At 42.5% G+C, this 125,002-nt stretch overlaps 4 protein-coding genes across 12 annotated transcripts; 1 reads left to right on the forward strand and 3 right to left on the reverse strand.

Moving 5' to 3' along the window:
* The first annotated feature begins 1,794 nt into the window (after nucleotides 1-1,794).
* GNE (glucosamine (UDP-N-acetyl)-2-epimerase/N-acetylmannosamine kinase) lies at nucleotides 1,795-39,103 on the forward strand. Of its 6 annotated transcripts, none has more exons than XM_010587837.3 (12): nucleotides 1,795-1,937; nucleotides 9,717-9,922; nucleotides 14,156-14,607; nucleotides 18,284-18,436; nucleotides 20,882-21,094; nucleotides 27,333-27,420; nucleotides 28,183-28,393; nucleotides 31,032-31,161; nucleotides 31,538-31,759; nucleotides 34,707-34,889; nucleotides 37,580-37,696; nucleotides 38,414-39,103. In XM_010587837.3, the coding sequence occupies exons 2-12, from the start codon at nucleotides 9,759-9,761 to the stop codon at nucleotides 38,647-38,649; spliced, it is 2,169 nt and encodes a 722-aa protein (XP_010586139.1). In that variant the 5' UTR covers nucleotides 1,795-1,937; nucleotides 9,717-9,758; the 3' UTR covers nucleotides 38,650-39,103. The 6 variants fall into 6 exon arrangements, with proteins under 6 accessions (XP_010586139.1, XP_064147804.1, XP_064147806.1 ...); XM_010587836.3 differs by lacking the exon at nucleotides 1,795-1,937 and adding an exon at nucleotides 1,975-2,093; XM_064291734.1 differs by lacking the exon at nucleotides 9,717-9,922 and having other exon boundaries at nucleotides 1,814-1,937.
* CLTA (clathrin light chain A) lies at nucleotides 34,865-68,525 on the reverse strand. 4 transcript variants are annotated; one of them, XM_023545140.2, is made up of 5 exons: nucleotides 68,176-68,521; nucleotides 63,154-63,191; nucleotides 60,988-61,105; nucleotides 52,787-52,898; nucleotides 34,865-34,904 (listed from the first exon to the last, which is right to left on the reverse strand). In XM_023545140.2, the coding sequence occupies exons 1-5, from the start codon at nucleotides 68,390-68,392 to the stop codon at nucleotides 34,880-34,882; spliced, it is 510 nt and encodes a 169-aa protein (XP_023400908.1). In that variant the 5' UTR covers nucleotides 68,393-68,521; the 3' UTR covers nucleotides 34,865-34,879. The 4 variants fall into 4 exon arrangements, with proteins under 4 accessions (XP_023400908.1, XP_003407909.1, XP_023400907.1 ...); XM_003407861.4 differs by lacking the exon at nucleotides 34,865-34,904 and adding an exon at nucleotides 41,552-45,201 and having other exon boundaries at nucleotides 68,176-68,514; XM_023545139.2 differs by lacking the exon at nucleotides 34,865-34,904 and adding an exon at nucleotides 45,147-46,191 and having other exon boundaries at nucleotides 68,176-68,525.
* Nucleotides 68,526-89,864: 21,339 nt separating this feature from the next.
* Nucleotides 89,865-96,113, reverse strand: CCIN (calicin). The gene has a single exon (XM_003407866.4). The coding sequence runs from the start codon at nucleotides 93,302-93,304 to the stop codon at nucleotides 91,538-91,540; it is 1,767 nt and encodes a 588-aa protein (XP_003407914.1). The 5' UTR covers nucleotides 93,305-96,113; the 3' UTR covers nucleotides 89,865-91,537.
* Nucleotides 96,114-97,642: 1,529 nt separating this feature from the next.
* GLIPR2 (GLI pathogenesis related 2) lies at nucleotides 97,643-121,296 on the reverse strand. The gene is made up of 5 exons (XM_010587839.3): nucleotides 121,195-121,296; nucleotides 109,155-109,263; nucleotides 108,691-108,794; nucleotides 106,641-106,718; nucleotides 97,643-99,199 (listed from the first exon to the last, which is right to left on the reverse strand). The coding sequence occupies exons 1-5, from the start codon at nucleotides 121,205-121,207 to the stop codon at nucleotides 99,039-99,041; spliced, it is 465 nt and encodes a 154-aa protein (XP_010586141.1). The 5' UTR covers nucleotides 121,208-121,296; the 3' UTR covers nucleotides 97,643-99,038.
* Nucleotides 121,297-125,002: the final 3,706 nt, after the last annotated feature.

Consider the following 125,002-nt stretch of genomic DNA (forward strand, 5'->3'; position numbering starts at 1 on the left):
CGTTGGGGAAGAATATTGAATATACCATGGACTGCCAGAAGAACAAACAAATCTATCTTGGAAGAAGTACAGAACGCTCCTTACAAACAAGGATTGTGAGACTTCGTCTCATGTACTTCGGACATGTTCTCAGCAGGGACCAGTCCCTGGAGAAGGACATCATGTTTGGTAAAGTAGAGTGTCAGCAAAAAAGAGGAAGACCCTCAGTGAGATGGATTGATACAGTGGCTGCAAGTATGGGCTCAAGCACAACAACGATTGTGAGGACAGCGCAGGACCCGGCAGTTTTTCGTTCTGTTGTACATAGGATCGCTATAAGGCACCTAACAAGAAGACTCATTTTGGACTTCTGACCTCCAGAAGTGTAAGATAATAATTTGTGTTGTTTTAAGGTATTACATTTGTGGTAGTTTGTTACAGCAGCAACAGGAAACTAGTACACTATCCATAATCTGGTGAGTCTGTATATATATTCATCTAATATTATAGCCTATTTAATAGTTTCATGTGACTATTCACATGCATCTCAAACATTACATGTCCCAAATTTAAACTTTACTTTTTTCTCCCCCAAAACTGGTCACTTCCCCAGCCTTTCTCACCTCAGTAAATGGCACCACTGTCCACTCAATTACTAAAGACAGAAACCTGGAAGTCTTCCCTAGTTCCTTTTCTCTGTCATTCAGTCATATCTAACCCATAAGCAAGTCTCATCAATTCTACTACTAAAATAAATCTCATATCCACCCACTTCAAATGAGTTTTACTGCCACCGTTCTTGACACCCATCCAATCCATTCTCCACAAAGCAGCCAAAGTGACATTAAAAAAAAAAAAAATCCAATAGCACTTCCTTGCACAAACCTCTTTAATTTTTCCTTTTGTGGCTGATGTGACCTTTTAGTGGCTCCAAGCTAGCTGCAGGGTGACTGCTGATAAGTGTTCTGGAAATTGGAGCTTCATCATTAATTAAAATCACTAAGTGAAAAAGTTTGATTGGATTTGAAACCAAGTTGCTTTATTGCAAGGAATCTCAACGTGCCGTTAGATTGTTTAGTTTCGCCTGTGGAAAATTTTTGAATGGTTGTAAAAAATAGTTTTCCTATTTTGGATCACCAACTCATTCAAAATTTCTTGTCAATGGTGAAAAGATCACTAAAGAGTCTTCATCGGGAACTTTGCGAGCCGTTCCCGCTGCTTTTTCTGCGCAGCCGCTATGTTTCCCTCTGGATGTCCCTGGACCGCTGCACTGCCTGTGGGTTCCCTGCAGTAGAGGCCAAGGCTGAGCTAATTGTATCTCCCTTGCTGTGGTCATCGTTCAGCACTTCATCAGCGCCTTTAGCTGACACGGTCCTGGAGTGCAAAGGTTAAGTCAAGAGACAGCTCTGGGATGTACTGCCTACACGACTGTATGGACTGAGTCAAGAGCTATGACGTGACTGAGGGAGTGGAAGATGTAGTAAGTTTCACCTTGGAGACAAGGCCAAAACAACTACCGCGTTAGAAAACTCGAGTTTCAGATGAGCTTGCGTAGCCAGCGGAGGAGAATGTTTCAGGGCGGGGACAAAGGCCAGCTGCACTGCAAACGAGCCGCCGCCACGACGACGGAAGCCTCCACGCCTTCACCGCATCCGGCTTTCTCTAAAAACCGTTGGGAAAGGGGTGGGGCGGGTGGGGACGGGCAGCAGCCAATCACGGAATTTCTCTCAGGTGACGTAAGGGAGCGTTTGTTGATTCGGTACTCGGAGTAGGTGTGGAGGGGTGTACCAGGAGCCCGGGCCAGGGTAGAACGACGAATCATCGACCCGCGTGGTCGAACTGCGGAAGCAGAGGGGTGGCTCGCGCCCGGCCTGCTTTCTGGCGCTCGGCTTGGCTTTGGGCGCCGAAGCGCGGCGGCAGCGGCGGCGGCGAGGAAGGGAGCCTTTGACCACCCTCTGGTGAGAGTCCCGCGTCAGCCGAGGGCTCGTGGGCGGGCTCGGGGAGAGCATCCCCTCGGCCCCCAGGACTTCCTTCTCTGGCCCCCAGTCTCAAGATAGCTCCCTGGCTGGCGGCTTCCCGCTGCATCGCGTCCCCTGGCGCGCATTCCACCGCGGGTAAGCCCTGTCTTCCGCAGGCCTGCACGCTACGCCTCCCTCTTTAGCCCTGTTAAAGACTGCCTTGTGGCCCACGGAGCAGACAGGTTCAATGTGAGCCCCGCGTGAATAACCGGGAAGTTGAGGTGGGGCGTGTTAGAAGGAGGCCTAACTTGACTCGGCTTTTGCGGGCAGTGCCATGCGGCAAGGAAACGGGCTGTCAGGAAGGATAGTGTCCCATTACAGAGGCGAGCAAGAAAGGCTGGACAGCTACTTGTTAGACAAGTTGCACTGGAGTGTAAAAAAAAAAAAAAGGAGGGACTAAAAGATGATCTTGAAAGCCCCCGCCCAATCCTGAGTCTGTATGTCTGTATTCTGAGGCTGGGCTCCCTTGGAAGATTGATAAGCATTTATCCACTCCTCATCCCCCAGCTATGAGCAGATTAGTAAGATTGTTAGAACACAAAAAGTATTCTCTGTTCCTCTGCTAGAGAGAAGTGGTGGGGTACAGTTCCGCAGTATAAATAATTGGTTAGCACAACTATAGGAGCTCTGGAAGGACAAGAAGCTTAACCGAATTAAATTTCAGGAATAGAGTTCTGAGTTCCAGACCACTTTATCCTTCACAGTCTTTCCTTCTTATTCCTATGTCTCCTCTTCTCTGCACCTCTTAACCCCCATGGTTTCTAGTAGGACTAGGCACTCATGGGTGTTTATGGAATGAACAGACAAAAGGCAAACACTGGGTGTGGGGCAGTATCCTAAGTGCTGGAATCATTCACAAGTGGGTTTGTTTTTTGGTTCTGTAAATTGTTAACTGTGATTTGGGGCAACTAAATTATTTTCTCTGTACCCCAGTGTCCCTGTCTGTAACATGGGACTAACAGGAGGAGTGCAGATGAAATGAAATAATGCTTGTAACAGACATGCTTGGCACCTTAGCAAATGTTTACTATTATTATTATTTGCTCAGTGACTGCCTGAGCCAAGTGTTCATCATTTCAAGTTAATTACCAAAAAAAAAAAAAAAACATATATATCTTCATCAAGAGGAACTATCTTTTTCCACAGTTGAGTGGGATGTTCTTTATTTTCTTGGGACGGGTTGATCACCTTTTGGTCAGTATTTATAATAGACAGTCTTGAGTTGAGAGAATGCAGGAAGTGGTCTTGAAGAATTGGGCTTCTTAGATAGAGATTGCCAGTGAGTTCAAGAGGAAAGCATACTTTTCTGGGAGTTGGGAGAATACATACACACACTCACACATACTTGTTGGTCTCTCTCTAGGCCACAATTATGGAACTGAGGAGTGAAGTGGAAAAATGGATGCAAATATCCAATTCCTCTTTCTGACTTTCTGAGTTTTAGAGCTTGAGGAAACTATGGACAACACCTACTGCACAGTGTCCATTTAAAAGATTTCTTGCTTTTAATTATGAAATATTTCAGATATGCTAAAAAAAAAAAAAAAAAGAAGATACCCTCCCAACCATCAAGATTTAACACATTAACATGTTGCCATGTTTCCTTCAGATCTCTGCTGTGGTATCATTTTTAAACATAAAAGTTTATTTAGACAGCTAAAGCGCTTTCACCCCCATTTTCCTTTCCCTTCTATCCCTCTCCAGAGATAACTACTGTTCTGAGTTTGTGTGTATCATTCCCATACAAGTATTTATAATTTTAATGTATGTCAGTAAATAACATACAATAATGCTGTTGTTGTTAGGTGCCGTTGAGTTGGTTTCCACACGTAGCAACCTCATGTACAACAGACGAAACACTGCCCGGTCCTGCGCCATCCTCGTGATGATTGTTACGCTTGAGCCCATTTTTGCAGCCACTGTGTCAATCCATCTCATTGAGAATCTTCTTTTTTGCTGACCCTCTACTTTACCAAGCATGAGATCCTTTTCCAGAGACTGATCCCTCCTGATAACATGTCCAAAGTATGTGAGACGAAATCTCACCATCCTTGCTTCTAAGGAGCATTCTGACTATACTTCTTCCAAGGCAGGTTTGTTTGTTCTTTTGCCAGTCCATGGTATATTCAGTATTCTTCACCAACATTATACGTCAAAGGTGTCAGTTTTTCTTCTATCTTCCTCATTCATTGTCCACCTTTCATATGCATATAAGGCTATTGAAAACACCATGGCTTGAATCAGGTGTACCTGAGTCCTTAAAGTGACAACTTTGCTTTTTAACACATTAAAGAGGTCTTTTGCAGCAGATTTGCCCAATGCAATGTGTCTTTTGATTTCTTGACTGTTGCTGCTATGGGTGTTGACTGTGGATCCAAGAAAAATGAAATCCTTGACAACTTCAGCCTTTTCTCCATTTATCATGATGTTGCTTATTGGTCTAGTTGTGAGGATTTTTTTCTTTATGTTGAGGTGTAGTCTATACTGAAGGCTGTGGTCTTTGATCTTTATCAGCAAGTGCTTCAAGTCCTCTTCACTTTCAGCAAGCAAGGTTGTGTCATCTGCATAAAGCAGGTTGTTAATGAGCCTTCCCTTCAATCCTGATGCCCCGTTCTTCTTCCGATAGTTCAGCTTCTTGAATTATTTGCTGTGTATACAGATTGACTAGGTATGGTGAAAGGATACAACCCTGACACACACCTTTCCTAACTTTAAACCATGCAGAATCCTCTTGTTTTGTTTGAATGACTGCCTCTTGATCTATGTACAGGTTTCTCGTGAGCACAATTAGGTGTTCTAGAATTCCCATTCTTCTCAATGTCATCCATAATTTGTTATGATCCACAGAGTCAAGTGCCTTTGCATAGTCAATAAAACACAGGTAAACATCTTTCTGGTATTCTCTGTTTTCAGCCAAGATCCATCTGACATGAGCTTGCCTTTCTGGCAGTTTCCTGTCGACGTACTGCTGGAACCATTTTGGAATGATCTTCAGCAAAATTTTACCTATGTGTGATATTAATGATATTGTTTAATAATAATAATTTCCACATTCAGTTGGATCATCTTTCTTGGGAATAGGCATAAATATGGATCTTTTCCAGTCGGTTGGCCAGGTAGCTGTCTTCCAAACTTCTTGACATAGGCGGGTGAGCATTTGCAGCACTACATCTGTTTGTTGAAACACCTCAGCTGGTATTCAGTCAATTCCTGGAACCTTGTTTTTCACCAATGCCTTCAGTGCACCTTGGACTTCTTCTTTCAGTACCATAGGTTCTTGATCATATGCTGCTTCCTGAAATGGTTGATCATCGACCAGTTCTTTTTAGTACAGTGGCTTGTGTATTCCTTCCATCTTCTTTTGATGTTTCCTATGTCATTCAATATTTTGCCCATAGAATCCTTCACTATTGCAACTCAGGGCTTGAGAAATGCTGAATGTGTTCTTCCCTTTTGGTTTTCTAACTCCAGGTCTTTGCACATGTCATTATAATACTTTGTCTTCTTGAGCCGCCCTTTGAAATCTTCTGTTCAGCTCTTTTACTTCATCATTTCTTCCATTTGCCTTAGCTACTCTACATTCAAGAGCAACTTTCAGAGTTTCTTTTGACATCGCTTTTGGTCTTTCTTTCCTGTCTAAAAAGACCTTTTGCTTTCTTCGTGTATGATGTCCTTGATGTCACTCCACATTTGATCTGGTCTTGGGTCATTAATGTTAAACATGCCAAATCTGTTCTTGAGATGGTCTTTAAATTCAGGTGTGATATATTCAAGGTCGTACGTTGGCTCTCGTGGACTTGTTCTAATTTTCCTCAGCTTCAACTTGAACTTGCATATGAGGAACTGATAGTGTGTTCCACAGTTGGCCCCTGGCCTTGTTCTGACTGATGATATTGAGCTTTTCCGTCAGATTTAGTCAATTTGACTTCTGTGTATTCCATCCGGTGTGGTCCATGTATATAGTCGCCATTTATGTTGTTGAAAAAGGTATATGTAGTGGAGAAGTTGTTGGTCTTGCAAAATTCTATCATGCAACCTCCAGCATCATTTCTATCATGAAGGCCATATTTTCCAACTACTGATCCTTCTTTGTTTCCAACTTTTGCATTCTGGTCACCAGTAATTATCAATGCATCCTGATTTCATGTTCCATCAATTTCAGACTGCAGAAGTTGGTAAAAATCCTTAATTTCTTCATCTTTGGCCTTAGTGGTTGGTGCATAAATTTGAATGATAGTCATATTAACTGGCCTTCCTTGTGGGTGTGTGGCTATTATCCTATCACTGACAGCGTTGTACTTCAGGATAGATCTTGAAATGTTCTTTTTGACCATAAATGCAAAGCCATTCCCCTTCAATTTGTCATTCCTGACATAGTAGATTATATGACTTTTTGATTAGGAATGGCCAATACCAGTTTGGTTCTGCTCACTGATGCCTAGAATATCGATGTTTATGTGTTCCATTTTATTTTTGACTATTTCTGATTTTCATAGATTCATACTTTGTACATTCTACATTCCTATTATTAATGAATATTTGCAGCTGTTTCCTTTTATTCTGAGTCTCACCACATCAGCAAATGAAAGTCCCAAAAGTTTGACTCCATCCACATCATTAAGGTTGACTTTACTTTGAGGACACACCTCTTCCCCAGCCATCTTTTGAGTGCCTTCCAATCTGAGGTGCTCATCTTCCAGCACTCTATCAGACTGTGTTCCATTGCTATTCATAAGGTTTTCACTGGCTAATTTTTTTCAGAAGTAGACTGCCACGTCTTTGTTCCTAGTCTGTCTTAATCTGGAAGTTCAGCTGAAACCGGCCCATCATGGGTGACCCTGCTGGTATATGAATACCAGTGACATAGCTTCCAGCATCACAGCAACACACAAGCCCCCACAGTACGACAAACTGACAACTTTTTGCATATTCTTATAAATTTACAAAAATGGTTCCCTATTGTCTTTAACTTATTAGACTTTCCTTTTTTCTTTTCATGTTATGTTTTTGAGAGTTAGCAGTGTTAACAAATAATAGACATAATCCATTCATTGTAATGGCAATTTTAATTTGAATTGCAGAATTCCACTGTGTAAATAAACTAGTTTTATCTTGCTTGTTCTACATCGAACTTCATGCAGCCTAAATTCACCTATTGCAGTTTAAGTCCATTTCATCACACATTATCCATTTGATACTAGTAATGGCGACGCTGGTCACCAGTCACAGTTCCCAGTCTAAAAGTGTATCTTTGGGCATGACATCTGATCCAAAACAAATAAATAATGTATACTGGGCAAAGAAAAAAAATTAATTTTATTTCTCATTTTTCTGTTTGAGAAAGTAAACTTGTTAAAATCTCTTGTGTAGCCTTGTGTAATGTACTAGATTGTAAGTTCCGAAAAATCAGGGATTAGGTCCTTCTCAGCACACGTCTCTTAGTTTTCTTTACAGTGTTTTGAACAGAGTATATATTCAATAAATGTTTGTGACATTGAATATTTTTGCTTTCAGAGCTCTCGTAATGCTTCATATATTTGAAAAGTTGATGGTCAGCAATCTTCAAAACTTTTCACTTTTAGGTTCCCAGTACATTTAAACTCCCATTTTAAATTTAAATTAAATATAACAATTGATTCAGCTCAAATTTAATGATCAGTAGAAGAATAATAATGTACAAGAACACTTAAGACAGCCATTTTTGGAAGAATATGAATATTTTTGACTCTTTAATAATTAGATAGTGTTTAGGCCTTAGGAATACAACTCTCTGGGCAGAATGCTTACTTCTGTTTCTTAAAAGTGGTTTTCATTGGATGGAATTAGCTTTTGTTTGAGGTTGAAAGTTTAGAGTGGGCCTAATGATGGGGTAGATGAGGTACCAAGAGCAGAGGGCTATTGATGGGACTTCCACTAAGCATCAGAGTTTACCCTGATGTAAAGGGGATTCCTTTTTTATTGGCATCCTTACTCAAGCTTCTCTGGATTCCTGATTACAAATTCTAAGTATTGGTACACTTCCTGAAACATAAGCATTGGAATCAGAGTCTATGAAAAAGTTTTACATTGAAGTAGAGAAGTTTAAAATGCTCCATAAGATATATCTTTTATCCCTTAGCTCTGATTTCTACTTTTTGAATGAAGAGTAGAGTATGGGGGGCAGGGCACATGAGTGAAGCAGTAGTATATTGGATGGTAGGGCATAGTGTTAAGAGGGAGAAAGCAACTAAGTGAGGTGGGGTGAAGAGGAACAGGTTTACATGAAGGCTTCCAAGAGAGCGTGACACTTGGAATGAGTTTTGAAGGATGAGGAGGAGTCCAGGCAAGACAGAAAGGAAGTTTTAGGCAGAGATACTTGGATCTGTAAAGGTACAGAGGTATGGAGATGACTCACTGAACTGCAGGTAATTTGGTATGGCTGGTGCTGTGGCACAGAGTAAGAGTAATTGTAGATATGAGAGAAGAGGTTGGAAAGATGGGTTAGGCCCAGATAAGCAATTTGGACTTTATCCTGTGGATGGTGTATCCTGGTTAGTATGATATAATCAGATTTATGAACTGTGGAAAGATCATTCTGAAAGTTTGTGCCAGACAGGCCAAGTCCAGAGACAAGCAAGCCGCTCCCATTAAATAGTTTAGACCTAAGATGAGAGCTTGGACTAGAAGAAGTCCTGGTGGGATGAAGAAGAGGGACTGTATTTGAAAGATATTCAGGAGGCAGAATTGCCAGGGCTTACAAGAAATGGGGTAAGGAACAGAGGAGACAAAGATGTCAAAGCATTTGAGTGAATGGAAGTGCATAACTGAGTTAGAGAATAAGGAAGGAGGAACAAGCTTGGGAAAGAAAATGAGCTTAGTTTGGGGCAGTGACTTTAAGGTGCCTGTGGGACACACGGAAACCCTGGTGGCATAGTGCTTAAGAGCAACAGCTGCTAAGCAAAAGGTCAGCAGTTCAATCCATGAGGCACTCCTTGGAAACCCTATGGGACAGTTCTACTCTGTCTTATATGGTCACTGTGAGTTGGAATCAACTTGATGGCAGCAGGTTTTTACAGGTATGGGACGCATAACAGGTTTTTACAGGTATGGGACGCACAATAGGAGATATCTGTTAGGCATTTGGATTTGTCACTTTGGTAGGCACTGGTGTATAGGTGTTAATGAAGCCTTGAAGGTAGGGCTTTTGTCTTATTCGTCTTCCTCTTCCCCAGCACCAATCATCGTGCTTTGTTTATAGGGAGCATATAATATGAGGGTGAATAGATCTTGTGTCTTACAAGACGTGACATCGAATCTTGAGGAAGTTATTTCCCCTCTCAAGGCCTGTGTTTCCCTTTTTGCAAATGAGAGAGTTGAACTAGGTCAATGGTTCTCAGCCAGAGTTTTGCAGCATTCTGGTATGTTGGGATCAATTGTGAAGTGTCGCAAGTAATTTTTAACTAATATTAAACAGCTGATGTTTGCTTGCATTTATAAATTAGAGGTAATTATGTCACTCTCAATTGCATCCCAGTGTGCTTTCTTGAGCGTGGGAGAAAGAGCTGGAGCTATAGTCTGCTGGGATTTCATAGCTCTGGCTACACCAGTGGGAGTGGAGGGGTGGGAAAAAAAAAGGTTAAGAATAACTAATAGTGATTAAATAACAACTGCAAAATTCTGTTTATACCTGGGACCTATCATTCTGATTATATACAATCATTTTTATTTTCGCAACTTCAGGAACTCTATTTTAAGACCGTGTCAAAACAAAAAAAAAAAGTCATGGAGAAGAATGGGAATAACCGAAAGCTTCGGGTTTGTGTTGCTACTTGCAACCGTGCTGATTATTCCAAACTTGCCCCGATTATGTTTGGCATTAAAACAGAGCCTGAGTTCTTTGAACTTGATGTGGTGGTACTTGGCTCTCACCTGATAGATGACTATGGGTAAGATAAAAGCATTTTCTTATGATATTCTTCATTGTAACATGATGTACTGGAGAAAGCTTGGATTTTGAAGCCTTTTGGACCTAGGTTCACATCCCCAGTTCTACCACTTAGTTTTTATGTGGCCTTGGAGAACTCACTTAGCATCTCTGAGCCTGCTTCCTCAATTATAAAATGGAGTGAAAACCTATATCGTGGGTTATTGTGAAGAATGGAGAGAGTGATATAAATACCCATTACAGTGATGGTGCTTAGTAGATGCTTGATAAATGATACCTATAAATGTTACTATTGTGTGTTACTACATTCAAGAGAAATGCCACTTGTAAATATGTGTCGTGTAACCATAGTAATATGACTAATTCCCCATGATCTGTTTTGTGAGTTCTAATGGCCGTTATACTTTAATACCGGTACACAGATCAACAGAATATATAGTAGTGGATATAGAACAAGATTTTAAAAATCTAGGAGCCCTGGTAGCGCAGTGGTTAAGTGCTCAGCTGCTAACCGAAAAGTTGGTGGTTCAAACCCACCAGTGGCTCTGTGGGAGAAGAGACCTAGCAATCTGTTCCCATAAAGATTGCAGCCTAGAAAGCCCTGTGGGGCAGTTTTACGCTGTCCTATGAGTCGTAATCAACTCGAGGGTACACAACAATTATCTACAAGATAAAGTAGAATGCTATTTACCATTATCATTGATATTTATTATGATGTCATTAGGTTTGTTATTGATCACAATCTAAATTTTAAAAATGAAAGCTGGAAAATCTTTGAGGAAGCAGAATGTGTAAACTAGAATTGAACATTCATTTTTGCTCTATGTACTTGAACTAAGAAAGTAATACAGTGGCATTTAGCGCACCCTTGTGGCATGAAAATGTTAATGTGGCTTCCAAAGGTTGTTAAAAATATTTTTTTTTAGTGGTGCATTGGTTAAGCATTTGGCTATTAATGAAAAGGTCAGCAGTTTGAATACACTAGCTGCTCCTTGGAAATCCTATGGGGCAGTTCTATTCTGTCCTGTAGGGTCACTGTGAGTTGGAATCAACTCGGCGGCAATGGGTTTTTATATATAAACAAACCATGTGTTAAATTAAAATTGTCTTTGTCAGGCTATTCTTTAAAAACAAGACAACAGCAACAGCAAAAACAAACCAAAACCTGCCTTCAAACATCAATTTGACAATTTTCTTTAAGAAAACACATAAAGACCAGAGAAGAAACTTAAGGATAGCTCAAAGATCCATAGGTTATTTTTAACATGAACTGAATTCTCACTAAGAAAATCAACGTTGGGTAATAAGACAAGGTAGAAAACAAATTTTAGCTATCACTTGAGATGGAAGTCTCAGTGGGTTCTTTTACTTCTATGAGAAAGGTTTTATAGGAAGACTAGGGGAAAAGAGGCTCCCAGGGAAATTGTAGTAGGTTTCTTATCTGCTACTACAATAACTAAGGGTGCAAAAGTAGTATAAACAGGAAACTTGACCAATACTTAATGGGAATGTATGTGTCAAGTGCATTCTAAGGTAAGAAATTGGTTACCTCTTCTTGGAGGGGAAATGGAAGAGGGGGAGACAAAAGTGACAAGTAGACTTTTCACTGTATAATCTTTTGTACCTTCTGGATTTTAAACCATGTGAATAGATTTCCTGTATTAAAAAGACATTAAAGCAAAGAACTTCACTACTTTAGAAATTCAACTACTTAGAAATTTAAAAAATGACAGCATTTTTATACTCATAAAAATGAGGTAAAAGAGGAAATTAAATAGATAACAACAGACTATTTAGAAATGTGTTCATTTATTCATTCAATAAATGTTTATTAAACATCTAGAATGTACTAGGTGGCAAATAAGACAGAAACAAAGTTTCTACTCTCATAGAACTTATATCCTGGTGGGGGAGACAGATGATATACTGATAAATAATAAAAATAAGAGATAATAAAATGATAAAGGGAAACCTGTAATTAGAGGTAAATTCATGGTCTTAATGGCTTTCATTATGAGACAGAAAATAAACTTTACAAAGTATACAGCTGAAGAAAATATAAAACAGTTATTTAAGAAAAAGGAGTTCCAATTCTAGTAATGGCACCATAGCTTGTATCTGACTAACCTTCCCAGAGCTAACCTTTTTGAACTCTGGACAAAATACTTTAAAAATTATTTGAAGGCACTAGAGAGTGACTAACAGCAGGCAAAAACTGGAGGGGACTTGATCTTCAAAAGAAGGGAACTGTAGGAGGTGAGATCCATGTTTAATATGACTTTTCTCCTGAGAGTACCCTCCAGTCCACAGAGTATAGGTTGGCTAGAACTCAAGCAGAAAGCCACAGACTTTTAGGTTGCGATGCCAGAAAATGGAATTTAGTCTCTCATAGCATTTGGAAATTGAGGGGTGGGGGGATTTCTGGAAATGAAGGAGACACAGAGGGGAAGCCCCAAATTATATATATATATATATATATATATATATATATATATTAATTCTTCAAATTTTTGGCTGACAACTGAACTGCACATGAATGGGGGACTCCAAGAAACCCAGCAGAAAGCAACAGCTAGAGGCTGAAAAAACTGAGCAGAAATTTCATTTGCTGCCCACCTCAAACAAAAACCAACTGCCTTCTCGTACAGAATCCAGAGGAAAAATCAACTGCCTGCTCAAACAAAAATTAACTGCCTGCTCAAACAAAAAATCTTAAGAGGAAGATACAGAATAGAGAGTCTGTATAGTGTCATCCACATGTTTAGTATGTAATTATAAATTATGCAAAGAAACAGGAAAATTTGGCCCAACATCGAGAAAAAGCAGTCAGTTAGAAACAGACCTTGAAATGGCTCAGATGTTGAAATTAGCGGCAGAGATTTTAAAGCAACTACTCAACAGAGAAATAGAAACTATAAAAAAAAAGAAAAGCCTAGAACTGAAAAGTACAATATAGGAAATGAAAAATCTGCTTGATGTAGATGCTGAAGAGAAGAAAGGATCAGTGAACTTGAAGACAGATTGATAGGCATTATCCAGGTGAAGAACAGAAAAGAAAAAAAGTAAAAAGAACAGAAATTCAGAGACCTCTGAGGCAATATCAAAAGCAATCTCATATACATTTAATTGGGGTCTCAGAAAGAGAGGAGGGAAAAAAATTGGGCAGAAAAATGTTAGAAGAAATAATGAGCAGAATTTTTCACATTTGGTAAAAACATCAATGTACGTATCCAGGAAGGTTAACCCTAAAAAAGGATAAGTACAAAGAAAACAGGTTTCAGCAGAGCTTCCAGACTAAGACAGACTAGGAGGAAAGACCTGGTAATCTGCTTCTGAAAAATCAACCACCGAAAACCCTGTGGATCACAGTGGTCCAATCCCATTGAATGTGGGGTTGCCATGAGTTGGGGGATGACTCAGTGGCAGCTGAAAACAACAACAATGGTACTATGTATAGAGAATTCAGGAGATAATTTTCATCATTCAGAAGTTTATAATATTATAATGTTAGGCATCCTGGTTCCCACGTTTGTATATGTGTGTGTAAAAAAATTAGCTTTGTTTTTATAAATAAAACTTTTTTATTATTAAAGCAGCATATATTTTTTAAAATTGCTAAATACAAAAAAAAAGGAAAGAAAGAAGAAAAGTCATGTCTACTGTTAGAAGTATGGTCTCTTTCTTCCTAATAAAAAAAACCCTCCCTCACATGTTTCTCCCTCTAAAAAAGAAGTACTGAATAGGAAGTGGTACCAGTGAGTCTTCCAAGGTGCTAACCAAAAACCAAACGCATTGCTGCTGAGTCAATTCCAACTCATAGGACCCCACAGCACAGAGTAGAACTGCCTCCGTAGAGTTTCCAAGGAGCAGCTGTTGGATTCAAACCGCCAACCTTTTGATTAGCAGCCATAGCTTGCCGTAGCTCTTAACCACTGTGTCACCAGGGCTCCTCCAGGGTGCTAGAAATGTTCTATATCTTGATCTAGGTGGTAAATACAGGGTATTCATATAGAAAAATTAAACTGTATACTTACGATCTGTACTGTTCAATATTGTATGTAAAGGGAGTGTTTGTTAAGTTGTTGTAATTATTGTATTGTACTTCATTTTATTTAACAAGTAAATAAAAAAAATGTTTCTCCTTTCAGGGTTGGTGTTAGATTGCTTTTCCTGCTCTTAAATGACCCTGCATTTAAGAACATACTCTCACATCTTTACTTCTCTCCTGCTTTAGAAATACATATCGCATGATTGAACAAGATGACTTTGACATTAACACCAGGCTACACACGATCGTTAGGGGGGAAGATGAGGCAGCCATGGTGGAGTCAGTAGGCCTGGCCCTGGTGAAGTTACCAGATGTCCTTAATCGCCTGAAGCCTGATATCATGATTGTTCATGGAGACAGGTTTGATGCCCTGGCTCTGGCTACGTCTGCTGCTTTGATGAACATCCGAATCCTTCACATTGAAGGTGGGGAAGTCAGTGGGACCATTGATGACTCTATCAGACATGCCATAACAAAACTGGCTCATTATCACGTGTGCTGCACCCGAAGTGCAGAGCAACACTTAATATCCATGTGTGAGGACCATGATCGCATCCTTTTGGCAGGCTGTCCTTCCTATGACAAACTTCTTTCAGCCAAGAACAAGGACTATATGAGCATCATTCGGATGTGGCTAGGTATGTATCAGACTTTAGTCAGTCTAATGGTTGTTTTTGTCAGAAAATATTGGGTTTATTTCAATTCTTTTGGAAACTATTGTGGATAGAATATAGTAGTAATCAGAAGACTAAAGTTTTAGTTCATATCTCTTATGCTTTGGTATGACTTGATCTCTCAGAGACTCATTACCTTTTCTGTAAAATAGGTATAGTGGATTGATTTTTTTAAATCTTTCCTATATTTATACAATGGAATGCTTTTAATCCATTAAATATAATGTGGGACTATTTAGTGACAAGGACAGATCCTGATATATCAAAAAGAAAAAAAAAGCAAGCTATAAAATTATATGTATAATATGATGCCATTAAAAAGCTGTAATATAGTGGAAATGTCAAGAAGTATGTACACCAAGTAATTTATAATATTTATTTTCTGGTTTATGGGATTATCGGTATTTTTGTTTGGTTTTCCTATTTTTTTTTTTTTGCTACAATAAAAATATCATTATGCTTAATTTTAATGACTTTCTTATGGAGTTGTTGAAATATGCCAATGAGATAATGAATGTGAAAGCAGCAAGTCATAAGTACTTGTTAATGTAAGGGATTATGATTATTAAAAAGCAGAAGTCATAGTTATACCAAACATTAGAGTTCATTATCTCTATATCTAAATAAGCCCTAAGGTCTGAAATCATCAATAACTGGCTGATTTAGCTTCCTGGAAACTGCCTTTTGCTAATCATAAGCAAGGAAAACAGATTTATAAACCAGAATGTCAAGTGATTGATTTATAGTGAGAATACTATTGAGGGGTAAAATCAGGACTCATCATCTGTTTAGGACCCCCCTTTCTAAGAGGCAGGTCTGTTGAATAATGAACTGAATGAATAGAAAACTGATTTTGTTATGATTTTGTAATCAAAGTGATTGTATGTATTTTTAATCCAGTTCACATTAGAACAGGAAAAGAATTGGGCTTTCCTACTATGAGTCAGAATTGACTCACTGGCAATGGGTTTTATGGTTTACTATATAAATTAATCTATGTATTTTTTTATCCTTGTACAGATTTGTAATTATCAGGTAGCCTATTATGAGTCGGAATTGACTCGACGGCACTGGGGTTTTTATCTAGGTAATGCTGGTGGAACAAACTTTGGTCTTTTTAGTCTCTCCTTTTTGTACTCTTCTAAGTAAACACTCTTAAATTCTTTGCTGATTATACTGTTAGCTCTGTATATGTTCTGAAAAATTATACTTTTGAAAAGTTGTAACTGTTATAAAGCAGAATGCAGCAAGACTGCACTTTGAGTTTAAGGTTGTGTTTGGAACCATTTATACAGTTTTTTTTTATGAAAAGAATGATGACAAAACAGCAAAAACTTGATTTTTATTTTATTTTTTAGTACCAGTGAAAAAAACACAAGCCCATGAGCCAGAGTCATTCACCTCTGGCAATAGTACATTTTGTGAAAATCCTGTACCTGCTTCTCCACCTGCAACTTCTGATGTTATCACTCTGCTTATAAGAAAAGTAGGGCTGGGTAGGGCATAGGCCACTCAAAACTGCAACTTTGTAACCAGAACATTAATCAAAAACAATCCTAATAAAAATACTAACAAAGTTAAAAGGAATATGTTAAATTCCTAATAATGAAAGAAATACTGCAGTAAAAAAATATGGGACTGTTACAAAACAAAAACAAAATCATGGTACCATAAATGAAAGGCTTGCATGAAGGGGCTGAGGCTGCAGAGTTACGGAGGCAAGGGCAGAGTGATATGTCAGAGCTTGCAGGTCGAGAAGCAGGTGCAGGCTTTGCATAAAATGTATTCTTTCTAGGAGCGCATGGCTCTGGATCATTGTCTTGTGTTTTCTTTTCACTGGTCAAGAAAGACATCTAAGTTTGGTCATTTTGCTATCCTTCTTTCATAAAGAAACTGCTTAAATGTCTCCACATAAGACCTTAAGTTACAAAGTGCAATCTGCATTATAGTTGTTATTTTCTATCCACTATAAACGTTTCTCAATCACACTTAAAGTAGAAGATGAATGAGAAGTGGAAACATCTCATAGAATAAACTGCTGGAATTTTTCTTCCTCTTCACCTTTCACTGTCCCTTAGCAATAAGCGGTGCAGCTCTTGTGTAGAATGATTGTCTGCATGGGACCATAACATCCTCACTCTCAAAGAAGTCCCCACTGCCCCCACTCCAGTGCACAAAGATCAGAGTGACTTCCCCTATAAGTGCTTTCAAGACAGAGTACATGGGCAGACTGAACCAAGAGAAAAGAATGTGGGGTGAAATGGCCCCATGATGGGTACTGTATTTCTCCATAGCTCCTTACATATATTTACAGTAGGGTTCTTTGCCTTCAGGTGTGGGCAGTCATATGTAGATAACTTCTGTGTTAAAGGCTGACATTCTTCTATTTACCAGTCAGGAGTGAGCTAATTCACGTTACAGAAACGTGCGTTATAGCAGAACAGACTTGTACCTGTAGTCAGATTACAGCCTATACATAGTAGCTCCATATCCTTTACAGTGAAGACACTTCTTTTGTTGCCACTCCGCCCATGCCATTTTTAATTCTCTTTGAAATAGTTTCTTCCTAATGGCCCTAAGGCCCTAATCTATACCTAGTAAATTATCTGAAATTTTCTTGATCTCGTCTTTCTGGACTTCTGTTAACTGTAACCAGACATGCTGTTTTGTTTTTAATATTTGAACCTCTCATGTTTTATCAAGTTTCTGATAGATTCATTTAGGTCTTTTTTCTACTTTGTACAGAAATTTAATAATATTTCCTCCTCAGTTTAGAAACTAATATGGGACCAATAAAAATTTGGAACCAACACGGTCTTTTAAATCAAATACTACTGAAGATTCTTACTTAGCAAAAATCCTCTGTTACTATTAAATCATAAAAAATGACTGCTGCTGGTTGAGTTTAGAAATTAGTGATGAATTAGATAGTTAATGATAAAATTGGACATGAAAATTAATAGCACAGGGAAAGATAACACTTTCATTAAAAATAAGCAAGTGGAGCCTATTTTCAGTTTTATGGTATAATTTAGACCCCGTTGATAAATGTCTTGTGTGGTTTGGCATAGCACTGTCCATGTGAACCTTTTACACTTTAGGTTTTTGCTGAAGAACTGTCCTTAGGATCCCAGCCAAGGGATGCATTAAGCCTTTCTAGTCCTTTAAACAGAGTTAGACGTACTCGGCATTTGTTGAATCTGGGCAGGTAGCAGTATGGGGAAGCTCCTGTGCATCACGTGAGATACGTTTAATGCTCAGTCAAACCCTAAATGCTCTGATGCTGGTTACGTTTTAGAAACATCAGGAGAATTTGGGAAGATTCGCAATTTTCTAATGATTTGAAATACTTTGGATTTTAAAACATAATGAATCTCTGGTGCTTGCTATTTGAAGTTATATTTATGTTTGTGGTAGCAAGCACCTTTGTAAAATGTGAAATTTGGTGTATCCTTGGGCTTGTTGCTCTGAATTCTTACCATTTTGTTCTAATCTGGATGCCCTGCTTAGAATGTGACAAACTATTTTACCTTAGTATTTTTTAAAGCACAGACTTTGGGGTCTTGCTTTTAGAATTTGCTTCTTCCTCTTTTAATATTCTTAACTAATGAAGCAATGTGGTTTGATTTTCTTTAAACAGGTGATGATGTAAAATCTAAAGATTACATTGTTGCACTACAGCACCCTGTGACCACTGACATTAAGCATTCCATAAAAATGTTTGAATTAACATTGGATGCCCTTATCTCATTTAACAAGCGGACCCTAGTTCTGTTTCCAAATATTGATGCAGGTAATTGAACTTGAAAATGAAATTATGTCACCTACCTTTACAAATTTTGTTTCTCTTACATCTTCTTTTGATTCTTCTTCCTATTTTTCTTATCACTGAAAGCCACTCTTCTGAAATGCATTCAGATTTTCAAAGAGTCACCAATTATGCTATAGGTTGGAGAATTTGATGTTTTTGTAAAGTCTAATAGAAGCTTAATAGGAAAGAAATGAACACTGAAAAAAGGTCTCTCCAACCTTCACTTTAACCAAGAGACATAAACCTTAGAGTGAAGGAGTTTCTCTAAGAAAGTAATAATCCTATTGACTGCAGTAAAATAGCAATTATTTTTATTTCCTGTTCCCTTTCTTATTTATGTTAGTGATATCTTAAAGTCATCTTGAGCTTAAATAATTTAGATCTGGGGTCTCCAACCAGTGGATCCTCAAACCTTACCTGGTTGATTACCTACTAGAGGATAACACTGTAAGTTTCAGTGCTAGAGAGACCTTGGGGAAGTTGATGGGGATATAATATAATAAACAAGAAATGCCAGAGCAGAGCCTGACACTAGGAATTTTCAAATACTGGTTATTGTTAGCTGACATCAGTCATTACTGAGCTCTTAGGCTTTTTTTTTTTTTTTTTTGTAGAGGAGGTAGCACCTTTCCTTGCAATGCCATGATATTACCATCTTACTGGGAAAGAATTCTGCTTATAGTGTCCCTTGAATAATCTTTTCTGTTAAGGAAAGCAAAGTAGAGTGGTAGTTGAAAAAAAGTTTTTTCTAAGAACCCCTAACCCAGATTTCTGCCTGGGTAATGCAAACAGTTAATACACTCAGCTGCTAACTGAAAGGTTGGAGGGTCAAGTCTACCCAGAGGCACCTTGGAAGAAAGGCCTGGTGATCTACTTCCAAAAAATCAACCTTGAAAACCCTGTGGAGCATAGTTCTACTCTGACATATATGGGGTTGCCATGAGTTAGGATCATCTCAATAGCAACTGGTAACTAATAATCCAGATTTCATTCAGGTAATGTATTAATATTTCAAAAACCTTAACATTTATTCTTTTCTAATCCTTTAACTTTTTATATAAATATTTGTAAAGTAATTGTATATCTTTCTTGTTCAGTATTCATTGTCAGTGATATTCCAATTGTAATATGCTTTCCTGATTGTATACACTTTAGAATTAGAGATATTTTTCCCCTATGAAAATTGTTAAAGTAAAGGATTTCAGGAATACCTAAATCATGTCTGTCACTCTTCCTTCTCCCGTTGGAGTTTTTGATGAGATATACACAGGGAACAATAGTGAAATAAGAAAGCATTGCTTTATCATTATTATTTGACTTGTGCCCAGACCCCAGTACAGCTCAACTGTTGGGGAAACTGGATTACTGCATATGTGGTTTAGGCTTAGGGCCAAAGAGGAACCCAAATCTGAATCTTGGAAGAGTAGCATCTTCTGTCGTACCACATACTACAATAATTGTAGGTGATGACTAGCATGCTCTAGCAAGATTGGATATACAGAGAAGTGGCCAGGCCTGCTCCGAGGAGTTAAACCCTGACACGGAGAACACATGCAAGTGCAGCTTCTGTTAACACAGTGGCTCCTGTGCACTAGTGAACATGACGTGTTTGCTGTCAAGCCTTCTAACTAATCAGACGAGCAACTTTTCCTCACTTGGTAGGGGGTGGCTAGGAAGAGGGTGAATCAGAGAGGCAATGTTTAAAATATGCCTCTCTAATTCACCCTAATTCCGTATACATTTTGGAAACCCTGGTGGCATCGTGGCTAACCACCAAAGGGTCAGCAGTTTGAATCTGCCAGGTGCTCCTTGGAAACCCTATGGGGCAGTTCTGCTCTATCCTATAGGGTTGCTATGAGTCAGAATCGACTCGACGACAGTGGGTACAGGTATACATCTTACTTTTTTTTTTTAATCTTGCATTTAAAATAAGTTACCAACCACAGTATCAGAATCTATCTGTATTTTTACATAAGTGGGAGTGCTACCCAGTTGAGGTATTTCTAGTGCAAGTGAGCACAGCTGAGGCAGAGGCTCTCTCATCAGCTTGGTGTGTAGAGCCTGAGACCTTTCCATGTAGGAACTCTCAGCTTAAGAGATATAAAGTGTTGGCCTGTTTTTAGCCTCTGTACTGTTGCTTAAGGTAAAGGTTCTTACTGGGATATTAATTAAAAGGTATTTGTTTTGCTAAGTGCTGTCCAAAAAGTTCCACCTGGTGCTGTTTGAGTTCCTAGTTGAGGCAGTGAGCTGGCTAGGCATTTTAGATATTCATCATTCAAGAAAAATCAGTAATCAAAATTACTATTTCCCCAATAACCAGTGTGGGTTTTCATAAGAAGATTTCTTTAAGTGGGGCTGTACTTGGCAATGATAATTGTTTCTTTATCTCATAAGCCATTTAACAATTAGTTCTTTGCATTTTCACAGGGAGCAAAGAGATGGTTCGAGTGATGCGGAAGAAGGGCATTGAGCATCATCCCAATTTCCGTGCAGTTAAACATGTCCCGTTTGACCAGTTTATACAATTGGTTGCCCACGCTGGTTGTATGATTGGAAACAGCAGCTGCGGGGTTCGAGAGGTTGGAGCTTTTGGAACACCTGTGATCAACCTGGGGACACGTCAGATCGGAAGAGAAACAGGTATTTACCTTTGCTTATGTTTCAACTGACTAGGCTTTATACATGCATATGAATTACTATAAGGCATGGATATATCAGTGCCAGGCATGTATATTTATGAACAAGTGTGTGAATGATGTTAATGACCAATTATAGCCTAAAATGTATAAATAGTCTATAAATAGCACACAGTGATTACCAAATCTTTTAAGGCTCTACTTAACATTTTTATTGCCTTTGTAATATCTGTTACAGCTAAGAGCTTCATTATGGTCTTTGATAGCTGTGTTTAAGAAAGAATGTGGTTGAATGTGTTAGGAGTAGAGGAGTGCCAGTCCTTCATTTTCTGGGTCCAGGAGAGACTCCTTTTAGTCAGTACTTGAGAGCATGGCATTGTAAGGTGTCCCTTAATATCTAAGTAAGGTGCCCCCTTAATACCAAATTATCTGTAGGATTATTATTATTCATTTAGATCCTGTTATTAACATTAGTCTGAGTTCTAATATTATCTACATGCAACTATATGTGTGTAGGTAATAGAAAAAAGAATGGAGTTAATGGAAAAGAATTGGACCAGAACCAAGGAGATTAGTCCCAGCTCTGCTCTTCTTCCCCTTCTTCCTGATTGCCAGCCTGGCTTTTTCCATTATCTTTAGACTTTCTTCCCCTCTCTTTCTCAGCATATTATTTTATTCCCTACTTCACAGAAAAAAATGAAAGCCATCAAATGGAAATTCTTTCACCTTGATTAAGAAAGTATTTTATAAGCACCTACTATGTGCTAGGCACTGCAATTTGGCACTAAACTAGACTTGCAAGGGCTGAGTTCTCATGTAATTTATGGTCTAGAGGGAGAGGAGACAGATAAAATACAAAGAAAAATAACAAAAATATCAGGAGTTTTGTGTGCTGTGCCAATTGTAACACAAGTTAATGTGATGGACAGGTGACTGGATAGCTATTAGTAGTATAAAGGAAGTCTCTTTGAGGAGGTGACATTTAACTGAATAACAAAGAATCAGCCATGTGAGGATTAGGGAGCAGCACAGGGAATAGCCAGTGTGAAGACCCTAAGATGAGAGCAAGCTTAATGTATTTAAGAAACAGAAGGGTCAGTGTAGCTGTAGAGTAGTGGGCAAGAGGAAGAGTGATACAACAGTTGTTAGAGAAGAAGGCAGGCCTTTGTCAGCCAGGGTAAACAATTTGGAGTTTTTTTTCCTGAGTATGATGGGAAGCCATTTGAGGGAGAGAAAGACATGATTTGACTTGCATTTGAAACAATTTTTCTGCTATTTGGAAAACAGAATGTGATGGGGCAAGAGTGGAAGCTGAGAGACCAGTTAATTAAGGGGCTATTTCAGCTCTTCAGATAAAAGATGTTAATAGTTTAGACTAAGTGGTGGTATTAGAGATGGAGGAAACTTAGAAAGATTTGGGTTATGTTATAGGGCTTGCTGATGCTTAGATGTGGGAGATGAAAGGAAGAAGCGAATCAATAATAACTCCTAGATTTTGGGATTGAACAGTGGGGGTGCTCTTTCTTCATATGGAAGACATTGAGGGAGACAGGTTTTGGGAGGGAGTGGAATTAAGAGTCCTTTTATGGCCGTGTTAAATCTGAGATTTAGTTATCAAAGAGGAGGTGGCAAGTAAGCAGCTAGATAGTTCCAGGGAGAGTTAGAGTTGGAGATACAAATATGAGTCATTGCCATATAGATGGTGTATAGTTAGGGTATCAGTTCAGCTACAGTAATAGAGGGAACCAAAATAATAGTGGCTTAGATAAGTTAGATTTTCTTTCTTTCTTTCTCACGGTTAGCCTTCAGGAGCTAATATGGCAGCTCCACAATCAGAGACTTAGCTGCCATCTATCTTGTGGATGGCTGCTCCAGCTCCTAGCCAATGGGAAGGAGGAAAGGGGAAGAGGCTCTTCCCTATAAGGGGATGATCTGGAAGTTGCAAATATTTTTTCTCACATCCCATCAGAACTTAGTTACATGGCTACCTCTAGCTGCAAGGGAAGCTGAAGAATATAGTCTTTAGCTGGGTGATCAGGTACCCATGTAAAAATTCTTCTACTACTATAGAGGAATGATGCTGAAGACAACTTAGAGCCCTGGTGGAACAGTGGTTAAGCATTTGGCTGCTAACCAAAGGGTCAGCAGTTTGAATCCACCAGCTGCTCCTTGGAAACCCTATGTGGCACTTGTACTCTGTCCCATAAGGTCACCATGAGTCGGAATCAACTCAACAGCAGTGGTTTTGGTTTTTTGGTTTGGTATTCTCTGCCATAGATGGCATTTAAAACCAAGGGACTAAATGAGATTACCCAGGGAGAACATGTAAACAGGGAAGAGAATGGAGCCCAGGACCAATCTCTGGAGCTCTTCAACGTTTAGAGTTCTGGTGAAGGGGGAAGAGCCAGCAAGGAAGACTGAAAAGAATTGCTAATGAGGCCAGAGGAAAACCAAGAGAATGTGGTATTGTTAAAGCCAAGAAAAGAACCTGTTTCAAGGAATGCTGCTGAGAGTTCAAGTCAGATGCAAACACAGAATTGAATGCTGAATTTAGCATCATGATCTTTTGTCAAAAGCAGTGTCTGTTTTCTGCCACCACACTGTCATAAACTTACATACCCAGCCATTCTTTCCTTCTTTCCAGCAGTGGAGGGTCTGTCCTACCTGTCCACTGCTCATCCTTCTACCTGTGTTCTAATTCCCATCCCTCTAGCCTTCGCAGGAACCTCACTCCATCAGTCATCCTTTCTGTTCCATGTATCTTTAATTTCCTCATCATTTAAACATGTCTAGGCCTCTCACATCTTAAAGCACCCCCCCCCCTTTCCAGATACCACCCTTCTGCTCTCCTCTTCTTAGGCTAGCCTATCGAAAAACATGGCCATTGTCACTTACAGCATACCTCGTTTTATTGCACTTCATTTTATTCCAGTTCGCAGATACTGCGTTTTTAACAAATTGAAGGTTTGTGGCAATTCTGCATCCAGCAAATCTATCAACGCCATTTTTCCAACAGCATGTGCTTGCTTCGTGTCTCTGTGTCACATTTTGATAATCTCTCAATATTTCAAACTTTTTCATTATAACTGTATCTGTTATGGTGATCTGTGATCAGTGATCTTTGATGTTACTATTGTAATTGTTTTGGGGCACCAAACCATGCCCATATAAGATGGCAAAATGTTGTGTGTGTTCTGACCGCTCCACCAACAGGTTATTCCCTGTTTGTCTCCCTCTCCTCTGGCCTCTCTATTCTCTGAGACACGACAATATTGAAATTAAGCCAACTAATAACCCTACAGTGGCCTCTAAGTGTTCAAGTGAAAGAAAAAGTTGCATGTCTCTCACTTTACATCAGAAGCTAGAAATGATTAAGCTGAGTGAAGAAGGCATGTTGAAAGCCGAGACAGGCTGAAAGCTAGGCCTCTTGTGCCAAACAGTGAATGCAAAGGAAAAGTCCTTGAAGGAAATTAAAAGTGCTACTCCAGTGAACACACAAATGATAATAAAGTGAAACAGCTTTATTGATGATAATGGAGAAAGTTTTAGTGGTCTGGGTAGAAGATCAAACCAGCCACAACATTCCCTTAACCCAAAGCCTAATCCAGGGGAAGGCCCTAACTCCCTTCAATTCTCTGAAGGGTGAGAGAAGTGAGGAAGCTGCAGAAGAAAAGGTTGAAGCTAGCAGAGACTGGTTTATGAGATTTAAGGAAATAAGCTCTCTCCATAACGTAAAAGTGCAAGGTGAAGCAGCAAGTGTTAATGTAGCAGCTGCAGCAAGTTATCCAGAAGCTCCAGCTGAGATAATCGATGAAGGGGCTGCACTGAACAACAGATTTTCAACAGATGAAACAGCCTTATACTGGAAGAAGACGCCATCTAGGACTTCCATAGCTAGAAAAGAGTAGTCAATGCCTGGCTTCAAAGCTTCAAAGGACAGGCTGACTCTCTTGTTAGGGCTTAATGCAGCTGGTGACTTTAAGTTGAAGCCAATGCTCATTTACCATTCTGAAAATTCTAAGGTACTTAAGAATTATGCTAAATCTACTCTGCCTGTGCTCTATAAATGATAACAACAAAGCCTGGATGATAGCACATCTCTTTACAACGTGGTTTACCAAATATTTTAAGCCCACTGTTGAGACCCACTGCTCAGAAAAAAAGATTCCTTTCAAAACATTACTGCTCATTGACAATGTACCTGGTCACCCAGGAGCTCTGATGGAGATGTACAAGGAGATTAATGTTGTTTTCATGCCTGTTAACACAATATCCATTCCAGAGCCCACGGATCAAGGATTAATTTTGACTTTCAAGTCTTATTATTTAAGAAATATATTTCATAAGGCTATAGCTGCCATAGATAGAGATTCCACTGATGGATCTGGGCAAAGTAAATTGAAAACCTCCTAGAAAGGATTCACCATTCTGGATACCATTAAGAACATTCATGATTAATGGGAGAAGGTCAAAATATCAACATTAACAGGAGTTTGGAAGTTGATTCCAACCCTCAGGGATGACTTTGAGGGGTTCAAGACTTCAGTGGAGGAAGTAACTGCACATGTGGTAGAAATAGCAAGAGAACTAGAAGTGGAACCTGAAGATGTGACTGAATTGCTGCCATCTCATGATAAAACTTAACTTTAATGGATGAGGAGTTGCTTCTTATGAATGAGAAAGAAAATGGTTTCTTGAGATGGAATATACTCCTGGTGAAGATGTTGTGAACATTGTTGAAATGACAAAAAAGGATTTAGAGTATTGCATAAGCTTATTCGATAAAGCTGCGGCAGGGTTTCAGAGGGTTGACTCCAATTTTGAAAGAAGTTCTGTTGTGTGGGTAAATGCTATCAAACAGCATCGCCTGCTACAGAGAAGTCTTTCATGAAAGGAAGAGTCAATTGATGTGGCAGACTTCCTTGTTGTATTATTTTAAGACACTGCCACAGCCACCCCAGCCTTCAGCAACCAGCACCCTGATAAGTCAGCAGAGATCAACATCAAGGCAAGCAAGACCCTGCACGAGCAAAAAGATGATGACTCACTGAGGGTTAGATGATGGTTAGCATATTTTAGCAATACAGTGTTTTTAAATTAAGGTATGTACATTGTTTTTTTAGACATAATGCTGTTGGACACTTAATAGACTATAGTATAGTGTAAACATATATAGTGGGAAACCAAAAAAATTCGTGTGACTTGCTTTATTGCAATATTCAATTTATTGCGGTGGTCTGAAACCTCAACCCCCAGTATATCCGAGGTATGCCTGTATTTACTTCCTCACATTGGTTAGAAAATGTATAGCTTGATACAACGGAGAAAGCAACTGCCTGAACAGTGGACTGACTGATGACCTGACAAACCTTGCCTGACCAACTGAATGACTGGCTGAGGAGATGGAAGGCAGGTGTCAGAAACCTAAACTGCTTAGAGAAACACCAAAAATTAGTGCAACAGAATATATTTATTGTGAGTAGGTATGATTCCAATCAGACAGCGTCACCCGAAAAAGGGACAGTGAAAGCAAGTTATATCGGTCATTGTTATGTTAATTTCCCAGAAGATAATATCAAAGCACTGGCAGGGTTTCAGGGTTCACCAGTTACAGAAACAGAATCACCAGGGACACGCCATACATCCCAAAGCACAACCTCTAGGCAGGCCCTGGGGCTCCTACTTCTGGAAGCTGGCTGCCCATAGATGATTTAAAAAAAAAACCCAATGCCTAAGGCAAAACATTCTCTATTAAGCTGCTTACTAAGCTATTGTTTGACCTGAAGGTAATTCCAGGGAACCAGGTCCTTCAAGATTCAAAAGGACACAAAAGGGCAGATGGCCTGGGTGGGTCACCCCAATTCCATGAACTCAGAAATCTGGATTCCTGGAGAATCAAAACAATTTTGTCACAGGGCAGGTTGGAAGAATGGACTTATTAGGTGACTAGAAGAGTTGTGAGTGCATACTAGATTAATCCATTTATTCAATAAGCAACAAAAACTTGATTTATTTTCTTTAGGAATAAAGAATACTAGTGCCTTTAAGTGTTTTATATTTGGAAATCTTGCCAAGAGTGCTTTAAAAGGTAGAAAGTGAAAAGTTGATGTTTCATTAATAGAAGACTTACATTTGAAGGCTCCTAGTTTCAGGGATAATTAAGCACAAGACACTGCTAATTTGTGCATTCTTTGGATATTCTCACTTCCAAATCTTTGTAATGTGTCGCTGGATTTACCCAGGGGAGAATGTTCTTCATGTCCGGGATGCTGACACCCAAGACAAAATATTGCAAGCTCTGCACCTTCAGTTTGGTAAACAGTACCCTTGGTGAGTACAGAATTGTTTTGGCGGGGTGACTTAAAAGCGCAGCTGCCTCAGGCACCATTTTAAAGCTATGATCACTGTTTAATCATCCTAACACAGTTCTCATTCTACATGCCCGGGGACCCCTACCTGCTGGTTAGACAGAGTTTGCTAATATATCCCCTGTTACTCTACCAAGGGTTCCAATATGGAATAATTTTTTACCTTTCTCAGCTAATTAATATAGCACTTTTGCTAGGAAATACTTCTTTAGCCTAATTTGAATTTCTATAAATATTAGTAATGTCATTGATTTTCTTTAAAAATAGTCTAGTTTACTTAATTCAGACTGCCTTGCTTTTTATTTCAAATTAATGAGAGTTTTTCTGTATTGGAATGTCATTTCTGAATGCCATTTTGTTTTCCCGGGGATGTAAAGATAAAAACTAAAAAAAAAAAAAAAAAAAAATCACTATTCAAAACTGTTATATTCTTTAATTGGCTTAACAAAGATAATGTTTCTTTGATGATATAGGCATTTTGTTAATGGTATCTCATGTTGGAAATAGTTGTATTTCAGTCAACAAAGAAATTAGACATTGTATTGGCAATACGTGGGTACTTAGTTACTGTGTTGCTGAAGAGATCCAGATGTTATTGTTTTAAAATGAAGAAGTGTGACCCATTTTTTATCTGAAGTCTCAGATTCCATTAATAATCATGTTTTCAATATTATTTGACATGTATGGTAGAAGCATTTAATTTAATTAACTTTGCATATTGCAGTTCAAAGATATATGGAGATGGGAATGCTGTTCCCAGGATTTTGAAATTTCTCAAATCTATTGATCTTCAAGAGCCACTACAAAAGAAATTCTGCTTTCCTCCTGTGAAGGAGAATATCTCTCAAGATATTGACCATATTCTTGAAACTCTAAGTGCCTTGGCTGTTGATCTGGGTGGGACAAACCTCCGAGTTGCAATAGTCAGCATGAAGGTAAAATAACTCCTAAACTTTTAATTTTATATCCCATGTGAGTAATTGATTTTAAAAGTATAGCTGGAAAGTAGGACTGGAAACACATACAAGTGCTTGTGATTGTAGAATTGACCCATAGAATTGACTTTTGGATCCATTACAACGTTTGTCTCATCATTTTACTAATCATTAAAATTTCAAAGAAGTAAATTCTTAGGGAGTCCAAGGTAGCTGACTTGAGTTGGCAATGGGGAGACCCCTTAGTCACCAGAGAAGGCTTTTGCCACTCAGGAGGTCAAAAATTCTGTATTTGGTAACAGCTGGAGCATGGAGTATGCTGGTTACTATAACTGCCCAGGTTGAGGGCATCTGCATATGGTGAAGGGAATTATATCTCCTCTAGAACATGATCAGTTGTATCGGTTCTCCATTTTGCATTTTTGCAATTCTACTCTTTACTGAGTACAATACACCTTCAATCTGTTAACCAAACCATCACCACAGTGTTGACAGTAGTTGAGAAAGTCTTCATAAAAATACCAAATTGTCCATGTTAAAATGCTGTAATGACTTAACGAGGGAGAATAAGCCTCAAAGAAAAGTCTTTGTTTAAACTATTGTCAATGTATAAAGTTTCAGGAACCCGTGAGAAATACTGAGTATTTTAAACATAAAGTTAAAAGAAATCTGTTAATATAAAATCATTATGTCAAATAAGAAAAAACAAAACAAAACATGACATTCTCAAGAGAAGCTGAAAGGTCTCCCCTATAAATACTCTTTAAAAAGTATTAATAGAGGAATATTTTCTTAGCATAAAGATGATCTATTCCATATCAACAGCCAAAATCCTTTGTAGTTCTTTGAAACTCTAGAGGCATTCTCATTAAAATCCAGAAGAAAAGAAGGGCATTTTCTGCAACATTATTTAACATAATCCTGGAAGTTATGAAGGGAATAAATAAAGCAAGGAACAGTAAAAAGGGATATTATATGGAAAGGGTAAAACGAAAAATATATATATTTATAGACAATATGAATAAATCAACAAATTTATAAACCAAAAAACCAAACTCATTGCCATCTAGTCAATATCGACTCATAGCGACTCTATGGGACAGAGTAGAACTGCCCCATAGAGTTTCTAAGGAACAGCTGTTGGATTCGAACTGCCAGCCTTTTGGTTAGCAGCCAGACTGTTAACTACTGAGCCATGAGGGCTCCAACAAGCTTATAGAAGTGATAAAGTAAAATGGCTGAATACTATGATAAATAAGTAAATATCAATAACTGTCTAATATGAAATTGTAGGCAAAGATTTGAGCTTTTCTCTAAGTGTCAACTCTGCCTGCACAATAATATTACCTGGAAGGTTTTAAAAGAAATACAGAAGCCTGGATCCCACCCAGGCTAATTAAATCTGACCCTCTGGGGGTGTGAGCCAGGCATCAATAGTTGCTAAAAGCTGCCCAGGTGATTCTGATGCTCAGTGGTAGTTGAGAAGTACTTCTTTAGGTTTATTTTTTAATGACAGTCATTAATGGCAGCTTTAACCTTCATATTTGATATATAAAAGGCATTTATAACCAGAGAACATAATGGAAGAAGAGATCCCATTCAGAACAGCAAAGAAACTCCTAAGAAGAAACTAGAAAACCATGTGATCTACATAAAGGAAACTATACAACTTTATTGTAAAATATAAAGGCTTAAAAAAATGTCCTAGATGAGAGTCTTTACCGTTTTTAAAATGTCAGCACTTTCCTAATTAATTTATAAATTTAATATAGTCAACATTTCAATGGAATTTTTTTACTTAATAAAATAACCCTAAATCAGTGGGATTTAAGAAAAGTTTAACAACATTATTTTGAAAATTACTTAAAATAATATACAAATGAGAAAAGAAAACAATTTTTTTTTTTTTAAAAAACAGGAGAATTAGGAGGGACTATTCTGGTCTGATAAGGTCCCTGGGTGGTGCAAACAGTTTATGTTCGACTACTAACCTAAGTGCCAGCAGTTCGAACCCACCCAGTGGCACCACTGAAGAAAGACCTGGCAATCTCCTTCTATAAAGATTACAGCCAAGAAAACCTGGAGTATTTCTATCGCGTAACACATGGGGTGGCCACGAGTTGGAATCGACTCAATGGCAGTGGGTAATGGGTATCCCTGTCAGATATTAAAACAGATCACAAAGCACAGTAATTTAAACTGTGGTATTTGTGCCAGCCAACATGGAAAAAGCTGAGTAAATAGGATATACATACCATTACTGGCTTAAGTTATTAGAGCTGACTAGAAATCAACTACCTAGGGTATCTATTTACTTAGGTATTTAAGCAATTTTCAACCTGAAAGGAAGAAGTAAAATACGACCTTCGAATGAACTAGATTTAGATTAACTTAAGACGGGGACTCATCTGGTTGACTGTGAAGTTTTCATTGCTTTAACAGCCATGTGCCAATATGGCTTCACGGGACATGACTTGGGCTTATCTTGGAACCAGCCCAAGCCAGACTCTGGCTTTCTCCTGTATAGTCATCTCAATCTACAGCAATGTCTGACTTATCATGAAAAAGATTGGAAGATTTATGGTATGCTCCTTAGCTAAGACCAGTGAGACAGACTTTGTTGCTTTTCCTCTTTTAGGGTGAAGTAGTTAAGAAGTATACTCAGTTCAATCCTAAAACCTATGAAGAAAGGATTAATTTAATCCTACAGATGTGTGTGGAAGCTGCAGCAGAAGCTGTAAAACTGAACTGCAGGATTTTGGGAGTCGGTGAGATTATCTATTACATATCCAAGCAATGTCCATTTTAATGTACAAAGTTTACTAAGTTCTGATGGAAGGCTGAACATCGAGTCAGTGTTGGCCCTGTGTATAGATGGCTCCAGGTCCTGTCTATGGGCCCCAGCATGGGAACTGCCTGGAACATAACAAGCATTATGGGGAAAACACTGGTGGTATAAATCTATGAGGAACTACAGCGTTCCATCAGACCTGCCTTATATTTCCTTGTAGTCCTTGGATGGTGTTTGCGTTAGGAGATTTTGAGTGAATTGATTTGTGTTCTGAGCCAAGAAAGTTAGTGTACTCTTCTACTTCTACAATTGCTAATCGGAATTATTTTCCTTGGGTTTGTGGTGGAGCTTAGGTATTTCCACGGGTGGCCGTGTAAATCCTCGGGAAGGAATTGTGCTACATTCAACAAAACTTATCCAGGAATGGAACTCTGTGGACCTCAGGACCCCCTTGTCTGACACTTTGCATCTCCCTGTGTGGGTAGACAATGATGGCAACTGTGCTGCCCTGGCAGAAAGGAAATTTGGCCAAGGAAAGGGACTGGAAAACTTTGTAACACTTATCACAGGCACAGGTAAGCAGAGTAAAAGAGGAGGTTGCTTCAGGAGCTAGAAAGGTAAATTTGGGTTAAGTTGGTCCTTCCTATTATGCCTTATAATTTATTGCTGGAAAAATACTGGTTTATCCATCTTTTTGAGGAAAATGTACATAGTAGTTAGGAGTCTAGGCTTTGAAGGAAGTTGAACTTGAGTATGAATCCCAGCTCTGCATGACTTTGGGAATAGTACTTAACCTTTCGTCCTTAGTTTCCTCATCTGTCAAGTAGGGATTATAGTAACACTTACTTGTTAATACTGAGGGAAAATCAGTGTTCACTCTAATAATAGGTGCCATCTATTAACCACTCAGGAAGTAGGTTTTATCATTTGTTTCTTTTTTATTGAAATAAAATTCACTATTTTAATCATTTAAAAATGTATGTATAATTCAGTGGTTTTTAATATCTTCACAATGTTGCTCAACCATCACCACCATTCCAGAACATTTTCATCACCCAAAAAGAAACCCAATATCCATTAAGCAGTTAATCCCAATTCCTCCTCCTCCTCAGTCCCTAGCACCACTAATGTTGGTACACTTGATGGTGTCCCACAGGTCTTTTCTTTATTCTTTCTGTTCCTCATACTGGATAATCTCCATTGACCTATCTTGAAATTTGCCGATTCTTTTTTTCTGCCTGCTCAAATCTGCTGTTGAGCCCCTCTAGTGAAAAAGTACAATAACTTGCATTTTAGTTATTGTAAGTTTCAACCCCAGAATTTGTCTTTGGTCCCTTTTTATAATTTCCAACTCTTTATCGATATTCTCGATTTGCGTGTCAAATAGAGACATGGTTCTCACCTTATTATTTTTCTCATGGTTTCCTCTAGCCCTTTTGGTCTTTAGTTTTTTCCTTGAATCCTTAGTTCTTTGGTTTCCTTTGGCTCTTTTAATATATTTAAAATACTTGATTTAAAGTCTTTGTCTAGTAAGGCCAGTGTCAGGGTTCATCCATGTCATAGTATGTATCAGAACTTCTTTTTTCTTTATGGCTGAATAATATTTCATTGTATATATATACTACATTTTGTTTATCTGTTAACTGTTGATGGATATTTGGATTATTTCCACCTTTTAACTATTGTAAATAGTGCCACAGCGCACACTGGTGTACAAGTATCTGTTTGTGTCCCTCTGCCCCCTGAGTAACTCCCCTCAGCACTGAGTTAGGTGAGATAAAAGCAAGCCCTTTGAGCCAGGTCTCCAAGGAGCCACCAGACAGGTCAAAAGAAACTACCACAATTCTTTTGAGAATCAGGCTCATTCTTCTCTCTGGTACTGGTACCTATACTGGAATATGGGTTGTTGTCCCACCAACCTGGGAGCCACAAAGCTCTCTTATAGAAATTCAGCTGTTCTTTCTTGTAAGCTTTTGGCTAGTTTTTGAGGTCCTGAAAAAGTTTGTTCTGACGGTTTTTGCCAGTTTATTTGTGGCTTTTGTGAAGGGATAGTCTTTTGGAATGCCCACTCCACCATTTTCTCTGACTTTCCCATTTGATTTTAAATGAGGAAACAGAAGGAGCTCTGGTGGCACAGTGGTTAAGCACTTGGCTATTAACCAAAAGGTTGGTGGTTCAAACCCACCAGCCGCTCTGTGGGAGAAAAGACCTGGTGATCTGCTCCCGTAAAGATTACAGCCTAGGAAACCCTATGGGGCAGTTCTGTTCTGTCCTATAGGGTCACTATGAATTGGAATCAACTTGACAGCGCGTAACAACTCCTCTTAGTAGAATTGTTCAGTCATTTTCTCTAGAAAAAAATTTCATTAATATCCACACCTCCAAAATGAGGAAACAGATTCAGCTAGAAAGAGCTTGAACCGCATTTGATCCCAGACATGTCTAATTTCCAAATTTGTGTGCTCTTAAGTTCCATATTACACTGCTTGGCTTTTAAGCTCATGCACTTTAGCTGATGTACTTCTCCTCTCAGTCTTGAATACAGTTCTAGCAAATTTGGATGCCATTTTCTATCTTACAGCAGTAAGTAGCTGCAAATCAAAGGGATGGAAGCTAAAGAATAGGCACAACAGGAAGTTAACAAATGGCAGAACAACTCAGAAAGCAGAGCCCTCTGGGGCAAAAATGCTTTTTAATCCTCGTTGTTGTTGTTATGTGCCATCTAGTCAGTTCCGACTCATAGCGACCTATAGGACAGAAGCCCCCATAGGATTTCCAGGGAGTTGCTGATGGATTCTAACTGCCAACCTTTTGGTTAGGAGCCAAGTTCTTAACCATTGCGCCACCAGGTTTAATCCTTAGTAACTCCTAAACTCCATCATAACAAAAGATAGCCATTTCTCCAAAAACAGAGCCTGAGACAAGGATTTAGGTACAGGTATTTTATCTTGGAGAAAGTCCTAAGAAGCAGAAGTGAGGGAGTGGGAAGAGTGAGACAGAGCAGGAAGAAAGCCATTAATGGATGCATTATAGAAGTTGCCTTAGATCAGTGGGGGCTGAAATCTGCTGGAACCTCCCAAGAAGCCTGCAGAATACCACCCAGAATTGTCTGCTTGAATCCACTGGCTCCTGTCCCTCCTTGGTTGAGGGTAGCCTCTGGACTTTGGAAAAAACCTTTGTGCAGAAAGCAGAGTGGACTGGCAGTGTGTGCTTGAGGTGGTGTACGATCAATGCAGGGTGAGTCTGAGACACTAACCTGGCTGCCATAGCTGTGGCTGATGTCCGAGTGCACCAAGCAGATGTGATACAAGGCACCAGAAGAACTGCTAAACAGATTTCCATCCAAAATTCTTCAAATAAAGCTTTGGTACTTCGTAATTAAGTAAGTTTCAACTGTCTAGAAAAATGGGCATTGTATAGAACCTCACATTCCAAAGCAATGCTAAACAGATGAACCATTGCCATATTATATTTTCTGTTGCAGGTGAAGAGCTGCCTTGATGATTTTGTCTCTCATTGTAGGAATTGGTGGTGGCATCATCCATCAGCATGAGTTGATCCATGGAAGCTCCTACTGTGCTGCAGAACTTGGTCACCTTGTTGTGTCTTTGGATGGGCCTGATTGTTCGTGTGGAAGCCATGGGTGTATTGAAGCATATGCTTCTGGGATGGCCTTGCAGAGGGAAGCAAAAAAGCTACATGATGGTTGGTTTCTTTTCCCTAAGGAATTAAATATCCAAATGGTAAACAGGTACTTCAAAGTAGAAATCCCAAACAGAGCTGAAAAGCTTATGCCTTTCACTTCCTAAGGAAAAGCTGGGCTTCCTGGTACTCTAGAGTGTCCCTGATCTTGACCCATATTAACACCCCTCCTTTCCAGGGGTGGAGGTGGACAGGGATCTTGACCACTAAGAAAGTGGGAAGATTTCTTTAATCTTTGTTTTCTTGGCCTCTTGCAGAGGGTAGGTACTTAATACACACTTTAATGAAGAAATAAATGGATGGACATGTTACATTTTTGAACCCTGAAGAGCTATTTGAATTAAAGCTATTTGAATTAATGGACATGTTATAAAAGTCAGCATGGTTTCTTAGTCTAATGCAAGAGAAAGTCAATTAACATGATTATAATAGTGTGCCCAGTGTAATAACAAAAATGGCCAAGGAATGTAGTGCGTGTAAGAATGACACCAAGTTCCCTCCCCGCCCTCTCCATACAGGGATGGGATTATTAGGGCACTGTCCTGGGGGCTGAGAGTCAGAGCAGAAATAGAATCAGCCAAGCAAGTTTGGATGGCTAAGGGAGCTCTTCAGTGGTGTTGGTGCAGGAAGGGCGAGGCAGAGTGTAGTGGAGCAACAGCTAAGCCAGGACTAGCAGGTCACGGAGAAGCCCTTGAAAACTTTTAGAAGAAAGACATATCAGATCTAAATTTTAGATTCTTCACTATACTAACTTTTGGAGGATGGCTTTGAGTGGAACAGTTCTAGAGTGACTTCCAGGTTTCTGGTTGAATAAATTGGGGTTGGGGATATAAGAGAAGAACAGGAAGATGATGACTGGGTACCTGTGGGACATGCAGGAGGAAATGCCTAGGAGGCAGCTGGATAAGCGTTCTGTGGTTCAGGAGAGATGACACCACTGAAGAGCTCCCTTAGCCATCCTAACTTCCCTGGGCTAGAGATGGGAATTTTGGAATTGTCGGCATCAAGGTGGTAGTTAAACCTATGAATGAGACCCAGGGAATGAGTCAAAAGACTGGGAGGGTGGAATCCTGAGAAATATCAACATTTGAGGGGCAGGGAAAGAGATGGAGGAAAACCAGGAAAGGGTGATGCCACACAAGCCAGAAAGGGAGAATGTTTCAAGGAGGAGGGAGTGGTCAGTAGTAATAAGTGCTACAATTAAGAGACAGTCAGAGAAGTTCTTTAGATTTGGCTACAAGGACATCATTTGAAGCCCTTAAAACAGCATTCTTCAAGCTTTTTTTCATTATCACTCCCCTAAGCAGCCTGTTTTTTCCTAATGACCCCCCTCCATGAAATGTTAATAACGTAGATATACTGTGTATCTGTTATGTTTGTATGTCTATCTGTTTCATACATAAAAAAAGATTTTTTTTGCCCCAAGGACCAATTTTTGCCCGCTTTGGGGTAAATACATGTTTTAAAGTTCCAGTCAAATAGCAGGAGCAGAAGCTGCCTGCACTATCTGTATAAGTGGAGAAGAAATGCTTTAAGTATCTGCATCAGCACACACTGATGAAAAGAAACAGTGTGGATGGAAGTGAAGGCTGAGGAGAAGGGTCTTACGGTCTTTAGAGTACAGTCCCCAAAGAGGTGAGAAGAGAGAAACTCCAAAGCCCAGGGAGATGGGGATATCTTGGACAAGAGAGGGAAAGAAGGAGGGGAGATGAACAAATACAGATAGGAGGTGAGGGGCAGAAAAGGGGATCTGTGAGAAGTCAGGAGTACAGAAATCTAGCAATGGTTGTGGTGGTGGAGGGGAAGGTTAGATCCAAGCAAGTGGTGAAGGTTTAGTAGAGCAGTGAGAGAGGGTGGGAGGGAAAACTGGCCAGGCCATCCTCGAGGGCCCAGGGAAGATAAGAGACCTCCAATTGGTGTCGAGGTAGCAGTCTCTCTGGTTGGGGGGTTTCTCCCATCAGCGCCCAAGTGTAACAGCAGATTAGGGAGGTAGATTGATTTGGGTTGGTGAGTGGCAGAGTGAGGGTGACAGACAGACAGACTATAAATAGCAACAGAAATACCTATGATTTATTGATCATTTACTCTGGTCAGAATTTAACTAAGTACTTCATGTCCATTATCTCATTTAGTCCTTACAATAATCCTACAGGTTTAGGTATTATTAGTTTAATTTCATAGAAAAGAGAAAGTATAGAAGTTAAGTGACCTGGACAGGGTCATGCAGCTAGTAGTGGCAGAGCTGACCTGAACCCAGGTCTGTGCGTGTCATTCCTCAGCTGCTGTACCACACTGCGTAGAATGTGGGGTGCTGGCAAGTGGTGCAGCAATGCACTTAGGATGGCTAAAGAAGGCAGTAAGTGTGGGAGGAGTCTGGTAACCCAGAGGGGCTGGGAGGGGAGGGGAGGAAAGCGCATTTCAAGGACTCTTTCTAATATTGGAAGTGGAAAGCAAAGGAGCCAGAGGGGTAGGAGGCTATGGTCAGAGGGGAGGACTTTTGAGTTAGGGAGATTCTGGATTATGTATAACCAGGTAGAAGAGGGCAGCAAAAGTCTTTAAGGCAATTACATGGACATCTGTGCATGATAAAAAGCTCTGCAAATATGACAGTCTTTCTACTTGGGGTCTTGCTGCCCACACACTGCTCACAGTTTATTAGCTACTGCTTGCCCTTCTCACCTCCTCTCAAACAGAAGATCTGCTTTTGGTGGAAGGGATGTCAGTGCCAAAAGATGAAGCTGTGGGTGCACTCCATCTCATCCAAGCTGCAAAACTTGGCAACGCAAAGGCCCAGAGCATCTTACGAACTGGTGAGTGTGGGGCTCTGGGCAGCTCTGCCACAGGGGGCATCCTCAAACATCCTAGGGCCCCCATCTGCTGATAAATGGGGACCAATGCTCTGGCATTTCTGGTCAGAGGTATCTTTCCTACTTACTGAGATGGAAAAAGGGAATTACATTCATGGTATTTGGTGGCACTGCCTTTTTAAACAGGTTTTTTTTTAAACCAAAACCAAACCCATTGCCATAGAGTTGATTCTGACTCATAGCAACCATATAGGATAGAGTAGGACTGCACCCTAGGGTGGATTCAAACTACTGACATATTGGTTAGCAGCTAAGCTCTTAACCACAACACCAGAGCTCTGTGTTTTGTTTTACAACTGTGAAAATAAGATTTGTTCATTTTATAGGAAATTTAGAGAAATACAGGAGAGTAGTAAGAGTCTTACCATTCAAGGACATCCACTATTAACATTACCTTCTAGTCTTTTTTGTGTGTTTTTTTTTTTTTACATAGTTGAGATCATGTAGGATTTTTTAGGATAGTATATATAATTTTTAATACCCTGCTTCGTTCACTTCAGAGTGTAACATGATCATTTTCATATATTAAGCTTTAAATACTGCTTCCCATCACCTATTATGAATGTACTTAACCATACCTGGCTGCTGGTTCTTTTCCACTTCCTCTTTGGTGGTTTTGATTTGGCCTCTCCCCTAAACTTATTTTTTGTTTTCCTATAGCTGGAACAGCTTTGGGCCTTGGAGTTGTGAATATCCTGCACACTATGAATCCTTCCCTTGTGATCCTCTCTGGAGTCCTGGCCAATCACTATATCCACATTGTCAAAGATGTCATCCGCCAGCAAGCCTTGCCCTCAGTTCAGGATGTGGACGTGGTGGTTTCGGATTTGATAGATCCGGCCCTGCTCGGTGCTGCCAGCATGGTCCTGGACTACACGACTCGTAGGATCTACTAGGCCTGCCAGGGGTGGACATGGGCCGAGCCTCCAGAGCTGTGTTGTGAAATCATGGTCTTGTCTTTTTGATGAGCATTTTTTTTTTTTTTTTTTTTAAAAAAAAGCAGATGACTTTGGCAGAGAAATAAGCATTTTTATTTTTTGTCTTCTCTTCCAAAGTCACCTTTCCCAAATCCTATTTTCGTAGATGCTGTTCTTTTTCCTAAATAAGGGTCATTTCAGTTCAAACCTTGTAAGTGCCAGTCACAATTCTCTGTGTCTGTAGATGCTTACTTACTAGATGTACCACTTAGACCTTACAGGCCTTGCTTGGGGTGGGAGTTTGGATTAATAATTCTTCCTCTTCTAACTCTAAACCCAGTTCACAGATAGAGATCTAGTCAGGGAACAGAAGGAAATCACACAATGAAAGGTATGGATATTAAAAAAAAAAAAAAAAAAAAAGCTTTTTAAAGTATATAGTACAGTTGCCCGTGGTATCCATGTGGGATTGGTTCCAGGACCCCCTGCAGATACCAAAATCCTTAGATGTTCAAGTCCCTTATATAAAATGGCATAGTATTTGCATGTAACCTACATACATCCGCCTGCATACTTTAAATCATCTCTAGATTACTTATAATACCTAATACAATGTAAATGCTGTATAAGTAGTTGTTTCCTCACAATTGAAGGCTTGCTCTGGAAGGTAGCCTTTCTTTTCTGTGAGTTTCTGGAGCTCTTCTGGGAATGCTGATGCTGCCTGGGCATCAGCCAGTGTCGATTTGCCCGTGGTCTTGAAGTTCTTGAGGCTGTAGTGCTTTACAGAGCTAGCTAGCCATCCCTTACCAGTCTGAGACTCCTTCCTCTCGCTCTCCTTAACACCCTCACAGTAGTACTCATATAGGCTAAGTGCCTGGTCACACATAATTTTGCCATCAACAGGGATATGCTTCTGTGAAGTCCTCTAGCCACACACTTAATGCTTTCACAGTTCCTGCAAGCAGAAAGATCATTTTGCCGTTGTAGGGGCAGCACTAACTCTTCCACAAATTTCAGCTCCTTTGTGCTTTATTGTGTGAATGCTTCATTTGTTCTTACCAACTTTACAGCCCACTTCGTGTCACTTTTCAAAAGATCTAAGATTTTTATCACCTCACCCAAACAACGTGTCACTTTTCAAAAGATCTAAGATTTTTATCACCTCACCGAAAGATAGCACTTTACACTCCCTCTTAGCCTTTGAGGGATTGCTTTGACCAGTTAATTGCTTTTTAGGAGCCATTTGCATACAAGTAGCAAATGAACTAGGAGAACAACGCTCAATCAAATGAGTGCTGGAGAGACTGAGGATCTGTGAAACGGCTGAGGTTACAGCAAAGGATGCCTGCACAGCACTTCATTCACGTGGATTCAGCATCGTGTTCCAGACGTGACCATTTCAAGTTTTGCCTTTTGGAACTTTTTTTTTCCCCAAATATTTTCGATGTTCAGTTGGTTGAATCCATGGGTGCAGAACCCATGGATACAAAGGGCAGACCGTGTAAGTTCTGGCATATGGATATGCAAGTGAAGCCATCGCCATAATCAAGACATTAGGCATATCTGTAACCCCAAGTGGTATTTGTTGAAAGATGTTATTCCAGCAAAATTTATAGACTTTAGACCAGGGATCTAAATTACAATGCCCTGTCCAGCTGTCCTTACCTTCTTAGGGACAGCTGGAAAGCCACTGGGACTTACACCCTCTGAAAGGAGATTAGCTCTCCCAAAAGGATCTTTGCTACAGACACTACCTCCGATAGCTTTTCATATGTTGAAAATGATCCTAGACTGTCTATTAGGACAGTGTTTGTATGTGTTATAATAGCGTCCCGATCTGTGGTTTTGAATTTTAGCTAAATAAGATTGTGCTTTCGTTGGTGTCAAAGTACAAAGGCCAAGGCAAAGAGATTCTTCTTATCAATTACAACCTGGAAGAAATACTAATAACCACCATTTATTAAGTGCCTACTATGTGCTAGGCTCTGAACTAGGTGCTTCATATACATTATCCTAAATTCTCACAACCCAAGAGGTAGATATTTTAATTCTTATTTTAGAGACAAAAACTAAGGCTTAATGTGTTTAAGTGATGGACCTTAAGCTATGTGGCTAGTGAGTGGTAGAAACAGGATTTGACCCCAGGTCCATCTGTGCTTTTTCTGGAAAATCACCCAAGCTCTCATTTTCAAAAACACTTTCAAAATGCAAATACTCCCTAATTTACTCCAGGCTACCAAAAGCTTTAATATCTGACTTGCAAATAACTTGATGTATCCCTAACCCTGTCTCTCAGCTGTAAATTTAATCAAATACTCCTTTCTGCTATGGAAATTTTGCAAGCACAGGATTTGATCTAAGAATGACAAGGTCTTATGGGTACTTTTAGATTATCTAAAAAATTAGATGCATATGTTTTTTAGATCTTTTTATTTTGGGAAAACTGGAGGGTTTCTACAACATGTTATTTCAGTGTTAACATAAAATAAATTGAAGGACTCAAGATCACATGTGAACTGCCTTCCTTCCTGGTGGGTCAGTGTGAAAAATAGGTCGGCTGATTCCTAGAACTCTACCAGCCCTTACATAATCTCCAGGTCCTAGTAATTGTTGAAACATTCCATGATGACTCCCGCGAAGGAAGCTAGTCTGCTTTGCCATCAATGTCTGGTACAAGATGGTGTACCATGAAGGCGAATCAGTCATGCCTTGGTGCAATCTATAACTGCTCTATACACTAAACAACTGCATTGCTACCAGGTCTCATACCAAATATTGAAACGATTGAACTGAATCAAAAACCAAGTCTTAGTTTTTATTAAATTCATGGACTGGATAATATAATATAGTCTGACTTAAATTATAAAGTTAAATAATCATAGTAAATTAAAGTCTTAATTTATTTTAATGTAAATATGTTAATTTTTGAGCACAATTCTAAAGAAAAAATAAATACATTTTCTTTGTGGAAATTCTAACACTGTTTTGTTTTGTACTTAACTCGATAAAAGCATCTCCCTTTCCAGAAGAGATTTATATTATTACGTATGTTGAAGGTTCCATAATTTCTTTAAGGTACCTAATAGCATTGATTTCTTAACCAAAAAAATCCAATTAATAAGGAGACAGCATTGTAATATAACACTTAAAACTTGACATGAATAGCAAACCCATACTAGTACCCATTGTTGAGTTGATTCCAACTTATAGTGACCCTACAGGACAGAGTAGAACTGCCCAATAGGGTTTCCAAGGAGCACTGGTGGATTCGAACTGCCGACCTTTTGGTTAGCAGCCAAGCTCTGAGCTATTTGTCACCAGGGTTCCATGAATACCAAAGTGGCCCCAAAAAGAGGTTTGAAACTCAATGTCGAGCCACCCACATAGTTCCTGGGCCAACTCCCCCCTTTTTATGAAGCCTTACATGGGTAATATAGGTGTGAGAAACAACTTGAAGTTACAATTGGTAGATGCGAGAGACAATCTCAAGTTATGATTGCTATGTAGCAAGCTACCTCAAAACTTGTTAACTGTTGTCGAGTCAGTTCCAACTCATAGTGACCCTATGTACAACAGAACGAAACACTGCCTAGTCCTGTACCATCCTCACAATTGTTATGCTTGAGCCCATTGTTGCAGCCACTGTATCATCAGTCCATTTTGTTGAGGGTCTTCCTCTCTTTTGCTGACCCTCTACCAAGAATGATGTCCTTCTCCAGGGACTTAGCCCTCCTGATAACATGTCCAAAGTATGTGAGAGGTAGTCCTTGCTTCTAAGGAGCATTCTGGCTATATTTTTTCAAAGACAGATTTGTTCATTCTTTTGGCAGTCGATGATATATATTCAGTATTCTTTGCCAACACCGTAATTCAAAGGCATCAGTTCTTCAGTCTTCCTTATTCACTGTCCAGCTTTCACATGCATAGGAGGTGACTGAAAACCTCAAAATTTAAGAGGCTTAAACAATAGTTGTGTGGCTTAGGAATTTGGAAAAGGCCACTTGCAGTTCTGGCTCAGGGTGTCTTGGGCACGTGCAGTCAGACAGTGGCTGAAGCTGGCACAGCAGGAGGCTAGAGTACCTAGGGACTGGCCAGACCTCTCTCTGCATATAGTTTCCCGGCCTCTCCATTTGGTCTCTATGCAAGCCAGTTTGGGCTTCCTCACAGCATGGTGACTTGAGGACAGTAAAACTTTTTACATGGTGGCTCAGTGTTACCATCAGGTGTGTTCTAGCAAACCAGGCATGAGCTGCATTGCCTTTTACAACCTAGCCTTAGAAGTCACAGAGCATCACTTTTCCCATATTGTCCAGTCACCTCTTGGTCTGGTGAATGACAGTGACTTTGTTGACATTTTAAAACTGCCACATTCACTCTCAATAAGCCCATCTGGTATGGAAGGTAAGATATGGATCCAGACGACACCACAAGACGATACCAAGTAAAGAGGGTCATCGGAGTTCATGGGGTCAAGGGGAGTAAAGAAAGGCATCGTGGAGGTGGCCTTTAAGTTAGTTCTTGAATTGGATTTTGACATGTAGCTGGTAGGAAATGGGAATACCATTAGCAAGACCCTGAAGTTAAATGATCCATGAACAACAGTGTTTGGCTGCACTGGGTAGATAAAGGGGCGGGGGGGGGGGGGATGGGCAAAGAGGCCAGATTAAATGCCAAACTAAGGGGAAGGAAGGAAGAAAAATAATGGAAGCTTCCCTCCCCACCGAACATGATTAACATAGAAGAGATTTGGACTTTCCTTCTTGGCAATGACAAGACCTAACCCCTATCCTGAGTGGTATTGAGGAGTTTTTAAATCAGTCTCCAATTTGGGAATAATATCAGGTGACTATAAGCAGAACAAGAGGCCCTGGTGGTACAATGGTTAAGCACTCAGCTGCTAACCCAAAGGTTGGTGGTTTGAACACACCAGCTGCTCCATGGAAGAAAAGACCTGGTAATCTGCTCCCATAAAGATTTCAACCTAGGAAACCTATGGGGTAGTTCTACTCTGTCCTGTAGAGTACTATGAGTCAGAATCAACTTGACAGCACACAACATAAGCAGATCTCTGAAATGAGGTATATTAGTTGTTTAAACTACCACCTAAGATGTCAGGTACTATGGCAGGTTCTGTGGGTAGATAATGATTGCATTGATACCTGAATGGAGAAGTCTAGTGGACACACCTGGTGTGTATGTCAGCACAATCCAATAGCACTTTCTGTGATGATGGAAATGTATTATTTGTGCTAATCACTCTGGATGCCACCTAACCACATGTCACTATTGCACATGTCATGTGACTAGGGCTAGAAAAGTATTTTTAATTTCATACTGAATTTAAATAGTCACATGTGCTACTGGCTACTGTATTGGACAGCACACGTCTAGATGATTTTACAATAGAAATATTAACAAAGTGCTAAGCACGGCACAGACCCCCACACATGCTAAGGGAATTAAGATAATGGGGCTAGCCACACGCTAATGCCATCCTGACTGAGGTTTACTGGCTGAATCCAAAGGAATAACGGTCCTACTATAGTCTACATAAACCCTGGTGGCATAGTGGGTAAGAGCTATGGCTGCTAACCAAAAAGTGGGCAGTTTGAATCCACCAGGCACTCCTTGGAAATCCTATGGGGCAGTTCTATTCTGTCCTACAGGGTTACTATGAGTCGAAATCGACTTGAGGGGAACTTTTTTTTTTTTTTGGTATAGTCTACATACCCCAGAGAGACCCCTGCTGAAACACATTGCCTAAGACCCTACACTAAGGGACAGTGACAAGAGCCTATCTGGAAAAACTGTCTAGATTGGTGAGAGGATTCACAGCTAATGTGTTAGGGGCAATGAGGGGTTGCCTTTTAGCCATGGAACCCCTTTTGAAATGAAAAATTTCCACAGAATGCTACTGAAGAAAATAGATACCTGGGACTGTTTTATGTTTTAGTTCAAGACGGGTGGGAGCTCAATGGCTGTGCCTCCTCAGCTCTAGGAATGACAAAAGAAATTCCTCATTCCTTCAAACCTCACTCCAAACTACAGAACACCTTGAGGCCAATAAGGAAGCTTCATGTTTACTGTTTGAACAGAAATTTATTCTCAGAAAAATGCACAAAAGCACAGGTGAGGCTACTGTTGGGAGGTTTCCCTCCCTTCTTCCTCTTCCTCCCCCACTCTCTCTGAATGCCAGGGAGAACACAGTTGAAGGAAACATGCAATCACAAACAATGATCAACTCTAAAGACAAAAGGTTTGGTCCAAAAGAACTCAACATAATTAATCCAATTACTGTGAACAGCTTCACTGAGTAGGATTAAGATATTGCAGATGTAGTGTTTCCGCAGGACGGCTCTTCAGTGCACCAGGGGGGCCTGCTTGAGGGAGATGAGGACTGAGCGCATGCGAGAGACATCTTTGGCCTGCTTGCTGGACTTCGGGTTAAAGTCACACAGCCGGGCCACCCGTTCCCATTCAGTGCCTGGGGAAGACTCCTCAACGTCATTTACAAAGGCTTCTTCTGCTGCCCTGGAAGCAACAACGGAATCTGTTGGTTTAATGTAGAACCCCTATAAGATACCTGGCTGCCTTGCTATAAAACCAACTGCCTCTCCATGCCTGACTTAATGGCATTCTGGTTTCCCAAAGAGTAACAGCCCCTGGCCCAGGTCACACTAAGGGACAGACATGTGGCCAGCTCGTCCAGGCACAAGTGTGCCCAGACTGCTGTGTAAAATGTTGGAATACAGGTGTTTGGTTCAGGGCTCTCTCTCCTCTCTCTTTCTGTCTCTGCCCATACAGAGTGGTAAAAAAAGCAAGTCCTTAGCCAGCTACACACTGTTTTTATTAACAAGAACAAAGCAGCAGGCTGGTCAAGAACTTGAACAGTAGTTTATGCAGGGCTGTACTGGGTTTCAAGGGAATTTAGAGACTTCAAAGAAGTCCACAGGTCATCGCATAATAAAGACTGTGGATTCATTCCTAAGGCTGGAGAGAAACAGGGCAGATCAAAAGGAATTCAAGACAAAGCTCCCATGCTAGCAGGCACTAGGGACTGAAGCCATTCTGGAACAGGATTTGTTAGGACAGGTCAGCCATAAGTTTGCCATCTTCCCTCCAGCCAGGTGCCTTGGGCCACTCAGGGCATACTCTGGCGGGAGAGCCAATGTTAGTTGCTTTCTGGCAGGATGCCGCTCCAACATTCTTTCTCATCAATGGCAGCCCACCCCAGTTGGGAACTGACTGGTGGGAGCTACAGCCCAGGAAGGACAGTGGTAAGAGGAGGGAAGACACACTATATTCATCTACTCCAACAAGCATTACGGGCAAAGCAAAAGCAATGGAGATGACTGGTCTGTGGGGAGGGAAGGGTGGCACTATCACAGGGATGGCCATGGCACACACCGCTGAAGCCCAGAGCCACTACAACACTGCGACTTCATGGCACACACAGTTAGGGGCAGTGAGAAAGGTTTACTTAACTGTTCTAGGCTGTAGCAAGGATGGTTTATGTTTGTGCTTAAAGGTGAAGAGAAGAAACAAGGAGAAACTTTAGGTCAGATATAGAAAATGAGAATGAGCTCAATGCAGATGATCAGTAAGCTAGACATGCCCTTGCCACTCCATCTATGCTTGGGAACGTGCAGCTGGCTTTGCTGGGCCACCCTGCTGCCCAGCAAACCCAGACTCGACCTTTCCAGTCTCCATTTCTACTCCAGAGAGAATGTAAAAAATACAATCAAACACCACCTGTAAGTCCAGCATTTCACAAGTTTCATTGCAAATGCATCCAGGGGCCCAGGAAACCCAGCTCTGTCTTCTGATGGGATGACCATTTCCAGGCCACAGGCCCTAAGAGGCTTCACAACCTCAGTCTATTGCCCACCCTTCCCAGAGGTTCCTCTCCTCCTCCACTCCACCTCCATCTACCTCATATAAAAGATGGCCCCAATTTTTAAGGAGCAAACAGTGAGAGCTGTTTTCAAGTCTTTAGCAATACTTGCTTTGGTACCAGGAATCCTTAAAAAATGTTTTTTTTCCCCAGACCATGAATATACTTTTCTTGGGGGGAGGGTGGGGAAAAGGAGCCAAAATGGCTGGTGTCTATCGGTTTTGACTATCTTGACCTCATAGCTGGCGGCCTCTTTTTGCTTGGGTGGGGAGCAGGGCACTGAAGTTGGCTACCAAACAACAGTCTCCCACATACATGCCCACAGAGAACAAATTACAGGTACCCATCGGAGACAGACCCCTCTGCTCAGGACTCTTCTGCCCCAAGAAAGAGGCAACCAACCCCAGTTATTTCTTTTTTTAAGGAACCAGGTATAGGAAAGGCTGCCCCTAAAGCACTGGCTTCGGAAATGCAACTGCTGCTACTCACTGCTCCTAGCCTCCTGGGATTTTTGCCTCCTCTCAGGTAGGGAGACTCCTCTGTCCTAGCTGGGGCAGGGAGGCAGCAGGGCACTGGTAGCAGCAGTGGTGGCAGCAACAGCAAAAAGAATCTACCCAAGTCCTAAACCCTTCCCAGACCAGATCATGAAGGACTCACGTTTCGAAAGGAAGTCAGCTTTCTTACCTCCAAAACCCTGAATATGAAAAATGGTAATCAAAGGTGCAAGAAGTCATAATTCTGCAAGACCTGTGACCATCACTGGATCATAAATCCAGCTTATCAACTATTAGGAGCCCCACACTGCCACTCTGAAATAATTTAAAAAGCAAAGCAACTTGTGACATAAAAGGAGCATTAACTCTAAACAAAAAGTAGAAGAATCAAAACAAGAAAAGGAATTAGTTTTGCAACATACACATAACCAATCACGTCAGCGAAGGGTTGTTTGTAGAAAGCTTCATCTGCCACCCTAGACAGCAAGAGGTCCAAAAGGCAGGCAAGCAGGCAGGAAAAAAGAGAGAACATTGAGAAGCAGAAACATCTAAAATCCACAATAGAGGAGTGACTCCCAGGGCTCCATTCTAACCCTGGCGAGGCCTCCAGCACTGGAGACTCACACCAGACTGAGGCTTCCGGCTGGCCACCCAGCATGGGATTTGCCAGAGTGCATGCTGCACCTTCCGTCCCTTCGGAGTAGCTTACCCCAGCAACGAGCATTTATTAAGCACCCAATTACAGGCTAAGCCCTTTCATATACATTATGTTGATTTAGTCCTCAAACTAACAACTCTGTAACACCAAGTGTTCTCACCTGCATCTTACAAAGGAGGTAACTGAGTCACTCAGCTACCCGACAATGGCACCAGAGCTCACAACCAGGGCTGCCTGGCTCCAGGTCTAGGGCTCTTTTTCCCATACATGAAGGCTTCTTCCTAAGTACTGTGTGCTCCTGAAGCCATGCCACCTTCTTGCTAGCCTCAGTAAAGATCACTGGGCGTGAATGCTGTCAAACACTAGATGTGCTAGTCAGTTTTATTCGGGATTATCTAGCTACTGCTTCCCCACACTGGCTGGGCAAGATACATTTTCAGCATCCTGGGAACATATGTGGTCATTTCAAAATCCCCACCTTAGAGACAAAAGCAGCTGGAGGCAAGTGGTATGGTGGAAAGAACTAGGCATCCTGGCTCTGGCACTGGCTTGATGTACACACTCCTAAGACTGTCTGCTCAAGAGGCTGGTACAGTTTCTGAATATTTCCATACTGGACATGACTGGTTTTGACAAGGCACAACACAGAGGCCAGAACGTCACCCCTCCTCAACTCTCACTCAGATCAGGAAAGGGATCAAAATGGCAGGGCTCCAGGGCAAGAAGGAAAGGGCATTCTTCACTGGGTAGTGGAATTTCACTGCAGGGGACAGGCTGGCTTTGACCCTCTGCTGCCCCAGGTGAAATCCCTGGGTCCAGCCAGCCCGGCCTTGTCCAGTGTTGCTGGGCACAGAGCCTTCCTCAAGGAGTCTGACCCTGTTTTTTGCTAGGTAGGTTTGGGGTGGGGAATGGAAGGGACATTTCTTCAAGAATAGTCATGTCTGCTCTTTACCGTAAGTGCACATATTTACTTGAAGGGAAGCTCTAGTAATTTCAATTTCAGTTTATTTTTAAACTCACACATGCCATTCCTTCCTTCCCATTTGGCTTAAGCATAGGAGGTATTTTGTGGAAATTTAAAGAAAGCACAATGAGCAGTCTGATTCTAACTCAAGTGACTCAGCAGGAAAACAGAGAGTTGTTTGTGGGCAGAGAGAGTGGGAGGGAAAGATAAGGCAGGCCAACTTGTAAACCCATAATCGTTTCAGTTTACACAAAGGGCTAAACCTAATTGATTTCAACTTGAGCTTGCTCCTACTGGAAGAGAATAAAGGTTTAATGACTCCTGTCAAGGCATAAGTAAGACAACAAAAGCTTGAATGTCAGGCTTTTGCTTCTTTGTAACTAGCCCTGAGACTAAAGAGCTTGTCAGTGACAAGCACAGCCTGTCAAGGTTACAGGCTCAGAACAAAGAGTAAATTATATACATCAAACAGGCAACCCCTCCACCTGCTTGTTCTTCACCAGCAGACAGATGGACCCAAAAGCAGCGATCCTCAGCCAAGGTAGGAAGGGGCACAGAAAAGCTTGGGAGAGGGAGAGGAGGAATGCCTTTGGTCCTAACCACACAGCAAGCTCAGGAGGCCTAAACCCAATACGAGCCTTCCATAAATAATTCAAAGTGGGCATGGAAAAAAATGTTCACCATCACTGAAATGACGGAAATCATGGATTTTCCAAACTTTTACAAGCTTTGAAAGGGCAGAAGTCTCAGCCCAAAAGCTCCCTGTAATGGGGGAAATGTTTGTTAAGATTTGGAAGGAAACATGTTCTGGATTATTCTCGGTGAGTAAACATATCCAACTGTAGAAGCCAGTCACTGATCCTATGACAACTTAGTCCTATGAAAAGGGAACACTTTTCCACAGGTTGTCACTTAATAATTCATGGTTCTTGTACAGTGACATTCAGACCCCAATAGGAGAAGAGGAGGGAGGGAGTAGTAGTCTGAGACCTGACTAGACGTTAGATTCGTTGAGGGCAAGGACCAGGTCTGTCGGCTGACTGTTGTGTCCTCATCACCCACACAAGGCCCGCACAGAGGTGTTCTTAACGCTTTGCTGACTGACTGAGGGCCACTGGAAGGAAGGAGGCCGATGATACACTCACAAAAATAGGCCCCCTCTACCCCTAAGTCTCCTCTTTCAAACTTCTCTGCCTTGTATTTCTGGGTTCCCTTAACATCCAGCTGCTGCAGGAATCATCCAGGGAGAATGACACTTGCTTGAAATGGGCACCCCAATTTTCTTTTATCAATTCCAACTCATAGTGACTCTGTAGGACAGAATAGAACTGCCCCAATTCCAACTCATAGTGACTCTTTAGGACAGAGCAGAGCTGCCCCATAGGGTTTCCGAGGCTATAATCTTTACGGAAGCAGATGGCCGCATCTTTCTCCCATGGAGCAGCTGGTGGGTTCAAACCACTGACCTTTCGGTTAGTGACCACCGGCTTTAACCACCATGCCACCAGGGCTCCTTAGAAAAAATTCACTATTTACCCGAGACAGACAATGAGAAAGACGAGTTACTCTGTATATGTAAACGGGAACTATTCCTTTAAAAAAAAAAAAAAAAAAAAATTCCTTTAGACTCTAAAATAGTTTAGAGTCAAAATGGTTGGGGGAGGGGGAATCAGCAATATCAATCTCCAGGGGAAGGTGAATGCCATTGGAAAAAGTCCCCCAAAGTGATTCTAAACGACTCCCATCCCCACCCCCTGAAGAATTCTTGGAATAAAAAGTAAAAACCATCCCTTCTGCCCTGGAACCCTGGTGTCAGTGGCTCATGTGTCACTAGCTTTATGCACTCAGGGAAAGCTCCCTGTGCAGCAAGGTTTCTGTAAGGCAAGCGACCTGATTTTTCATCTCAGTTCTACTTTCTCTATGAGTGGTGGGCAAGTCTCTTCCCTTCTCCAGAACTCGAGAGGTCCATCTTCTTGAGATCAACCAACCCAATCAACATTCTACAAGTCCAAGTAAAGAAAGCTATCCAAAACTAATTGCCATTGAGTTCATTCCAACTCATAGCTACCCTATGGGACAGGGTAGAACTGCCCATAGGGATTCCAAGGCTGTAAAAGGCTGTAAATCTTTATGGAAGCAGACTGCCACATCTTTGTTCTGCAGAGCAGCTGGTGGGTTTGAACTGGCAACCTTTCGGTTAACAGTCATGCTCTTAACCACTGTGCCACCAGGGCTCCTCCAAAGAAAGGTACCAAAGCCATAAATCAATGCCTGGAGGGACTAGTCAACCTCTGAGGCTCAGCTCCTATAAACAGGGGTGATTATTCTCTCCAAGGACAACTGATTCTGTATATAAACAGGTAACCCTTTCTTTATAGAAGGAATACAGTTCAACAAAACTGGCTTGAAAAAATCTCTGCAAAAAGGGAAGCCTGTTTCCAATATAGTCATTTTTTAAGTCTGAAAATCTGTGTGTCAAGTTGTGTGAGCATCAGGAACCCTGCACAGGGTGGGTCTGCCCAGTCTAAAGTACCTCCAAACAGAGTCATCCATCGAGGCCGCTCACCAGGGTGACACTGCAGGGCCTCACAAGGTACTTGACAAAGCACCCACTCACCTTTCTTTACAGACTAGAACTTGTATCTGGAGGAAAGTCACCCTGAACGGAACGGCAACAGAGGGGAAAGGAACCTGGACCTCTCAGCAATTCATACCACAAAAGCTCAAGAGAAGCTGATGCCACAGACAGCTATTCCCACCATACCTGCCACACAACTTCAAATGGAGCATGGCAGGCACTCCTACAGAGTGCAGCCTCGCAGAGGAAAGAAGGTAGCCAGGACAGCAGCTCAAGCCTGGCACCTGAGGGGCAGCAGGCAGAACTAAGGATGACCAAACAGAGAAAAATAGCTGAAAGGCTGCTGTATAAAAGACTAAATCTGTTCTATTATAGCTGCCCCACAATGGAATATGGTGGCTGGTAATTAGCTCCCTCTTTCTGGGCAGATTCTACTCTAATAGAACTGCTAGAGACAAGGGCACATAGCACAATCCCTGCTTCCCTCTGCCGGATAATTAAAACTGTTCCTAGGCCTAGTCAGGCTTGCCTTTACACTGGAAGTGAAAGGAGTGACTGGTAAGTGAAAGTTAGGCTCTGAAGGCAGCAGGGGAGAGAAAGCAATCTGTCCACACTGAGGTGAGGAACCCTGACTATGCCTCTCTTTCTCTAAGCTACTTCCAAGACAGACCTCAGTGGGGGGCATTAAAGACAGCAGCTGCTGGTTGGTGGTGATACAAGAATGAATGTGTTTTCTCCCCACAACTACTTAACCTTCACAGTAAGTGAGTGAAACATATTCTGAAGAGAACTTTTTTTTTTTTTTAATTCAAGATTTTCTTAGGCACAGATAAACACCCAGAGAACCCTTATTTCTGAAGTCACTGTGTTGGAATATCCTTGCTACCTAATTACAAAGTACATTTCCCAGCCAACAGACCCCTTCATAACGCAGCTTTCAGAGGGCAGGGGTGTATATTTAGGGAATGCAACATGTCCAAGTCTATAATCACCTCAAAAGAAATAAGGTCCTGGTATATCCAGGAAAGCGACCTTTCATTTCAGGGTTTTATTTTTATACATGGACTTAATCCATGAAATAACTTTTCCTTTAGCTGCATATCATTATAACCCGTTGCTGTCGAGCAGATTCCAACTCATAGCGGCCCTACATGACAGAGCGAAACTTGCCCCATACAGTTTCCAGGGAGTGCTGGTGAATTCGAACAGCCCACCTTTTGGTTGGCAGCAGAGCTCTTAACCACTGCACCACCAGGACTCCACTGCATATCCTTATAGGTGATGCATTTTAACCTATGTCTTATTTAAGAGTTAAATTCACTACAATCGGTATGGCTAAAGGACAGCCTGAATTATGCTCACAAGACCCAAAAGAGACTTGCAACCCTTATCTCAAGCACTTTACTCCAAAACCTACAAAGACATTCACACTGAAAGAGGCGGCAGCTGAAAACCTAGACTGAATGTTGCAAAGTAGATTTGATTCAATCCTGGAAAATAAACTGTGCTAGAACCCCCATGGACTGACCTGTTGTTTGCTTTTGTTTTCTGTAGCTGCTCGTCCTGCCTTGCATACCACTCTTCAAGCTCCTTGATTGCCTTTTCTTTCCACTCTGCTTCTTGCTTCCGAGAATTGGCATCTTTGAAATGAAGGAAAAGAAAGGCAATACAAATGAGGCACAACACAAATTTAAGTTAGTTTCATAAGTTTATTTTGTTCTCCTTAAATTTATGGTGAGTGGGTGTACCCATTCACGTGTGTGCATGCATATGTATGTGTGTCTGGGTCAGAGTAGTAAGGACAAGGACATAAAATTCTGTCTATTTCCCGTTTGTACAATCTATTCTTGTGCTCAGTGATCCTATTCTTAGTTTTCACATTTTATCCCATTCTAACAACACCTTAGTGATTACTAGTTAGGTTTTGTATGTGTGTGTGTTGGGAGAAGAATGAAAATACCTACTGACTTATGATAGAAAAAAAACCTTTTGGGGTACCAATTGGGAAAAAAGCAATTATGGGTAATTCTTTAATAATGCTGCCAATATTAGTGCAAATTACATCATCTCTTAACTCTTCTCACAAAAACGTGTCCCACACCCCAAGTCTGACAATGAACAGTTTTGTAAAACACAAGGTGGAAGTCATAACCAAACATGGTAAAACACTTCTGTGATGAAGCTGTGAGCTATTACAGTTGGACAATATAGACTATTAAAGTTGGAGAGGACCATAAAACATCTATTCAGACTGCACAGTGAGTTTGTATCAGAGCCAGGACAGAACTCCGAATGGCGAGAATTGCAGCGGGTGTGAGTGGGGGATCATTAACAGTTAACTAGAAGGCTCTGGAAATGAGCGAAAACGTACACCCAGATTTGCCAGACTGGATCGATTCTCATCATTTATCAAGTCTGCAGATTTTTCACAACAACGCCACACTGATTTCTCTACCCCTTCCTTTTCTTGAAGGCTTTAAGGCAAAGATAAAGATTTTTTTTAGGACTAAATATGGGTTTCCCTGAGGAATTTAGCTGAAGAGACGTGAGCAGCGGAGTGGGAGATAAAGAAACAGAGGTCATACCTGTTAGTGCAGTTGATGGTTGAGGTTACCCTGATATTTTACTTTAAACACGTTAAGAACGTCCTCTCTGGTAGGTGTTTTATAGACATTTCATTTAATCTTTGTGAGAATCCCAAGAAGGCTCTAGTTTCATTTCAGTAGTGAGAAAAGCTAAAGCTCAGAAAATAAGTGTCCTTCCTAAGGTTACAGTAAATGGCAGAGCCAAGACTCAACAAGTCTGACTTTACATATTTTACTTACTTCACAATGCAAGCTCCAAAGGAAGAAGAAATGGAAGCAAGCCTAGAATAATGAGAGGATGTGCTAGAAGATGGCTGCCAGTGAACCAGACGGAGTTTAAAAGTGCAGTGCAAGAGTCCAACCTATAATCAGCATCTTTGAAAAAGTAGAGTAGAAGGCAGTGGTGGTATCAAGTAACCACTTGAAGGCAAGAATTGAAGCATTCCTGGGCATCTGTAGGGTCTTTGCGAGAAGAGTCTTATGGTAACAACCTGTAGAAGGCTGTATTTGTCACAAATAGAAATAGCCTGAACAGCAGCTAAAAACTCCTCCAAAGTTTCATATTATAAAAGGTTTTTACCCTGTTATCTAACTTATCAAAAGGTAACCTATCATTCAGAAGGAGAATCATTTTACTCAGGTTTTCCACTGATGACTATAAGGTAAATATGGTAAAACCTCTGATATGTGTCTGTCCATGGCATTACTCACACGTGTGGAATGGAGGGTGCTATGATGCAATGAGAGATGCTATGGGGTGACAGTATCACACAGACAGAGACTGGAAAATATCAAATTTAAAATGTAAGGTCTCCTTGGCAATAGTGGTAAAATTATAGAACCAACTGAAATAAAATAAATCGTAACAGGATACTATGAAAAATTTTACTCCAACAAATTTGAAAACCTAGAAGAAACGGACAAATTTCTAGAAACACACCAGCTACCTAAATTAACACAAACTGAGGTAAAAAAAATCTCAACAGATACACAAAAAAAGAAGAAATCAAAAGGATCATAAAAATACTCCCAACAACAACAAAAAAGCCCTGGTCCAACGGCTTCATTGAAGAATTCTACCAAACATTCAGAGAAGAGCTGATACCAATTCTACTCAAATTATTACAAAACATAGAAAAGGAAGGAATACTCCCAAATCTCATCCTATGAAGCCAGGATAATCCTAATACTAAAGTCAGGCAAGGACACCACTAAAAAAAACAAAAAAAAAACAAAAAAAAACCCACAGACCAATATCCCTCATGAATATGGATGCAAAAATTCCCAATAAAATCCTAGCCAATGGACTACAACAGCACATCAAAAAAATAATAAATCACAACCAAGTGGGATTCATACCAGGAATGCAAGGTTGGTTCAACAATAGAAAATCAATCAACATAATCCAGCACATAAATAAAAACAAAGAATCACTGGATCATATCAATAAGATGCAGAAAAAGCATTTGATAAAGTCTAACACCGATTTCTCATAATAACTCTAAGCAAAGTGAGAATAGAAGGGAAATTCCTCAACACAATAAAGGGAATTTATACCAAATCAACAGCCAACATTATGCTCAATGGAGAGAATCTGAAAGCATTCCCTCTGAGAATGAGAACTAGACAAGGATGCCCTTTATCACCACTCTTCTTCAACACTGTATTGGAAGTCCTAGCAAGAGCAATAAGGCAAGAAGAGGAAATAAAGAACATTCACATTGGTAAGGAAGAAGTAAAACTATCCCTATTCGCAGGTAATATGATTCTATACATAGAAAATCCTAAGGACTCCACAAGGAAGCTATTGGAACTAACAGAAGCATTCAGCAAAGTGGCACAATACAAGATTAACATAAAAAAATCAGCTGGACTATTCTTCATCAACACAGAGAACTGTGAAAAGGAAATTTAGAAAACAAGACCATTTACATAGCCCCCCAAAAGATAAAATACTTAGGAATAAACCTAACCTGAGACATAAGACTCATACAAAGAAAGCTACAAAACACTACTGCAAGAAACCAAAAGAGACTTACATAAATGGAAAAAACATACCATGCTTTTGGACAGTAAAACTTAACATCGTGAAAACATTAATACCAGCCAAAGCAATATACAGATATAATACAATCCCGATCCAAATCCCAACGGTATTCTTCGCCGAGATGAAAAAACTAATCGTTAACTTTATATGGAAGGGCAAGAGGCCCCAAATAAGTAAAACCCTATTAAAAAAGAAGAACAAGGTAGGAAGCCTCACACTACCTGATCTTAGAACCTACTATATAGCCATGGTAGTCAAAACAGCCTGATACTGGTACAACAGACACATATACCAATGGAACAGAACTGAGAACCCAGATGTAAATCCATCTACCTATGGACAGCTAATCTTTGACAAAGGACCAAAGGTTATTAAATGGGGAAGAGACAGTCTCTTCAACAAACAGTGCTAGCAAAATTGCATATCTATCCGTAGGAAAATGAAAAAGGATCCATACCTCACACCATACACAACAACTAACTCAAAATGCACCAAAGACCTAAATATAAACTAAAACTATAAAGACAGTAAAGGAAAAATGAGGGACAATGCTTGGGATTCTAATACATGGTATAAACAGATTACCAAACATAACTAATAATGCACACACAGAAGAAAACGAACTGGATAAATAAGACCTTCTAAAAATTAAACACTTCTGCCCAACGAGACTTGCCCAAAAGACTAAAAAGAGAACCTACAGATTGGGAAAAAATTTTTGGTTGCAACATATCTGACAAGGGTCTAATCTCTAAAATTTATGGGAAACTTCAACACTGCAACAAAAAGAAAAAGACAAATAATCCAATTAAAAACTGGGCAAAGGAAATTAACAGACACTTCACCAAAGACGACATTCAGGCTACAAATATATGAAAAATGCTCATGATCATTAGCAATTAGAGCGATGCATATCAAAACTACAATGAGATACCGTCTCACCCTGACATTACTGCCACTAATAAAAAGAAGCAGAAAATAAATATTGGCGAGGATGTAGGGAGATTGGAATTCATACATTGCTGGTGGGGATGTAAAATGGTACAAACACTATGGAAAATGGTATGGCGCTTCCTCAAAAAGCTAGAAATAGAAATACCATATGATCCAGGAATCCCACTCCTTGGTATATGTAAAGAAGTAAGAGCTGTGACAGAAGTAGGCATATGCACACCCATGTTCATTGTGGCATTAATAGCAAAAAGGTGGAAGAAACCTAAGTGTCCATCAACAGATGAACTAACGAATTGTGATCATACACAATGGAATGCTACACAACGATAAAGAATAATGATAAATCCACGAAACATCTCACAGCATGGATGAATCTTAAGGGCATCAAGCTGAGGGAATCAATCACCAGAAGACAAATATTGTATGAGATGACTTTTATAAAGTAACAACAAAAGATATACATGCAGGGAAAAAAAAAAGATTCTTTGATGGTTACCAGGGATTTGGTGGGGGAGGAAAGACTACCAAAGAGATAGTAGATACAAGTTAATGGTGAAGGGTAAGGCAATACACAATACTGGAGAAGTCAGCACAACATGACCAAGGCAAGAGAGGACACTGAGAGGAACGTAGAAATAAAGGACAACAGTGGTAACTACTACAGCACAGACAATCCTGCAACAATAGAATCAGTGAACAATAATCCATAAATTGATAAATCAATATGCCAAGAGGTGAGGGAGGGGGTAAGAGAACATACCCACTGGCAGATACAGGTTCAGAGGAGGAAATTTCTAAATACATGACTGTAGGTGCTCCTCATATGTTAATACAGACAACAGGGCACACAAGTGGCACAGCTGGGGAAACCTCTTAGATATAACTTAACACCTCAGGGGTGAAGTTCCCAGGCTCAAAGGCAAAGGACAATGGGCTCAGGGGACATCTATGTCAATTGGCACAACATAGCTGTTAAAGACAATATTCTACACCTTACTTTGGTGAGTAGTGCCTGGGGTCCCAAAAGCTTTCAAGTGGCCATCTAAGACACGACTATCAGTCTCTTCTAGCCCAGAGTTTAAAAAAAAAAAAAAACCTGTTGCCGTCAAGTTGATTCTGACCCATAGTGACCCTACCAGAGGGAAAAAAACTAAAGACCCAAGGGAGCAATTAGTCCAAAGGACTAATGGACCACATGAGCCACAGCTTACACAAAGGAGAGATCAGAAGAACTAGATGGTGTCCGGCTAACTCTACCGACCACTCTGACTGGGATTACAACAGAGGGGCCCTGACGGAGTGCAAGAAAAATGTAGAACAAATGCTCAAACTCACAAAAAAAACCAGACTTACTGGTCTGACAGAGACTGGAAGAACTCCTGAGATTATGGCCCCTGAATACCCTCTATCTCAGACTTGAAGCCAATCCCAAAGTTTACTTTTCAGCCAGAGATTAGGCAGGGCTGTAAGACAAACAATAACACATATGAGGAATGTGCTTCTTAAATCGATCAAGTATGTAAGATCGAATGGTCAACACCTACCCAGGAACAAACATGAGAAGGCAGAGGGGACAGGGAAACTGGATGAATGGACATAGTAAACCTGGGGTGGAAAGGGAAAGGGGGAGAGTGCTGACACAACGTGGGACTGCAGCCAATGCCGTGAAATAATTTGTGTATAAATTTTTGATTGAGAAACTAATTTGCTCTGTAAACTCACCAAAACTGCAATTAAAAAAAGTGAAATTACACTCAAAAAATTATTTTTTGATTGGAGACTTTTCTTTCAATGTATTCTAACATTGAAATTTAAATTTAAAACATTTGTATTATTTTAACATTTAAAATTTGTATCACAGAAATTTATCTCTAATAATCTAATTTAAACAGAAGTCATGACCATCTGCACAGATTATAGCTATTGCATAAAACAGTCCATTTTAATTGTGTTCTTTTTTTTACAGATTTATGAAGAGTCACTGGCAGTAAGAACTTAGAATTCTTAAATGCTTAGTTTGATGAACAAAAAAGATCCAGGCCTTAAGGCAATCTCTTTGAGCGTAGAAGGAAGAAAGGGGAGGTAAGGATGAAGAATCCCCTTAGAGAACAGGGCACTTCGACAGGTGTCTTCTCTGGCCACCCTCAAAGAAAAGTCTTTGAGAATGCAGCCAGTAGTTAAGTTGAAAACTGTAACATTGACACTGATGCTCTAATTTTAGATCTTGTGCTTTCTCACAACTCTAGAAAAGAAAAAAGGTGAAACTGATGAAACACTTAGTTCATGGGTCGATTTAATTCAATTCAGTTGGAATGGAGGGCCAAATGTTTGACTCACCTCAAGGCATCTTGAGTTAAAAAAAACAACACTTCACAGAATATTCCCAAAATGCCCAATTTGATAATTGAAAAAGGATATGAAATATTTCCACATATCAAACTATACTCTCTTTACAGAGAAAACAAACTTTGCTAAACTTCTGGGAAAGAGAAAAGATAAAGTTGGGTTCTGTAACATGAAAATTCCTCCAACAGTGCTAATGCCAGCTAAATCTTACCTTTAAGCCTCCCCAGAAGACACACACAAAGAAGGACAAGCAAGGATCAAGGCCTCTAGCACCATGAAGACCTTTCCTCATCTTTTTAAAGCTGCACTATCCAATACAGTCATTACTAACCACACATGGCTTTTTAAATTAAGATAAATACAATTTAAAATTCAGTTGCTCAGTCACACTAGCCACATATCAAGTGTTCAAGAGCAACATGTGGACAGTGGCTACCATATCAAACAGCATTGATATAGACTATTTCCGTCATCAAAGAAATTTCTACTGGATTCAAATATAAGTGTGCTCTTTGTTCTGAAAGCCACGCAAATTGGGCTAGAGAGACAACAGATTCGGCACTAACTGGCTGTGTTATCTGGGTCAAGTTCCTTCTTATTTCTGGATTTTAGTTTCCCCATGTAAAAAATAAGGAGTCATTTCTTTTCAGTGATTCTCTAATGCTGCTGGCACTGTAGGAAAATAAAATATTAAGCATGAAGTATATGTTTGTATCTTAAAGCAGGTTTAGCAAAAAAAAAAAGTGTTTGTGTGTATATAAAACATACATACATGCTTCATTTATACAAAAATAACCCAAAATGTTAATTATTGAAGCTAGGTGGTACACAACATTCATTTTACTCTTCTTTCAACTGTTCTGTGTTTGGAAATTTTAATTAAAATTCAGCACGGAATACACTATGTGTTACATCCTTACACTTCTGCCATACCCCTCCAACCCACCCAACCAAGTATAACCACCAAGTCTCTACTTATCTTCTTGAACCAACAGGTGACACTCCATATGTATACATCTTTCACCAAAGGCCAAGCTAGTGGGCACTGATCACAGGCTTTGCCTGCCTGGCAAGATGGCTGTGTACATTAAATGTGTTTAGGAAACAATATGGGGGAAAGGAATGAGCAGGACTCTGAAGTAGGGTAGATTTAAGCTGAAAGTGTAGCTCTACCACTTGTTAGTTATGTGATTCAAAAGCTAATACTGCCTATGATGCTTACTCTCCTCACCCATAAAAATATAAAAACTAATCTTACAGGAATATTACAGGAAACATATTGTACATTTCCTAATACATCTCACACTTCTCTCTTAAGCGTTACCTTAAACTCAGCCTTCAAATGACAAACACACTGTGAAAGTCTCTCACATGGATATAATACCTTCAGGTTTATAAAGTACTCTCATAAATACCAATCAAGACTACCCCTGAGGTCAGTAATGCAGACTCTAAACAGTTCGAACAAGCAAGTGCCCACAGCTAGTTAAGATCGGGCCTTGAACCCAGTCTTTCACACTCCAAGTCCACTGCTCTTTCAACAGGACCATTCTGCTCTTCCTGTGAAAGGAAAGGATGCACTTGGTGGCTCTCTGGGCTGCCCTACTCCTCACAAAATGACCTGTGATTAAGCACCACCATGTGGGTGGTCTTGTTACCTTAGGGTTGAGAAAGTTATCTTCTCAAAGAGCAGACAAGGATACTATGGCAAATTCAAGTTAAAAAGGGATAGAAGTAGAGTCAAGGTTAACTATTCCACTGAAAAAAGGCACCCAAAAACAGAAAGGGATTCCTTACCAAGAGCTTCCAAGCGTTCCGTTTGCTCTTCTCTCCACTTCCGAATACTTTCAGGCTCTGACTGCAATCGATCCACTTGTGAGATAGCTGCGTAATTGTCTGTCGGACCATTACTCTCCTTAACACAAAACACAATTGTGCTCTAAGAACATCGAAAACTCCTTCCTGAAATGCACTTCATCCAAGTTAGAACCTCTGGTTATATACAGAACTGGTGGCTACTGTAAAATGTTAAAGGAAATTATAAATAGACTCATTACCTTAAAAGTAACAACATAACCTTACATGCCATCAGGGTGCTTACATGCCAATAGGGTGCTCTGAACATTATTTTTACAATCCATGAAGGAGGCGGGGTACTTGTTATCCTACCTATTAATAAATGGGACGAGTGGGGTATAGAAAAGCTGGGTAGGAGGAGAAGGGAGTTATTGGGGAGACAATATTACCAGTTTTAGTCTTCTCCTCTGACACAGAGATTAAGTAGTATCTTCAAAGTAACAGAAATAACTACACAGCAGAACAAGGACTAGGCCTTAAGACTTCTAAATGCTATTATACTATGCAGGGAAAAGGTTAGTAATACCACCTGATCCAAATATAGTGAATTCTAGGAAACAGAGTCCAAAAAAAAATGTATAGTTACTACAGTCACACCAAGGAAGAGAAGGTAAAAAAGCAGCCAAATGTAAAGTCCCAAGTAGGGGGAACTCCTCTTTGTAATGGGGAAGCTATGGGAGCTAATAAATAGACTGATAAACATTCAGATATTAAATCTTTACAGAATTATCTCACCTGTTGAACTAGGCAATGTTACCAGGTTAACCCAAAGAGATTATACACAAAGATGGAAAAAGGATTATTTAAAGTATTAATAACTAAACTTACTGGCACTTTCCATGTGCAGGCACATAAAAGCTTTATCTTCCAACCACCTTGCAAATTAAGCTTAATTCCCATTTCACAGTCAGGGGGTTAAACTGAAGCACAGAGAAATGGCATGTCCAAATTCACAGTTAGTAAATGATAAGTCAGAATCTGAACCCAGTTCTGTCTCAGAACTTCTGAACCAGGGATTGGAAACTATGGTCCAGGCCAGCTGCCTATCTTTGCAAATAAAGTTTTACTGGAAAGCAGCCATGCCAATTCATTAACATACTGTCTCTGACTGCTGTCACGTTACAATAACAGAGCAAGGTACCTCACCCATTACAGAAAAAGTCTGTCCACCCCTGGTCTAAATCAATTAGGTTAATTTCATCCCTCTCTCCACAGTTAATTAGTTCAGGGATGGGCAGAAACCTAAGCATAAGCAAACCACCAGGTTATAGTGATTATTTCTGGTAGGTTCAGAGGGAAATGTAGGACTTTTGTTTGGTGACTGGGAGAAGAGAGAAAAGCTCTCATCTTGTTCTAGATAATGTGACGTCAATATGTGAGGCCTAGAACTGTAGCCATTTTGCTACGACGAAAAAAGCCTCAGAAAAAAACAGCCACACACAGAAGGCAGAGGCAGAGCATCCTAGAGAAGCTGAGCCAGAGTCCTGATCCAAGCACACGGGGCCTATCATGGAGCTTTTTCAATTACAGGAAGCTGTAAGTTCCTTTTCTTGTTTATGTCAGTGCAAACTGGACTGGCAACTAAAAGCTTAGTAATACAGAGGGAAAACAATGGTGGTCATCATAGACACGCAGTCCCCCTCCCCCCAGTACAATCTAAAAGGCTCAAATTTTGGCCCCCACCATATATGACTTTTTGTCACCTTAGACAATTGATTTAACTTCTGTGTGCCTCAGTTCATTAACGTGCAAAATGGAAACAACAGTACATATCCCTCAGGTTGCTGTATTAAATGATTAAACATAAATAATGCTCAGCACGGTGCCTTTAACAGTGTTCAAATTAGGCATATCGTCGTCACAAACAGTTATTTCTTGAGAATAAAGTTGATGATGTTTGGGCTGGGCAAGTAACATTTTAAAAGACTGCTGTTCCTATCAATACCACTTCTCTTCAAATCCTCCACTTTGTTAGATAACATTCCAGCTACTAGTACACCTAGGAAAGTCAAAGGAATGGAGTGTCTTTCTAGGTCATTCAATTCAAATTACAGGAAAGGAAAATGCTTGACCACTATCATTCAGCATAATCAGAGTACTCTGTACCTGGTAGTATTCGCCATTCATTACTCCATCAACAGCATCTGCAAGACATAAGATTTCAGTCTGTTAATCAAGGTTCCTAACTAATTAAACCCAACTTGAACTATTTTCCAAATCAACCCCAATATTTTTATTCATTCTATTTGTCCTCTTGCTTCTCCCAACACCCTATAGTAGGCAAGTGGTCAGTGGAAAGTCTTTTAAAAATATATCTCCTAACCCAACAATTCTACATCAAGGAATTCACTGTACAGGAGATGCTGAATATGCCGAAAAAGATTTTAATTCATTTTTGGTAACTTTGTATTCCTAAAAACTTGACAAAATGCTTAAAAATTTATATGCACACAAAAAGTTTAAAATAGAAAAAAGCCATTGACAAAAATTCTTAAGAAATATCTTTTTTATATTATAAAATAAGGCATAGGGCTAAAATAAAGTAGCAAAAATAAAAATTTAAAAAGTATCAGAAAAATGCTGACATAATCAGGATACATACCAGCAACTGAAATATAATGAAAGCTGCAACTGGATGATAAATGTTTATTTACAGGCAAGGTTTGTTGCAGTCATCTATCAGATTAACAGATGATCTTTCCTCTGAACTCCTGGCTTGCTCAGGTACAACCACTTTTTAAAGACGATGGTCTCATAATAAGTATGTTAAATATTTTTCTTACTTATCTTAAACTTTTTAAAGATTGATGATCTCATAATAAAAACAACAGTTGAGCGCTTAATCATTCACACCACCCAGGAACTCCACAACCTGTATGTAGACACTGTCAATTTTTCCTTTATGGTTTGTGTTTGCTTTTATGCTTAAGGTCTTTCCTACTCTGAGATAAATTCAATTTTCTTCCAGTACTTTTTTTTTAATGGGTCTCTTTAACACACCTGGAATTTAATTTCATGTGAGAAGAGATTGGTTTGAATCCTAGAACCTACAATGGCTGGCCTCCATTCCAGTTAATACATTACAGCTAATACACTGACTATCCAGTTAATATATTCCAGCCCAGGGCCATTCCCAATAGGACAACGACTTTGATCACTACTCCATACAGAAAACTAAAAGCAATCCTTATCCTATACCTCCATCTATATCACACGTTGCCTGTCCTTTAGGTCCAGAACACTCAACTAGACCCATCCACATATGCTTTGAGTTCTTTATTCATTATTGTAGTGACATTCCTCTGTGAACCAACAACTGGCCCGAGGCAAAGGATAGTCTACAGAAACATGCAGAAAGGGAGGGAGAGGGTATTTAGGCCCTGAACTTATCAGGACGACCAAGTTAGGCAACCTGATGCTCCAGAAGGAAACTTTCTGGGACATTTCAAGAACTCCGTACAGAAACAATAGACAAAGTTTCCAAATGTAAAAGACTCTGCTTCAAATCCACCTTCAACTTCCCATGTTTCTCAACCGTTTGAAGTCAGACAGACTGGGTCTGAATCCAAGCTGAGTCACTTATCAGCTTGTTACCTTAGGAACACTTCTTAACCTCCATGAGCAGCAGTTCTCATCTGAAATATGATAGTACCACTTAGCTTGCAGGGGTGCTGCAAAGATCTGAAAGTATATACAGATTACTAGGCATAGAATAAGTGTGCTGTAAATCACAGCTATTACAAATTAAATATCATGCGCAAGATTTCCCTGAACTTCTCCATCACTGCTACGAAGAAAATGACTCCTTTGGAGCTCTGCTGGCCCAGTGGTTAAGAGCTACGACTGCTAAGGCTGGCACTTTGAATCCATCAGCCGCTCCCTGGAAACCCTATGGGGCAGTTCTACTGTGTCCTACAGGGTCGCCATGAGTCGGAATCAACTTGACGTCAATGGGCTTGGTTTGGCTTAATTCTAAAAAAAAAAAAAACAACTTTCCTTTAATTCAACTACCTTCCTTCCATTCTCTCCTCCAAGAAGAAAATTTCCAGAAACATAATAGTGCCTCACTGCTGAACTCTCTCAGTAGCTCCATAATCACCTCTCCTATTCTCCCTGCTCAGCCCTTATGACAGGACTTTTCAATAGTTCTACACTTGTGTTGCTTTGTTCTTGACCACTTGGTCTTCCTCAAAATCCCTGAAACCCCTTTATTCAGCTGTTTACCTCTCACCTCTAAACTTATTTCCCTTCTCTGGGTCTCGTAACAAGTGAGGGAGGCATCCAAGGCTCAGGTCTAACTGCTCTGGTTTTACCTGCCTCCATCCTCATGGGGGAAACACTGGTCGTGTAGTGGTTAAGTGCTACAGCTGCTAACCAAAAGGTCGGCAGTACAAATCCACCAGGCGCTCCTTGGAACTCTATGGGGCAGCTCTACTCTGTATTATAGGGCTGTTACGAGTTGGAATTAGCTAGACAGCAACGGGTTGGGGTTTTGGTTTAAAACCATGGGAGGAGTTTTCCCCAAGGCTGGGGTTAGTGTGGATATCCTCCTCTCTCCTCAATCACTGCTACAGTCTGGGTATCCTGTACAACACATCAGAAACAGAGCTCCCACCTAAAATCTCTCAATTTCCTCATTACATCCCAAAACCTATAGGCCTCAAAATCCCTTTCTGCCCCACCTCCAAGGAATAAGAGTAGCTGGAATTCACTGGAGATAGTATATACCAGGTACTCCATGTAAGCACTTTACAGGTACTCTCTCATGTAATCATAACAACCCCACGTGGCATATGCTATGCACCTTTTACAGAGAAAATTGTGGCAGAGTGGCGTTAGCAGTTATGTAACTTGCCTGACACCACAAAGCTAAACATTCAAGCAGCCTACACAACAGCCCACAATCTTAACCACTACACTAGAGTGCCTCTTTAAAAAAGAGAGTGTGTCCAACTAGTTATCTAATCCCCAAAGGAAGTGCTGACCACTGCACTATTACCAACCTCAACCACACTGTCAGGAATCTGGCTTTCAGTCACTAAATGCTTAGTTCACTAAGAAAGTCCTTCCTAGAAACTAAGTCAGCAATCATTCCTTCCTTCCCTTTGCTGAAGGCTTGATGCAGGAGGGACCTAAGTGTTTAACTCTATCCTCTCTTTACCATCACACTAAGATCTGCCAGTCCTATACAAGACTGTTGGACCTGACACTTTTTACCCACTCCTTTGACAAACAGTAAGCACCAACTATGTACCAGATACCCGCTAGGTATTAAGGATACAACAGTAGGCAACACTGTCCTTGAGTCAGGACAACCTCCTAACTAGGTATGCAGTAATGACCCCTAGTTCATGGGGCCCTGCTTCTCTTGACTCTGTCCTACCCAGAGCAGCCACAACTGCCTTTCAGAAATGACAATCTTTGATTTGTAAACATTCACTTAAAACACAATAAAAATTATTAAAAAAAAGAAATGACAATCTCTCATCCCACCACACGCCTGCTAAAACAACTGTAGAAGAATGTACGTACAGTCAGGGTGGAATGACTTGGGGCTCAGCTATTAACCTGCCTTTTTTCTTCAGTCACTTCTCTCAACGACTCAGTTTTCTCTTTTATTAAATGATGAGAAATAAATCAAGGATCAAAAAAGTAAATTTTATGATTCTCAGGCAAATGTTAAAGACCATCCCATGCAAATACTACTTAACTACTTAAAGCCGACTTCATCTCTCAGTCACAGTCCGGTTCAGTCCAACCTGTCTATATAAATTATATATTCATGGTCATGATCATGGTCTGGCCAATTCTAGAGAATACTAAAGGCTTGCTTTTGGGAAAATAGCCCTTGACCCCCATTCTTTATGGTACCACTTTTGATTCCCAAGGCTCTTCTTGGGGGAATGATTTGCTTAGGAGGCAGCAACTTAGAGAACTTGGAAGCTGCAAACTAGCAGTCCCCCATTCTCCCTCAGATGTTCTGCTTGGCTGGCATAATAATTTGAGATTTTTGAGCCTGAATGTTTTTAAGCAGAGCCCTACTCTCTACTGCACTGAAGTCCGAGTCTCCAAACTTCCTTAATGTTTCACATTCAGCCTGCTTATCTCATTTATGCTACCTGCCAGGTCCCTTAACAGTTTGAGTTTAGGTACAGATACCCTTATTTGCCCCACAAATGTCTTATTCCCCTTTAACTGAAAGTTTTTTAAGTAAATGACAAGTCATGTCTCGTTTCTTCTGGCTGAACTCCCTACACCACTGAATAGGTCTCTTCCACTCACCTTTCCTCCCACCTGTACAATTCTAAGCACCACACACAAGCAAAGCATTCAAAGATCAAATCAGCATCCTATCACCATCCCTGCACCCCCCTCCTTTTTTTGCTTTAGTTTGGCTGGAAAAAAAAAGCCAAACTGCATTCTCTGTTCACCTCTTCTTCCCTCCCTAACTGATCCAGGCTAATCTTAGGTTTCGCCACACCCGGCTACCAAAGGTGTTCCCAGAGGAAGAAGAGCTCCAGAGATCCTCCTAACATAGCTCAACAAATGCTAAACTCCTGGACGTCTTTGGTTCAAGTTTCCTTCTCCAGGGCTAGACTTCCTTCTTGAGCTCCCCATTCACTCCTCCTTCCTTCCCATAGCCTACGTGCTGTACACCTTAAGCGCTTACATGCTGAATTTCATAGTTTTTGTTTGTTTGTTTAAATATCTCAACAACAAATGACTACTCTTACTTTTTCTGCCCCCCCGTAACTGGTTCCCTGCTGGAGTAGACTTGCCTGTAATCCTGGCCAAAATGCGCTAAAGCGACTGTTTCAGAGGCCAGGTTCAAGACATAGCAAGTGCTTAACAAAAACTTGCTCAACTGAACGGGCTTCCCATCTTAAGTACCACCCATTCTATCTTCTTTGGTTTCTCGCTCCGCCCGCGCCCGACAGCAGTCAAAGAGCCGGGTAGGCTTTCCCAGCCTAGGTTTCCGTATGACTGGGCCGGGGTCTCGTTTCCTCTTTCCACTCCTCCCTAACCTCCTGGTTCAGCAAGGAACAGGAGTTACACAGAAGCTCTCGGATCCCCTATGTCCTGAATTTCCAAACGAGTCCCACCGCCCCAGCACGCCCGCAATCTCACCCGGACCCCCCGGCGGCTCGCCGTGCGGCTGGGGCCCGAGGGCGCCGCCGTCCAGGATGGCGAAGGCCTCGTCGTTCTCGATGCCCGCAATCTCACTCTCTTGCTGCGCCAAGAAGGCCGCGGCCGGGTCTTCTTCGCCGGCGCCGGCCACACCATTCCCCAGCGCGGGGCCGCCTGGGGCGCCGGCGGGGGCGCCAAACGGATCCATCTCAGCCATGGCGGACAGTTCAACGGCACGGACACTGACGTTGGAAGACACACCAACCGACCCACCGACACCTCCCCAGGAAGCGGTCGCTTTGCTGGCGAGTACACTCGGAGAACAAGCGGGAGGAGGGAGAAGGCGGAAGCGGAAACCCTGCCTCTATATCCGGCTGGTCTAGGGCGCGTGGAGAGCCGAAAAGAGAGAAACCAATGAGAAGATAGAAATCGTTCAAGAACTACCCAATCAGCAGGAGGAGAGGCGGGCCTCCGAAGAAAACTCGTGACTCGGTCTTCTCCAAAGAGGGAGGTGAGCTCCGCGGTCCGAGGGGAGGCGGGAGAGGCGCTTGACTAAAGCCACGGTATCTGCCCCGCCCTCGGGAGCCGGAATGATCAGGGATCTCCACCTCTGAAGGGAATTCTTGTCCTGAACCAGGAGGTGAGGTAAAGTTGCGGCTGTGGTGATTGGCGGGTTACAGAAGAGGGAAGCCAGTTATACTGAGCATCGGTTTCCTCATTTGTAAAAGGGCAAGAATCCATGCACTTGCCTCCCTCCTTCCCTATAGGGAAGACTCCGTTTGTGGATATGGACTGGCTATATATATTATTTAAAAAACTTGTTAACCCATTCATCCAGTCTGGATTTTTTTCTCTTTTAGAGTCGATTGACATAAATGTAATAGATTCAAATCCGTTCCAACTTTTCTCCCTATAAACATTTTTATAAAAAGACGAATGTATCGCCTTTTAAAAGCACTTTTGCGGACAGTACGTCTTTTCAGAGCTATAAGGAAGTTTTTAGAACTAGAAATTCCACTAGGGATCACCTCGTTCATAGGAAACTGAGATCCCGGTGTGTGAGGGGTTCAGTCACGGGAAATCAGTGGCCAAGAGGAGACCCAGGTCTCCTGGGGACCACAGCACTTCTGTGATGGTACCAGCCACACCCCTTATATGTGCACACCTTTCCCAGCTAAGAACAGCAGAAACTTCCCTTAAAAAAAAAAAAAAGTTTCTTCAGTATTTCTTTTAAATCAGAAACTTGTTAAACATGGCTAGTTAATGTTGTCTGCATCATAGAAATTATAATAGAGTGATTCCAGTTAATCATGTTCATGATAATGAGGGATATTATGCAATGTATAATGGAAGGCCCTATTTCCATCATCACCACCACTGTAAGAACAGAACCAGAAACAAACTAAAAACACAACCAAAGGTCACAGATATCTCCAGAAGTAGTCAGCAAGGGACAAGAAGGTGGCTTAAAAAAAAAAAAATGTATATTTGATGACAAAGGATAATTATTTTGCTTAAAGTGTGTATTTTCTTTTTAAATCACTCTAAGTATGTAACAGGAGATTTTGAAGAAGAACATTTAAGAAACTTAAAATGTTAGGGCCTGCAACAGACTCAATCTTCTTCTTCTTCTCACATAAATTAACAACAATGTATGTAGTATCTACTTTCATAAAAAAAAAAAAAATTTTTTTTTTTTTGAAACTACCCTGTGAGGAGGATGGGGCCAGGGACTACCGTGAGTAGGTCCAAGGGAGACAGCCTTTGGTTGCTCACTGTGATGGTAGCTGAGGGACTGAGACACATTCTTTCTACACCAAGTGCATGACTGGGGAAGCTGTCCTGAGATTCCATTACTAGAGGAGGTATCAGATCTCCTCATGTCAAATCAACAAATATTTATTTACTCAAAATTGGGGAAATCAGCTGGTACGTTCAGGAATGACGTCACAGAAGAGGTAGCTTGCAGCTTAGTTTTAAAATATAGGTAAGATTAGAAAGAAGAGTTAATAGTGAGGGTCTAAAATTACTGTGGAATCCCTGGGGGGGTGCAAACAGTTAAGTGCTTGACTAGTAGTCAGAAGGTTGGAGGTTTAAAACCACCCAGGTGTGCCTCAGAAGGCAGGGCTCGCATTCTGCTTCTGAAAGGCCACAGCTTTAAAAACCCTATGGAGCAGTTTTATTCTACACAGGTGGGGTTGCCATGAGTTGGAATTGACTAAGTAGCAGCTAACAACAAGATTACTGTAGGGGGCAGTGGTGGTTCAGTGGTAGGATCCTTGCTTTTCCTGATGGAGACCTGTGTTTGATTCCTAGCCATGTACCTCATGGGCAGCCACCACCTATCTGTCAGTGGAGGCTTTGGTGTTGCTGTATGCTGAACAGGTTTCAGTGGAGCTTCCAGACTAAGTTGTTCTAGCAAGAAAGGCTTGGTGATCTACTTCCGAAAGCAGTGAAAACCCTCTGGATCACAATGATCTGATCTACAACCCATCATGGGGATGGCACAGGCCTGGGCAGCATTTTGTTCTGTTATGTATGGGGTCTCCAGGAGTTAGGGGCCAACTCAACAACAGCCAACAACAAACGAGATTACTATTGTGCAAACGTTCAGTGGTGAGACAAGGGCATGTTTAGATCACAGTGAATAAACTAGTGTAGCTGGGCCTGAAGGACTCAAGAAGAGGAATGATTTAAGGTAAACCTGAAGCCACCTACTGGGGCTCTGAATGCAGTCCAGGCTTAGGAGCCTTATTCACAGTAGGGAACTGCAGAAGATTTCAGAGATGAATGACATGGTGAATGTGCTGCTTAGAAGGTTAATCTGATCCCTTTGTGCAGGATCAATGAGCAGAGAAGTCCTGCAGTGACATGATGAAGGTCTGGATGGGGCAGTGGTATGTAACTGAATGGGGAGCATTAATGGGAGAATGAGTCCCTACAGAGAAGCAGCCGACTTGGTGTATGACTGGAGGAAGGGGCAGGGTGAGAAGCAGGGGGAAAAGATCACTGAGGCCATGAGTATGTGATATTGCTAGGGCCACTGGTTTGAGGGCTCTCAGAAGCTCAAGTGAATGATAGGAGACAGAAGAAGATATAAAGGGAGATGACCAGGAAGTGGCAAGAGGTGTGCTCAGGAGAGCAGTGAGACTACAAATGGAGACTGGAGAGGACTGAAGACTGAATCTTAGAGGACGGCTGTTTGTGAAGGACAGAGGGGTAGATTAGAGAAATTGAAGGGAAGTCAGTATAGACCTGGGTCATAGAAGTCAAGGAAAAAGAGTTTGCAGGAGAAAGAAGCAATTGGCAGAAAGGTGAAGAAGAGCAAGGGCTGAGCAGATGCTGTTGGCCATCAAGATGACTGGTGACCTTGGTGAGAAAGACATCAGAGGGTTCTGGAAGCAGAAATCATGTTGCACTGGATTGAGGAGTGAAAAGTGTAGTGGACAGCTGTAGATTTTGCCCTTCTACCATCCAGTTTTCCTTTTTTCTGAAATCAGCACCCTGATTTTCCTTTGGGGAACCACTTATCCATTGGATGGAGTTGACCTGGACCATGTGGCCCAGGCCTGGCAAATTAGAACATTCCATCTCCTGGCCAAATGACTTGTTCAGGAATGGATAAGTGAGTCAAGCCAAGTCCATGAGACTCAATTCCAGGACTGTTCTAAAGTCTTTGGGAAAGCAGGGCTCTTTTGTTATGACTGATGAGCTGGTAAAATGTAAACTTGGATCTTCTGGTGATCGTCTCTCCATCAAGAGAAGAGAGCCAGACTGAGTGAAGCCAACGTAGAGGAAAGCAGAAATGAAGACAGACGGCTTCCTGCTTGCATCATTGAGCACCTGGATTCAGACATTCTTGAAGTGAGATACCTACTTTTGGACTTTCAAGTTCTGTGAACAAATAAACTTTTTTTTCTCCTTTAAGACAGTTGTGTTTTGATAACTTGTAAATAAAAGAATTCTGTCTGATATAGAATAAGAGATGAGGGTAAATGTAAATATAGAAGACTTTATTAGAAATGTTGGCAGCAAGGAAAGAAGGAAGAGCTATATTTAGGGCTATAACACCACGGGGACGTTTGTTAAGGTAGGAGACAGTTGAGTACATTTGTAGGTGAGGATAGGGAGAAGTTGAAGTTATATAATAAGGAAGAGGTGGTGGAAACAATAGACTGGGGAAAGAGAATTTTAGAGGCAAGAGTGAGGACAGACACCCCTGAGGGACTCAATTGCTTTAGGAAAGTGAGAACCAGTGGAAGAAAGGGAAGAGGTTTAGAATTGTCCAAGGGGAAGCTCAGTAGATAATGACCTTTATAAATTAATTGTGTGCCCCAGAAAGATAGATTGAAGTTCTAACCCCTGTGAATTTGACCTGTTCAGAAATAGTTTTTCTTTTATGTAACAGCGTCATAGTGGAATAGGATGGGTCCTAAACCTAATCCTTTCAGAATAGTGTCTTAAAAAGGGGAGTACAGATGTAGAGAGATAAATCCACAGGAAGGAGAGACCATGTGAGGCTCCATCTACAAGCCAAGGAATGCTTGGGGCTACCAGCAAGGAAGGGCCCTTCCCAGAACTGATGAGCAGATTTGGGCTACTAGCTCCAAAACTGAGACAATAAATCTCTGTTTTTTAAAGCCTCCTACTTGTGGCATTTTTTTTATGGCAGCACAAGCAAACTAGAACAATGGCCAAGAAAAACATAGGAGGAGTATTCCATTTTAGATTGTCAGAATGCACAGTGAGCCCAGCACATGGTCCGGAGACTCTGAGAGCAGAAAAATTACAGGGGCCAAAGGTCTGAGGTCAGGCATTAGGTTTCCCTTGCCAGGATCTTTAAGGAAGGAGAGGCCTCAAGAGACACAGAGAATAGTGGTGAGGGGAGTTCCTCCTGGGTGAGATGGGAGGTATGGGGAGAGGAAAGTACTAGGTAGTATGGCAGGGAAGAGCCCTAGCCTCGGGGAAGGCAGAGATCAGACCTGTTCAATATTTTCCCTCAGCACTCCTAGAGTCAGATGAAGAGCCACATAGTTGTTTCTGAAGGGTCCTAGCTGAGACATTAAACACAGTTTCCGCCCTCTAAAGCCAAAAAGAATCTAATCCACAAGAAGTGCAGTGAGAAATGGGAATTACTATAAAACAGGTGATGATGGTGCTGGTACGGTGGGCGTGGGGTGGGATGGGGAAGATGGCAGTGAGCAAGCTAAGAAGTGGAAAACAGAATGAAGTAAAACAATGTTTGAAGAGAAAATGGCTGAGAATTTCCCAGAATTGTTGAAAGAAATTAAGCCACAGATTCAAGAATCACAATGAACTCCAAGCAGGGTGAGAATAAAGAAATTTATGTCTGGAAATCTTAGTAAAACTGCTAAGAAGTAAAAAAAAAAAAAAAAACACAAAAAAAACTGTTGCCATCAAGTTGATTCCAACTCGTAGCAACCCTATAGGACAGAGTAGAGCCACCCATAGGGTTTCCAAGGAGCAGCTTGTGGATTCGAACTGCCAACCTTTGGTTAGCAGCCAAGCTCTTAACCATTGCGCCACAAGGCCTCCACTAAGAGATAAAGACAATGAGAAAATCTTAAAAGTAGCAGGGATGGGGGGCTTATAACTTTCAAAGGGGCAATAATAAGACAGCTGAATTCTCAGTTGAAATTCAGGTGAGAGATACAGACTGGACATAGCTATATGGTAGTTACCTATGCATGAAAGAAGATAAGGCTGGCTAGTAAGCTGAACTGAAGTCCTGGTGGTGCAGTGGTTAAGAGCTTGGCTGCTAACCAAAGGTTAGCAGTTCGAATCTACCAGCTGCTCCTTAGAAACCCTAGGGAACAGTTCTGCTCTGTCCTATGGGGTTCCTATGAGTTGGAATTGACTCCACGGCAGTGGGTTTGGTTTAGTGAGCTGAAGCTATGCCTTGGGTAACTCCAAAATGTGAGGAGAAGGCAGAGGAATAGGAAGCCCTGGAGATGACAGAAAATGGCAGCAGAAATGTAGCAAGCTAGGGGTGATGTTAAAAGAAGGGAGAAGACTCTAAAACAGTGATACTCAAACCTTCAAGTATCAATCATCTGGGAAATTTGTTTGAAAGAATAGATTTCGGGGCTCTATTCCCATAGATTCCAAAGCTGTAGGTTCTGGGGTGGGACCTAACGTAAGCAGGCGCATGTTTTCAATCTACAAGCTTGAGTCTGCAAAGAAAGTATGTTTAATTTATTATCCAAACAATTTCTATCTTGAGCCCCCATTCCTTCTGATAGCAGAAAATGAAACCTGAGTGAGCTGTAGTTCAACTCAATCATGTAGTATTTTCAGGTTAAATAAAGCCTGGGTCAATTCAGGATTCTGTCCTTTTCCACAAACTGTTATCTATGATTCAGAGACTTTCACAGCTTCAGACATTGAAGGCTGGGAGGAGGGATACCTGTCTGACCTTGATTCTCAGCAACCCTCCATGGCATCCACAGAGATATAACTTAGTTCATCTGATCTTTAGTCAGGGTCACCCTTCCGTGCTGGCATCTGCTTGTGTGAGTCCCTAAGAGTCCTTGGTCATCAGTCTTCACAAATGTCCCTCTCTGGATCTTCATGCTTTCCCTCGGTTAATTTCTGGGCCCTCCTTAGGGGCACAGAGAAATTTACTTGCTCCCCATTTCTACCCAAAACCATGGGAGGCGGAGCGATGCTGCTCAGGGACTCTCAGCCCTTCTGAGCAGCCATCTTGATCTTCTACTTCTAAATGCTTGCTTCCCAGGATCCCAGTTGGGAAACTGGCACAAACTTCTGCTAGTTGTGGATTCCCAAAAACTCTACTGGAGGTTGTCCCAGGACCCCATCTAGGAATGGATGGGGTGTAGAGACCTTCACCAAACCTTAATTCTCTAGCTGGCTTCTTTAACTCCCATTTGCAGCCTGAGGCAACCCTTATGTGGAGGAAGAAAGTCAGAGTGGCCTAATCTTTATCTAGGTTCCTTCCATGATCTTTATGCTCTGAGTCTTTCAGAACTTTGCTTTTGATACCTAGAAAATGCTTTCGAGCTTGAAAAGGTATTTTCTTTCAAGAGATTTTGTGAATCAGACTTAATACTATTTTGTTTGCATGCCCTCCCTAAGAGTTTTTAAAATCTATATACACTTTGTGCGTTTCTGAGTTGACATCTGAATTTTTTCATAATTTAATTAGTTGCAAGAAATATAATTTCTAGCCTATTATATTTATCCTTGAAAATAAAACTGGATTGCTCTTTTAACTGTATCCAATGGAATCTAAATATCACAGAGCTTTGATATTCACCATCATCCGTTAAAAAAAAAAATGAAAAAGCTTTTCATTAAGAAGTTTTAGATTATTACTTTTGTTCTGTGAACACATCCACTTCACTTCCCTCACAGAATTTTATCCTATTGGAATTTTTATGGTTTTAAGACTTTTATTGATCAACCTATCCTTCTCTGTAGTATAAATTTAAACTATATAAATATAATTGACTTTTTAAAAATCCTGTGACCAGAAGGTTCTGACTTCATATTTTCTTCTGTATTGACTTATTATTGCAATTATCAGTAGTAAAATTAAACAACAAAACGTACCAGAAATTTTCATAGATATGTATTTAAAAAGTGAAATTTTATTAGAAATTCCTGTTTTACAGAGACGGATGAGCTTATATTGGTTATCTACTGCTGCGTAATTACCTTAAAAAGTAGTAACTTAAAGTAACAAACATTATTTTCCATGGTTACCAAGGGGCAAGATTCTTAGAGGGCTTAGATTGGCAGTCCTGACTCAGGATCAGTTGTAACAAATCTGCCACACTAATACAACTTGTTAATATTAGAAGAAACTGTGTGTAGGGGAAGAGAGGGTTTATGGGAGCTATGTACTTTCTGTGTAATTTTTCTGTACACCTAAAACTTCATACATTAGAACAAACGAACACTGAAAATTCATGAGTTTACTATTCATTTCAAGAAATTGGGACAGTAACGGCAAAATAAAACTGAAGTGGATAGTAGGATGAAAATAGAAATCAGAAATTAATAAAATAAAAGCAACATATAGCAACATACAGTAGAGAAAATGAACAAAGTTAAATGTGTATTCTAAGAAAAAACTGATAAACTTCTGGTGAGACTGATAAAAGATTTTTTTTTTAATTCAAAATCAAGAATGAAAACAAGAACATAACTGAAGATTCTAAAGACATTAAAAAGATCATAAGATATACAAACAATTGTATGCTCATACCTTTGAAGATTTGGGTAAAATAGAGAAAATTGGTGCAAAATAGAGAACCTTGAAAATAACACAAGAAGAAATAGAATTGAATAGTCCTGTAACCAATAAAGGAAACCCTGGTGGTGTAGTGGTTAAGTGCTACGGCTGCTAACCAAAGGGTCAGCAGTTCGAATCTGCCAGGTGCTCCTTAGAAACTCTGTGGGGCAGTTCTACTCTGTCCTATAGGGTCACTATGAGTCAGAATCGACTTGACGGCACTGGGTTTGGTTTTTTGGTATAACCAATAAATGGAAACCCTGGTGGCATAGTGGTTAAGAGCTACGACTGCTAACCAAAAGGTTGGCAGTTTGAATCCATCAGGCACTCCTTGGAAATTCTATAGGGCAGTTCTACTCTGTCCTACAGGATCACAATGAGTCGGAATCGACTGTCCAGCAATGGGTTTGGTTTTTTGGGTTTTTTTTTTTTTTAATAACAAGTAAATACAATTGAACCAATTAAAAACTTTCCCACAAGAAAACTTAATTTGTTTTCATTTGTAAAAATGCCAGTCTTCAAAAATTCTTACAGTGAATAGAAGCAGAGGATACAGTCATTGACAGATTTTATGAGATTAGCATAATCTTGTTATAAAACCTAACAAAGACCATTAGAGAAAGGAAAATTACAGGCAAAGTCACTCATGAATATAGTTGCAAAAACACTGAGTAGGGGTCAGATGAAGTACACCCGTTCCTCCCAGGCTCTTCCCACTAAATGGCACCTGTAAAACATGCACAGAGTGCATGGAGCACCTATTTGAGGACTTTGAAAAGTAAATAGTAGCAGGTGAATTGAGGAAGACGATGAAAATATTAAACACTAAACTGGAAGTGAATTTACCATTTTTTATCCTCTGGTCCACCTGCCACTTGGTTCCAGGCACCAGCACAGCTGTGAAGGTCCATAGCAGGGTGGGTTTAATAAAGCACTAGCTTTCTGACCAGGGAGCCAGAAAGGGGAGCCCCAGGAAACTGAACAGTACAAGGGAGGTCACAGAGAGGGGGAGGCTTGGGAAAGTGACCACTCAAAATTGTTTGTAAACTCCCAGACTCAGCCCTGATCTGTGCATAGGTTGTTCAGATTTTAATCAGCGTGTAAGATTTTGATAGCTGAATTTACTATCATCCAGGTCCCAGATGGCCACTAGGTGGCACCCACATGAGACAGTTCAGAATACCACTGTGCTGTCTTGGAAAACTGAAATGAATTTGTAACCACAGCCCAGAAAAGGTAGATTGAAACTTATGGCCTGAATCTAATTAGGTCAATTGCATACTAAAACAAAAACACCAACAGTCTTCATAGGATTTAAACAAGGGTTAGAGTTTCATAATATTCAAAATGTTTAAATAGAATCCAGAATTACAGGTATATGAAGAACCAGGAAAAATTCAAACTCTATATGTCATGCCAAAATGGGGTTTATCTTGGGATGCAAGGCTGGTTCAGTATTTGAAAAATCAATTGGTATAATCCATTACATTAACAGTTTAAAGAAAGAAAAAAAATATGATTATATAAATTGATGCAGAAAGTATTTGACAAAATTTAGTAAAAGCTCTCAACAAACTGGGAATAGAATGGAACTTTTTCAATCTGATAAAGGGCATCTATGAAGAAACCTAATGTCATATTTAGTGGTGAAATATTACATACTTTCCCCCATCAGGAACAAGTCAAAGATATCGCCTCACACAACATTGTACTAGAAGGGCTAGCTAGTACAACAAGACAAGAAAAAGAAAGACACACGGAATTGAATAAATAAACTTGTCCCTGTTTGCAAATGACATGGTTATCTACATACAAAATTTCAAAGATTTTACTTAAGAAAATAAAACAAAAACAAACATCCTCCAAGAACTAATAACTGACTTAAGCAAGGTCGGAAACCCTGGTGGCATAATGGTTAAGAGCTACAACGGCTAATCAAAAGGTTGGCAGTTCGAATGCACCAAGCGGTCCTTGGAAACCACATGGGGCAGTTCTGCTCTGTCCTATAGGGCCGCTATAAGTCAGAATCAACGTAACGGTAACAGGCTTGGTTTGGTTTTTGGTTTAGCAAGGTATCAAGATACAAGGTCAGCGCACAAAAATCATTCGTATTTCTGTATACTAGCAATGTATAATTGGAAACTAAAATTAAAAATACCATTTACGATAGCTCTAAAAGAAATACTCAGGAAACTCTACAAAAACATGGCCAGGAGTTCTATGCTGAGAACCATAAAATGCTGATTAAAAAAAAAATCAAAGTCCTAAATAAATGGAGAGACATATTGCGTTCTTGGATTGGAAGACTTACCAGAGTTTAAGTGTCATTTCCTCAAATTGATCTATAGATTTAACATAATCCAAAATTCCATGGCTTTTTTAATAGATACAGATAAGCTGATTCTAAGATTTATATGGAATGACAAAAGAAGTAGAATAGCTAACCGATTTTGAGAAAGAATAATAAAGCTGGAGGGATCACACTACCCAATTTAGAACTTACTAAAAAGATATTTTTAAAAAGATACCATAATCAAGACGTTGTGATATTGTCAAAGGGATAGACACATACATCCATGCAACAGAGTAGATAGTCCAGGAATACACCCACCCATATATGGCCTTTTGATTTTTTGCAAGGGCTATTCAATGGAGGAAAAAACAGCCTTTTCAACAAACATTGGAATATCAGATGTTCGTATGCAAAAAAACACCAAACCTTCACCTAAACCTCACATCTTAGAAAAGTTAATTCAAAATGGATTGTAGGTCTAAATGTAAAAACATGAAACTATAAAGTTTTAGCAGAAAACTTTGAAACCTGAGATTAGGTAAATTGTTTTTAAGATACCAAAAGCATGATCCATCAAAAAATTTTTTTGATGAATTGAACTTTACCAAAATTAAACTTTTGCCAGTCTCAAAATTTAACAGAAAACCCTATTAAAAATTGGGCAAAGAGGGGGCAGGGCCAAGAGGCGGAGTAGTCAGATGCTTCCCGTGAACGCTTTTATAACAAACACGCCAAAAAAAAAAAAAAAGTGAAATGATTATATTTATGACAAGCCCGGAGCCCGAAACATCACAGACAAAGTTAGAAAACGGACTGAGCGGCAGGGGGAGAGAGAGAGACGGTTCAGAAACAAATTACCAGACCCGAATCACCAGGAACCCTCAGGTACCATTCCCGGGAACAACTGCAGTGGGCTGGTGGTAGCATTCGGCTGCAGTTGTCTCAGGGAGAAACAGCCACCCGCACAGCCTACTCACACCTCCAGAACCAGAGAAGAATGGAGCTTTTGGCAAAAGCTAAATACTTGCATATATTTTACCATGCCCCCAGCCCCCAATTCAGCTTTAGTGGCTGTCGACTTCTCTGGGCCTGAGATAGGTCCTTCTGTGCACCATGAGCCATTCTCTCGGCCTTGGAGATGGAATATGTTCACAGTTGGGGAAAAGATAGTCTGCCAGCTCCATTAACCTGGGGAGCTCAGGACAGGAGTGGCTCCTGTCCAGGCATAAACATCTGTGGACTTTGAATACATTTCCACCCTCCATGGACCTGTGTGGGCCTATTTCAGGAGAATAGGCCCTTGCTGGCAGACTCCCGACTGTTTCAGCTGTGTGGTTGAGAGGTGGCTTTTTGATGTCTGACACCACTTTGCCTGTTAAACAGGGTCCTCACCTACCCACATCAGCGGCCTAAGGACTGGTGGCTCCACTCTGGTCACCCAGCCACCCCGTGACAGGGGTCCAAGGATAACTGGTACTACCCAGTCCTTACAACCAAAAGCATTCAGTGCCCATGGTCCGTCTGCAGAACGCATCCACCTATGCACTCCAGGGAACAGTGACACACTTCCCTAACAGACACTCGGGGGACAGCTGTCAGCCCCCTGCCTTGTTCAGAGCGTGACCCCTGCTGCAACCAGATACCGGTACCTATACCAATCACCCCTGCCCCTCTAAGACTGTAGGACAGAGCCTGTACCACACTTGAAGACCAACTACCTGGACACCTGAGCTGAATCCATACAAGAAAAGCGAATGGACTCCTAGACTGATATACCTGATAACAGCTCTAGTCATCTGGTGACAGGATGTTAGAGCTTCAAAGGCGAATATAATCGAGTTAGCTCACTCAAGCAACCCATTTGGGCATGTCAAAACAAAACAAAGCAAGAAGCTAGGATATAGCAAGCAAACAAGAAATAACCTAATACAATAACTTATAGATGGTTCAGAGACAACAGTAAATAGCAAATCACATAAAGAAGCAGACCATGATTGCTTCAACAAGCTCTCAAAGACTCAAGGGGTCTTCTGGATGAAGGCACATTCCTGGAATTGCCAGATGCAGAATACAAAATATTAATATACAGAACTCTTCAACACATTAGGAAGGAGATTGGGAATATGCAGAAAAAGCCAAGGAACACACAGATAAAGTTAGACAACGCAATAGAAAAGTCAGAAGACCAGAATTGAGCTAGTGGAAGGCAGAATTGGTGAGATTGAAGATAAGGCACTTGGCACCAATATATTTGAAGAAAAATCAGATAAAAGAATTAAAAAAAATGAAGAAACCCTAAGAATCATGTCCGACTCTATCAAGAGAAATAACCTACGAGTGATTGGAGTGCCAGAACAGGGAGGGACAACAGAAAATACAGAGAGAATTGTTGAAGATTTGTTGGCAGAAAACTTCCCTGATACTGTGAAAGATGAGAAGATATGTATCCAAGATGCTCGTCGAACTCCACATAAGGTAGATCTTAAAAGAAAATCCGCAAGACATAATCAAACTTGCCAAAACCAAAGATAAACAGAAAATTTTAAGAGTGGCTAGGGATAAACCAAAAGTCACCTACAAAGGAGAGTCAATAAGAATAAGCTCGGTGGGAGTATGTAATAAGGTGTATGTAAGTATATATGTGAGAGACTGACTTGATTTGTAAACTTTCACTTAAAGCACAATAAAAATTATTTTTAAAAAATTCAGGTAAGACAATATCTTGCCAGCACAGCTTCTTCTCACCCATTCTAATTTGAGAAAGAGCTTGTTCTTCAGTTCTGGGATCCTCTGCAAGCCCAGCACTGCATGGTCTTAGCTTCAGCATTCAACTCACAAGACTGTCATAGGCCATACTTGGCACCATTCTACTCAGAAGGATATAGGACAGGAAATGCACATGCCAGCAGAGCAGTGTCAGGTACTGCTATCCTGTGGGAGTACTTGCAGCATAATTCAGATGCAAGAAGACAAAACCCACCTTGGATAGGTGTCGAACCTCCGTGGCTTAGAAACCGCGTACCCCATCGGAGCCTATATCTCTCATAAGACAATTCTCTAGGCATAGCTCCCAGAAGGAACAAGCCTAACAAGTGACAAGGTTCACTCAAGGAAGCCTAAAGAATGACTTGTCAGCAGCCACGTAAGTTACATCTATTGGTCCCATCACATTGAGAACAAAGGGGAATGAAGAAAACCAAAGATACAAGGAAAATACCAGTCCAAAGACTAATGGACCATGTGAACCACACCCTCCAGCAGCCTGAGCCCAAAACAACTAGATGGTGCCCAGCTACCACCAACAACCACTCTGATAGAGATCACAGTAGCAGGTCCTGGACAGAGCGGGAGAAAAATGTAAGATAAAATTCCGATTCACAAAAAAAGACCAAACTTACTGGTCTGACAGAGACTGGAGGAACCCCTGAGACTATGTCCCCAGACACCCAACTAACTCCGAACTGAAGCCACCCCCAAAGTCCACCTTTCAGCCAAAGATTAGTCAGGCCTGTAATACAAACAATAACACACGTGAGGAACATGCTTTTTAGTTCAATCAAGGATACAGGCTAGATGGGCAACACCTGCCCAAAAGCAAAAATGAGAAGGCAGGAAGGGACAGGAAAACTAGATGAATAAATACTGAGAACCCAGGGTGGACAGGGAAATGGGGACAATGCTGACACATTGTGGGGATTGCAACCAGTGTCACAAAAAAAATTGGGGTATAAGTTTTTGAATGAAAATCTTAAAAAAAAAGTCTGGTTAAAAGGACCCAAGAGGTCATGGTCCCCAGACCTTCTGTTAGCCCAAGACAGGAACCATTCCCAAAGCCAACTCTTCAGACAGGAATTGGACTGGACTGTGGAGCAGAAAATGATACTGGTGAAGAGTGAGCTTCTTGGATCAAGTAGACACATGAGACTATGTGGCAGCTCCTGTCTGGAGGGGAGATGAGAGGGCAGAGGGGGTCAGAAGCTGGCCAAATGGACATGACAAGAGAGAGTGGAGGGAAGGAGTATGCTGTCTTAGTAGGGGGAGAACAACTAGGAGTATGTAGCAAGATGTACATAAATTTTTATACGAGAGACTGACTTGATTTGTAAACTTTCACTTAAAGCACAATAAAAAAATAAAATAAAATAAGCTCGGACTACTCAGCAGAAACCACACAGGCAAGAAGGCAATGGGATGACTTATACAAAGCACTGAAGGAAAAAATTGCCAGCCAAGAATCATATATCCAGCAAAACTGTCTCTCAAATATGAAGGCAAAAATAGGACATTTACAGATAAACAGAAGCTTAGAGAATTTGTGAAAACCAAACCAAAACTACAAGAAATACTAAAGGGAGTTCTCTGGTTAGAAAATCAATAATATCAGATCTCAACCCAATACTAGAATATTGGACAGTGCAATCAGATGTCAACCCAGATAGGGAAGTCACAAAAATAAATCAAGATTAAAAAATGCTCAAAACAGGGAAACAGCGATGTCACTATGTAAAAGAAGACAAGATTAAAACAATAAAGAGGGCATAAGAAATGTCATAGATTTTTCATAAAGATGAAAAAACGTAGTTCGTCTATATGCTGCCTACAAGAGACACACCTTGGACTTAGAGACACAAACAAACTAAAACTCAAAGGATGGAAAAAATATATCAAGCAAACAACAATCAAAAAAGAGCAGGAGTGGCAATATTAATTTCTGACAAAATAGACTTTAAATCCACCACAAAGGATAAGGAAGGACACTATATAATGATTAAAGGGACTATATACCAGGAGGATATAACCGTACTAAATATTTATACACTCAATGACAGGGCTGCAAGATACGTAAACTCTAACAGCATTGAAAAGTGAGATAGACAACTCCACAATTATAGTGGGAGACTTCAACACACCACTTTACATGAAGGACAGGACATCAGAAAGAAACTCAATAAAGATGCGGGAGATCTAAATACCACAATCAACCAACGTGACCTTATAAACATATACAGAATACTCCACCCAACAGTAATCAAGTATACTTTCTTTTCTAGTGCACGTGGAACATTCTCTAGAATAGACCACATAGTAGGTCATAAAGCAAGCCTTAGCAGAATCCAAAACATTGAAATATTACAAAGCATCTTCTGTGACTATAAGGCCATAAAATTTGAAATCAATACCATAAAAAGCAGGGAAAAGAAATCAAACACTTGGAAACTGAACAATACCCTGCTCAAAAAAGACTGGATTATAGAAGACATTGAGGATGGAATAAAGAAATCCATAGAATCCAATGAGAATGAAAACACTTCCTATCACAGTCTTTGGAACACAGCGAAGCAATGCTCAGAGGTCAATTTGTATCAATAAATACACACATCCAAAAAGAAGAAAGGGCCAAAATCAAAGAATTATCCCTACAACTTGAACAAATAGAGGAAAAAAAAGAAACCCTCAGGCACCAGAAGAAGGCAAATAATAAAAATTGGGGCAGAATTAAATGAAAAAAAAAAAAAAAATGAAAGAGAGAACAGAAAAAGCAATTGAAAGAGTTAACAAGACCAAAAGCTGGTTCTTTGAAAAAATTAACAAAATTGATAAACCGTTGGCCAAACTGACAAAAGAAAAACAGGAGAGGAAGCTCATAACCCGAATAAGAAATGAGATGGGCAATATCACAACAGACCTAACTGAAATTAGAACAGTCAGATTACTATGAAAAATTGTACTCTAACAAATTTGAAAACCTAGAATTCCTAGAAACACACTACCTACCTAAACTAACACAAACAGAGGTAGAACAACTAAATAGACCCATAACAAAAGAAGAGATTGAAAAGGTAATCAAAAAACTCCCAAGGAAAAAAAGGCCCTAGCCCAGACAGCTTCACTGCAGAGTTCTACCAAACCTTCAGAAAAGAGTTAACACCACTACTACTAAAGGTATTTCAGAGCATAGAAATGGAATACTCCCAAACTCATTCTATGAAGCCACCATATCCCTGATACCAAAACCAGGTAAAGACACCACAAAAAAAGAAAATTACAGACCGATATCCCTCATGAACATAGATGCAAAAATCCTCAACAAAATTCCAGCCAATAGAATTCAACAACATATCAAAAAAATAATTCACCATGACCAAGTGGGATTCATACCAGGTACACAGGGATGGTTCAACATTAGAAAAACACTTGTTATCCATCATATAAATAAAAGATAAGAACCAGACCAGACTTAATGGTCTGACTAAGACTAGAAGAATCCCAGCAGTCATGGCCCCAAAACCTTCTGTTGGCCCAGGACGGGAACCATTCCCGAAGCCAACTCATCAGACATGGTTTGGACTGGACAATGAGTTGGAGAGAGATCCTGATGAGAAGTGAGCTACTTGCATCAGGTGGACACTGAGACTATGTTGGCATCCCCTGTCTGGAGGGGAGATGGGAGGGTAGAGGGGGTTAGAAACTGGCAAAACGGTCATGAAAGGAGAGACTGGAAGGAGGGAGCGGGCTGACTCATTAGGGGGAGAGTAAGTGGGAGTATATAGTAAGGTGTATATAAGTTTATATGTGAGAGACTGACTTGATTTGTAAACTTTGACTTAAAGCACACTAAAAATTATTTTAAAAAAAGACAAGAACCACATGATCTTATCAATTGATGCAGAAAAGGCACTTGACAAAGTTCAACACCCATTCATGATAAAAAACTGTCAGCAAAATAGGAACAGAAGGAAAATTCCTCAGCATAATTAAGGGCATTTATACAAAGCCAACAGCCAACATCATCCTAAATGGAGAGAGTCTGAAAGCATTCCCCTTGAGATTGGGATCCAGACAAGGGTGCCCTTTACCACCACTCTTACTCAACATTGTGCTGTAGGTCCTAGCCAGTGCAATTAGGCTAGATAAAGAAATAAAGGGCATCCAGATTGGTAAGGAAGAAATAAAGGTATCTCTGTTTGCAGATGATGTGATCTTATACACAGAAAACCCTAAGGAATCCTCAAGAAAACTACTGAAACTAATAGAAGAGTTCAGCAGAGTATCAGGATACAAGATAAACATACAAAAATCAATTGGATTCCTCTACACCAACAAAGAGAACATCGAAGAGGAAATCACCAAATCAATACCATTTACAGTAATCCCCAAGAAGATAAAATACTTAGGAATAAATCTTACCAGAGACGTAAAAGACCTATACAAAGAAAACTACAAGATACTACTGCAAGAACCAAAAGAGAGCTACATAAGTGGAAAAACATACCTTGCTCATGGATAGGAAGACTTAACATTCTAAAAATGTCTATTCTACCAAAAGCCATCTATAGATACAATGCAATTCCGATCCAAATTCCAACAACATTTTTTAATGAGACAGAGAAGGAAATCACCAACTTCATATGGAAGGGAAAGAGGCCCCAGATACGTAAAGCATTACTGAAAATGAACAAAGTGAGAGGCCTCACTCTACCTGATTTTAGAACATATTATATCAGCACGGTACTCAAAACAGCCTGGTACTGGCATGACAACAGTTACATAGACCAATGGAACAGAATTGAGAAGCCAGATATAAATCCATCCACTGTGAGCTGCTGGTATTTGTCAAAGGCCCAAAGTCAGCTAAATGTGGAAAAGACAGCCTAACAAATGGTGTTGGAATATCTGGATATCCATCTGCAAAAAAATGAAACAAGACCCATACCTCACACCATGCACAGAAACAAACTCAAAATGGATCAAAGACCTAAATATAAAATCTAAAACGATAAAGATCGTGGAAGGAAAAATAGGGACAATGTTAGGAGCCCTAATATATGGCGTAAACAGTATACAGAACATTATTAGGAATGCACAAACACCAGAAGAGAAACTAGGTAATTGGGAGCTCCTAAAAGTCAAACACCTATGCTCATCCAAAGACTTCACCAAAAGAGTAAAAAGATTACCTACAGACTGGGAAAAAGTTTTTAGCTCTGACATTTCCCATCAGCGCCTGATCTCTAAAATCTACATGATACTGCAAAAACTCAACTACAAAAAGACAAATAACCCAATTAAATAACGGGCAAAGGATATGAACAGACACTTCACTAAAGAAGACATTCAGGGAGCTAACAGATACATGAGGAAATGCTCATGATCATTTGCATTAGAGAATTGCAAATCAGAACTGCAATGAGATTCCATCTCCAACAAGGCTAGCATTAATCCAAAAAACACAAAATAATAAATGTTGGAGAGGTTGTGGAGAGACTGGAACAGTTAAACACAGCTGGTGGGAATGTCAAATGGTACAAGCACTTTGGAAATCGATTTGGCGCTTCCTTGAAAAACTAGAAATAGAACTACCAAAGGATCCAGCAATCCCCCTCCTTGGAATATATCCTAGAGAAATAAGAGCCTTTACATGAACAGATATGTGCACACCCATGTTCATTGCAGCACTGTTTACAATAGCAAAAAGATGAAAGCAACCAAGGTGCCCATCAACGGATGAATGGATAAATAAATTATGGTATGTTCACACAATGGAATACTGCACATTGATAAAGAACAATGATGAATGATGAACATGGAGGAACCTGGAAGGCATTATGCTGAGTGAAATTAGTCACAAAAGGACAAATATTGTATTAGACCACTATTATAAGAACTTGAGAAATACACAGAGAAGAAAATATTCTTTGATTGTTACGAGAGTGGGGAGAGAGGGAGGGGGGTTTTCACTAATTAGTAGATAAGAACTATTTTAGGTGAAGAGAAAGACAACACACAATACAGGAGAGGTCAGCACAACTTGACTAAACTAAAATCAAAGAAGTTTCCTGAATAAACTGAACACTTCGAAGGCCAGCGTAGCAGGGGAGGGGGTTTGGGGACCGTGGTTTCAGTGGACATCAAAGTCAGTTGGGATAATAAAATGTATTAAGAAAACATTCTGCATCCCACTTTGAAGAGTGGCATCTGGTGTCTTAAAAGCTAGCAAGCGGCCATCTAAGATGCATCAATTGGTCTCAACCCACCTGGACCAAAGGAGAATGAAGAACACCAAGGACACAAGGTAATTATCAGCCCAAGAGACAGAAAGGGCCACATAAACCAGAGACTACATCAGCCTGAGACCAGAAGAACTAGATGGTGCCTAGCTACAATCAATGACTGCCCTTCTAGGGAACACAACAGAGAACCCCTGAGGGAGCAGGAGAGCAGTGGGATGCAGACCTCAAATTCTTATAAAAAGACCAGACTTAATGGTCTGACTGAGACTAGAAGGACCCCAGAGTCATGGTCCCCAGACCTTCTGTTACCCCAAGACAGGAACCATTCCCAAAGCCAATTCTTCAGACAGGGATTGGATGGGACTATGGGACAGAAAATGATACTGGTGAGGAATGAGCTTCTTGGATCAAGTAGACCCATGAGACTATGTGGGCAGCTCCTGTCTGGAGAGGAGGTGAGAGGGCAGAGGGGGTCAGAAGGTGGCTGAATGGACACGAAAATAGAGAGTGGAGGGAAGGAATGTGCTGTCTTATTAGAGGGAGAGCAACTAGAAGTATACAGCAAGGTGTATATAAATTTTTATATAAGAGACTGACTTGTAAACTTTCACTTAAAGCACAATAAAAAATTTTTAAAAAAATGGGCAAAGACTTGAACAAAAACTTCACTAAAGAGAATATATGGATAGCAAAAAAGGACATGAAGAGATGTTCAGCATTATTAGCCATTAGGAAAATATAAATTAAAGCTACAATGAGATACCTCTACATACCTATGAGAATAGCTGAAATACAGTACACTGACAATACCAAGTGCTGGGAAGGATGCAGAGCAACTAGAGCTCCCATATATTGCTGGTAGAAGTGCAAAATGGTACAGCTGCTCTGAAAAATAGTCTGGCAGTTGCTTATAAAGCTAAGCATACACTTAGCAGAAAATGCATTCCTGGGTATTTAGAGAAATGAAAATTTAAGTTCACACAAAACCTGTGTGTTTATGACACCCCCTTTTTTTTTTTTGGTCACTGTAACCAGTTCATTTTATTGATAAGTAGCCCTGCTAGACAGGGCTGGTCCTGTTGCCAGTATTATACATAAACACAGATTTGGAGCCTAGAACTTCCAACAGCAACAAGTCATGGAGTTTGAGGGAATAGAACAGCATTCCTTAGTAAGAAACCTCTGGTCCAGATGCCACATAGTCCATTCCTTGGTCCCTCTGTATAACAACTCTATTCTTAAGTGCCTCAAACTGGTAACAACGCAGGTATCCTTCAACAGGTGAATGAATAAATTGTGGTATATCTATACAATGGAATCCTCAGCATCTTTTGTTCAAAGATACAACACTGATGTTTTGGAAATAAATGGGAGATTTTCTACATCACTCTTTAAATGGTGCAAAATTTGCAACTGAGATGCAGACTTTAGGCACAGGATAACGGGAGCTCTTTTTCATTACTGAGAATGGGAAAAATGCAGAAAGGACATGCTTGGTAGCAAATATTTTCCAGCATATTTGTAACAAATCTTGAGTATTCTTAATTCCTAGATAAATTAGATAAACAGAGAAATAAATCATGGAGACTTGCCATGATTCCGTGGCCTGAATGACATAACGCATTATGGCCGTCAGTGTTTTTGAGCCATGCTATCTCTGTCTTCCGGGAACTCTTCCTCTTCCTTCCAGGGTAATGCTTTCTCTGGTAACACTTGTGCATGGAAGAGGCAAGGCTAGTAAGCAAAAACTGGTTGCCACTAAGGAAATGCAAATCAAAACCACAATGACAGCCCAGTTCATACCCACTAGGATGACTTTTTAAAAAGACAGATAATAACAAGTATTGGAGAAAAAAAAACAAACCCGTTGCTGTCAAGTCTAATCCGACTCAGAGGATGTGGAGAAATTGGAACCCTCACACATTGCTGGTGGGTTTGTAGAATTAGGCAGCTGCTTTGAAAAGTAGCCTGGCAGATCCTCAAACCGTTAAACTTAGAGTTACCATGTGACCCAGAAATTCCACTCCTAGGTGTATAAAAAAAAAAAAAAAAAAAACTTAAGAAAAATTATGTCCACACAAAATGAGCAGATTGAGCTGGACTGGTGAGAAAGAGAAGGAGATGGAACAGATTTGAACTGTGGGGATGTCTAAGTATGCTGCATGTCCAATACAGTTGCCACTGACCTCACATAGTTATATATATGGGACTAGTTCAAATTGGGCTGTGCTGTAAGGGTAAGATACGTACCAAATTTCTGAAGACAGTATGAAAAAAAAGAATGTTAAATATCTCATTAATAATTTTTATGTTGACTACATGTTGAAATGATATTTTGTGTATATTGGGTTAAATAAAATATATTGTTAAAATTAATTTCACCTGTTTACTTTTTAATGTGGCTACTAGAATAAATTATATATATGACTGGCTATTTCTCTTGGACAGCACTGGTATATACTCCCTTCTGGGATATAGATTGGCACAGAAAGTCCTCAGTGAATGGTGTGTGTGTATGTGTGTGTGGGTGAGAGAGAGAATTAATGAACAAGAAGATGAATAAGTAAATTCATGAATGAATGAGTGAATGGATTGATGAGGATTATATGTGGTTTTCAAGGAGTTGGTCAATTTCTTCTAAGTTGTTGAGAATTACATGTAAATATACAAATGAATGAAAGGGAAACAGAGGTAGTTAGAATTGAAGGAAGCTTTGAGGCAGGGAATCTCAAAAAGCATTTTAAGGGGCCTTACTGTAAATACCCAAGTATTTGTTCTTAGTCCTACCCTGTTTTCCTCTTTTAAAAGTACTTCTGTAGCACTTTAATATATGCCAGGAACTATCCTAGGCATTTTGCATTATTAACTCATTTAAACTTCACAACCACCCCATGAAGTAGGCGCTGTAATTATCCCCTTTTTGCAGATAAAGAAACTAAAGGCACGGAAATGTTGAGTAACTTTCCCAGGATCACCCAATAAGTGACAGAACTAGGATTCAAACCAGGCCGTCTGGCCTCAAAGTCTATGCCCCTAACTATTACACCATTCTGTCTCACTCATCTTTTTGTGCTGCCTCATCCCCAAGCTTCTCTCAAATGGAGATAAGGTTTCTTCCCCACCCCCCATTATTGATCTGTCTTTCATGCCCAATCCCTCAGACTTCATATTCTTAGAGAAAGTTCTCAATGAACCTTGCCTACTGAAAACAATTTTAAGTTTTCTCTGCAAATGAGAAATGTGCATACAATAGATACATGGTCAAATACAACCTCCAAGTAACCCTATCTCCCCTATTTCCTCTGTCCCCATCCCTGAGCCTTGCCCATACCACTTTCTCCCTCCTCAGCCCGTGACCTGGGTCTGCCCTCCCCTGCCTTCCTGGGAAAACTAGAGAGAAGTGAGTGTTGGAGGAGTCTGAGGCTTCACAACTCTAAGCAAATGTTTTGCCTGCCAGCCTAGCAGATGCCTGAGAGGTGATGACAGGGGTACAGAATAGGGGGCTTTCCAGACATCACTTTGGTCAGTGCCCCAGAGATACCTCAATACCACCCACCCAGGACTGCATCCTAGCCTCTTCTTGGGTATTTCTAGTGACTCTAGTAGCCCTGAATTTCCACCCGCTGGGAGCAGCCCTAGCCCAGCATCTTCAACGTGCCCTTCAGGGCCAAACATAGACTGGGACACTAAGAAGAAACCAACAGGCCATCTTCCTCTTTATCTGTCTCGTTAAATTGTGAATAATAATGTATTTACTTATTCTCCCACTTAAAAAGCTGTTTAAATCCTTTGAAGAATCTTGCAAGGTAGCTTGGCTATACAGCAGGCAGGGCAGTCAAGTGCCTCTGGTGGGGGGGCCAGCGTCTTCCACTCGCCTGTCTTTTGGTCCAGCAAGTAGGCGTTGGGGTTGATGGTGTAGTCCTTTGTCTGGACATCACTAGCTGTGGTGACACCTCCACATACAAACACTTTGCTGTCTCCAATGGAGCATATAGCATGGGACACATCCAAGGGACAGTTGTTGGGCAAGAGAGGCACTGTGGTGGTTGTCTTGTTGGCCTTTATCTTCTGCAGGTTGATTTCCACGCTCTGCCGGTGACTGTGCACACAAAGGATGTTGTCCTGATGGAAAGAGAGCAGAGGCCGGTGGTTGAACTCAATGGGGAAGGTGATACACTGAACCACGTCCCCAGTGTTGGTATCAAAGCAGTCCACTACCCCAACCCGTGAGATGTAGCCCTTCACCAAGCACCGCCCAGTGACAATGTACAGGTTCCGGTCGCCCTTGGTGATCACGGCTGTGCCATCCATAGGGATGCTCATCTTCCCTGCCAGGCACCAGGCCTCCTTGCGCTCATCGTAGCGATAGATGTTGGAGACATACCTCCTTGGGGCGATACTCCCACCCACTGAGTACACTGTTCCCCCACAGGTCACCATGGTGTGGAAGACAAGCCCAATGGGCAGGTCAGGCAGCTTGGTCCAGGAGTTGTCATCCATGTCATACCGCCAAGCTGTCTTCAGCCCTGAAATCTGCTCAGTAGTGCCACCAGAGATGTAGATGTAGCGACCAGCAGAGGTGGCACTGAGGGCAGCTGCCCGATAGGGCATGTCTGACAGCTTCAACCATAGGTTCTCCTGGATGATATAGGCAAACACACCATCGTTAAACTTGCCATGGGCCTTTTGGCCACCTAGAATGACCACCGAATCAAGCAGAGCCCCTTTCCGCTGGTAGCTTAGCAGGCTGCACGGCCGCTCCTGCTTACGGTCCATCAGGACACTCTCAATCAGGGTTGCATGGGCTGAGCTGTTCTCCAAGCCCATCAGCTTGTTGCTGGCAAACATCAATGTCTTGTTGGAGACAGCATTGAGATTGATGTAATTGAAGAATTTCTTGAAATACTTCTCCCGCTCATCCTTCCGGAAGTACACCCAATTAATGAGTGAGCTGAGAGCCTGGTCTTCATTAAGCACATGCAGGTTTTCATCACGGAGCAGGCGGCCAAAGATGACAGGTGGGCAACGCATGAAGTGCACGGAGCCCTCAGGACTGGCCCAGTAGTGGAAATTGTCGCGAATGCCAGAGTAGGCCAAGTCTGATACCTCCTTGAGCTCAAACAGCTCGGCCAAGAAGAGGTAGCGCAAGCAGTTCGCACGGCGGATGGACTTAATCAGGAAGTCATTGCAGTGGATGCGAAGGCGTGGTGTGTTGAAATACTGGGCCCCACGAAGCAGCTCCTCCACGTTCTGCTCTGAGATCACTACTTTGCCACTGTAGAAGTAGTCCAGGAGCTGGTCCACTGTGGCTGGGCTCAGGTAGTTGGGGTCAATGGTGATAAACAGCTCATCAGTGGTCTTCATATCGTTACTGGAGATCAGGCTCTTCACCAGTGGAGAGACAGCAGCCAGCACGTTGCGATGTGCAAAGAAGACGTGGTGGTCCACAGTCAGGGCCATGTCCCAGTACTCCTTGCGTTTCCTCTGTTTGTTCAGGTTCTGCAGCACAAAGCTGTTGTAGTTTTTCTCAGTGAATTCTAACTTCATGGTGCTTCTTGCTGGCTGAGGCAGAAGCTCAGCATCAGGTACTGGAGAACAGACTTTCTCAGGCCTTTGGGATTCAGATTGATGGTTATTTGCAGAGCAGTTGACCAGGGAGGAGTGGAGATGAGAAAGAGGATGATGTCATAAAGTAGATGAGGTCATCACAATGCAGGCCCCACTGAGGCCTTTCTCAGAGGCCCAGGGCCTTTCTTCCCTCTGACAAGCCTCAGCTAGATACATACCTGACCAGGACCTAGAGCCCAGGGCCTAGAGCTCGGGGGAAATTCAGGGATGCCTGCAACTCCCACTATGGATTTTCAAAACTGAGTTTAAGGCTTCTGGAATGTCAGAGCCAGTTTGGGTGAAGTGAAGGATAGTGGCGGGGCAGGGGGGGAGTAAAGGATAGGTAGGGCAAGTGAAAAGGTTTTCAGATTATCTAGAAAAAGTCTCCCATTTTACAGGAGGAAAACTGAGGCCCAGAGAAGAGAAGGAACTTGCCCAAGATCACACAGCCAGTTGGAAGTAAAGCAGGGGCTGGAACCCAAGCCTTCTGTAACTTAGTACTCTTCCCACTCTTATAGGAAGCTAACTACTCAACTTTCCGTACTCTAGTCCTGAGACCTGGAAGTACCCTTTTCCATCAAGTGTCCTGAGCATCAGAGAAGAAAAGCTGTGGTCTTTGGCTTCTGACTTTTGTGACCATGGGCATCATATCTCATTCTTTAAAATAAAGGGAGAGGTGACGGCCACTTCCTGGAGCAGGGATGCAGGAGTTAGCTATGTGCTGAGGCTGGGAGGGCCTCTAAAGCTCTGACTGCCAGGTTCATTGGAACCTGGGCCATTTTCTCCACGTTTCCAAGTCTCTAGTTGTAAAATGTTGGGGGCTAGGGTTAGCAAGCTCTTTCCATCAAAAGTGGACGTGGACAAGCTACTCAAACTCTAAGCCTCAGTTTCTCCATCTGTGAGATGGGAATAATAATAGCACCTGCTTCAGGTTCCTCCCCTCCCCCCATCACCTTCTCATCATCTCCTTCCCTCATCCTTTCATTCTTTCCAGACAGTTTTTTTTATTTTTCAAGAGTTTAAATGAGGAAATGGCTACAAAGTGATAAGCACAGCGCTTGGCTCCATTAAACGTTCAGAAAACGTCAGCGGCTGCCATTGTTTTACTAATAATTCGTTTTTCCAGCGCTGGCGTTCTTGGTTGCTCCCTTCATAAATATTTGTCGTCGTCGTTCATGTTTCGTCGTTTGTTGGCGAGTCTGTGAAATCCACTCTGGCGGGCTCCCTGAGCCTTCTCCGGCCGCAGGATGGGGCTGGTGGCTCTGCCCCAGCCTAGGAGGAAGCATAGATGGGCTGGGTGCTCAACGGAAGAAGCGCTCCGTCGCTCCCTCACTCGGCACGGCCCCAGCTCGGCTTCAAGACGAAAAAGTGCAGCGGCGCTTTCTAGCTCCTCACTGTTCCACGGGCTGCAGGCCCACTGAGTAGGGTGGGCGGTGGCGATTCCCATGTCAGGATCAGGGTCTCACGGGCTGGAAAAGGCGGGCTCACTAAGATCCTCATAAGCTCCCTCTCTCCACTTGATGGGTGGGGATACTGAGCCCGGGAGGGCGGTGCGCGCCCGCCAGGGTTCACACTGCGAAAAGGCGATTGAGCTAGGATTTCCTCCTCGCTGTCCAGAGAGGAGCCGTCTCAGACTCGGTCCGTCAGTTCGGGAGGGCCCCGACCCCTCGGGGCTGAGTGGGTGGTGTGTTCGCAGACTCGGCCAGCTCTGATTCACGCAGGCACACCCACCTCCTGGCCTGCTCCGGAGCTCTAGTGGCGCGTCTGTGAAGCTGCTGCTTGTGCCGGGAGAGGGACGGGGACAGCTGGAGCCCCGCATGGAGGGGCAGGGGACTGGGGCTGGCCTCCTGGGAAAGAGCAGAAAGCCCAGAGGACCCACCCGGTGCCAGCCTTAGGGGCTCCCAGAAAGGGTCTCAGGACATTGAGGCCCTTTGGGCACTGGCATTGGCCGGATGGGACAGGGAGGACCTGGGGTCAGGCCACACCCCGGATCTCCACCAATCTGGGCCCCAAGCCCCACTCCAGATCGCCGACCTTAGCGTTCCTCCCAGAAAAGCGCACATTGTCACTGGAGCCTCTCCAGCTCTTTCCCTCCCACCTTAGTCATATTCTTCTTCTCTTAATTTCTCCTTCCCTCATCCGTTCACTCTATCCAGGCATAGCTTTTCCTTTATTTTGGGATTTGGTACTTTGAAAATTATTAATTATTTTCTTACTGAATTGGTTCACCTTGATGCCTGCGTGCCATAGAGAGCCTCAGTCCCTTTTGGTATCTATATCTGCATGAGTCTAAGAACTTGTTCTCTCCGTTGGAAGAAGGCTTAGATTTCAGTAACCCCTCTGTCACTGACTAGCTGTGTGGCTTAGGTAAGTTCCACTCTGTCTGTCATCTCCCTGTGAGAATAGCTGAGCTCTACCAGGGCCCTGGAAACCTTAGTGGCATAGTGGTTAAGGGGTACGGCTGCTACCCAAAGGGTTGGTGGTTCAAATCCAAGAGGTGCTCCTTGGAAACCCTATGGTGCATTTCTACTCTGTTCTGTAGGGTCGCTATGAGTCGGGATTGACTCAGTGGCAGTGCGTTTAGTTTTTTGGTTTACCGGAGCCCTGGTGGCACAGTGGTTAAGAGCTACAGCTGCTAATCAAAAGGTCAGCAGTTCAAAACCACCAGCCGCTCCTTGGAAACCCTATGGGGCAGTTTTACTGTAGGGTCTCTATGAGTTAGAACCAATTCGACAGCAACTGGTTTGGTTTGAAATGCTCCTCCAGCCCTGATCTTGTGGGAAGCAGCAGCAACAGGGGCAAATAGGGCTTCTTGGTACTGATGACAGAGACCCCTTCTCACTCCCATTGGCATCCTTTTAAGAGGGAGACAGCCCTCAGCTCCAGGAGCAGGGGTGGGTGGGTGGGTCAGGCCCTGCTGCTTCTTAACTTTCCTCTGTCCCCACACGCTGAAGGTAGCAGCCATGCTCCTTTATACTTCTACTTCAGGTCCGAGAGCACCCTACCAGCCAGTAAGAAAGTTGGCCCTAGCGGGTGTCATGGAGACGGGAGAGGATCTGATAGATCTAACTCCAGACCTTGCACAGTTGGGCAAATTGAGACCAGAGAGGGAAGGACTTCTGAACTCAGAGGTCACAGAGCTCATGCTTGGACCTGGGGTTCCTGAGTCGCTTCTCTGCCCTCTGGCTACAAGAGAATGGGCAATCTGGTTTTTCCCATTCTTGTTGGACATGTGGGGGTTGCTGTCTTTGGGAAATGCAATAAAGAAGTGAAATTAGTGCCCACCTGCCCAGCCAGCTTCGCCGTCTGGCTCCTCTCCAGCCCTGGAAAGCTCCCCTGGTCCAGGTTTCCCCCTTTTTCAGTCAACTGAGGAAACAGAGTCTGATCTAAAGAGGGTGGCTGCATGTCAGCTTCCTCTACCTGGTAGTGTTTGGTGTGTGTGTTATGCATGTATCTATGGGGGCTGGGGGGAACTGTCTCTAGGAGCCACTAGGAAGCTCATTGATTGGCCATTGAGTTGCTTGTGGCCAATTGACCTGTATGGCTTGAAAAGGACCTCAGGCTGAGGCCCTAAAGCCAGGTCTCTTTGCCCCACCCACCCTCAGCTTCCTGCCCAGCTCAGCATTCCTGAGGCAGAAGAGCTGACTGACCATCCCTAGGGAACTGTGAGTTTGGCCATGAGAGACAACTAGAGAACAATGCTCTGTTCAGGGAGACGCCTTAGGGGAGGGGACCCTAATATTCTGACTTTCTGGGAGCCATCAATTGATATGTCAATTTGTTGGAAAGCCCAGAAGAAAGTGAGGGACTTATTTTAAATATACACAGATTTGGTCCACAACTATTCGAAAGCTCAGAACAGTCTCTCTCAGTATTTTCGCCTCTTTTGTAACCGGCTTTCTCACTTCTACATGTTTTCCACTTATAACTTGGCTTGCATATAGCTTTGGTTTGCCATGGTCTAATTTGAACTCATGGCATCCTTATTTTTCAATTCCCCTGCAAAGTGGTAAATTCTCTCCATATTTCCTAGCTCAAATTCCTGATGTCCATGGCCAGCTTAAGGATTGGCTGCCCTCGGATTAGGTGCCCATTCTAGTCCAAAAAGCCTTAGGTGGTGAGACCAATGGTACATAACATGGCCACCCAAGCAGCACAGTTCGCTGGGGAGGGTGTGGAGGCATTCAGGGGCTTGAGTTACTCAAGACAGGAAAGAAGAGTCATGGATTCCTCAGTCACCAACTGAGAATCAGGCATGAATCACATTGGAGGAACATATTACACAAAAGAAAAAAGATTTTATTGTCTTATTAGTCAATATCCCTGGAAGAAATGAAGGGCACAGCATGAGACTGTGTTCAGAGTGCAACACAGACCTTCAGGAAGCATGTTTCAAAGGCTGGTCTGCTCAGACTGTTTTTAAGCAGGCAGCCGCTCTCACTACAGCTCCTGCTGTCTCACCAGATGGAGGTGCCATGGATTCAGGGACACTCAGCTTGGCATCTAGGTTGGTCTCTCCCATGTGAACCATGTGAAATTGCTATTCAGGAGAATTTTGTATAATTTGAAGCAAAACACAGAACCAAATTAGCGTCTCTAGGCTCCCTGTTTTGGGATATCCCTCTGGAACATTTGGGCCCAGCACACATTCCAGGAGGCGGCAGAAGCACAGCTGCAGCCACAGCTGCCAGGAACAGGCCTGGGCTCCCGCCCCCGTTAGGGGGGAAGGGTGGAGGCCGAGGGCTTCCTCCAGAGGCCCTGACTGAGCTCGCCCTCACCCCACACTCGCTGACTTCATCCATCCAAGGCTGCTTGGCCAAGAGCCCAGGGAGTGTGGGGGGCTCTCTCTCCAGAGCAGGCCCTGGTCCACCTAATAGGTGGGGGAGGGGTGAGCTTCAGGACTTGTCCAGGTTCCCAGAAACCAGGGATAGTATATTGAGCTCTGAAATGCCAGAGGATTTTAAGAAAAAAGGTGTGTGTGGAGGGGAACGAAGGTCAAAGGGTAGCAGTGGTACTAGTACTTTGCTACTTAAAGGTAGAAAAATGCAAGGAAGTACTGCTTTTTTCTCCATTTGTTCTTTGGCAATCCCATTGGAGAATTTCAAGCGGCATGCAGTATGACATCATGTCTTAAAATTGAGAAATCGCAGCAATTCTGTGAAATGGAGGCCCTGCCGCCCCATGTTTCTGATGGAAGCTGCTTCATATCTACATGTCTAAAAGCTGTGTTTTATGTCACATTTAAATGAGGGTTTAACATTCTTCAATTTCTACCAAAAGTAGATTATACTGCATGAAGGTCACATAAAATCAACTTCACTTCTTAGCATCACAAACATTTGGAATACAAAAAGTCGGGGAATGGATAAGTAAGAAAAGTACAAAAGATGTTTGCTTAAAAAAATAACAGAAAAATTTAAAAACTGGTTTTCCCCCTAAAGTCCAAATCATCGTAGTCTAGGTAACCATCACGATAAATGCTTCATATGCTCATCCCTTTGATATGAGTTCATGCAGAACTGTATATCCAAGTGTATGGACAAGAGACACTCGCACGCATCACACGCATAAGCACATACATCCACAGGGACAGACACAGAGCTGAGTTTTTGTTGTTCTAGGCACTTCACATCCATGTTCTTAAGTCTGCCACCTTCCCATTCGATTTCACAGATTACTTCTTTGGAGGCAGCACATTTTCCTCGAAGAAACCCCGGTTGACAACATTCCCTGCAGGGAAGTATCTGGCCACCACAAACGAGGACCCATCACTCGCAGATGCCTTCCCCACTCCCATCTTCTTCGTATTCTTCCACACCATAGCTGTAAAGTGTCCTGTAGGGGAAGAGACGGGGAAGAGGGAAACAGGTTAGTCAGCAAAGCCTTGAGGAGGATGTTGCAAGGTATTCTTGAACCCTTGCACCATCTTGCCAGGTTCAAGGACACTCCATCTTCACAGATGCCAGAGGCAGGAGAGAAAAACACACCAACTGCCTGGTTTCCCTAAGCATCAGGCCCACTTGACCAGACCTCACTCACAAATGCCACACAGACTTTACTCATCTCACCACTTTCCAATGGTCAAGGCTTCAGTATGTCCCAGAGATCACGACAAAGCCCAGCGACCCCAACAATTAGGATGCCTTCCTACCTGGCACCTGCCTCCAACCCTACCCCCAAACTGTACTCTTCAAGGTGACCAGTAATCTCCGTGTTCCTCTCCCATGGTTACTTTTTGTCCTCATCTTTTTTGACATCTCAGGAACATTTAACACAGTTGACTCCTCCCCTTTGCAGAGCACTCTCCCCTTGTTTTCCATGAAGCCACAAGCTCTTGACAACCCTCCCTCTCACTGCTTCTTCTTTCTCTTATACCTCACTTGTAATATTGGAGGACCTGCATTTCCCAGGCTCAATCTTGTGCTCTCCTTTCTTATCCCTCTATACTCTTGTTAGGCAATTGCACCTTTTCTTGGCTCAAATTTAGTTTTTCAGCTCAAACCTCTCCTCTGTTCCAGAAAAAACAACTTACTAGACATTTCCATTTGGGTGACTCACAGGCATCGTGATTTTTTTTTTTTTAATGAATGGGGAACATTTTTCTTTTTATTTTGTTGCCGTTGTTGAGAATATCCACAGCAAAACATAAGCAACTCACCAGTTTCTACATGTACCATTTAGTGACACTAGTTACATTCTTCAAGTTGTGCGACCATTCTCACCCTCCTTTTCTTAGTTGTTCCTCCGCTATTAACATAGATTCACTGCCCCCTAAGGTTCCTGTCTAATCTTCTGAGTTGCTGTTGTCAATTTGATCCCATATAGATAGTTCTTAGAAACCCTGGTGGCATAGTGGTTAAGTGCTACAGCTGCTAACCAAAGGGTCAGCAGTTCGAATCTGCCAGGCGCTCCTTGGAAACTCTATGGGGCAGTTCTACTCTGTCCTATAGGGTCGCTATGAGTAGGAATCGACTCGACGGCACTGGGTAGATAGTTCTTAAAAGTGAGGCATCTCAAATTTAACCAGTCAAGCCTCACTCTTGATTTTGGTCCCCCCAGATTTATTCCTCTCCCAACTCTTTTATTTCCATCAACAGTACCTCTATTCACACAATCCTAGGGGTTGTCTGCATTCCTCCCTCTCCCTCATCTTCCCCACGATTCATCATCAAATCCTGAGGAATCTAACTCCAGAAATACATCTCAAGTCCATCTACTTGTCCCCAATTCACTCCCAAAACCTTGGTCCCAACTATAAATATTTCTCACTTGAACCACTGCAACAGCTGCCTGATTGCTTCCTCTGTGTCCACCTTTGCCCCCTCTAATTTGTTCTCCAATTAAGTGGCAGACTGATCTTTTGAGACTTAAGTCAGATCTGTTTACTTCCCTCCTTAAAAATCCTTCCATAGCTTCTATTTGCACCTAGAACTAAATCTAGATACCATCCTCTGCTTATAAGGTCCTGCTCGATCTCGCCCTGCTGACCTCTGACCTCTTTGCTTTGCTCTCATTCCTTTTCCTCATCTTCTAGGAATGCTTTGGCCCAGTGGCCTCCTTTCCATTCCTTGAACACACCAGGTTATTTCCCACCATAGAGCCCTTGTGCACACTGGTGCTATGTAAAATACTGTTTTGCTGACTAACATCTTCCCATCCCATCGGTCTCAACCTAAATGTCACTTGTTCACAGAAGCCTTTTGCAATCACGCTTTTATTTCCTGAATACTTCCTGCCACGAAACTCTTAACCCACTGTTTTGTTTTTCCCTTCATAGCATTCTTACAGTTTGCAATGATATGTTGTTTGGTCACTTGATTATTGTTTGGCTTCTTCACTAGGCTATGAGCCCCACATGGGCAGAGACCAAGTTGTTTTACTCACCAAAGTATATACAGCATCTTGGTCCAGCCTGACGCATGAAAGGTGTAAAATAAATGGAGCGAATGAATGAAAGGTGTATGGAAGAATCATCTTGGACTCAAGTTCTGCCCTTACTGGCAGTGCAGGTCTTCTATGTTTTGAGCACTTTGAGACCTTGACAGGTTACTGCCTCATTCAATTCCCTCTTCTTTGAGTGAAACAACTCAGTTCCTTCTCAAAATACTGCCCCACCCTCCAGACATTTCCATGGCTTGCTAAAGCTTTGCAGTATCATTTCCCCACTGCTCAGGCTGCCTACCCACTGGTTCTTAGCTTAGCTTCTAGCTCTCTTCTGCCTTTGAGATCAAAGAGTCAATGCTATAGTGTACTCTTTGCTCAACAATCATAAATTCTTTTCATCTTTTGGGAGTAGAGGTTGGGAATTTATCCTTCCCACCTTTATTTTTGAGGACCCACTGAGATCCTCTGACAGCCAACCTAGTCAATGGAGTATTTACTTCCATGTCACAGGATGGTACTCATTTGCTAAAGCAACTCTCAAGAGATTATGTTTCCTAAATACTTGGCTTGCAATTATGGCAAGCTCTGTGAGGGCCAGTATTACTCTTGTCTTGTTGACCACTATATCCCTGGTATTTAGCAGTGGAATTGGCACTTGGTAAGATATTCAAAAGTGATGAAAAAAGGAAGAGACAGAGAGAAATTTAGCAGTGGAATTGGCACATGGTAGATATTCAAAAGTGATGAAAAAAGGAGGAGACAGAGAGAGGAAGGAGGAAAATCCTGATGGGAATAGCTAAGCTTCCCATACGTGGTTAAGAAAGAAAGAGTACCCACACTCTTCTAATCCTTCAGGGAAGAGATTGCGTCTCCATTGCGTCTTGTATATGGTAGGAACTGGATAAATGTTCATTGATTAAATTTTTTCCCTTATAGTTGAACTCCTTTTTTATAATTTTTAAAATTAGGTATATTTTATTTCTCTGTCTATATCCACAAAGAATTTGAGGTTACTTATGAAAATAAAACATAAACATGAATCAATATAGTTAATTACAGTCGATACAATACAACTGAAGCAAGAATTAAAGAAAAGCAAACCCTAAGTACAATTAAGTATCTTTACCACTTTTTTCATTCAAAAATTTTATACACAAATTCTTTTGCAACATTAGTTGCAATTCCTGCAATGTGTCAGCACTCTCCCCCTTTCTCTTTCCATCCTGTGTTCTCAGTGTCCATTCATCTAGTTTTCGTGTCCCTTCCTGCCTTCTCATCTTATGCTCTTGGGCACGTGTTGCCCGTTTGGTCTTGTATACTTGAGTGAACTACGAAGCACGTTCTTTGTGTGTGTTAGTTTGTTTTATAGGCCTGTCTAATCTTTGGCTGAAAGGTGGAATTCGGGAGTGGCTTCAGTTCTGAGTTAGCAGGGTGTCTGGGGGCCATAGTCTCGTGGGTTCCTCCAGTTATCATCAGACCAGTAAGTCTGGTCTTTTTGTATGTGTGTGTGAATTTGAATTTTGTTCTACATTTTTCTGCCCGGGACCCTTTATTGTGATCTCTGTCAGGACAGGTGGTGGTGGTAGCCAGGTACCATCTAGTTCTAGGCTCAGGCTGGTAGAGGCTGTGGTTCATGTGGTCCATTAGTCCTTTGGACTAGTACTTTCCTTGTGTGTTTAGTTTTCTTAATTTGCCTTTGCTCTGAATATGCTGGGACCAGTAGACGTATCTTAGGTGGCTGCTCACAAGCTTTTAAGACCCCAAACGCTAGTCACCAAAGTAGGATGTAGAGCATTTTCTTTATGAACAATGTTATGCCAGTTGGCTTAGGTGTTCCCTGAGACCATGGTCCCCAGGCCTCAAACCCAGTCATTCAGTCCCTCAAGGTGTTTGGATGTGTCTAGGAAGCTTCTAAGACTTTGCCTTGGTCAAGTTGTGCTGACTTCCCCTATATTGTGTGTTGTCTTTCCCTTCACCAAGGTTAACTCTTGTCTACTGTCTAGTTAGTGATTTCCCCTCCCCAGCCCTCTCCTTCCTCGCAACCATCAAAGATTGTTTTTTTTTCTGTGTGTAAACCTTTTCCTGGGTTTTTATAATAGTGGCCTCATACAATATTTGTCCTTTTGTGATTGATTTATTTCACTCAGCACAATGCCCTCCAGATTCATCCATGTTGTGAGATGTTTCACGAATTCATCATTGTTCTTTATCATTGCATAGTATTCCATTGTGTGTATGTACCATAATTTGTTTATCCACTCATCTGTTGATGGGCATTTAGATTGTTTCAATCTTTTTGCTATTGTGAATAATATTGCAGTGAACATGGGTGTGCATGTCTATTCCTGTGATGGCTCTTATTTCTCTAGGATATATTCCTAGGAGTGGGATTGCTGGTTCATATGGTATTTCTATTTCTAGCTTTTTAAGGAGGTGCCATATGATTCTTCTTGGTGGTTGTACCATTTTACATTCCTGCCAGCAGTGCATAAGAGTTCCAATCTCCCCATAACCTCTCCAACATTGATTAGTGCCAGTAATGTTGGGGTGAGATGGTATCTCACTGTAGTTTTGATGTGCATTTCTCTACCGGCTAGTGATTGCAAGCATTTCCTCATGTGTCTGTTGGCCACCTGAATATCTTCTTTGGTGAAGTGTCTGTTCATATTCTTTGCCCATTTTTTAATTGAGTTATTTGTCTTTTTGTTGTTGAGATGTTGAAGTAGTCTATAGATTTTAGAGATTGTTGGATATGTTGTAGCCAAAATTTTTTTCCCAGTCTGTAGCTTCTCTTTTCACTCTTTTGGTGAAGCTTTTTGATGAGCATAAGTAACCACTTTTTTTATTATTGTGGTAATTATAACAAAACATTTGCCACTTCAATATTTTTTGCAGGTACAATTCAGTGACATTAGTTACGTTCATCATATTGTACAACCACAGCCATTATCCATTTCCAGGTTTATCCATCGCTCTTAACAGAAGGTCAGTGCTCCCCTAAGCAATGACTCCCCCTTCCCCTCCCACTCCTTTTACCCTTTATTTTTAAACTTGTGTTAACCACTGCTCAATAAACTTCAGTGTTCACCTCAGACTAGAGGAGAAACACTTTTTGCCAATTCACCTTTGGTCCTTGTATTTTTGAGTCACAGCTCTAGGCTTTCTGTAGCTCCACCAGGTGTTACTACTTGTATAGGCTTTCTTTTCACTAAGGCTCAAGCCCTAACTCAAATGAGCCTTCTTTCTCAAGAGACCACATGCTTTGACTATTGACCCAGCCACTCTCTCTGTCTCCTAGACAAGGAAGAAGCTGCCATTCATCCACTGGTTGCCAAGAAAATAATTACAGACACAAAGTGCACATCAGCAGCATAAATGCCTGTGGCGGCCTTTTCCAAACAGAAGAAACTAATCTTTCTTCTTACTGGGGAATTTTCTGTCTCCACAGAGATAACTGAGTTATGGGTATTTAGAGTTTAATTAAGGGACACAACTTCCTTAGCAACCATCGGATACACACTGGTTTCTAACTCTCATCTACTAACAAAGATTTTTTTTTTCCCTGAAGGAACCACATCCTCGTCCCTGCTAGAGACCCAAACTTCCTAGAATATACCTTGAAAAAACATTAAATAAGTTACAGTATATCCTTGTAAGGCAATGCTGTGCCACGGAAACAAAGAAAAAGAAAACTCTTTTTGTATTGCTATGGAATAATCTCTGACAATCTGTTCTGTAAAGAAAGTAAGTACAAAACAGATCCTATAGGCTGACAACAGAGTGTAAAAAGGGGAAAAAGAGAACATATATACATTTGGGCTGGTATACACTCAGAATACTTCTAGAATGATACAAGCAACTGGTAACACTGGTTTCCTCTGAGGAGGGAAAGTGCTGAAGACAGGGATGGAAGGGAGACTTCACTTTATATAGCCTTTTGGAACAAAGCTTTCCAATTTCTGTAGAAGTATCACTTATTCAAAATAAATAAATAAACCTAGTCATTAAATAGAATGTAACAAAGTAATTCTAAGAAATATTTTCTCTCCATTCAGCACATAGCATAGGACTCAGCTGACTGTGCCTTTACAAGATCCTGACCCAGGGGGATAGATTACAGGATACTCCAAAGGCCCTTTCACCTACAGCATGGACTCAATGGCTCCTGGAGCAAGAATCAGCTGGGGAGAAAGCTCTGGGGAAGGCCGAGGCATGGAGGACGGGCCTGAGGGTCTTTAATGGTCTTGCAAGCCCCCTTTAGAACACCACCCAGAGCTGCACTCTTGACTTAGGATCAGGCTCTGTCTGTCCCCAGGCATTGCCCACTGGTGCCTGGGATGGCACAGGGCCTAACTGTTCTGGGGTTTTCTTCTTTTAGGGATGAGACATGGGGGGCGATAAGTGGGATGGGCAGTGAATGATCACGGAAAGCTGAGTTCCATTCCCAGCTCTGGCACTTGTGAGGTACCCAGAGAGTCCCCCACCTTGGAACAGGGGCCATGGAAAAAGCATCAGGCCAGGAGTATGTGGGCAGAAGGCATAAGAGAAGGCTCTTTCCCACTCTGGGCCTCAGTTTTCTCCTCTGCAAAATAGGGAGACTACACCCCTACCTTCGAATGCTGTTGTGAGACTTTAATGGCAGTGGTTGTGGAAGCACTTTATAACGAACTGTCAAGTGGTGTGCACACATGAGCAACACTAATTTGATCTGCAACATGTGACTGCCCATGAATCTTGCTCATGGGAAAAATAAGTCCAGAAGCAATGAAATAAAATGCTTCCTGGACACTCATCTTTATTAAAAGAAGACAAGGTTCTGCCTGTACATCTTTAGTCACTGGTGGAGGTTGTTACTGCCTCTCCCCACCTCCCAAATATAATTGCCACAGAATCCTCAGTTCTCACTTAGGCCCTAAGAGCAGCTCCTTGTCCCTGGCCAGGAGACCTGCAGGAGTTAACTGAGAGGAGAAATGCCTCAGCAGATGCTTCTACTTCTGCCCCACGGTCCTACCCACACGGGGTTGCAAAAGCCCCTGACTGAAAGAGTGAACAGCAAACCACAGGAAATGATGACTGGCTCCGAGAACTTGTCGCTTCCTGCTTCTGAGGAAACCCTGGGCAGGAGGAGGCCACAAGTGGCTCTACCCATGGTGGGGACAGGGCTGGAGTGGGAATGGGGTGGGCAGGGAAGCCCCTTTCCAGTTCTCCTGGTGTCTTCTGGTCAGAGAAACGCACACCCTTGCCTTTTGGGCAAGGTCAAAAGAGAAATATGGAAGAGGTAGGAGAGGACATAAATTATGGGTTTTCAGAGGGTTAGTTCCTCTCCACAGCCAGGCACCCAAACTGCAACCCTGCCCAGGGCTGAACCACTGGTTGGGACCCTGGCACTCACCTGTCCCCGAGGTGAAGCCTGGGTGCTGGAAGTTGTAGTTCTTGATTTCACTGTACCATCTATCAGCCACCTCCTTTCCTGTATGGAGAAGAAACTATTCTAAAACTCAGCAGCAAAATCAACCAGGTCCTTATTCCTCCATCTCCTCCCTTCACCCCTAACCACCTATCCCACAATTAGACATCTGATAAAGCACCACGGGGCTGAAACATCTTGAATGTCTGCAGCAGACTCCCAGGGATGCCCATGAGCATGTCCAGGCAGAAGTGAGGGCCTTGTTGGGGATCGACTGGCAAAGCCTTAGCCTGGGCTCAGGAGGCTGCATCTGTGTCCCAGCCCTGTCACTGACCCCCTGTGCAATCCTGGGCCAGACCCTTCCCATTTCTGCACATCCATACAAAAGGGCTGAACAAATATACTGCAGGGCCTTCTAATGACGATCTGACTTTGTTAGACTCTGCTCACATCCCCATGTCTGGCTTCTGAAATATGCACAAGAGTAAAGACAATTGGGCTAATAGGTCAAGGTCCCCACTGCAGGCAGGGAGGTCTTCACCTGGAGCATCTATTGCCTAGCAGGTGGTGATATAAGAAAACTCACAGCATTTCCCTAGGAGCAGCCAATGGCAGGGCCAAAGCTAGGAGCCTCTTACCTCAGAGCAGTAAGTCTCAAACTTTAATGTGTGCATGAATCACCTGGGGACTTGTTAAATGCAGATTCTGATTTCAATAGGTCTAGAGTGGGACCCACATTCTGCATTTCTAACAAGCTCTGGTGTTGCTGATGCTGTTGGTCCATGGGCAACACTTCAAGTATCAAGGCCTTGGAGAGCAGTGGCTATGCATTAGCCTCACCTGGGGAGCCTTTAAGAAATACTGATGCCTGGGCCCTTCTACAGATCAGTCGTATAAGTGTCTCTGGAGGAGAGACCCAGACACTGGTAGTTTTATAAAGCTCTGCAAAGATTCCAATGTGTAGCCGGGGTACAGAACCATTGCTGTAGAGACCACCTACCCAAAGCCCTCTCTGTAGAGATAGGGAAACTGGGGTAAGAGAGGGCAGCAATTTGCCCAAGGCTCCACAGCTCAAGTCTGGGATGGAACCTGGATCTCCTGACTGCGCACTTGAGGCTCTTCCCCGTCCCTCTCCCTACTGCCCTGGGCCCAAGGGAACAGCCTGGGCCTGGGGAGAGGCTTGCAGGCTGAGGATGAGGCCTCAGGGGGCGGGTTCCTTGCCTTCCTGGGGAGCCAGGATCGAGCACACCTCTCCTGCAGGGCGTGGGGGACCAAGCTGCACAGGAGGCCCTGGTCAGGCTGTGCTGGGGAAACCAAGAAGACTGGGATGGGGCCTCCCCTGGGAACTCCCAGGAATGTGAGGCAGAAGGGAGTGAGTCATCCTCACTGGGGGCTGGAGAAGGCTTCAGAGGGACACAGCCCTCTCCAATATTTTTCCTAAAAAGCCATTTCAGGGCCATCCAAGCCAGAAAGCTCAAGAGCATTTGGTCAGTGTGGTGGGATTATCATTCCAGACTGAGAACTTGTATGGAGGATTTGCCTTTTTTATTATTCTTTTTCCAAAATGAAAAAAGTTTTCCCTGATTATAAAAGTAATACACTGGCACTATAAATTTTTTTTTAGAAAAGTGTAAAGAAAGTAAAATTTGTTTTTAGCTGGGGATGCTTTTGTGCCCACAGAATCAGCTGAGACTTTGTATAGAAACAAGTCTGTCATCCCACCCCCAATGCTCAGGCTGGGAGCACTTCCGGAAGGGTCAGTCTGACTCATCTCTGTGTCCCTGGCACCCGGCGGCACAGGCCTGGCCCTGAGATGACCATCACAGAGCTTGTGGTGAACTGAGCTGGCCTCTGGGAGAAGACACAGAGGAGAATATTGGGTTTCCTTTCCCTCTGTGGGTCTGTGGCTACACCACAGCAGTGAGGAGGGCAGACCTCTGAAATCTCAGAGGGTACTGGGGCTAAGAGGGGTCTGAAGAGGCCTGTCTTAGGCCCAGCTTAGGCAGAGGGGAGGGGAGCCGAGAATGTGACCCACCTGGCTGGTCGTAGGATGCCCAGGCCAGGTTTTCCCCACACTGGCCACGACTGGACTCCGGGCTGTGCTTGAGAATCCTCGTGCTGGCCAAGGCCTCAGCATACCTGCCAGAGTCCATGGTGCTTCCTCAGAGCAGGCACAGCCCAGGAAAACCCCCAAAGGATGAGCCCCAAACTGGTGTGACCGAGCATCCTTCCAAGCCCACAGAGAGCTTGCAGAGGAAATAGGCATGAGCATAACACCTTCATCTCTTTTGAGCTTTGCAATGTCCCATTTTACAGAGTAGCAAACTGAGGCACAGAGGAACACAGGGATTTGCCTAAGTAAGTGACAGAGTGGTCACTCAAGATGGGTTGTATCTGACCCCAACACCCATGTCTCTCCCACCACCTCAGGGCCCCTCAGTGACTGCAGCAGCAGCACCGTGAAGGTCCCGATCACCCTGGGGTGCCAAGGGGACTCACTGCTGAGCCTCTTGGTTGAGCTTCTTGCAGAGCTTCAGTGGGGGGACGCCGTGCTTCTGCCGGTACTCATTGTGGGCCTTCAGGACCTCATTATTGAACTGTTTGGAAGCTGCAATGATTTCAAAAAGAGAATGTTTCAGAGCAGTGACCCACCAAAAGTATAACCACGTGCTTCAGAGCAGCACCTGGCTCAAACCTCAGGCCACATGAACAGGCTGCTGCGCCTTCTTACCTGCTGCGCCCCAGCCAAATGGGCAACCACGATGCCCTGTTCCACGCCTTTGTGCATCCTGCCTCCATCTCTGATATCACCCTACACATCTCTGCACAGCTAAACCCCATGGATTGTGCAGGCCTTTTGGACCGTGTTAGGGATTTGGGTGTCAGTCCAAGGCAATGGGAAGCCACTGAAAGGTATGGACCAGGGAAGTGAGCTAGAAGATCCTGAAAGAGCCTGCTGGCTGCTGAATGGAGGATGGGCCAGAGATGGCACAGAGCAGATGTTGGGGGTCAGACAGTCAGCAACAGGAGTTCTGAAAGAAAGTGTTTTAAGGAGATTGGAAATCTCAGACTGGACCTATGGTGAGTGGTAGAGACTGGGGAGGACTGGAGTTGGGTGCATAGAGGGAAGAAGCCTGGCTGGGGGAGGGGGTGCCCACACTGGGCTGGTGGGACCGAGAAGACCAAGGGATACAGTGGGGGAAGAGGTAGAGCTTGCACCCAGCTGACTCGTGACCTCAGAAAGAACATGGTGAAGGGGGCTGAGTTAGGGAGAGAATAAGTGGATGAAGCCAAGGGAAAACAAAATCAAGTGTGGACAGAAGTCACACCAACTTGTATCTGAAATGGAATTCCATCCATCCATCCATCCAACATCTATCCAACATCCTCGATCCATACCTACAGCATTGATCCAACACTCACCAGTCCACCCAACAATTGATTCATCATTCATCCAGCATCCCCATTCCATCCCTCCATCCATCCATCGTCCATCCATCATCTATCTATCCATCTAACCCCAATCTATCCATCCATTCATCTGCCACTGAGGGTCTCCTCTATCTAAGCCAGCCTTAGGAATCTGGAAGTTACCCTCCATGGAAATGGGTGTCAGTTGGGTGGGTCATGACTGTTGGCCACAGAGTGCCTTTAAACTGAACCAGTCCCATCTGGAAAGGGACCTACCCCTGAGGCCTGGCCATGGTGGCAAGCAGGAAGGTAAACTGAAGCAGGAAGGAAGGCCAGGTCACATTTACCATTCACCTTTCTTCTCCTCTGTGCCTTTCACCCCAGAGGCTGAAGGGATGACCTGATAGGAAGTCATCTGCCTCTCCCCTTGGTTAGACCCCTCATGTCTCCTGGGCCTTCATATCAAATCCTAGAGGACCCTGAGGGGAAGAAAACCTATGGCTTGCCCTCAGGGTGCTTTGAGCTAGATGCAGTTCTAGGGGAGTCCAGGATAACTGCAGATCAAGCCAATGGTGGTCAAGCCATCCAAGGGGGTTCTAATAAATTGAATGGGAGAAAGATGTGGCAGTCTGCTTCTGTAAAGATTAACATCCTTCGAAACCCTATGGGGCAGTTCTACTCTGTCCTATAGGGTCTCTATGAGTCGGAATTGACTCAACAGCAATGGGTTTGGTTTGGGTTTTTTGGAATATATTGAGAAGTGAGTGGTACTGACCTGATGACTCTGGAGGTTTGGAGGAGTAGGCCAATGAGGCCAACGTGGGGATGGGGCAGGGACCACAGGTGGGGTCCTGAATGCCAGTATTTGAGAGGTTTTGGATGACAGGCAGAGATGGGGAGACATTGTGAACAAAGGCAGGGAGGTGGAAACCTGGAAATGGTAACTGGGCACAAGCAGGGGCGAGGAGCCACAAACTCTCAGAAGTTTGCTGGTCTTTGTGGCCAAGAGGAGGGCCAAAGCCTTGCTGATATGAAAGACAAAGATTTCAAGTTTAGCATGTAATTGCAGTATTTGGCATAATGGAGTTACTGTTGTTGTTAGTTGCTACGAGCTGATTCCACTCCTGGCTACCTTATGTATGCAGAGTAGAACTGCTCCATAGGGTTTCCAAGGATGTTAATCTTTACAGAAGCAGACTGCCACATCTTTCTCCCATTCAATTTATTAGAACCCCCTTGGATGGCTTGACCACCATTGGCTTGATCTGCAGTTATCCTGGACTCCCCTAGAACTGCATCTAGCTCAAAGCACCCTGAGGGCAAGCCATAGGTTTTCTTCCCCTCAGGGTCCTCTAGGATTTGATTTGAAGGCCCAGGAGACATGAGGGGTCTAACCAAGGGGAGAGGCAGATGACTTCCTATCAGGTCATCCCTTCAGCCTCTGGGGTGAAAGGCACAGAGGAGAAGAAAGGTGAATGGTAAATGTGACCTGGCCTTCCTTCCTGCTTCAGTTTACCTTCTGGAAGCAAATTCACAGGCAGAAGTATCTTCCAATACACCTTTGTGGGGGTTCAAACTGTCAACTTTTTGGCTGGTAATCCTGCACCACCAGGAACCTAATGGAGTCACAGAGACTTTTATTAAAGAATATCTTGTGCAAAAATGGTGTAAGCCACAGCCACTCCTGGGAATGGGATGGAGGTCTTGGCTGACAATAGGCTAAGAAGCAGGGTGATGAAGCGTCCTGGGTGATGGGCTGCTTGCCCTGCATTAGCCAGTCCCCAGCTGGAATCCTTCACCCAGCTGTCCCCACCTTGTGCAAGAAGCAGTAACAATTTGGAGTGTGTCCAGAAGTCGTAATGAGGTGGGTTAGAGGCTGGAAATGGGGTCTTTCTCTCAATCAAAGCTTTTTTTTTTGCCAGATAACAGTAGCATATTTATTAGTTCATTTTCCAGTTAAAATTTCAAAATCCAAATAGCACTGATAACAAAATACAGATCCAATTTTTAGTTTCAAATGCAAATAATTTCAAATCAACTTCCAAAATCCAAACAGAACTAACCCTAGTGTACCTTCTGGCAAATTCTAATGATACTGATGAATTTACTGACTCAAATTCAATTTGAAACACATGCAAATTCATAACTTCAGCTAATGTAAGTTGATTTATTAATTGAATGTCCAACTGAAATTCAAAAATACTAATAAAATCATAACTAATATTGGTACGCATATTGTTGTAATACCAAATAGTACTGGGGTACTTATTAGTTCAAATTTTAATTAAAATTTCTAAATACAAATAACTTTGGTAGCAATCAAAGGTGATTTTGTTTTTTGAATTCCAAATAAAATGGGTTACTAGCTCATATTTCAAATCAAATACCAATATTCAAATATCTCTGTTAACAAGGACTTTTGCACTTATTAATTAAAATACCGAATAGCAATGTACTTATTCAGGTTTCAAATGGCAATAGTTTACCTATTAATACTAATTACGAATAACACTATTTTGTTTAATTTTAATTCGGTCAAGACAGAAAGGGCGGCCTCACCAGATAATGAGCTCTCCAGCACTGGGGGAATGCAAGGAGATGAGCCCCTCTCAGAGGGATTCAGACACTGGGTGGAAAGCTCAGTCAGATGGCCTTCAAATCCCTTCTAATCCTGAGATTACGTAAGGTCCCATCAGGGTGGGGCTGAGAGGAGACAAGATGAATGACTGACGCCAGACCTCAGGAGTTAGTAGCTTCTCTAAGGAGACTGAGTGATCCAGTACAGGCATATGCATACATGTAGGGGCATGCATGGGTGCACACTCTCAAGGTGACAGAGGGTCCTCCTCTGGATGACAGGCTTGGCCAGGCCCATCCTGAAGTCCTTTCCAGCTCCCATGTTCCAGGCAGGTCATAGTGGGTCTAGTGGCACACTGTGAGAGATGCATGAGACTGAGTGGCGTGGGCAATTGTGGCCACAGTTGCATTAGGGAAGGCTCCCTGGGGAAAGTGTTTCTAGATCAGTTGGAATGAAGGCAAAGGGCTCAGAAAGGGCAAAGTGGAAGGAACCTAGGCATGTCCTGGGGCTGAGAGGAGGAGGTGGGGATAAGGAGAGCAGGTGGATAGCTAAGGTGAAGCCAGTTCAAGGCAGCCTGCATGCTGGGGTGCAGTTTGCTGTAGGCCCTAAAGCTCCTTGGCAGAGGGACATATAAGGCTGCTAAAAAGTAGGTCACTGCACTCCCAGAATGTGAGAAGTAAAAGGAATCAAAAGTGAAAGTTCCACCAACCCAAGCTCGGTGCCCAGAAGCCGAATTTGGCCATTGTCCCCAGCAAGGCCAAGTTCACTGTCCATAGTGGAACCTGGCCTGAGTTCTCAGGAAGGGCTTACCAGTTCTTTCTGGTAATCAGAAAGGGAGGCCTGGTCTCGCTACCCCTGGCTGGGAGGTGTGGGGGCCCTACAACCACACCTCATGCTGGCCCCAGGAGTTCCCTCCCACCAAGGCAGTCAGTCCTGGCCCAGGTGTCTCCTCCATGCAGGGCTTCGGCCTGGGGAGGCAAGATATGACCTGGACCACGCCCAGCAAGAGGCACACCCTGACATCTGTAGAAAAACCCAAGAACACAGATAAGGATAAGGAAAAAAGACAAACTACCCATGCCCATACTAGGCAGGGAGGGCTCTCACAGCCACCCACAATGAGGAAGGGCAGAAAGGTAAACTGAGGCTCAGAGAAGTCACACAGCCTCAGAGTACCAGCCGGGAATGAGGCAGGGCAGGCCCATCTGTCCTGTGCTGATCTTTTCTTCTGCCTGCTGACCAGCCATTTCTGGATGCTGGGCCTGGGTGTGATCTCATTTACTTCTCACACCTTCCGAGCGAGCTTCCACTACTGTACCCACTTTTTTTTTTTGGATGAGGAAACTGAGGCTCAAGAAGTGAAGTAACCTGCCCAAGTACCCACAATTAGTCCAGGGGTAGACCCATCTGGAGGTGAGCAAGGTCTAGTACAAAGCCCCTGTCCCTAACCCCACACCACAGACAAGAGTCACCAGACAAAGGGGATCACAGCAGGGAGAGAGAGCAGATAGATGGAGGGGGAGAATCAGTTCAGGCCTATGGGGACAGCAGGGTTGTAGAGAAAACCAGACCTGGGGTTGGCGAAAAAATGGCAGCTGCCTTCTAATGTGAAGAAGAGAAAGAAGAGGAAGGAAAAAAAAAAAAAAAAACTCTATAAAATTTCTTATCTACTCTGTGCCAAGCCCTTTATAAAAAGACTTGCCTGAGGGCCCAGAGGGCAAATCAGGCAGCAGATTTGAGGCTTAAAGGTCAGAGCTGCTGAAAGGTGTAAGGAAGGGGCTGCCGGGGTTTAGTGAGCTCTGCTTCGCTGAGGGAGGGGCCAGGGCTGGCTGCTGTCTCTGATGGAGTTGAGGTTACAGGCACTCTAGGTGGGACTGAATCAGAGGCTCTTTAAGGTCCCTTTAGGGACCTTATCATCTCTAATGCTGAATAAAGATTCTAAAGAGGTCTGTGCCTTCCTCCCCCTCCTGGCTCTTGACTGGGGACAGGCACTTCTCTCACCATCCGTCCTTCTCTGACTGAGCATGCCCACCTCTTTTCTCTGCCCATTCCAGACTCACCATAAAAGAGGCTTGGGACAGTCAAGTCTACAAAGAGAAGGGCAGTTAGGTGTCAGGGCAGGAAGTGTGAACAGGGCTCCTTCAGTCCCCTTGACAGGAGGCTTGAAGAAACCTGGAACCACCTTTGGGACAAAGCTGGTTTTACTTGTTTATCAGGAAGAAAGAATAAAAAATTAGTGGGAGGGGGCCAGAGAGAATGAGTTCCAGATGGGTAATTCCTGCTTTTTAAGCCTGAGATCCAGGAAATCAGGAGCCTTTTACTAGCGTGTATGATCTCAGACAAGTTGCTTAATCACTCTGTGCGTTACTTCTCTTGTATATAAAATGGGGATAACAGCATCTAACTCGTAGGGTTGCTGTAACGATTAAATGAATTGATCTATGTAAATATTTTTTAACAGTCTTGGAACACGGTGAACACGTATAAATATCAGCTATAATTATTATAATTACTGTCGGGCAGAGGACTAAAGGCCTCTGGCCTTGGGAGAAGCTGCATTATTCAGATGGATCCTCTACCCTTAACAAGGTTGCTGTTATTTAAACTGATCTGTAATGGCATCTTTCAGTCCCTCTGAGTTGGGATATGTGCTGAATAGATGAATGAGTGAGTCGGTGAACAAACGAATGAGATTCTCATACCAGTACAGGGAAGCCATTGGGACAGGAGTCTTCTCCTCACTCTGATGCGGAAACTGATGTTTTTTGGCAATGGAGGAGAGGAGAGGTTGCCCAAGATCACACAGTGAGTTCATATGAGAGCCAAGTCTAAGAACAGGACCTCCCCTCATGGCCCCCCCTCCCCGCCCGCTGCAAGTCTCTCATTCTTTCCCCGTTAGACACATCTCCCACATTCCTAATGGCAAGAGCGATGGTCCATGAAGAGTTGTTCGGTTGCTTAAAGGAACAAGGATTTTGTGTCCTGAGGATTCACCCAGGCTGTCCCCTGCTCCATGAGAGGTTGCTCTGGCCAGCAGAGCCACCCACTCTCCAGGCCTGCCTACCTACACACATGCCCCTGCAGGCACTGGGCTACTCCTTGTCCCGCTGGGTGAGAAGGAAGGATGACATCTGTGTTTTCCACATGTCTTCAAAGCAGGGAGACCCTTTCTTTGGATGAAATCTTTAATAAAATCAACAGATGAAAGTTGAGCTGCTGGAGTTGACCTGGCCCACACAGCTTCCCACTGCAGAGGCCCAAGAGCCCACTCAGCAGAAAATTCCTGGGCTAGTTGGTCCCTGAAGGCTTTTCGGTTCTGATTCCTCCGGTGCTGGGAGGTGTGGGTCTAGCAACACTAAAATTATTAGAGATGATAAGAGGGTGTGGACCTTCCAGGATGGGCTGGGAGGTATAAATGGTCCCTGTGGTAGAGGGAGAGCAGACAAGCTGGGAAGTTTAGCCACTTACTGGTCAAGATGTGACCTTGAGCAAGGTACTCAACCTCTCTGTAAATCTACAAAATGAGTTGATAATAACTACCTTGCAGGGCTGTTACAAAGGAGGTAACATGTATGAAGTACCTAACTCCATGATGGGCATGCAGTTTAGTTGGTACATATAAGGAATGAGCCCTGGTGGAACAGTAGTTGAGTGCTCGCCTGCTAACCAAAAGGTTAACAGTTCAAACCCACCAGTCGCTGTTTGGGAGAAGATGTGGCTGTCTGCTTCCACGAAGATTACAGTCTCAGAAACTTTATAGGGCAGTTCTACCCTGTCCTATAGGGTTGCTGTGAGTCAAAATCAACTCAGCAGCAAGGGTTTGGCTTTTTGGTGGCACAACAGTTAATGGCTTGGCTGCTAATCAAAAGGTCAGTGGTTTGAATGCACCCAGCAGCTCCATGGAGGAAAGACCTGTTGATATGCTCCTGCAAAGATTACAGTCTAGAAAACCCTGTGGGGCAATTCTACTCTGTCACATGGAGTCGCTGTCACTCAAAATTGACTCGACAGCACACAACCACAATTATTATTATTATTAGGTACAAGAGGCTTCCAGTGAGCCCAAGGCCATTGCCTCTGTGACTCCATCACTCTTACTGTAAACTGAAGTCCAGCAGGGAGACAAGAACTAGGAGCAGGACCTGAAATTCTCTGAATGCTGAGCTGAGCATCTTCTGGAATTTAAGCTGCCTCAGTTGTCTGATGATTTTTCAGCAATGCCCACTGTCATGGATTGCATTATGTCCCCCCAAAAATGTGTGTATCAGTTTGGCTGGGCCATGGTTCCTGGTGTGATTTTCCTATTTGTTGCAAATCCTGCCTCTAGTATGTTAATGAGGGAAAATGGGCGGCAGTTGTGTTACTGAGGCAGGACTCAATCTACAAGATTGGATTGTGCCTTGAGGCAATCTCTTGAGATATAAAAGAAGTGAGCAGAGAGACAGGGGGACCTCATATCACCAAGAAAGCAGTGCCAGAAGCAGAGCGCAAAGGACCCTGGGTCCCTGCGCAGAGAAGCTCCTAGTCTGGGGGAAGACTGATAAGAAGGCCAAAAGAGAGAGAAAGCCTTTCCCTGGGGCTGACACCCTGAATTCGGACTTTAGCCTACATTATTGCGAGGAAATAAATTTCTCTTTGTTAAAGCTATCCACTTGTGGTATTTCTGTTATAGCAGCACTAGGTAACTAAGATGCTTACTATTCTAGCAGCTGTGGGGTATATCTGTAGTTAAAGATTACAGTGAGACTGGTACCTATGCAGTGATAAGGAACCTGAGGCCCAAAAGAGATCAACCTGACAACTGTCTTTATTGTATGTCATAAAGTCACTGTATGGATACACATCTGGAAGTGCTACCTGACCTGAGAGCTGAAACAAGAGCTCTGAGCTGGTGGCCTGGAACATCAAGGTTGGGCCTGTGCTAAAGGCCCATTGGGCCTGGGTCACCCGGGTGACCCAGAAATGTCACTTTCTCTTGGGCACTCTTAGGGGAGCCACATACTGTCCTGGGAACACACGGTCCTACGGGGGAAGTCTAATAAAGTGCATATGGCTATGAGGGGAATAGACCTGGGCTAGGATTCTGCAAGGTCCCTGAATGTGGGTTTGTGTGGAGTCAGGGTAGGGGGTCATACCCCTAAAATGCCTTCTGCAAGGTCCTCCCGTTTCTTCTGAATGAGAAGTCATCCTCTGAAACCTGCCAGACCCTGCATCTCCAGTCCTAGATGGTATCACTCACTGCTCTCCTCTACCCAGACTCACACCTCTGACCCTTCCCTCTCATTCATGGTAAGTTAGTCGCCAGTTCTTCCAGATCCATCCCTTCCTCCTCTCCAACCCTCCTGCCCTAGATGCCTCCATTATCTCTTGCCTGGGAAACTGCAGCCGCCTCTCCACCCAATCACCCACCTCCGCTCTCTCTCCATCCCATCTGCCTTCCATACTGGCACAGCTCTAGTCCTGCTGCTCCTGGATCCATCCCCTTCACTAGCACCCCAGCCCCACAGGGTAAAGTCCAAATTCCCAAGACATTCTGGGATTTGACCACCTCCTTCAGGAAGCCTTCCATGGGCTCCCTTGCAAAGGAGATCTCTTCCTCCCTTGAGCTCTGACATAGATTGAATTGTGTCCCCCCAAAATATCTGTCAACTTGGCTAGGTCCTGACTCCCAGTATTGTATGATTTTGTCATCTGACGTGATTCCCTCCCTATGTGTTATAAATAGTATCACTATGATATAATAAGATGGATTAGCAGCAGTTATATTGATGAGATCTACAAGATTAGTGCGTTAAAGCCAATCTCTTTTGAGATATAAAAGAGAGAAGTGAGCACAGAGACAGGTGGATCTCATACCACCAAGAAAGCAGCACCAGGAACAGAGCGTGTCCTTTGGACCCAAGGTTCCTATGCTGAGATGCTCCCAGTCCAAGGGAAGATTGATGACAAGGACCTTCCTCCAGAGCTGACAGAGACAAAAAGCCTTCCCCTGGAGCTGACACCCTGAATTTGGACTTGTAGCCTACTAGACTGTGAGAGAATAAACTTCTCGTTGTTAAAACTGTCCACTTCTGTTACAGCAGCACTACATGACTAAGACAAGCTCCCACCCCTCTTCACCTGCACCTGTCCTGTGACTTGGCTCACTTTCCATATCTTGCTGGAGCCATGTGATGGCTACTGCCATGGACTGAATTGCATCCCCCAAAATTGTGTCTATCAGTTTGGCTGGGCCATGATTCCCAGCACTGTGTGATTGTCCACCATTTTGTCACCTGATGTGATTTTCCTATATATTGCAAATCCTGCCTCTGTGATGTTAATGGGGGGGGATGGGTGGCAGTTGTGTTAGTGAGGCAGGACTCAATCTACAAGATTGGATTGTGTCTTGAAGCAATCTCTTTTGTGATATAAAAGAGAGAAGCAAGCAGAGAGACAGGGGACCTCACGCCACCAAGAAAGCAGTGCCAGGAGCAGAGCACGTGCTTTGGACCCGAGGTTCCTGTGCAGAAAAGCTCCTAGTCCAGGGGAAGATTGAGGACAAAGATCTTCCTCCAGAGCCAACAGAGAGAGAAAGCTTTCCCCTGGAGCTGATGCCCTGAATTTGGACTTCTAGCCTACTAGACTGTGAGAAAATAAACTTCTCTTTGTTACAGCCATTCACTTGTGGTAATTCTGTTAGATAACTAAGACACCTGCCTATTTCCCTAACCAGCTCTATTTACTCATTTCACAACAAATGAACAGTCCTTGAGGATAGTCCACAGCTTGGCAGTGGGCTGAGAGATGACAGAAGAGAGAAAAGAGAAGGAAGGATGCAGAGATGGATGAATAAATGGACGAACAGGTAGAAGGATGGACATATACCTGGATGTTAGTTCTGGAAAACCGATTCTTAGGGAGGAAGCCAGAAACAACTGATTGAAATGCTGCCTTAGAGAATTTGTGGGTTTTCTCCTAAATTTGCAAAGAAAGGAGCTGATTTCCCAAGTGGGGGTCTCAAAATGCTATCTTAGATCTGCCATGCTTTGTTCCATCATTGCCCATCATCCTTGGTCTTTAACCACATGACAACCCCCATGTCACCTTTCCATACTGGGAAGGACCCTGAAGATCATCTGGGTCACCTTCATTGTACAGAGAGGGAAAGAGGCACAGAGTGGAAAAAGTCTTGCTCAGCATCACACAGCAAGTGATTATGAGACCCAGGCTAAAAGCAAGACCTGTCACTGCAGCGCTAGGGACGGCAGGTTAGGAGCAATGCCAGGAAAAGCACTCATGCTCACCGCTGGTACCTCACTACCCCTATAGGTGGCACAGGGTTAAAGGAGTTTGGATCTTGGAGGACAGATTCATGAAGGACCTGGCCTTACCATCGGAGCTGACAACTCCAACTTCCCATCAAGCAGAACTTCTAAGCTCTGTTCATTTCAACAGTTGTTTATTAAAAGCCTTCCATGAGCCAGGAACTACACTGAGATAAAATATGTTCCCTGACAGCCACGGGTGACGAGTCTGTGGGAAACAGTTCTGTGGCTGGATATCTGTGCTAAGCAGACTGTGAGGAGGGCTACAACAAAGTGCAGGCAGGACAGGCCCATTGCTCTGCTCAGGAGCATCAGAGATGTATCCTGTGCCCAGGAGGAGGAGGAGGAGGAGAACTTTCAGCCTCAGAAGGGGAGAGGTCAGTGGTGGTGGTAAGAACTGGAAAAGGGAACCCAGGAGAAGGTAACAGTGTGACAATTTGGGATAACTTGGGTATAGGGTACACGTAAGGGGTGAGAACTAACTCCTAGGGGACCCGAGGGTGGTATGGCAGGTGTGTATTTCTTCACTGCAGACAACAGGATGGAAGATATGAGCAGGGAGTGCCAGGCTGAGCCCTGCATTTTAGAAGGGTTACCCCGGCAGCCACTGTGAAAGGTTGGGCAGCAAAAGGCCAGAGATACAGGGAGGCGTCTGTGCCAGGTGAAGTCAGATTGAGCCTGGCACAGGGCCCGGCACAGAGAGGACGCTCAGGAGAGAATGAACCAGAGAAAGAATGAAAAGGATTCTCAGAGCTGTCTTTAGGAGGGTTGGACGGGGCTAGCTGCTTTGCAGCGAGAGATGCTGCCACAGTTTGGTGGCTTTTTTCAATTCTAACTCTGTTCTCCTCCTGAAACAAAGCAGAAGCCACGCCTTGGCTGCACCCTGAGCGATAATCCCATCAGCGCCTGGAAGCCCGCCCTGACGCAATCTCTGGCTCGCAGCCAGGGGGACCCTCCCTCTGTCGGCCTTCGCTCCCTCTCTCCCAGCGGCCTGATGGCCACCCCTGCTTCCTGGCTGCCCCGGAAACTGCCTGTGCTGCTCCCCAGGGCACGTCGCACGCGTGCCCCTCCATCCCACATCTGGGGGTCCCGCAGGGCAGCCCGAGCTGTGTCCCCCGTGAGGGAGCCGCCGTCCCGCTCCCCTAGGAACCCAGGCAGCCGCAGGGAAAGGTGATGGCGAGTGTCTGGGAACCTGGGGCTCCACAGCCATCCCCCACCCGCGTGCGGCCCGCCGCGGTCTCACCTGACTTGCCCATGGCCGCCCCGCACGCTCCTCGGCTCCCGCTGCGGCTGAGCTCGATCCCTGCCCCGCGCCTCTCCGAGTGCGGGGCGGGAGGCGGGCCGCAGCCCCTCCCCGCCGGCCCGGCCCCCGCCTTATAAGGCAGCGCCAGCTGCAGGCCCAGGCGCCCGGGGCCACCCCGCCGGCCGCCCGGAGGAGGCGCTGCGCCCGCGCCCCGCGCCTCTCTGCCCAGCCCCTCAAAACTTTCCTCGTTGAGTCCGGAAGGGACCTCAGCGACAGCTCAGCGCCCTACAGCTGCGACGGGGCGCCTGAGGCCTCAGCCGAGCAGGGAGTGGGGGGTGCCTGGGGAAACCCGTGCTTCCCTTGGGCTGCCCGTAGCTCCTGGGCGCAGGGCGCGCTCGGAGCACCGCAGCGCTCTCACTGCGCCAGGGACCGCTCCGCTGTTCCCCCCACCTCGGTCCGATCGCCACAAATACCTCAGGCTCTCAGTCCGTCCCTTCGACTCCCCGGTGACCCTGGGCCTCGAAGGGCGTATCTCCTTCTCTCCCCAGGACAGTGTTTCTATGCGAGTCCGGGTCGGAGTTCTGCCCGCAGCCAGGCTCTGACCTGTCCGCTAGTTTTTCATTGCATATCAGATCAAGTCACATTCCCCAGACCGGTGGGGATCAACCTCAGACCCAACTCCTCAACTCCCTAACTTTATCCCATGCTCCAGTTAAACTAAACTTCCTGATGTTCCCAAAGTCCACCTTCCAGCTTTGCTCATGCTGTTCCCTCAGCCTGGAGTGGTCACCCATCTCTGCCCCTTCAAGTCCTATCTGTCCCTCAGAGTCAATGGTCCCTCCAACTTCCAGAATTCCCAACTTTCCCAGTCCTTGGGGGCAGTGGTCAGTACACACCTGGTATGAGGTGAACTTGGTTCCAGTCATGGCCCCTCCCCTGCCATGAAGTGCACTTCCTGAAAGCACAGCCTGGGTCACCTGGGTGAGACTCCCCAGAGCAACTCCTTACTGGGGAAGGGACTCAGTAAACCTCATTGTTAGTTGTTGTTAGGTACCGTGGAGTCCATTCGGACTCATAGCAATCCTATGTACAACAGAACAAAACACTGCTGGGTCCTGTGCCATCCTCACAATCCTTGTTATGCTTGAGCCCACTGTTGCAGCCACTGTGTCAATCCATCTCGTTGAGAGTCTTCCTCTTTTTCGCTGACCCTCTGCTTTACCAATAAACCTTAGTTCAAGGAAGCTAATTCTTCCTACTTTAAGACTTTTCAATAAGCAGGCACGGAAGTGAATTGACCTGCTGGTTACCCAAAAAAACTATAAGGGTATAATTTGCACTATCAAGAGTTTACAACTGTTCAGTAGGGTAACAGCAGGGCTGGGCCCTGCCCTCTCTACTCCTTCCCCCTATGTCAGGCAATGGGAGGGTGGAGATCAACTCTTGTTGTACTTTAATGTTTTAAACAGTGTTAGAGTGGGCCATGCTGGTGCCTACTCTGTTTATGAGTCAAAGGGGACTTCTGTTTCCAGGTGAGGATCTAACTCTCTCTGTTCAATTGCTTCTCCCATTTCGGAACAAATCTCCGTTGAAATGACCAAATGAAGCCAGTAGGAAGAATTCCATGTGGTCGCTAGAATCTCTAGAAGGCCGTTTGCATGTAAGCCAAACTTCAAAGCTCTGGGCAGAGACAGCTGAACACAGTGGAGACACTCACTGCCTAGAGAGGGAGGCCCATCTGGAAATGAAGTTTCACTCATCTCCTTTTTCAGAGGCAAGGGCTGGAGGCAAAAAAAGGGCCTGAGTGTGGATGGGGGTCGATTTCTTACTTTATTGGTATCTTTGGAGTCTGTGCAGTGTGGGATGCTGTGGGCTTTTAGCAACAGGAGTATGGAAGGGACAGCACACCACATGGAGTTAGAAGGCAGTGCTAAGTTGACCCCTACCAAGGGCTGTGAGTTGGTTGGAGAGGCAGTAGACACTGATTAGAGACAAATGGCGGCAAAGGTCAGACACAAAGGAGAGTGATTAGCCCAAACTCCCTGCAATTTATCATTTTTGTTTTGTTCCTGTTTTTGTGTCCTATTTGAGAACTTGCCTACTCCAAAATGGTAAAGATGTTCCTTGTATTCTTCTAGAAGTTTTACAGTTTTAGCTTTTGCATTTATTTTGAGTTAATTATGGAATGTGGTGTGAAGTAAGGGTTGTGACCTTTACTTCCTCCTTCCCTTCTTCCCTTTTTTTCTTTCTTCCTTTCTTTTTTTCTTTCATTTGGTGTGTGAATATCCAATTGTTCTGCTACTATTTCTTGAAAAGTATATCCTTTCCAAATTGGCCATACATGTGTGGGTCTATTTCTGGGCTCTAAACGGTTTATCAATACTGTTATCAATAGTTTATCAATACTATTGAAAATTTTTTTCTTTTTTTTATTGATCTTGTCAAAGATGTCCGTATGTCTGTTTATTTTTACACTAATACCATGCCGTCTAGATTACAGCAGCTTCATAGTAAATTTTGAAATCAGGTACTATAAATCTTTTCCTCTTTTCAAATTGTTTTGTTCATCTTAGGTCCTTTGAGCTGCCATACAAATTTTAGAATCAACTTGTCAATTACTGGGGGGGGGGGGGGGGGGAAGCCTGCTGGGATTTTGATTGGGATTGCATTGGATTGGAATTGAATTTATAGGTAAATTTAGGGAAAATTGATGTCTTAGCAATGCTGAGTCTGCAGATCCATCCATCGACACGTATATCTTTCCATTTACTTATATTTATACTGTCTTTAAATTGTCTCAACCATGTTTTGTGGGATGTCGGTCTATAGTTTTCTATTCTTATAATGTTTTTTTTCTGATTTGGGGATCAAGGGAATGCTGGTCTCAGAAAAATTTGGTAAGTGTTCTCCTATTTTCTGGAAGAGTTTGTATACAACTAGTATTATTTCTTTCTTAAATGTTTTCTAGGAATCATTGATGAACATTTTTTGGGTGGGAAGAAGGATTTTAACAACAGACTCTGCTTTGTTGGAAACCCTGGTGGCATAGTGGTTAAGTGCTATGACTGCTAACCAAAGGGTCGGCAGTTCAAATCTGCCAGGCGCTCCTTGGAAACTCTATGGGGCAGTCCTACTCTGTCTTACAGGGTCGCTATGAGTCGGAATCAACTCGACAACACTGGGCTTGGTTTTGGTTTTCTGCTTCATTAATAGATACAGAACTATTCAGATTTATCTAGCTCTTCTTAAGTGAACTTTGGTAGCTTATAACTTTTAAAGAATTTGTCCATTTCATCTAAGTGGTTGCATTTATAGGCATAAAGTTGTTCATAATATTTTCTTGACATTCTTTTACTGCCTGTATGGCCCATGGTGATGTCACCTGTATCAGTCCTGTTGTTGCTAATTTGTGTCTTCTAGAGGTTTATCAATACCATTGATCTTCTCAGAGAACCAGCTTTTGGCTTCATTGTTTTTCTCTTTTGTTTTCCCATCTACTATTCCATTGATTTCCATTTTTATTATCATTATTATTTTTTTTCTGCTTACTTTGGATAATTTACTCTTCTTTTTTCAGTTTCTTAAGATAGAAGCTGAGGTCAAATTTGATACATTGTGTTTTCATTTTTACTTAGTTCAAAATAGTTTCTAATTTCCATCATGATTTCTTTGGTTATTTAAAAATGTCATTTAGTTTCCAAATATTTTGGAATTTTCTGGATGACTTTCTGTTATGGATTCCCAATTTAATTCTGTTGTGATCAGAGAATATAGTTTATATGATTTCAGTCATTTTGTTTTTACTGAG

This window comes from Loxodonta africana, chromosome 9 (genome assembly GCF_030014295.1).
Source record: "Loxodonta africana isolate mLoxAfr1 chromosome 9, mLoxAfr1.hap2, whole genome shotgun sequence".
NCBI classification, from domain to species: domain Eukaryota; kingdom Metazoa; phylum Chordata; class Mammalia; order Proboscidea; family Elephantidae; genus Loxodonta; species Loxodonta africana.

What these genes read in the sequence shown, in the direction of transcription:
- GNE (XM_010587837.3), top strand. Translation starts at nt 9,759, where the DNA reads ATGGAGAAGAATGGGAATAACCGAAAGCTTCGGGTTTGTGTTGCTACT. An exon ending in CATCATTCGGATGTGGCTAG is followed by an intron (nt 14,608 to 18,283) that starts GTATGTATCAGA and finishes TTCTTTAAACAG; the next exon opens with GTGATGATGTAAAATCTAAA. An exon ending in GTTTCCAAATATTGATGCAG is followed by an intron (nt 18,437 to 20,881) that starts GTAATTGAACTT and finishes GCATTTTCACAG; the next exon opens with GGAGCAAAGAGATGGTTCGA.
- CLTA (XM_003407861.4), bottom strand. Translation starts at nt 68,392, where the DNA reads ATGGCTGAGATGGATCCGTTTGGCGCCCCCGCCGGCGCCCCAGGCGGC. An exon ending in CGAGCCGCCGGGGGGTCCGG is followed by an intron (nt 63,192 to 68,175) that starts GTGAGATTGCGG and finishes TATGTCTTGCAG; the next exon opens with ATGCTGTTGATGGAGTAATG. An exon ending in AAAACAAAAGCAAACAACAG is followed by an intron (nt 45,202 to 52,786) that starts GTCAGTCCATGG and finishes TGTTGCTTCCAG; the next exon opens with GGCAGCAGAAGAAGCCTTTG.
- CCIN (XM_003407866.4), bottom strand. Translation starts at nt 93,304, where the DNA reads ATGAAGTTAGAATTCACTGAGAAAAACTACAACAGCTTTGTGCTGCAG.
- GLIPR2 (XM_010587839.3), bottom strand. An exon ending in GGCATCCTACGACCAGCCAG is followed by an intron (nt 106,719 to 108,690) that starts GTGGGTCACATT and finishes TTCTCCATACAG; the next exon opens with GAAAGGAGGTGGCTGATAGA. An exon ending in AGGCTTCACCTCGGGGACAG is followed by an intron (nt 99,200 to 106,640) that starts GTGAGTGCCAGG and finishes CTTCCCCTACAG; the next exon opens with GACACTTTACAGCTATGGTG.